The sequence below is a fragment of the Nyctibius grandis genome, chromosome 3 (assembly GCF_013368605.1).
Source record: "Nyctibius grandis isolate bNycGra1 chromosome 3, bNycGra1.pri, whole genome shotgun sequence".
Taxonomy (NCBI): Eukaryota; Metazoa; Chordata; class Aves; order Nyctibiiformes; family Nyctibiidae; genus Nyctibius; species Nyctibius grandis.
This window is the reverse complement of record NC_090660.1, coordinates 25737276-25881454: the sequence shown is the minus strand read 5'-3', so window position 1 is coordinate 25881454 and position 144179 is coordinate 25737276.

Sequence of the window (144179 nt, the reverse complement as noted above, 5' to 3'; positions counted from 1 at the left end):
GAATATATTAATGAAAATTCTTTAAACACTCACATGAAATAAGTTTATCGCAGCTCATTGATCAACAATCTTTTTTTACAATAACAAATATTTACTTAAATAATATCATGTTTATATCTCAGGTGCATTCATAAATTAAGGCAATATCCCTCTCTTCCCTTTCCCTCCTTCACCCACTCTATGTGCCTTTATTTTCTTGGGAAAAAACAGAAAAGGAAAATGTACTACAACCTAAGAGAACTTCTACATTCCAAAGAGTTTTATATCGCTTAATACACTCTTCATTCTTCCTTAATAATTTACTACCAAAGCCCGTCACTGAAAAACAGTATAATGTTTAGGTGTACATTTCAAGACTGCTATAAACATGAGAACTTTGATTAAATTTTATGACATTCCTGTCACAAACAAAACAGTAATATGTTTTGCTAGTAGATAGTAACCTTGCAAATGAACTTGAACTCCAAAATTGATTTAGAATTTCTTTGAGCTCTTGAAATGTTTACTCCCCAGAAGAAGCAGCTTTCTGGCTTAGGCCAGTGGTTACAAAACTTTTTCTGAACAGGGACAATATCTAATGTTCAAAATTTCTTGCAAATGACCATGCACTCTTAAAATAAAGAGATATTATTGAAAACATGTCAGATGTAATGAACATAAGGAGCCTGTGGTGTTCCATGAATCAGAATTTGGGAACCATCAGTTTAAAATGAACAGTTTTTCACTTTCTTCCTTGAGGATATGATATTAAGAAAAAAAGGAAGCCCACGAAAATACCTTGAGCTGAGTGGCTATGATCTTGTATTCTCATTGTGATCATCCCTTCCTTTTTCTCAACTCCTGAGAGAATGTGTCAGCTGTGCCATAGTCTGTATTGTAAGCTCTTGGGTTAGACACCTTTCATATTGTGTATGCAGCACAGGAGAGCCCCACTCCTGTCTGGGGAATAGGGACTCCATCAACAGAAATAATTTGCAAGTAAAACTATTTGAGAAGACACCTCTGAGAGAACATCATCAGAAGCCAAAACCTTGTCCTTAGCAGATGGAAGTTACTCCCCTGTCATGAACATTACTACAGTCTCCTGGGAAAACTAAGTACTGTTTGGCCAATAAGCAGGCAAAATTTGTGTCAGCTATTTGGTTAATAACATCTGATATGATCAAAAATTAAGGGCGAACTCCTTCATGCTGTATAATTAACACTATAATTTCCATTGAACTTCAAATGTTCAGCAATATAAAAAGGAGATGATCAGATATTATTTCTCCAGTGTGGTTATACCATTTGGAGTTCCACGAGTATTTTCAGCCTTGAAATGTTTATATGAGGGGAAAAAAAGCAGAAATAAATCTATATGAAGAAGTAAACACATAAAAATGAGAGAAACTGCTGTTGTGGTATGTGAGTGCTGAGTATTTATGAGAATGCAAGAATTAATAAATGTCTTATAATAAACAAAATCGTCCTCTGAGGAGAACATATGGAAGAAGCAATGGGAAGTCATAGCTGGATAAAATAGAAAGGAGAAGCTGAGATACAGACACAGATAAAAACATTTAATAAATTGCCAAAAAATGAACTCAGTTTCCAGAGTAATTTGCAAACCCTGGCCTAGGTAACTGTTACATAAATCAGTAACTATTTAAATTACAAAAATAAAATGAGAAAGGATCAGGAACTACTAGTAAAAACAAAGTAATGTAAATTATACATATCAGACAATTATGTGTTACATTACTCAGTAACTATTTAAATCACAAAAATAGAATGAGAAAAGATTAGGAACTAACTCATAAAAACAAAGTAATATAAATTATACATATCAGACAATTATGTATCAATTCAATTATCATAATGAAAGAAATCTTGTGAACTGACAAGCATAAGAAGAGAAAAGATTGAAATATGTCTCATTGTCTCCCACATTTCATCAAGAAGATAAAGCACATAACTGATTCTTACTATTAAACTAAAACTGTATAGTTGCTAATTCAGCAACTGTGTATTTATATAGTTTCAGTATATATTTATAAAAAATATATACTGAAAGATATTTCAGTATATATTTAAAAATCCTGAATGGATATATAGATAATTTTAAAATAATATTTTGAAGCAAAAAAGATTTAAAAATCATGGTAATTTTCATTTAATATTTCTGTACATATCCCTATTAAAGGACCCTTCCATCTTAGCAGCACTTACACAAAATCACAGTGAGGTGAGTAGGCAGTAAGGCTCAGAATCTCAAAAATAGTCAGATTTCTACAACAGAATTAAATGTGTCCTTATTTAGATATGGCAAATTTCTCAATGCAAAGGTTTCTATCCAAGTTAATCGTCTCAGGCTTTGTTATTGCCAGTGGAAAGAGACAGACACTTCTAGGGCAAGTTCATCTCATCCTAAAGGAAATGTCTAAAATAGGTCAGATGACTCATACCTTAACAACTTCTTTTCTCTCTTGATTGCAATTTTTCCATATAAGTAATTCATAATCACTTGTACTATTCGCTTGCTTCTAGAATTGCCTAAGTCACAGTGCTCTGTTTCATGATCCCTTTGATGCTTGGTCTCAGAGTTTTAGCTTCAACCATTAGCCCAGTTGTTAGGAATATGTGGAAACACTCAACATATTATCTTCTCCAGAAATCTTTTTTTCCAGAAATGAAAAAAAAAAAAATAGAGAAATGATAGAAGGAATAGTTACAGCTAAGTAAGGTTCACATTTTTCGAAACAAAAAGAAAAGTGAAGAAACTGAACTCCAGCCTGATAACATGAAATTTCTAGAAGTAAAAGTATTCTGCAGAATTAAAAAAAACAATCCTCAGGCATTCTAATATCTCATTTGTAGTACAGTTACTACCATCCTGCTGTTATGATTTTATTTAAAATGTTGTTGGTTTTAATTTTATATATTTATAACATGAATTTTGTTGTTAAAACCTAAGATCTTTTATAAAAACTATTACTTGGTATTGAGTAGATTTATCGAAATTTAAAATAAATTTACAGATACATAATGTGTGGATGCCTGTGTACAAAACTAAAGATGAAAGAACTGGAATGACAAGTAGCAATGGTTTTCACCTAATACAATCAGCTTTACCTAAAATAGGAGGGAAAAAAAAGAAAAATAAGCTTAGTTTAGATTCTAGAATATATCTATACAATGTACAGGGGACAAACACAAACTCATCTATTTTGTGCTCCACATATTTTTAAATACTTCCCTTTCCCAGGTTCCTTCATTCAACAGACAGCATGGCTGGACTCTATTGATAGATTTCAAACTGCCTTTCATAGTCCAAAACTAATGGAACCCTGTTAGTACAATGTCAAACCTACAGCCAAGCACAATATATAGTATGCCCAAACTTATGCAATGTTTTTTTTTGTTCCTAGCACAAGATCGTATTAAACACAGCTGGCGTTTTGGTTGGTCTAGAGCATAAACAGGACAAGATCTTAGTCATGATACTGATGGAATTTGATCCTTATGGGTCCCTTCCAACTTGAGATATTCTATAATTCTATCATTCTATGAATTATTTGCATGCATTCATTAGTTATGAAAGAAGGCTGACCACATCAAATTATACAGTAATATTTTAAAATAGCTATTGAATTATCATTTGTCCTCAAAAGTTCATTCCTTCTGAATCCAGCTTTTCAAGCTTTTCCTATGCCCGTGAAGGCTAGAAACGCTTCTTTTTGTTAGAATGAAAGCTGTTATCACAGAAAGGAAAGCAACGAATATTTGTGGCATTAAAACTCTGTGATACCTGCTGTCACTCTAACAGAAAGCAGCTGGAGAAGAGGGATCTGCTAACCGTGTTGGATTCCTCTCTAAGCAAGGCAAAAATTTTATCTTGCAAGGGACTTTCTCTAGATGTGTCTAGGCACTGTTTGCACATTGTCAGTGTCTGAGAATAAGGTGTATCCCAGGAATTATTCTCTGCTGGGGGATCTCAAGATATCTTGCACACTGTTGATCCCAGGCATGAGTTTGGAATTAAAAGATCAAAATATCAGTCCCGGATATGAAAAGTATTTAGTTCAAAAAGAATCTTTTGTTGTCACAGAACATAGCAAACGAATAAAAGTAATATAATTGAAGTATTTCATGAAAGATATGCAAACACAGTGTCTGCTTATTGGGTTGTTTTATTTTTTGGAATTACTTAGACAGACATAAAAGTAAAAACAATTAAATTCTTAAGGAATTTTAAACTTAGATGTGGCCAGCCTGGTAGAAATCTATCTTGCTCAAGTTTTAAATATTAAGTTGCAAGGAAATGAAAGCTGCCTTACATGTCCAGGTGGGAATCACAAAATTAGCTTGTTTATTACGGGAGGAGCTAAATTTAGGACAGATGCCTTCATTTATTTCCTAATCACATCAATTACAAGCATGATGGAGTCTCAGTGCAAGACTTGAACTCCTCGAAAATCTACGATTAAGTCTTCGGAAATGCTTCCAAGATGCTAGTGAATGATCTGGCTCAATGTATGTGGCAGTATCCTAAGTGCCTGGCAGTGAATGAGCTGATGGGTATGCTCAGACAGCTGTTATTCCCTTTGCAACAGAGGGCACCTCAGTTGCACTTGGACTGCACTCACCAGCATGCTATTTGCATGGAGGACAAATTTACTACTCTTTGCTCTTGAGCTGACTCTCAAGACAGTATAGACGAGTCTTGCAAGTTCTGCTTACCAGAGCGTTGGCTTTTACACATATAAATGTAAAGGTTGCACTTCTAACACCAAGTGGTAGAAGAATAGCACTGGAAGCCAACTAAGCAATCTGGAAATGAGGTATTCAAGTTGTCTAGAACAAACAGATTAAAAAACTCCAAAGCAACAAGGCAAGAAGCAGAGCACAAAAGATAATAGCAATGATTAACAAATGTCTTCCAATGACACAGGCAGCAGAACAGAAATCAATTTATTTCTTCTGTTAGTGCCAGTTCCTTATTTTCAATGGATCCATAGGTTTTGCATTGTTTCTGGCCCTGCATCATAACTTGAAATGTATACCAAATTTTAACAACTGCTAGCCCCTTTAAGACCGCCATTAAAATCATGTCCTTGCTCTAGGTGTTAGGTATCCTAATGTGATAAACGTGCCTCTATTTTTAGCATTTATGAGAAGATATTTCAAAGCATATTCCTCTTGTCAAGATTATCTCTGGGAACTATTGTGCAAAAGACATGCAGACTGGCTCTTCTCATCTTCTTTCACGAGGAATATTGCTGAATGCTGGTGAACAATTGAACAAAAGTGCAAATAGTGTGAAATATTTGCTTACATCCACCTGAACCAACAGCAGACCCTTCAGTGGTGAAAGCATATGTCTACTCTCACTCATGCCAACAGAAATGCTCTGTGATTTGGTTGCACTTGTGAAACAAAATTTAAATGTTCAGGATAAGAAGTGGATTCTATTGTTATTTTAAGACAAAATCACAATTACGAATTATTTATAGCCACTATGGCATCTGAATTCCACAAGGCATAATTCTGCTCAGCCTCTTTTTAGTGCTGATACACAGACTGTAAGAATTATAGAAGTGTAAATTATAACACGCACATCACACAAACCTAAACCTCTATCTATATTTCTTCTTAGAGTACACGTGCTCTTTCTCAGTTGAAGGATACGGTGCCAGTGGCTCTGAAACACAGGGCAAACTGCATTCTGGGGTGCATTAAACACAGTATAACCAGCCAGTCTAAAGAGGTGATTATCTCACTGTGTTTAGCAATGGTGTAGCATCACCTTGAGTACAGTGTGCAGTTCTGGGCCCCACAATTTAAGAAAGATGTTAAGGTACTCAAATGTATCCAGAGGAGAGCAACAAAGCTCATGAAAGGATTGGAAAGAATGTTCTATAAGGAGCAGCTAAGGACTTTGGGTTTGTCTAGTTTGGAGAAAAGGAGGCTGAGGGGCGACCTCATTGCTCTCTACAGCTTTCTGAGGAGGAGAAATAGAGAGGGAGGTGCTGAGCTGTTCTCCTTGGGATCTAGTGACAGGATGCATTGGAATGGTTCAAAGCTGCACCAGGGGAGGTTTAGACTGGACATTAAGAAGCATTTCTTTACCATGAGGGTGGTCAAACACTGTAACAGTCTTCCTAGAGAGGTGGTCAAGGCCCCAAGCCTGTCAGTGTTTAAGAGGCATTTGGACAATACCCTTGATAACATGATTTAACTTTTGGTCAGCCCTGAACTGGTCAGGCAGTTGGACTAGTTGGTTGTTACAGGTCCCTTTGAACTGAAGTATTCTATTCTGTTCTAAATAGTATCAAGGAATATGATCAAGTCATCCATAGTCACTTATACTCTGGCATCTTTGACAAGAATACTCATCTTCATCAACTCATTTGCTTTAAATTACGTGATGTGTATATAAATATTATACAAGATTATAGCTAGTACTTATGTAGGAAAACACTAAATCTTCATTTTAGCTACAAATAATCCCACATTTTCCGTAGATTTATAACATTAAAAATTTATTAAGGTAATCTAAGTTCTAAGTCTATACACAGTGTCAGGTCCTCATGCTTTGAAATGGTCTCAATACCTTCAGAGAGCTAAAGTAATTTTACTGTAATTAGCAGACAGTGTAAGAGACTTGTTGCTTACAGGGAAGAAGACTTACGTTGGAAGAGGTGTTGTGTAATTAGAATTCAGATCTCAGCATTCTGAAGTCACTGGAAGAAACATGTCCTTGCTTTCGTGAGGGCACTCATTCAGGACTTTTCTCTGAAAAAACATGCAACAATTTTTTGTGCAAACTGGATGAAATCATCATGCTTAAGACCCAGTGTTCTCTCAGATAGGTCCAATTAGGTAACAGATTCAAACAGTATTTGAAGCAGATGGACAATCAGACAGATACACAGAATAGTTGCACTTCCTTTGGTTCTATAGAAAAACAGGATAAATAAATTTATTGTATGCAAACTGAGAAGGTAACATATATAATATGATATAGTAACCTCCTATTATTTTTGCTGTACTACTCAGCATAGCAGCATGAAGACATGTAAGATGAACAGTTGATGTCTTGATAACTGCCGTGAAATGCATCACTTTCAGACAATCTGCTCCGAAAGACACAAAGGAGATGTTCTTAGCCTTTCTTAGTGTCCATTTGTCATGGTACTGAAAAGTTTCAATAACACTGTATTTTGGCAATTTCTGTTCCTCCTTACCTGTTGCAACTCTACTGCCTTCACCAGGATTATATGACCAATACAGATTTGAGTTTACTTCATTATTTATTTCTTAGGATGTCCGGTAAGTAGATATGTACAAAATCCTTAAAGACTTCTAGGGTAATTTTTTAAAAATAATTATTTTTTTCTTACAAATATTTTAAGAATACTTAAAATTTTATGACATTATTTTGATGATTATTTAGAAAATATATATATCTTACAATGTATTTGTATTTCCCGAAGTAAATGCATGTCATTTTTCTTACAGTGCTAAATTATATATTTTATAGCATCACTGCAAGTAATTTGTTTACTTGTTGCAATCAGAGAGGAAAGAAAAGAACAAAATAGGTACCCTCTAGTAGAACCATTCTTTATCAGTATATTCCTGTAGGCCTACCCTGTGTAGACTATGAAATCTAATCTTATTGTACAAAATGACAAATGAAAAACCAGAAGAGATTTTCTATATTATGGGAGTGAGGATGATGAGGAGAGGAGAAAGTGGAGAAAAAAGGAGGGGGAAAATGCTGTAGAAGGGAAAGATAATTATAGTGTACAGCTGGCCAGGGAAATGTCATAAGGCATACTATCAGCACACGATACAAACTGTAGTTTTTGTGAAAAAAGCAGCATTCATTTCTTTTACCCCTTGGCTTATCACTGCTAGCTATAATGAGTCCTGATTATGTTCTTAATCTGGAAAGAAAAAAAATCAGATTTATATTCCTAATCTGCAAATAAAAGAAAAGAAAAGAAAAAAGAAGACTTACGTTGCTCTTCCAAATGAAAGGTTAGACGATGTTGAAAAGCAGAAATACAGCAATCATGTTAGTACAGGAGGTACAGGTTTACTCTATTAAAAAATCCGCTCACAGAAACATTTGGGAAAAATGTAGCAAGATTGTTTCAAGTGGGTTATAGTGAATACTTCTAAATTTGTATCTATACAGTGATCCAACTCTCAAGTTTCACTCAAGATACTACAATTATGTTACAAAACCAGTAGAATCTGTTGTTTTGGCTTAAATAGGCAAGGTTCAGCTGGCTTTGAAAACAAGTTATAATGTATTTTGCTTCAACATAAAACAAGAGATGAATCACACCTACATAAATGAATGAGGTAAGTCACTAAACCACATCCATGAGCCCAGTTTGCCTAATCAATAGACAACAGTTCCACTGATATATGAATGTAGCCTTCTTTTTGCAAATAAATCACAATTTTGTTTATTTGACTTACTTGATATGGACATATTTGTGAAGTTGATAATGTGGACATTGATTATGGATACTGGGGGCATTTAACATTCTAAATATGTGGCAGAGGGAACATGTGAACAGTGTTGGCTAATGATGTCCATTCATTCGCGTATAGCTTTTGTTTCTTGACTGGATGCAATGTGGAAATCCAGGAAGAAGTCAGAAGGTCTCTAATTTCAAAATCTTTGATTATTAACTGCAAAGGAGAAGGTAATAGGAGAGTAGCGGCAAGACATTCAGGAAATGCTCACTTTCTTTTCTGGGACACAAATCAGAAAGATCTACTTCCTCTTCAGACACGCAGCTGTTGTGAACTTGCCTGACTAGTTTCATTTCACATCTCACCTACATTTGCAATTACCAAAGTGTCTGAGAAAACAGGTAAGATCTGTTCCTTAAGTGCCTTTCTGAGCTCTTAGAAACCCTACCCTACTCTAATTTCAGTCATATATGGCTTCATTCTACTCCAAATGATGAAAATATTTACATTTTATGAAGACATTGTCATCTTTAATTTCAAAATTCATTTTTCTGAGTGTGTTTGTTTGTATTTGACTGCGTAATGGGCTTGGAAGTCTTTGATCATATAAAATATAGTAAATATATATGTGCACAATTCAACCTGCAAATGCAAAGGTATGAACAGTGTACCTCCTACATTTAGTGGACAGGCATCCAAAACCAGCTCATTGCTTCTCAAGGAAGCTACAAGTCTTATCTGGAAGAGGTGATTATTAAATGGTCTCATGTTTAAAGCAAAAACCTTGTGCTTCCTGAGCTATCTTTTTCTATATGTATTGACACAACTACTATGTACTGTGTACTATGTAAAATATATTGGACTACTACGTACTGTGTCCTGTCCAGGATTGTGTACTGAATTATGGTCCCATATTTCCAACATTCGCAGTGTCTCTGAGTCACCTGAGCTGCAGTATTATCCATGAGATGTGATTTCGTTCAGTGCAGCAAGCCTGCCTAACTGCATCGAAGTGTCTCACCACTGATTTTACAAACTGGTCCAACCTCAACACCAGGGAGGGATGAGTCTCAATTTTGGACTCCGCTCTCCTGCATGAGAGGAGAGGCAGTACTTAACTCTGTGTTTGGTTGTGCAGACACAAGAGAACATGTGTCTTCAGACCTGTGATGCCCCCTCCTGTTACATCTGCAACTTCCAGCTCATTGCCAAATCATTCACAAGGAAAGACATTTGGCTTTTGGGGCAAAACCTGCATCCAAACACCTGCTCCCATTTTATCCAGAAAACAAACAGTCAGATGGATGCCTATATCTTGGATTGACTACAGCCTTTGAGTCATCTACTGGGTCCCACTGAAAAATATCAGTTAGCATTTATTTTCTCTGATAGTCAGCAAAATATTCTGGATTTTTCAGAAATTAAGAAAGAGTGGCATTCCTCCCCAATCAAGTCCTTCTTTTTTATAATGGATTGAGTGCACAAAAATGAAAGAATAGCCTACAAAATTATGGAGGCACACGAAGAAAATTGGTACTGGTATCAGAAGAAATTCTGATTCCAACCTGTGAGTATTGTGGTCAGAAGGATGATGATCTATAGGGGAAAGTGGAAGGGAAAGGAAAAGTACATAAAAAAAAAAATCTTATAGCACACATGATATCTGTAATGTTTATTACAAAAAACTGCTCATGAACAGTCTTACATATATAGCCTATAAGAGAGACAAGGAAAAACATTATTGTCATTTCAATGAGATTTCAGTTAGACTGTATTTATTTTAAAACCCACTCAACTAAATTGAACAGCCTACTGGATTAACTTCTTTGGAACTGCCCTCTCTGCCATCCCATAGTGCTGTGTGTGTACACAGGATTTATTTTCACACCAAGAATTACTTCGAAAACTGATTTGCAATGCTGGAATCACAGTTTTGATTACCAGTGTAATTCCTACTTGCCTAAGCTGACCTCACAGACACTTCATCAGCTCTTGTGCTGACCTGCACATCTGTGTCAAGGCAGTGAAAATCACAACTGCAGGAGTGCTTTGCACAGCTGTACCTGGCATACGAACCAGTGGTTTCCTTCAGTTGCCTAATAGGAACAACTCCCAGCATGACTAAAGTGAACTGATCTGATACTACTTTCATTTCCCTGTTTGAGCTATACTGAACCCAGCTCTCTTTCTTTGTGTTTTCAGGTTGCAATGTGGATGCATTCCCTCTGGACAGGTGAGACAAGCTATGCAAGGCAGAAGGCAAGTATGATAACTCCTCCATACAAGCACAGGCAGCTTTTTCTGTAATCATGTCAGTAAGTAGTCAAACTGACAACTGACCCATGACAAGGTTATGTCTTTCTACTCATTGCTTGTAATCTAGTGTGTATATTAGGAGTTTAAGGACACAATTAGCGTTTGCTGATCTAAACAGACTTCATACACACCCTTTACCACTCTATAAGGACAAGTGCTTTAGATTAAGTTGCTTGATTAAAACCCCATGGTTATTTGGACAAAGAAAATGTCATTTCAGCAGCTGGTGCATGAAAAACTTTGTTCTGATATATTTTGCAGCCCCAGAGTAGAAGATGGGAAAAGTAGTAGAATGGAAGTCAGTCCAGCATAAATGGACTTTTTTTAAAGGTTTATTTCTTAACTCCAACTCTTTGTTATTTAAAAAAAAATAACAGCATGCAACAGGCTAGCCAAATGTCCATTTTTGAGTCCAAATGATTCACAATGGGCATAGAATTTCCACAAATTAAATTTTGTCATATACTGGTCCAAAACTCAAAAGAAAACTGCAGAAAAAATAGCTCGATCCCACATACGCTGGCACAGAGGCCAGAAAATGCTCCAGTAGCCACATTGCATGACAGCCCCCTATTTCCTGTTTTATAATATTTGCAAAGGCTCTGTGTTTTTTAATATATTTTTAGGCCTGTATTCGTAGGGCTACTGACTGCTAACAATGTGAGGAGTCACATCCAACTGCTCTATTGCTTAGCAGCAGAATGTGTGTTGCTCAGAGTGCACTTCATTTGGGCAACCTTCATAGCATACTCTTAGCATACCTAAAAATACTTCAGCTGGCAGAAAGATGTATTCTTGTCCACATTCTGTGCTGGTTGTTTGTGACATTATTTAGAAATCTAAACTTGGAAGCTTGCTTTTTGCATTTAATTTTTTGCATATTTGCTGTATTATCGCAGGATTGTTATCTACTGTAGTGTGCCAAGGAGACCTTTTCTTCTTGTTGCTCCATATTTCTTTAACTTGATTTTGTTCCTGACTCTATCTGGAACAGAGCTTGCTTTCAGAAATTCCTCAGGAGACTTTGTTGCAGTAGCTTTTTCTTGCTCATACAGATAGACTGCAAGTGTCTGTACTGTCACTTCACTGTCACTGACATGCCAGCAGAAACATCCAACCCATTTTGATATTTCTTTGACAGGCAGGGGTAAAATCTTGAAAAATAAAAGCAGCTTTTTTTCCTATCTGCAGCAAATTGATTATGTCTTTTAAAAATGGTGGGGTTTTTTCCTTAAAAAATATATCATCAGTAACACCATCAACAAGAAGAAAGTACAGAAAGCCACCCAACTAATACTGAGGTTACAAATGCTGACTGTTTTATTCTTTTTTTTTTTTTTTTTTTTTTCAGTAAATGCATTTGAAGTACATACAAGCTATGATACTTTTAGCTTGCTGGTAATAATCCAACCATACTTTGCTTGGTTGAACCAACCTATTTCTAGGATTTTCTGTCCTCGAATGCTCCTGGTATTCATCTCCTGGGAATTCAAAAAAAAATGTTGCATATAGCTTGATGAACACATTTTTCTCCATAGCTCTCACCTTAGGCATTTTTTAATAGATCAATAGAAAAGCAACGTTCCTATACATCCTTGGATATTTTCCTATACCTTCTTTTGCAGCTAGATCTAGAGATAAATTGTGCCTTTGAATCCCTAAATCTAATATTCTGCAAATTAACCTGGACTTTCATGATCCCTTTCAATACATCTGAGAAAAAATTTTTGTGCATTGTCTCTCCACAGGATCCTAAAGGACTTAAACCACATTTATGACTACTTCTAAATACAAGCTGGATGCATAAGTTAGACTTCTCTGAAATCTCAAGCCTTCATAAGCTTTCAGGAATAGAACATTAAAGGCAAAAAAAACAGAAAACCACTAACTGTGAAAATATAGTCATATATACATTATAATAAAAATCATGCTTCATTTGATATTTTAAAATAATGTTACACAGATGTCAATGCATTTCATATTGTTAGCTGGCATTTTAGTAGGGAAAGGAAAAGACAATCATTCTCGGTGAAAAAGTTTTTCTGGCTAAAGGAAACTGGAATAAAGACTACTACTAAGAGTTAAAGTAGCCCTTTCTTTTGCCCGAAGGCAGATCTTGCTGTATTGTCGTAGTCCCCACAGCGGGTAAAATACTTTAATATAGATTGAAAATCTCTGTGCATGCCAGGCTGCAGATGATCTCCTGTCTCCCAAACAGGTGCTGCACAGAATCACACCATGACATCTAATTGCCTGTGCCTAAGTTTATGGCAATTGTGTGGAATTGGATAAAGCACAATCAGAAAAGCAACTTGAACCTGAGCAGTCATTCAATTATCTACTCCCACAGCACGCTGTGATCTTTTCATAGTACTGTTAAGTCCTGAAAATACAATGGTATTTTTAAGCACGTTTATCATCCTTGCAAAGGAATGATACAACAAAGGAGTGTGTGAGGGAACACTTGTAACAAACAAGGTTCCTTTCATCTAATAAGTAGCCACAGTTAGGCAAAAGGACGTTATATGTGCTAAAATCGTATGAGGGTTCAAAAGGTGAATCAAAACCAACCAAGTAACCAACCAAACAAGACAAACCAACCAAACAAAAACCTAACACAAAAAAACCCCAAGGATTGTGGGGAGAAAGGATTACTAAACCACTAGGATGTGGGTAGGATTCAGGCAGTCTCAGGCACAAGCCACTAGAGACCAGCAAATTATACTGGAGAAATATCACTAGATGTTTCCCCTGTTTCTCCTTCTTCCGTAAGGTGCTCTTTCTTCGCAAGTGTCATAAACAGGAAAACAGGCTAGAGGGACCTCTTGTCTAACCTCCTAAGTTGCTAGAGAATTAAGAAAAGAAAGGTATAGGTCACAAATGGCAGTTGGGATGGCAAATTGAGACTATTGATGAATAAATGAAATCAGTGATAAATTAATCTACAGAATTAGGGATGTGTAGTCACACTTCTCTCACTGACATGTGCTGCAAGTCTCAACCTTGTTTAATTCAGGTTGGTTCCTGGTTTCCAGGTGAAACTTTGTTGTAAGTGCTGCCATTTAGCTTTGAAACTACAATCCATACTATAGATTTTTCTCCCCTTTTTTCCCTTACAGATTCAAAGAGGAGAAATAAAGGGCCACATTGCTTTAAGGCATCTTGCAGACTATAATATAGAAAAATTAAAGCACAGTTTTGTTTTGGTGGAAGACATATTTGGCAACAAAAATATCAGGTTATTTTCAAAGAGAATTGGGAATGTTTTGTAATTTTATTTTATTTTCCAAATTTGAATGCATCAGTATACATAGGCATTTTTGTCTCTGGTATCTGTAAAACTTCTGTTTGCCTTGAGTCAAAGTAAAACAATAAGACAGAATTTGGAAACACCGTCCAGAACATAGCATTTTCGTGAGTTTTACATTCACCAAAAGACATTGCTTAATAGTTTAGACACATTCTTCTCTTTGAAATACCTTTTTTTTAAAAAAAAAGAAGCTATTTACTACAAGAGGAAATGTAGATTTAGAACTTCAGAAAACCTTAACTAACCAACTAGCTACTTAAACCACACAGTAATGCTCCCAAGAATCAAGATGATGTTATTCCCATCTGGTGTGAGTATAGTCATCTCTGCTTTAGTGCTGTGCCCTGTGCTACCTGCATATTCCATTCACACAGTGCAATAACAATTATACAGTTTCCCCAATCTCATAGAATGGTATGGGAATCTGAAAATATGTTAATAGTTCAGACTGTCCTTGTGATTTGGTGCAGCTGCTAACTCTGCACATAATTGTTGCCTGAAGAGAGTATTCCCAGGAGCACTATCTTAAAAATAGTTCCAACAATTTGTGTCATTATAACGGCTCCTCAAAGCTGCTGGTTAGTTGGACATTCAGCCAAAAGGTTTCCAGTGGCAAGAGCAGATCCAGTTCTCCTAAGAATCTCATTCAGGAGGCCAGGTTATTAGGTAAAGATCCACCAATATATCCTTTATGTGCCCTCTCTATGCGGAAGTTAACAGAGCAATTCACAGGGCCAGAACTTCACTTTCCAGCTTCAGAAAACTGCTTTAAAAAGGTGGTGTTTTTAAAAGGAGAGTTCAGTGCTCTTATCAGGCAATGAGTAGGTTTCCTCTGCCTACATTTGCACCTCTACCTTCTGCTGATCAGATCTCACATATGACAAATAGAGTCATATAAAAATGGTAACAACTGAAAGCTCTGCCCTGAGCTGAGGTATATTGCTTTCCATTTTTTTTCTTAAAAACAGACCTCCCTCTTTCATAATCTTGTCAGCAATTTTTAGCTCAGAAAAACTAACTCCTGCACAGAAGAGTTAGCGTGTGGGAAGTTAGCTGTGAAGGGAACGAAGGAGAGATGCGAATGACTGAGCTGCACAGATACAATGGAAAGAGAGCAGTACAAAATGATCCAGCAAGCATGTGAGACACTGCAGTAAAAAGAAATGCAAAGGTTTAATCAAACGGGAAAAAAAAGTGGGCTACTGAAGGACCTCTCTTTAAATTCGTCTTTTTGTGACCAAAATTTCCTAGTGTACCTACTTATTTACATGTATCTCACAACATCTTTGGGGGTGGCTTATTTCATTGATCAATCATCAATGTATATAAATTTATATTCCCATGCTTAATATGGTCAAAAGGATCAAATATTTAACTCATTGGTGTAAAACTTTATAGATTTTTAGCAAACCAGACTTATTGTAAGCTCCAACAGATTAAAGGGAAACCAGCAAAAGGCACTTTTTTCCCCCCCTCTATTAAGAAAAGAAAAAACCACATGCATTCATATGTGCCAAGGACAAATTATTCTTGTCTAATAAGTCTTTTTGGCTATAATTTCACATTTGATGCCAAAGCTGCCCAGGTTATTCAGGATCCCCTGCTTGTATCTGCTCATGCCTCTGCCCATGTCTTCCATTTCTCTTAAAACTCTTTCATAGGAAGATTTGTTTGTGCAGCCATGCACTGAGTGATACTGGAGAAACTGTAACTAGACTAGCTGCAAAATAACACCTTCTATTTGCAGCAATATTTTTCAGCTGTGTAAATTCCTTTAACTGTTCCATCGTATCAGTAGTCATGGAAACACAGGACAGGGGTTGTTTAAGCTAACAATATAGGAGAAATATACATGGAGCCACAGTTTTAAGACACTAATTCTTTCCTATTTATAGCTCTAGTATGACTTTTTGCAGTCAACATATACCTATTCCTGTGCAATTAATAACAGGGTCACTACAGACAATTTATGACACTCATAGTGAAGCTGCCTGCAAGATTCTGTTAAGTCTTCTTGGCCTATTTTGCTCCTTTTGCATCATATTGTATTTCTTCTATGCTTTTTCTTGTCAGATTTAATTGCATTATACTTTAAAAAGTTCAGTTTGGATTGTAACTGGTCTGTCTCTAAAATGTTATTTTTTTATCCCTTGAGATACCTATTTGATTAAAAAAAAAATCTTACCTATCCAGAATTTGCAAATAAATAAATAGATATTTTTATTTGTAAGGAATTTATCAATGTAGCCGAAATATCACTTGGAAACCTAAATTACATAGAAACCTCCGAATCACTACTGAGCAACACACAGATTTGGGATAATATTTATTACAAGAGGCAAACCACTAGATGCATAAAAATTACAATAAAAGTAAAAATTCATAAAGTACCATTTACTTCCAGTGATTACAGCAGGCTCTTCTGAACTGTGCAAACAGTAGTTCAAAGGTCAGTGATGATTAGGGAGCATTTTAGCAAGATCAGTTGCCTAAAGATAGTGTCACTGAAGATATTCATGGGTATTGTCTGCATGAGTACTGTATAACTTGTTCTCCACAAGGACATGCATGTTCTCTTGGCTGTATCTGCCAGCCCTCTGAGGATTTTTTCAGATAACCTAGAGTACTAAGATGGCACTAGATGTCTGTGTTTAGGCAAGAGAATTGCCACTCTCATGTTCATGAAGCATATCACAGATACGCTTTACCAGCAGATGATAACATCTGATCACATTGACTGGATTTTCATTCTTCAGGAGCAGCAATGTACACAGCAGCCATGTTTACAGAAAAAAAGCAGCCCTCATCATGTCTGCCTTAAATATGCTATAAATTCTCAGAAACCTCCCATGTTTTAGCTCAGGGGCTATTTTACAGAGCCTAACTACGGTCTCCTCAGGAAGCTCTACAGCCCCAGGTGCTAGAAGGAATGGTCAGGAGCAGGGCACTACTAGATGGCTGTTCGTTTTCTGTCTGCATCCTCCCTTCCTGCCCTCACAGAAGTCAGCCCCAGTAGTCACCAAAAAGTTCAAGGAAATAAGCTTTAACCAGTGGAAGCAAGGAGGTGTAGAGAGTGGGATGGCAGAGGAAGAAGCAAGTATCTGATGAGACAAATGGGAAAAGACATCTGAAAAGGACAGACTTAATGGGGAGTTAGGAGAGCTAGTAAGTGTTTAGTAAGGGAAAATCCAAGACCAGGAGTAGGATCTAGGGCTGAGAGGAGGCTGGAAGTTTGGAGGGAAATCAAATGGCTTGAGAGTCCAGTCAGAAGAGCTGAGTGCAAGATGTTCAGAGCAACTATGCTAATGCTTAGCATAGTAACATGGTAGTCCTACCTACCTACTGCATGTATTAATGAATAAATAATTATTCTATGCTTTAAATTGTGTACAACATCCTGGCAGAATCTCTTTTACTGTATAAAAGACATCTGAACAAAAGTGACCCAGTGAGGGAGGGTCATTCTTCTTCCTCTGTGATTCCATCACAAAGGTGATGGTATTACTTTCCTTCTTACAGGTTCCCATGCGTGCCAGTAGCCTTTTGGAGACTTTCTGGTCTGTAGATGTTACGCAGACCTTTCTGAATCCTCCAAGAATCTTTTCCATTGTGTTACTTCTAATGCCTTGCTCGAATGTCTTGCTTGTCTGAGCCTTTTCCTGTTCTCTACTGTGTTGTTGAGTCAGTGCTGGCTGTGTTTCTCACACACTTAATCTCCTCTTTTCATGGAAGCCCTACCCTCATGCTCTGGAAACTTCTCTGCACAAACATTTGTCAGTTTTTCTCAGAAGCAAGCTCTCCCTCCTTCCTATATTTACACCTGAGTCTCTGTGCAGCTACTGGGACAGCACAAAGAAGCAAACTTTTTAAAAGAACAGAAAATAGTGCACATCATAAACCACAAAGAAAGAAAGCAAATGTTTTCCAATACATTGTTTAAGGACTGGATGAATTCTTAGCTTTCTGTTGTGGCAACTCTAAACTGAAGTAACTTCTTCCCATACCTGTGTGTTTGCATATATGTGTCCATGTTTATGTTATTGATCCAATACAGCCTATTGCAAAAGGCTTGTGTAAACTTCTCTGCACCATTAAGATTTCATGAGGCATGGCTAACAGCTAATGGCGTCAAAAATGAATATTTGCTTCCATAAAGAAATGCTGGTACCTTATTATTTTTTTTTACTTTAGAGATCATTATATTTTACAACAGCTGTTCATTCAATATGACATTTTCTATATGTTTCATTGTTCCTGGTCATTGCAAAGTATGTGTGCATAAAAAGAGTTTATTTTTCTTGTGTTCATTTGCTTCTACTGCCTCATAATCATAACAGAGTACAATCATAACAGAGGCAATACAATACATAATCAGCTTAGTTAGTAGGTAAAATAAATTTTAAAATCTCCCATATGGTTTCAGTTGCTTCTTAGTGTAAAATGATGAAAAACGCAGATGAAGATATTTTTGTCAGCCATAGGAAAGGTATGGGAATCTTCACACTCATTTTGGTGTGCAGTCTTTGGTGTTCTGCATTGCTGAATCTTATGCTGCAGGGTCCAGCCCTTGTAGGGGATTGATTTCCATGGCAGACAACACTGTGGTGTGTGCAAGACCCCTGCACTTGTGGGAACCTTCCTTAGCAGTACCGTGAACATGCATCATGTCAGCTGTGCTTTCCATCTTCCTGAGCAGAGACCTCCATCCATTTCATAATATTGCTCATAGCCTAAGAAGTTTTCTAAAAAGAAAAAGAAGATGTTTCAGTGGCACAGGATCAGGTCCCAGTATGCTGAGATGTTTGATAGTAGAAGACATTTGCTAGCTCACTGCTGCTGGATCTGATGGAATCATGGCAAACTGATGCTTCCAATATGAAGAGATGAACAAGAAAAAGTCCGAGGTTGCTCATCAAACATTTTTGCGATCTACAAATCTGGACCAAGTTTTTTTACTAGAAGAAAGCCATGGTATGACTGGCAATCTGTGACCGTGTGGGTCTCAGACCTGGCCTGCATATGAACCCCAAAAGAATGGATCTTTAACAGGCAAAAATCTGGGTTCTGGCCTGGCTCTGTCATGAGGAATCAAGGACAAAAATGAACAGAAGAGGCCCTCCTGCAGGATTGCTACATTGCTACTGAACTATTTTCCACAGCCAACATCTCTTGTGTATACCAGGCAAATCCTTGCTGCTGGACAGAGGCCAGCTCTGCAAATGAATGGCTAGCTATAATTACGGCTTTCCAAACCTGAGAGCTGGGTAGAAAAGTGAGGGTGGAGATATGGGCCATTGTGTGCAGATATAGATTGGGTGCTGTTCTATGCTAAGAGAAGCATCGCAAGTAACTTTGGGAACCATTCCAGAACATGTTGTCTTTTGCTAAGTATGAATAAGGATATCCTGCAGTTTTTATTTATTCTAATGCTGAAATGGTAGAAGTGGAGTGGTTAGCAGTTAAAATCCTCCTGTCTCCAATCCTTGGAAAGTTTTACTTCTGGCATTAATTACACACTCTAGCAGGGGACTGAAGATTTACCTTATACCATGAGTATAAATAAGAAGGTTGGAGAGTTATGCAGTTCTTTATCTGCTTACTTCTGCAACACTACTTGGAATAACCAACCACTAAATCTGCAGCTGCTGGTATAGATCAACACAAGCACACAGTGTCTTCTCGAGAGTGATTTTTATCCATCCTAAAACAAGAGTTTGAAGGTCTCATTAAGCGCAGGAAGAGTTCAATTCCCCTTTCCAGTTAGCCCTTCACTCCAGCCTTTCCATAAAAATAAAAAGGTACCAGTAGATGTACATGTAGTTCAATCTTCCTTAGAAAGAATAATCAGACTTCTCAGGGAGTCTACTTTAAGTATTTATTGCATGTCCTCCAGGTGCTTTTGCTTTTTGCAGTAAAACCTTCACTGGTATTAGTTGCAGACTTGGTAGTTACATAGATACCACACTGGAGACTGAAAAGTTCACAGCATTTTCCTCTTGCGTGATTTATGCTTGTTGATCATTTCAGTTTGCAGAGGATGTTCATCTTGAAAGTGATAAGGAGGGAAAAAGTCAGTCATTTTAATCAAGCAAACTGCCAAAAAGAGAAAAGAAAATTAACCTCTATTTTTCTTGTCTGATCACATGAGATAACCATAGACCATCACATTTCAAGTTATCCTATCACATTATTATCATCTTGCATCAAATTGTTTGGGGACCATTCTGAGTAACAGAAGTCAGTGACAGTACTGTAATTTCACTTGTTTTTCATTCAGGGAGTAGCTCGTGCTTGCCTTGAGTAAATAGTATTGTCCATTGTTTTTTAGCCTATATAAAATGCAATAAACTACATGCTGTTTGCAAAAAAAAAAAAAGATTGTCTACTAAAAGGTTCAATAAACATTTTCATTGTCACACTGATTGGATTTATCTCTAAAAGTTTATTTTTATTCACATACATTTTTCGTGTTTGAAGTTAGGAATGTATATATGCAAGTGAATGAGGACTGGGGATTTTTGTGGTTTGGGTTTTTTTTGTTTGATGATTTTGTTTTTCTTTGGGTAGTTTCATCAACCTGTTCATATGGATTTATAGAGCATCAAAAGATGGTAAACTATAAGATAAGAAAACCTGGTGTAACATAAATCTGATGTGCATATTTGTTATAATTATGTTGAATTGTGATAATTATAATGAATATTAGACTAATTTTCCTTCTTTTTCTTTGTTTCCTGACTGTATTTTTCTTCTGTGACTGTCATTATCAGTAAAGGCACAGCCAGTTCATCTGTTGAGTTAGTATCTTTCTGCTTCAGTAAAAATATAAAGCATGATAAATAATACACGATCAAAATATTTTGAGCTATGATTTACAGCCCATCATTTAAAGCATATATAGAAATATGAAATAATTTGTGACAATTAAACAGCCATAATCTACACTAAAGTAAGGGACTAGAAGATCATGTTCATCCCCAGAGCCTAAATCTTCCTCGCTGTCCTCCTGAGCCTGGAAACATGGGTTAGAAATCTCTCAAACAAAAGGCTTCTCTTCAGACAGGGACAAGGGAAGAGGGGGAGAGGGGAGAAAGTTATAGGCAACCCTTCTGGGTGGGTTAAGAGCAGTGGGTAAAGAAAACTTCCCTCACATTTCAGGACTTCTATTTACTCTCATGGTGTGCTAGTTTTGGCAGGGATAGAGTTAATTTTCTTCACAGTAGCTAAGATGGGGCTGTGTTTTGGATTTGTGCTGAAAACAGTGTTGATAACACAGGGATGTTTTCATTACTGTTGAGCAGTGCTTACACAGAGTCAAGGCCTTTTCTGCTTCTCACACCACCTCATCAGCGAGTAGGCTGGGGGTGCACAAGAAGTTGGGAGGGGACACAGCTAGGACAGCTGACCCCAACTAACCAAAGGAATATTCCACACCATTTGGACGTCATGCTCAGCATATAAAGCTGGGGGAAGAAGAAGGAAGTGGGGGATGTTCGGAATGATGGCGTTTGTCTTCCTAAGTAACCGTTACACGTGATGGAGCCCTGCTTTCCTGGAGTCGGCTGAACGCCTGCCTGCCCATGGGAAGTAGTGAATGAATTCCTTGATTTGCTTTCTTTGCACGCACGGCTTTTGCTTTCCCTATTAAACTGTCTTTATCCCAACCTATGAGTTTTCTCACTTTTACACTTCCAATTCTCTCCCCCATCCCACTGGTGGGGAGTAAGCGAGCGACTTTGTGGTGCTTAGCTGTTGGCTATGGTTAAACCACAACACATGACCAGAAAGAGGCACAGCAGGGTGGAAGAATTAGTACAGTCTGTCTTCTGGGTTGAGCTTTGTGTGTGTGCTCATGTGTTTTAGTTGAAAAAAACCTGTTATAGAAGCTCTGGCAATGCACAACTTTCCACAGTAAGTATATTGACAAATAATTGATTTTAAGAAAACAGAATTGTATCTGTTGCAGGTGGCCAGGTGCTGAGAGTAGCAGTAGCAGGGAAGGCTGCCGGGGCAGCCCCTGTGAGGAGTGGCTGGGGCTGCCCCGCGCTGGATACAGCCGGTTCCAGACGGCTCCAGCGGCCCCACCGCAGGGCACAGCTGATCCTGTCAAGAAAATATTCAGCAGAAACTCATTGATCAAGTTTAGAAAGACCATATTTGATGTGCACTGGTAATCACAGGCAAGATAGCTTTTCCTGTAGTTAGGTTATTATTTGATTGCTCCTTGAAGCACATTACAAACTTCTACTAGACAACTTTTACAGAACTTCCTATCAGATTTATCTAGTCAGTGAATGGTGTTTTTTTTTCTCATCCTTTAGATTTAATAAGTTTTTATGCAAAGCTTACTGCTTAAGTAGATCTAAGAAGGCTGCTTAGTGGCAGAAAGGTCTGTATTTTGATGAGATGGTCTGAGCCTCTTCTGTCCATCACAAGAGGAGAGCAATAATTAGCAAAGACTAAGTTTATATCTTCTTTGGTATTATTGTATTTCTTGATGAATAAAACATTTCAGAATAACTAGGCAAGTGTTTAAAATCTCTATTTCTATCCTGAAGTTTAAGATCATAAGGTGAGAAGTTTATTCAGTTTGTCTAAAATGCAACTGGTCAGTGGTAGGATGACCAGATTCGGGAGCTCTCCCGTGGTAGACTGTGCAAAGCTGTTACATTTGGGGCACAACTTCACATAATTCTTCTACATATACTGCTGGTAGGAGACTGTGGAGCTTGAGTGAGAGCCTAGGGCTTCTTTCCTTTCGTAGGAAGAGTCACAGGGAACATTTAGTAATGGCTTTCCCTGGTTCACTTAGAACACCAAAACAGAGTGCAGTGTTGATACATGTTAGTTCTTCCATTTAATAATTCTTCCAGGTAAAGGAGTGTTAACAGTAGACAAGGTAGACATTTAAATTGTGTCCTGGTTTGGCCCAAACCAGGCCAATTAGTCTTAAAGAAACCAAGGTCACTGCTAAATTCCTCACTGCTTACGAGTGAAGAGCCAAAGGGGGGTCACACCTGTAGGGAGGAGCAGACAGGGCAGGTGACCCAAGATTGACCAACGAGGTATTCCATCCCACACACGTCATTCTCACTTTCCTATTTATCACTAACCCACCGCCTCCTGGAGGTGGGGCCCAGGAGGGAGGGGCCCTCCTGTCTCCCACTGATTGGTACCAGCTTTGCCAATTCTCCAGTTAAAAGCCTGTAGGTGTGATGGCAGGGGGAGCTACTGCATTTTCCCCTCTGCCCTTGCTGGGGGGAGCAACTCTGCCTGAGGAGGATTTCCAAGCTCTTGATCTTGGTTTTGTATATATTTGTATATATTTGATTATTTCTATTATTCTTATTATACTTTTTTTTCATTCTTATAGTTTATTAAAACTGTTTTAACTTTCCAACCCGTAAGTCTCTCTCCCTTTTCCCTTTCCCTTAGCGGGGGGGAGAGGGTTAACAGAGAGCATCTGCCACCTGGTTAATAGCCAGCCCAGCTTTAAACCCTGACAGATTTATTGGTGCCTGAACAGGGGCTCGAGAGAAGCTCCAACAGGTTGCTCTGATAAGTTGAATCCTGGCTCTGGTGGGAGGAGACCCGGAGAGCTCAGCTGAGAGAGTATCAGATTTCTTCCTTTGAGATTTACGAGGGGTTGGAAATTAAAACAGATAGTGAAGATGGTGATGTCATTTTTAAATGCTGTGTTATCTCATCTTTTTATGGAGTTTCTTTCACAGTTGAGTATTGCAATGATGCCTTACCTGCCGTGGGCACTGTGTTATTGCTTGCTTCTTATGAATGTTTACATGCAGTTTAGCAGTGGGCGCTGATCGAAATGTATTGTTTTGGTATGGGGTTTGATACTGATTTATGCTGTGATAAACTGGGCAGTTACTATTCAGATCTCTTATCTCTATGACACAATGATGGGCAGCTTTAATAGCAAATCAGTAGCAGCGACTTCATCTGCACACTCCAGGCGCCCTTTAGCTGATTCTGTTAATGATTACACTTCCAGTTTTACTTTGGGAAATAATACCTTCTCCTTTTCTGCCAAGCTGATTCCACTAGATTTTGCGAAATTAGGATGGTGCTGTCTAGGTGGCATGTTTTTATTTTCGGTTGTCCTGAAAGTGTTTCTGATGTGGGATAAGATTAAATATCGGTGCAGGGACAGTTGTAGGTGTTATGCAGCCACCTCAGATCCTACAGTGTGTGCTGCCGCTACAGCCACTAAATCCACTGAAACCTCAGCAGCCTGCACCACAGCTGCTACACCCCCCAAGATGGCCACTGCAGCTACTCAGACTCTCAGCACTCCCACGACAGCCACTGCATCTACTCAGACCCCAGCATCTATCGAATCTCTACCAATTGCTCCTGTAACCAGGAAGAAATACCAAAAGAAACCAGCTCATGAAGAGAAGGATGATGACTCAGAGCCTTCTAAGGCAGAGCCATCATATGACCCAGGTGAGGGCCCTTCTCAGGCAGAGTTAGGGCCTGACACAGATGGGGGTTCCCTCGAGAGGGCTCGAATAGGAAACCCTAATCGCCCAGGAATCTTAGAAGTGATCATGGACTGGCCAGAAGGCAAAGACTTCGGAATGCCACCAGAAAAGGAGGTGACACGTGCTGAAGAAGCCCCACAATATAATGAACTACCAGAGGATGAGAAGCAGTATGCCCTGTTCACCGATGGATCCTGCCGTCTTGTAGGAAAGCATCGGAAGTGGAAAGCTGCTGTATGGAGTCCCATATGACGAGTCACAGAAGCCACAGAAGGACAAGGTGAATCAAGTCAATTCGTAGAGGTAAAAGCTATCCAGCTGGCTTTAGACATTGCTGAAGGAGAAAAATGGCCAAGGCTGTATCTTTATATTGACTCATGGATGGTAGCAAATGCCTTGTGGGAGTGGTTGAAGCAGTGGAAGCGAAGCAACTGGCAGCGCAAAGGGAAACCTATTTGGGCTGCTGAATTGTGGCAAGATATTTCTGCTCGGCTAGAGAAACTAGTCGTGAAGGTACGTCATGTAGATGCTCACGTACCTAAAAGTCGGGCAACTGAGGAACATCGAAACAACCAACAAGCGGATCAAGCTGCTAAAGTGTTCCAAATAGATTTGGACTGGGAACATAAAGGTGAACTATTTTTAGCTCGGTGGGCTCATGACACTTCAGGTCATCAAGGGAGAGACGCAACATACAGATGGGCTCATGACCGAGGGGTGGACTTAACTATGGACTCTATTGCACAGGTTATCCATGATTGTGAAACATGCGCCACAATTAAGCAAGCCAAACGGTTAAAACCTTTGTGGTATGGGGGGCGGTGGTTGAAATATAAATATGGGGAGGCCTGGCAAATTGACTACATCACACTCCCTCAAACCCGCCAGGGTAAACGTTATGTGCTTACCATGGTGGAGGCGACCACCGGATGGTTGGAAACATACGCTGTGCCCCATGCCACTGCCCAGAACACTATTCTGGGCCTTGAAAAGCAAACCTTGTGGCGACATGGCACACCAGAGAGAATTGAGTCGGACAATGGGACTCATTTCAAAAACAGTCTCATAGACAACTGGGCCAAAGAGCATGGCATCGAATGGGTATATCACATCCCCTATCATGCACCAGCCTCTGGGAAAATTGAACGGTTAAGACAATGGTGATGAGACCAGAGCTAGCTACAGGTGGCGTCCAGTAACCTCCTCGAGACTGACATTTTGAACCTGTAACCCGTGGGCATGAACCGTGACAAAACTCATACCATGTCTCCTGCCCTGAGAGACTGCTAGCCAGATGGAAACCCACAATCCTGAACTAAATGAACTTGATGAACTTTTTGCATAAAGATGAATCATAAACTAGTGATATGTGTATATATATTTGAAAATGAAAAGGTAGTGGTGATCTGAGTATGACGTGAATGGTATGGAATAAGGGGTGGAATGTCCTGGTTTAGCCCAAACCAGGCCAATTAGTCTTAGAGAAACCAAGGTCACTGCTAAATTCCTCACTGCTTACGAGTGAAGAGCCAAAGGGGGGTTGCACCTGCAGGGAGGAGCAGACAGGGCAGGTGACCCAAGATTGACCAACGAGGTATTCCATCCCACACACGTCATTCTCACTTTCCTATTTATCACTAACCCACTGCCTCCTGGAGGTGGGGCCCAGGAGGGAGGGGCCCTCCTGTCTTCCACTGATTGGTACCAGCTTTGCCAGTTCTCCAGTTAAAAGCCTGCAGGTGTGATGGCAGGTGGAGCTACTCCATTTTCCCCTCTGCCTGTGCTGGGGGGAGCTACTGCCTTTTCCCCTCTGCCTGTGCTGGGGGGAGCAACTCTGCCTGAGGAGGATTTCCAAGCTCTTGATCTTGGTTTTGTATATATTTGTATATATTTGATTATTTCTATTATTCTTATACTTTTTTTTTCATTCCTATAGTTTATTAAAACTGTTTTAACTTTCCAACCCATAAGTCTCTCTCCCTTTTCCCTTTCCCTTAGGGTGGGGGGGGAGAGGGTTAACAGAGAGCATCTGCCACATGGTTAATAGCCGGCCCAGCTTTAAACCGTGACAATTGCCACTACTGAGTAGCTGAATTAACCCATTGCTTTCATGAAACACACTGCTTATACTGCTATTCAGGTGTATTGCAAATTGCTGCATCTCATACACTCTTTTCAAGTGCTTTCTTTGTAGCTGTAAGAGCTTATGATGCTCTGTCCTTTTTTTGAGGATATGTACGATAAGAATCGCAAGACTAGTTGTGAAGCACAAGCTGGTACACAAGCACCAGCTTTTTCTGACCTCTGCTTCTGTTCCAGAACTGTTCTGCTTTACTTTGGCAGCTGACTTTTTGTTTCACTATTTTGATGAGTTCTGTGTATTCCTGAGAATTAACTTGTTATATATCCTGCTTGCTAGCAAGAGGAGTTCTAGTAGAAAAAATGCAAAGCATAAAAGAAGAATAAACATTTGTCATTTCCTGTCTGCTAGTGTAACTTTCACTATTAATTTTAAAATTATACTTGATAGCCATATTAAACATTTCATACACACATGTGACAGGTACATATATTCTGTCCTCATCTGTGTTCCAGAATATCTAAGTATTTGCACTTATACTTTGCAGTTATCTCCATATATGTGATTCCAAATAATGTTAGCTATTTCCAAGTCCACATGGGAATATCAATAAATCATTTTGAAAAAAACAAAATGAAGACGGGATTTTTTTGGTAATGTCTACATCCTCTTTGCCATTTTATGCTTTCTAGATGTTTATTCTCAGGATTGTCTTGTAGGAGCTAAATTTCAAAAGCTGAATGTGTACATAAAATGTATATATTTAAGCGAATAAAAGCCCATTTAATTAGTCAAGTTTAGGTTTAAAATGTCTAATTTGCCTGAGCATGTACAAAAATTTATTCTGGTAACTCCTTCTCTCTTTAGAAAAGCATCTTCTTCACTGAAATTTGCCTGAAAAAAATGTTTCTGTTGGAAACACTTTTAAAGCTGTAGAAATGGCAGTATACCACTGTCATGATTCAACCCTGGCCAGCTGCTAAGCCAAGCCCAACTCAGCCACTCGCTCACTCCCCTCTGCAGTGGGATGGGGGAGGGAATGGGAAGGGTAACATCTGGAAAACTCATGGATTCAGATAAAGACATTTAATAGATGATAAAGCAAAATCTGCACATGCATAAGCAAAGCAAAACAAGGAATTCATTCACTACTTCCCATGGGCAGACAGGTGTTCAGCCATCTCGAGGAAAGCAGGGCTCCATTATGTGCAATGGTTACTTGCGAAGACAAATGCCATAACTACGCACACCCACCCTTCATCCTTCCTCCCCAGCATTTATTGCTGAGCATGACACCATATGGTGTAGGATGTCCCTTTGGTCACTTGGGGTCAGCTGTCTCAGCTGTTGTACCCTCCCAGCCAAAACCAGTACAGCCACAAAATTTTCATTTGAATGTACTATACTCAGGTGTGTAAAAGACTTTTTGTTTTTAAAAGAAAATGCAAAGTTTGATCATGTTTATCAGGCAGGTCATATTTCAACTGTATCCTGGGCTGCATCAAAAGAAGCATGGCCAGCAGGTGGAGGGAAGTGATTCTGCCCCTCTACTCCACTCTTGTGAGACCCCACCTGGAGTACTGCATCCAGCTCTGGGGCACCCAACATAAGAAGGACATGGAGCTGTTGGAGCAAGTCCAGAGGCAGGCCACGAAGATGATCAGAGGGCTGGAGCACCTCTCCTATGAAGACAGGCTGAGAGAATTGGGTTTGTTCAGCCTGGAGAAGAGAAGGCTCTGAGGAGACCTTCTAGCAGCCTTCCAGTACCTGAAGGGTGCCTACAGGAAAGCTGGAGAGGGACTTTTTACAAGGACATGTAGTGATAGGATGAGGGGTAATGGTTTTAAACTGAAAGAGGGCAGATTTAGATTAGATATCAGGAAGAAATTATTTCCTATGAGGGTGGTGAGACACGGGAAGATGTTGCCCAGAGAAGTTGTGGATGCCCCCTCCCTGGAAGTGTTGAAGGCCAGGTTGGATGGGGCTTTGAGCAACCTGGTCTAGTGGAAAGGTGTCCCTGCCCGTGGCAGGGGAATTGGAACTAGATGATCTTTACGGTCCCTTCCAACCCAAACCATTCTATGATTCTATGACTCTGTGACCCTATGATATTTTAAGCATTTAAAAACTTAATTCCAGCTGCTCTAGGTGCCTAACTTTGAGGGCTCTTTGTCAGCATATCCCTCTTTACACTGAAAAATCATACACTTTGCAGAATGCTTAATGTACATATATACACACCACCTGTCATCAGTGAAAGTCATATTGTAAGTAGGATCACAAAAATGCTGACCAAACAGAAGCCCAACTTCAAGTATTAAAAATAAAAACGAGACTTGAGTGCTGGTTCTTGGTGGTGTTTGTTTGGGAGTTTGGGGTTTTTTTTTGTTTGGTTGGTTTTGTTTGGTTAGGGCTTTTTTTTCCAAACAAAATCTACCTTTCAAGACTTCCAGTGGAAAAAGAAAGAAGGACGATTAAGAAATAAAAACCAATGTGCACGTGTCATTCTGTCTTCCAAGATCAGCTTTGATGTTCCAAGATTAGCTTCAGTAAGTCACATTCCCTAGTCTGACTAATGCTTTTCTTGTTCTGTGTTCATACACAATCTCATTTATTTCAGTAAGTTTCCCTTTGTAAAGTAAGAGTCAAAAATAATTACAGTGCGAATGAGGACTGGTTGGTTTCACCTGTTGTGAATTTAATGATGATCCATATCAGGACCTACAGTATAACATTTATTACTTGTTCGCACACTCCTTCACACGCATGCTGCAGTGGCGTTGCAAATATCGTCTCCTGTCCGTACCAAAATGAAAAAAATGGACTTGACTGCATGGAAAAAAGCATCTTGACAGTGTTTCCCTTGAAAAAAACATCGTGACTATTTGTCAAAAAGACACAGAAATAGATTATTTTTTCATTGTAAAATAAATATGCCAACTTAAAGTTGAGGCCATAAATGTATGTTCTCACTGTTCAAAATGTTGAGATACTAAGATCCACTTTTCATTAAATCCTTTTAATGCTTCCTGGATTTTTGAACCTATTTAACAATGTGGAACTGTATCTGAAGATCCTTAGTAAAATAAAAATCCTTATTCTAAGGAAAAATAATTACTGTATATATTAAATCAAGGGATTTATTTCTGTCTATGAAAAATACAAAGCAGGATTCTGTACTGAAAGGTTTATATTTATTATGAAATAGAATGTAGCAGTTTCTTGTGTGTGTCTGTGGTTGTAAAATGAGAAATCATCTGAAGGAAAAAACATTTTATGGACCTATAAATAATTAGAAAAAGAAACCAATCACACCTCAGTCACAGCAAGTGTAAACCATTCTTCCCAAAATTAAATTCATATATGTCAGGTTGCATCCAAATTGCATTTCAATGCCTGAGACAGAAAACCTGAAAACAAGGCTTTACTGTGGGAACACCGGACACAGTTCTACTCTGTGTTGCATTAACATGATCAATGTTTAAAGCTATAATTAATCTGCAAACTGAATCAAAAAGATACATTGCTTGTATATGTGACAAAATTCCAACCCATGCTCTCACATTTAAAGAGCAGTAGCCTTCCTCGGCTGATGAACAGGATATATCAGGGGAAGACAGCTTGTGGCTATTGATCTACTTGCATTTCATGAGCTCTAAGAGTGGCTACTTTACCAAGGCTATGGCATGTGCTGACAACCAGAGGATGTGCTGCATTGTGAATGCTTTCTTATTCAAATCTTCAGTAAGAGGAAAAAAATGGAATTAATATTATGCGGAAGCCTTGGAATCAGGCTGCTGGACCTGTTCCTCAGGAGCACTGTAGCCCCTATGTTTCTATCCCTTGCCTCTAAACACTACCCAGAGATATATTTTCCCAGGTCCTTCTTTAGGATATAGGTTATGTTTTTCTCAAATTATTTGTTCTGTTTTCCTTGCAGTAAATGGCTAAGTAAGCTTTCAGTATGTGAGGCTGTCAGGCTCCAGAACAACAGAATACATCTAGGAATGGACATTTTAGGAAGTTAAATGTATCCATGTGGGATTCAGAGCAAACTCAAAAACAAAAAGAAAAATCTACACAGAGCAAACTACAGGTGTTGCTTGATTCTAAACTGATCTGAAACCAATCTTTTCTTTGCAGATATCAGTTCAGACTCTGCTTCACTGAACTTCTCATAAAACAGCACGGTGTAGGAGGAAGGCTGTTGTCAAAGTGCTGGTTGCAGTTCCCCAGTTTTCAAAAGGGGTCTCCTGCTCCCTGAACCCTGGCAAAGGTTAAGGCTGATTAAAGTGAAGTATGTCAGATTGTGTCAGCAGAATCAGTATGATTAATAGAAATAATAAGTCATAAAAATAATAGGAATAATCAAGAAAGCCCCAGAGATTAAGGTTGAAAAATCCTACCATGTTAGTGTAACATTGCAAAATCAAGTCTTGAATGAAATTTTATGAAGTCTGTAGGAGTTAAAACATTCCAACCCCCATATTTGTGATGCTGAACTAAATAGCTAGTTTGACTGCTTAAAGAAAAAAATCAGAACTTTTTACTATTACATTGATTAAATTACAGTTTAGATTAGCCAAATTATTTAAGAAAAATCCGACAAAATAAAAACCATGGCATCTCACAAAGGGCTGAGAAAGAAAATGTTTTGGAATTCACCTTAAAAAACAGGGTTTTCTCACATCTGAAGTGGTTCTTGAACTACCTCTTGCTGTGGCTTAATGCCTTCCTGTGTAGGAACTGAAGAGTAAATGGTAATTAAAGGTGACTGAGAGATTTTTCAGTTCGTTGTTTTCCTCAGCAAAAGGTTATCACGGATAGCAGGTTCAGTCCCATGGTGACAGTGATGCCCAAAACGGAACAGGTGATCATTTCTAAAAATCAATAGAAGTAGAAAAGTGGGCATTGACTAGACTAATATTGCAGGCTTGCCTTGCATTTCCTTTGGTATTTCCAGTCAATTTATTATCAGCTAATGACACTGTATTCTCTCAGTTCTCCTGAGCAATTTGACCATACCTCATCCATCAATCTGTCAATGCATTTTAGAAAGTCTACATATTTTTCATATGCTTGCCCTTCACAATATAGTTGCTAGAACATTGATTACCTTCCATTAAAGTCTGAGGATGTCATCCTTCAAGATATTTGCTTTCAGATAACGAGTATTAAATGCCAGTAAACATTCAACACAATAGAAATTCTGAGCTGTGTCAAGAATGAAGTGAGGATAATGCATTTTAGAGAATGATTCTTGTGAGCGCCGTTCATTTTGTTAGCTTCTAATGAAAGAACACAGAGACAGATGAAACTGTTTTGTGTGGACTCACACAGTTTGATTAAAGTCATATGTTAAAATATATTGACTCTGCTTGAGTCAAAATAGTGATTCTCTTTGAAATACAGTAGGAAAAGGTGTATTTTATTATTTCTGAACTACTGTTTGCCAGCTTTTAACTGCATACTCTATTTATTTATGTCCCTTTTTTTGAGAGGACAACTATGTTCGTTTAGGTACGATGTCAGACAAAGTTAATGGTTTCTTGGCTGCTACTGATTCACATTCAAACAAGCAGGAAGCTCACATCCGCCCCTAACCAGTTTACATAGTTGAGTCAATACTTCCCAGAAATAAGGTCTATGTAAGACATCCTTTTCATAAATTATGAAGTCTGACATGCAGCCCTCATGGATGCAGCCACAGTAGAGTTAGACATGCTTCTGTTACTGATCACACAAGTGTGGAAGCTATACTTTCCTTTCAGAAGTGGCATTATAGCAATGCTGAGAAACATGCAGCAGAAGAATTTTTTCATAAACATATATTTCACATTAAAAGGGCCCAGAAAGTTAAAGATGTAAAAAAAAAAATAAACAGTTAAGAACATTTTAATCTGAAACTGATCTCATGTTATTTTATGAGCCCAGGGATCTAGGTTTTTTTTAATTAAATTCCATCTATTTATCACCTTCTCCATCTGTATCTTCTGATTCTGGAAGTAAAATGATAACTATATCTTTTTTCTCAAAATTTTCCTTGTTGCCATTAAGTGGCTACGGCTAGATACAGTAGGGTTTTTTAATCATTTATTTAAGCTGTCAGTTTACCAACTTTCTTGTCTGGCAGTTTAGAAAAAGACACATTCAGGTAGCTCAGATGTCAAACTAGCCCAAAAAGATTTTTTTTCCCAGATAATAAATAGGTCTCTCTGCATTTGCTCTCTTGAACACGACCAAACCCCTGAAAACAGAACACGTTTTCTAGAGGAGGTTGTCCTTACTAGGAACTGAGTGGCTACTATAACTCTTGAAGATTTCAGGTAAGGAAATTGAGGCTGTGGTATGAAAAGAAGAGTAAAATCAAAAATACACCAACCATTCGCATTGGAATTTAGTGAGAGCTTCCAGGAAGATCTTCAGGTGAAACAAGCAATTAAGTAAACCTCTGAGATCCAAAGAGGGACCCAGATGAATACAATCCTAATATGAGTCTTGGTACATCTAAGTGGTTTAGTTCATATCAGAACTGCAACTTCTATATGAATCTTCCATTTTTTCCTACTTACTACACTTTGGATCATGTCGCAGAGTTACCACAGAGTGTGTAAATGGATGAAACTACACTGAAATGTGTCCTGCAGAGTCACATTTAACATGTTTACAATGGCAATGGGCATGCAGTCCACAAGAGGAAACTCAAGTTAGTCTGAAGTAAAGCTTCCCAGAATGGGCACAGTGTGGACACCGGACACTTAGCATCAACTTCTTCATTTATGAAAAAAAACCAAAACCTTTCCTATGACATTTTAGGGTTTAAAACAGACATAGTTTTTGTATTATACTCTCAGAAATGCCTATTAAATCTATGAAGTAATCAACAATAAAGTTGGAGTTTGCTTTATTAATTCTACTCTCTTCTTCTCAGTTATATAGGAGGTGAATGTAGATCTCAAATGTAGAGAGTTGAATGGTTTTGTGTTACTGTTTATGAGATGGAGAATTACTGCTGAAGTTCCTGCTATTGCTCTCATGACAGTGAACCTTTGGGTGCTACAATTTTACCTTTGTTGGCCTCTGACATCTGGCCAAATCTATTTTATTCTATCATCGGCTTTGTTACGTACTTTCTCTTTTCTTTTACTGTCACATTTACACAATCAAATCACATTGAGGCCAGCATTAGTGTATCAAATATGGATGATGTCATATCAATTTATGCAACTCTTGACCTAAAAGCTATCCATAAACTTTCTACGATTGCATTTGCAAAGTACTCTTCTGTTTGCATTTCCCATCCTAATGTGCTAATTCTATTGATAACATGGTAAATATTAAATTTCTGGGGGTGGCAGAGTAGGGTGGCGGCGACACCATTTTAATGACTGAAATATGGTTTTCCCTGCTAAATACAGACTCAGTGGTGAAAAGGCTCTAGTATCTTATGGAAAAGAGGGCAAATCAGTTTTCATTTTGCCTTGAAGTCCTGTTTTTTCTGTTATCATAACCTCCAACACTCAATATTTTAGAGGAGCTGCACATTTTATGCAGTGTCTGGTTGTATCTCTTTGATAATTACCATTCTCTTTTTACTGAAACAGTCTTCCCATTGAAGGAGAAGAACGTGCTAAAAAGCTCCATGAAATGTTACTGTCTTCAATAATGACACCAATCTGGCATGCCTTGAGAGCTAATTATTTTTTTCTTGGATGAAAACGACAAAGACTATAAAATTACATTGAGGATAAGCATATTCTTGCAAACTCAAATACTGTCTTTAACATGTCTACTAAATGCAGTCTGAGTTTGGGGCTATCTTTTATTTTTTTTCCAATTTAATTCAACAGAAGAGGTTCGTTGGTTGAACAGAAGTATTTGGGTACATCTTTTGATGGATATGATCATCATCAATGATCTGGATGAGGTGATTGAGTGCACCATCAGTAAGTTTGCAGATGACACCAAGTTGGGCTGGAATGTCGATCTGCTTAGGGTAAAAAAGCTCTACAGGAGGGACCTGGACAGGCTGGCTCGATGGGCCGATGCCAACTGTATAAGATTCAACAAGGCTAAGTGTCAGGTCCTGTAGCTAAGTCACAACAACTCTATACAATGCTACAGGCTTGGGGAAAAGCGGCTGGAAAGCTGCCTGGTGGGAAAGCACCTGGGGGTATTGGTCAACAGCTGGCTGAATATGAGCCAGCAGTGTGCCCATGTGACCAAGAAGGCCAACAGCATCCTGGCTTCTATCAGAAATAGTGTGGCCAGCAGGACTAGGGAAGTGATCGTCCCCCTGTACTTAGCACTGGTGAGGATGCACCTTGAATACTGTGTTCAGTTTTGGGCCCCTCAATACAAGAAAGACATTGAGGTGCTGGAGCGAGTCCAAAGAAAGGCAACAAAGCTGGTGAAGGGTCTGGAGAACAAGTCTTGCAAGGAGTGGCTGAAGGAACTGGGATTGTTTAGTCTGAAGAAAAGGAGGCTGAGGGGAGATCTTATCACTGTCTACAACTACCTGAAAGGTGGTTCTAGCGAGGTGGGTGTCAGTCTCTTCCCTCAAGTAACAAGTGATAGGATGAGAAGAAATGGTCTCAAGTTATGACAGGGGAGGTTTAGGTTGGATATCAGGAAAAATTTCTTCACCGAAAGGGTTGTCAAGTATTGGAACAGGCTACCCAGGGAAGTGGCTAAGTCACCATCCCTGGGGGTATTTAAAAGACATGTAGATGGGGTGCTTAGGGACATGGTTTAGTGGTGGACTTGGTAGTGCTAAGTTAATGGTTGGACTCGATGATCTTAAGGGTCTTTTCAACCTAAATGATTCTATAAGTCTATGGTTCTATGATCATATAGATAACAGTACTTACCACTTACGCCTTTTTCCAAAGAAAAATACCTTGTTAATATGCTCTTAAAGTTACAGTTGCTGGTGGGAAATGGAAGATTACATCATTAATTCAAAGTAACAGTTACCCATCACTTGGGCAGAAAAAATGCAGTGTACAAAGATCTTTTCATTATATCACATTCTAAAAAAAAAAAATCCACTTTCTGAGGAAGTATTGTAAATTTTATCGTAAAGAAAACAATTACTGTAAAAATTATTGTAAAGAACAACTTACTGTAGTTGTAGTGAAAAGCAACACAACGAAATCTCTGTGAAGCACAATGAAATTGTGAGTTGTTGGAAGCTGAAGCTTGGCAACTGAATGTCTGAAAAAAACAGGAAAATTTTTAATATTCTCTCAGTTGTATTACGAAATGAGTTTTTTCTAAGCATAGTGAATCCATTTGTACATGCATACTATAACGTTTTGATATTTAGAGAGAAATTTAGATAGCAGATATTGAAGAAGATTTTTCCCAAATTTAGGATCTGAAAGCTCCCTATCCTGGAAAAGCCTATGTAAAGAAAAGGAAACTTCAGTACCTTGCACAGTTAAATAATCAACAAGCCCTTCTGATACCCAAAGATTTTCACAAATTTAAGTAAAAAAATAACAGCTCAGTTGTCTGTTTTCAGGTATAGTAAAGCAACAGGGGGATTTTTCTTAGATGTTTTAATAAGTGCTGCCTTTGTAACTTGGACTCAGGAGTGAAGTGAAAGTCTGTTTCTGAGTGATGAGTATGATTCACAATTAGTGGGTCTTCAATACTTTCAAAAAACACATCAATTCAGGTGAGTATACCTAAATAATAAATATGAAAACTTTGTAGAGATGCACAGCTGAAAACTGCTCCTTCAAGTTCATATACATGAATTCGTACCATTCATGTATAACAAATACAAACGAATCAATTTTGTACAAAGACAAGCTAACTATTATAAGATCAGCTCAAAACATAAATACTAGAAATCACGGGGAAGCACAATTGCCAGTACGAGGTTTTACTTAGCAAGCTAATTACCTGTTAAATTCCTCTTCAAGGATCTCATGACAGGTAGGTCAGTTTTCAATTTTATGGGTCCATAATAATACACTGACCTCATATACCACACAGGAATCTGGGAAAATTGATCTAAAACTTCTGGTGCTCAGTAAATTAATTTTCCCCTTTTAAAAAACAAATCAATTCATTGCAGCTCTGTGGAAAGGGACCTGGAGATCAACAAGTTCAATATGAGTGAACAGTATGCTGCAGCAGCAAAGAAAACCAGCAGGATGCTGGATTGCATCAACAAGGGCATAAAATCATAGAATGGTTTGGGTTGGGAAGGACCTTAAAGATCATCTAGTTCCAACCCCCCTGTCACAGGCAGGGACACCTTTCCACTAGACCAGGTTGCTCAAAGTCCCACCCAACATGGCCTTAAACGCTGACAAGGAGGGGGCATCCACAACTTCTCCGGGCAACCTGTTCCAGTGTCTCACCACCCTCACAATAAAGAATTTCTTCCTAATATCTAATCTAAATCTACCCTTTTTAAGTTCAAAACTGCTACCATTAAAACATTGATAGTGACAGTCATCACACACCAAGAAACTAAATAGCTCATTAGAACATGGCAGTAGAGGAGTGACTGCCATGTCAGGAAATGACATGAGGGGAGAGGAATCCTGTACTGTGGAGAAGAGAACTAAACAAAATGCAACATGTTGCAGACACAGAAATGAGAACAGCTATTTTAAAGTGAGCAAACAGCAGTAAACGAGTAAAGGAGAGATCAGCAGTATCTGCCAAACTTGGGAGTGATTATTGACAGGGGTAGGGAGAAATGGGATGCCAAGGACTTGCTGATGAGTATATGAGCATCCACCTGCCAAGAGCCAGGAAAGTGAGAAGTCATTTAAAGAACTACGAAAAAAAATGTCAGGACTGAAAGCTGTAAGGACTCTAGGAAGTATTTTAACAGCTATTCACTCTTCATAGATCCTGTCTTTCTAAAGATAATCTCACTGCACAAAGAAATGTGAAAGAGGCTTCTCTTTCCAAAGAACTTAAATTTGTCAATTGCAACACAGGCTGAGTACATGTGACTCTATATGGGAATTATTCACTATATTGTTCCATTTGTATAAGCTGTTTTTTTGTTTGGTTACAGGATTTCAGCTAATACAGGGCTGTCTCTTCATAATCACTCTCTGTTTTACTTTGTACTTTGCCGTAAGAAACATTTTATGACCTTGTACAATTTCCAAGATAAGGTATTTGAAAAAAAAAACCAACTTATTTTGAAACATACAACACAGAACAGTACGTAGTTAGCAGGTGGTGTCAGCATAGTGAGGCTATAAGTTCACAAATGTTTAACGAACAGGAGAGCTCTACCTTGATCCTGATATATTTGATCTTAATATATTCACCAATGAATGCACTCTGTGTTGTTTTTTATCTTTTCTTTGAGAGGAACCAGGCTGCAGGTTTTTTTATTATGTTAGAGACTACTCTGACATAATGAGTTACACTTTTTCCCCTGAGAACATTTCATGTCAAATATTTATTTTAGCATTCATTTTCACATTTCTATGTAATTGTTCTATAGCTGGAAAATATATATCCGTATATATACACACAAATCAAGGAAAAGAATGAAAACGAAATAACATGAGCAACTATTGTCAACATTCAAATATTTACATGAAAAAGACTATTGTTTTTCAGGGATTTGTTAAACATTTATAGATACCTTTCAGAAATTAATTTAAGGTTTACCAGTTTTAAGAGCTATATTTGGAAATGCTTCCTAAGGTGGTACAAGACTAAATAATATTTGATCAACTCCACAAGATCTCCGTCGTGAATATTTAAGCCTCTTTTTTATGTTCAGTGAAAGGCTCCCAGAGGTTCTTCTTTCATTTAGTTCCACTGTAAATGTTGAACAATGAAGATGTAAAAAGGGATGGTAATTTCATCCATTTCTTAAAGTCGTGTATATTAGTATTTCCTTGTTGAAGTAAAGAGAGTTCTTCAGATTTCCATCAGCTGAGAAGTTGGTGCAGTTTCTCAGTTTGACCAGTAAGAAAATGAACAGCTGGCACTGATTAAATACAAAAGTTGAGGTGTTCATTTACTCTCGATCTCTAGCTTCTGGAGTAAAATAACCACTTAAAGCACTGAACATTGATGACTAGTAAAATAAAACGTAAAATGCTACAAAACCATACTTATTAAGCCCTGAAAATGTTTTGGAAATAGCTTGAGTATAGGGAACCTTTTTCATTAACTCTCTTCTCAGGAAAGTGTAGTTATTTTCACTATTGCTCTGAAAATACAGAACATTATCATTGGAAAATTAGTTACAATCAATCTTTGTGTAATTCTTCAATCCTGAGGCTAACTATGACCCTCAAATAATAATATTATTTCACAAGATATACTGTGATATTACATATTCATTTAATACTATGAAAGATATTGTGGAAAATTATGTCTTTATTTTAGTTTTTTATTATGTGCTTGGATTTCTGTAATAGATCTAATAGGTTAGAATATTTGTCTTATAACTAGATGTCAGATTTTGAGAATCCTCCTCACATTTGTTTGTATTTTATGTAACAAGTGAACACATCTGTTTAACTGGGCTACTCATGGACCAATGTTCATCATACGTCAGATACCACACTGACTCCAGTGTAATGAGACATGCATGACTCTAAAGGAGTATGAAGACGTAATCCTGAATTTGCTGCAGAGAGGTTCTTCTCTCCTTCGTATTTACTAACAAAATGATTTGTTTCCACTTTTCTTTATGATTTCTGTGTGATATTATTTATTTATAGTAAAAACAGTGTGACATACCTCAGGAACTATAATAGATTCTATATTAGGTGTTCTATGAAGTAAGATAACATGGTGTTCTAGGCAACCTGACATCAACATTCAGAAAAGCTCTCAGAGCTCACTTGCCCACTCCCTTGGAATTACAGACAATGCAGAAAAATTCTTGATGTTTGAAGTGCTATCCAGTTATCTTTAGAAATCTCCAAAATGAGTATTCTTTATAGGTGCATAGTGTTCCCTTCAAATTGACAGGTTGGTTTTATGTCAAAAAGTTAAAAATACTACTTTACTGTATCATTTGAAATACAAATGTAAGAAAATTGGGAATGGGCATGAGGCTGGAGGGAAGGATCACATTCCAGAGAGTTTAAATCCATTTCACTTTTAATTTATGTGGGGTTCACACAACAACCTGAAACTGAGAGAAAGGTTTCGTTCAAATGCTTCAAAATTCACAAGTCAAAGTCAGATATTTTCCACAAACATGAAGAAATAGCGTCCTATTAAGAATCACAGATATAATCATTTGCTCTGTTTACCTCACAGAAGATGATGATGAACAAGTAGGCAAGTTTTTCACAACATGATCTGCGCACAGTAATTGTGCAGTTAGAGCATAGATAACACACCACGCATCTGTTAATACACTTCTCAGAATAGCTAATGCCTAAGAATAATGTTTCATAGGTATGTTAAGAAAAATAGTAGCAAGCAAAGATGACTCTTTGACATATATTGACATATATGGTCAGATGTTTAAATGATCAATACTTGCTGAGAATTCAGCAAGACAGGTAAAGATCTCATATGTTTCATTTTCTGATAGGTATTGGGCTGGTTCCTATTTTAACTTTAGATAAAAAAATGTTACCTATTTGGGTCATGTTTATTTAAACACTCACATGACACAAAGCTTGCAGTATCCGAGCATTACAAAGACTGTAAACAGATGCAAAATGTAACCTGACTGAGAAGATTAGCGACGTTCCAAACATTAGTTCTTTTATGGCCTTTTTCTTCAGTACTTGTTTTATTATTCTTAAGCACCATCATAAAATAAATTTAATAAGACCGGGCAATAAAGATGCTTTCTAGCCAACTGAAACATTGCAGAATGTATCATTTCAACATTTAGCCTGCTCTTCGTGCTTGTCACTAAGGAGAAGATTCCCAGAGGTACTACCTTCTTCATCTTGCTGGACTGCTTTTCCGTATCTGCATTTCTGTAGAGTTAGTAGGTGTTTGTTTGCCATGTTTGTCTGTGTTTATCTGTGTGGGGGGGGTTATTTTTATAGACTGGGTTTTTTTCTAGGTGTAAACTACAATTAATGCATGCTCTTAAATAATTCCTTAAATGAACTCTTATCTTTTTTAAACTGGATTAGGAGAGTGAAAATGAGATAAGAGAAAGCTAGGAAAAGGACATAGGAAAAGTGATTTTTGAATAGTTTCCAAACTGTTGAGACCTCTACCCAGATAAATTGGAGTTTTTGTTTCTGTTCAGGTGTGCTGGCTCCCAATAGGACCAGTGGTATTTGTGAAGGAAACACTGCGTGAGGAGACTGACCCTAGGAAATCTCCACAGTTCCTTTTGATCTGAAGACTCTGTGAAGGACAACACTACACCGAAACTTGCAAACATTAGTTAGAGAACTGTGAAATCAAGAGGTTAGGAAGACACTGTCTTAAGACTAGCTATTAAATGAACATGTATTACAGAATCACAGAATGGTTGAGATTGGAAGGGACCCCTGGAAGTCATCTGGTCCAACCCCTCTTCCACCTAAAGACAGTTGCCCAGGACCATGTCCAGACAGCTTTTGATTATCTTCAAGGGTGGAGATTCCACAACTTCTCCAGGCAACCTGTGCCAGTGCTTGGTCACCCTCACAGTAAAAAAGTGTTTGCTGATGTTCAGAGGGAACCTCCTGTGTTTCAGTTTGTGCCCATTGAAAGTCCCAGTCACAAATACTCAGAAAGTTGCTGTGTTTTATCATGTCCCTTTTCTGAGTGATCTTTGGTCAACATATATATATATATGAGTATATGTATGTATATATATGTGTGTGTATGCATATATATATATGTGTACTTGTATATATACAGGTAAGTATACACATATTTATAAGATGTCTGCATATGCATATGCAAATGTGTGTGTATATATGTATATGTGTGTAATCCAACAGGTCCACAGCACTGTGAGGTTAATGTAAAGGGATGAACTGAATACCAAAAAACTGGAATTAGGATTTGAAGGAGAATGTTTTCATATAAATGCCTGGTGACCCATGCAGATTTTATGGCAATCCATTTCTAGAGTGCCAAGTCAATTCAAGTGTATTTGGTGATATTAGAATCAGGTAGAAAATTTTAAGTCTAAATTTTTTTCAGGTGGATGGTAAAGTAGAAGAAGACTCTATAAAATCATGTATTGCTGTTAGCAGCAATTAAGAACCTGGGCATTTTCACCAAAAAAAAAGGCAAGAAAAACTTATTGCTAAAATGCATCATTATTATTGCATTATAAAATTTATTTAAACTATTTTAATGATAGTTTAATCACAGTGTATATATTCATCATAGACAACTAAGGAAAAGAAAGTCTGTAAAAATTAGTGTAAATTATGTTGTGTTGTGCATTATTTTAACATGTTTTCTTCAAGAAATGATCTATAAAATGTTTATGAAATCCATGAAAATACATAAAGGTCTACCTTGTGATGTAAAAGATGATAAATTGAGACTAGCTGTTGAAAATATATGTATTTTAGCTTTATAACCCATATTTCCAAGAAGAAATACAAAAATCTATAACAAACATAATTTAGCTGCACTTTGTGAATAAACTTGTCACTATTTATTGCTCTAGTGGGGTCCATATTTTTTAAAATGCAAACAAGAACCCGTAACTATGATCTATGCAAATGAGTAATAATGTATTATTCAAACAAACCTGAGATCTCACTGTTTTTCATTCAAATATTTTTGCATTTGCTGCTGCTATAAGTAACTATATGCTGTGAAAGAAAACTTGTTTTTCTTGTAGGTTGTTAATGAGTTTGTTTTATGTCTTACTGTATATACAATAAATGCCTAGTAAATTTCTCTGAAAAGTAGTCTCAGTAAGTATATTAAATGTGAGGCTAAACCAGATCATTAACCTTATCTAATTTTGCCAACTATTTAATTCAGTCATTTACTGAATTATTTTCTATTTGTCAACCACATGAAAAGTGAAATTGAGTCCAATTTTAATTTGAAGTGAAGTAAATAAAAGTTCTTTCAATTTGCTGAAAACATCTAAAAAACTTGGTTGCCACGAGGTCTGATTGCTATGTGAAAAACCTCATTTGATTCATCATAACAAAGAGGAAAGACGTTGAGAAATACTGAGGTGTATTCAGCCTTTGAAGAATATACGAAATTTTACTTTCCTAGTCTATCATTAATCCAACTCCATGACATTTTATAACCATCAAATCACTGCATTAGGCTGTTTCACAATAATCATAATTATGCAAATCATTTAAATGGCCAAAAATATAATAAAAAGCAGATGGAAACATCAGAAATTAAAAACAGCATTGGTATTTCTAAGCTTCTGAGCAGAATGTCAGGCATCTTTATTGGGCCTGAATTTTGCTGTGATGTTCTGCAGTTCAAAGATGCTTAGATTTCCCTTCTAAAGATTTGTCTGAAGGCATCAAACTCTGTCTGCTTCAATATCTATTTCTTTAATGAATCTTAACTCTTTAATTTGACAAAGCTTTCTGTAGTATAGAGAAGCTTCACCAACTGTTTTTCCTGTATCATTACTTTAAATGTCACATTTAAAGTCAACCATTTTAGAGTTTCTCACTGTACAGTAAAGCCTTGTATACAACTGAGTGAAAGCTACTAAGTAAATATGAATCCAAACTTATACTGAATATGGTGACACAAACAGAAACAAAGACAATAGAAACTGAATATTAAATAAAAACAAGATGAAAATTTAAAGGCTTGGTCTTGTTCCCAGTTGAAAGTATAAATGTCATATTGTTTGGTTTTCTTTAAGATTGGTTAATTTCTTGGTTCCATACAAGTGTAATGATCTAAATTTTGCTTCGATCATTCCTCATCTGATAGCTATATATGTAAAAATTGAAGATCTAGTCTTGTAAGATGTCTACAGTTTCTGCATGCTGTCTGAGCAATCCCAGTATTTTTTTTTCAGTGCACCCTGAGTTGTAGCATGTTTTGCAGTGTCAGTGGATAGCACTGTTATTCAGATTGGGTTCTAGGCCCTGGAGAGGTAGTCACAAGGAACTGAGAAGATGTTGACTTTGTAAATGAGGATGCAGTATTTGCATCTACCTAACTTAACAATAACATAAACTAGACTAAACCATATTGAAAACTGCAAGAAACATGAGGAAATGGGAAGAGAGGACTGACTGCCCATGGCAAACATGATAATGCTTCTGTTTGGACGGAAAAGATTAGTTCTACATATCATCTAGAAATACAGAAAGTGACTGGTGAGGGCAGAAGAGCTTTGTGGTAAACAAAACAAGGAAGGTCTTGAGCTAGCATCAAAGAATGGCAAAAGAACTTGTACTCAAAGAAACTCCTTTAACTGTTGCTTTGTTTATTTTTAACAGATGGACGAATAATTTTAATGAAAATTGTGTTTGTTGATTATGAAATGGCACATTAATTGGTCAACAATGTGTCACTGTACTTTAAAGTGTCAGTCACTTCAACGTTGGGCTAGCTATGCCCACCTCTTAAGAGCTGGTCCAAGAATAGGCTAAAAACATTCTCTGCTGATGTGTAACAATGTGCAGGCAATAAGTGTGGTTTGTGAACCCCTTACCTCATCAGTAATGAAAGTCTGAAGTTCATCATAGATCCACTATTTGGTGACAAGTTATTTCTGAAGCAAGTTGGGCTATAGTCCTATATCTGGGACTTTATAGCAGAAACATGAGGACTGCAGGTAGAATCGTATTGAAACTGCTTTAGATTTGATGGCAGTTTGCTGAACTTGAAAAATTCAAGGTCTCTATACTATATTGCATTATTGAATAGCATAAGGTGAGAAGTGGACAACCCCAGACACCACTTACTTCCTAATATAGCCAATGTACTTTTGTTCACAAGCTTAGCAAGTTCTACTTCTAGCCTAGTCAGATGTTTTGCACCTACAGTTCCAAATGAAGAGCTCTTCCAAAGGTTGATTGTTCTACAGATGGGGGAACTTCTGACTCCAAGTTAATTTTATTTCATATATTTCTGTTTGTTCTCATGTCAATACTGGACTTTAATGTAAATAGCACATATTTTTCTTGGTAAATCCACTTTGGATAAATTCCAAAATCAAAAGATACATAAATATAAGATCTTTTTATATCATTTTCAGAAGACATACTTACATAAACACTAAAATAACAGTATAAAATTTTACTTAGAGGAAAATCATTAACTTTTAACTTTTCAAGTTAAAATTCGAACAAGATATGAATAAGGTCTTTTCTGTTCACATACAGAAAATAGAATCAGTGCTCATTAAAAAAAAAAAAAAAAAAAAAAGTAAAAAGAAGCCATCTATCTTAGGGCCAAGTTGCTCTATCCAGCCAGGCTTTACTTCACGTTCTGTTTTAAAAATTCACATTTCAGTACAAATTTCAAATGAATAAAAAATGCAATGCACACTGTTAGGAGAAGGAACAAGACAACTTACTGATGTGTCATACACAGGAGATAACATCAATATTTTCCCAGTTATTCTTCTCCATGGATGCACAATTTGTCATATGCTCAATGGAGCAGAAAGTGCTCGTTTACTTTGCTGTTTTTGAAAAAACACATATACTTTTTATGTACATACATATCCCATGTACGTCTGCTTTGTCTTTCAGATTGCCACCTCTTCCTTTTGTGACTGTCCACTGTGGTTTCTCATGTTACAATATCTATGTATTTTTGTGATCTTATGTTCTTTGTGGAAAAATGCATGCTGTTCAGAAACTTCTAAGGCAAGCCACTTTCAGTTCTTTGTTGAAGGCACTATATTGCCTCTTCTTTGAGTTCTGTCCAGGGGCGGATCAGGAGCGAGTTGAGAGTTTGTGGGTGCGAATTAAGGGGCAGGCTGGCAGGGGTGATACTGTTGTGGGTGTCTATTACAGGCCACCGGATCAGGATGAGGACGGTGATGAGGCCTTCTACAGGCAGCTGAGAGCAGTCTTGCAATTACAGGGCCTGGTTGTCATGGGGGATTTCAACTACCCTGATATTTGCTGGGAGGCCTACTCAGCCAGCCATCCCCAGTCCAGGAGGTTCCTCCAGTGCATTGATGATAACTTTCTGATGCAAATGGTGGATGAGCCAACTAGGAGAGGAGCGCTGCTGGATCTTATCCTCACTAACAAGGAGGGTCTGGTTGAAGAGGTGAAGGTTGAGGGCAGCCTTGGTTGTAGTGACCATGAGATGGTAGAGTTCAGGATGTCATGTGGCAGGAACAGAATAGCTAGCAGAATCACAACCCTGGACTTCAGGAGGGCCAACTTTGGCCTTTTCAAGCAATTGCTAGGGGAAATCCCATGGGACAGGGTACTAGAAGGTAAGGGGGCCCAAGATAGTTGGTTAGCATTCAAGGACTGCTTCTTCCGAGCTCAAGATCAGAGCATCCCAACAGGTAGGAAGTCAAGGAAGGGTACCAGGAGACCTGCATGGTTAAACAGGGAACTGCTGGGCAAACTCAAGTGGAAGAAGAGGGTGTACAGATCGTGGAAGGAGGGGCTGGCCACTTGGGAGGAATATAAGTCTGTTGTCAGAGGATGTAGGGAGGCAACTAGGAAAGCTAAGGCCTCCTTGGAATTAAACCTTGCAAGAGAGGTCAAGGACAACAGAAAGGGCTTCTTCAAATACATTGCAGGTAAAGCCAACACTAGAGGCAATGTAGGCCCACTGATGAATGAGGTGGGGGCCCTGGAGACAGAGGATAAAAAGAAGGCGGAGTTACTGAATGCCTTCTTTGCCTCTGTCTATACTGCTGGAGGCTGTCCTGAGGAGCCCCGGACCCCTGAGGCCTCAGAAGAAGTCAGGATAGAGGAGGAATCTGTCTTGGTTGATGAGGGCTGGGTCAGGGACCAATTAAGCAATCTGGACGTCCATAAATCCATGGGCCCTGATGGGATGCACCCGTGGGTGCTGAGGGAGCTGGCGGAAGTCATTGCTAGGCCACTCTCCATCATCTTTGCTAAGTCGTGGGCAACGGGAGAGGTGCCTGAGGACTGGAGGAAAGCGAATGTCACTCCAGTCTTCAAAAAGGCCAAGAAGGAGGACCCGGGTAACTATAGTCCGGTCAGCCTCACCTCCATCCCCGGAAAGGTGATGGAACAACTTGTTCTTGGTGCTGTCTCTAGGCACATCAAGGGTAGGGGGATCATTAGGGGCACTCAGCATGGCTTCACCAACGGGAAGTCATGCTTAACCAACTTGATAGCCTTTTATGAGGATGTTACCCGGTGGATAGATGATGGTAAAGCTGTGGATGTGGTCTATCTCGATTTCAGTAAAGCGTTTGACACGGTCTCCCACAGCATCCTCACAGCTAAACTGAGGAAGTGTGGTCTGGATGATCGGGTAGTGAGGTGGATTGTGAACTGGCTGAAGGAAAGAAGCCAGAGAGTGGTGGTCAATGGGACAGAGTCCAGTTGGAGGTCTGTGTCTAGCGGAGTTCCGCAAGGGTCGGTTCTGGGACCAGTTCTATTCAATAGATTCATTAATGACTTGGATGAGGGATTAGAGTGCACTGTCAGCAAGTTCGCTGATGACACAAAACTGGGAGGAGTGGCTGACACAACGGAAGGCTGCGCAGCCATTCAGAGGGACCTGGACAGGCTGGAGAGTTGGGCAGGGAGAAATTTAATGAAATATAACAAGGGCAAGTGTAGAGTCCTGCATCTGGGCAAGAACAACCCCATGTACCAGTACAAGTTGGGGACAGAGCTGTTGGAGACCAGCGTAGGGGAAAGGGACCTGGGGGTCCTAGTGGACAACAGGATGACCATGAGCCAGCAGTGTGCCCTTGTGGCCAAGAAGGCCAATGGCATCCTGGGGTGTATTAGAAGGGGTGTGGTCAGCAGGTCGAGAGAGGTTCTCCTCCCCCTCTACTCTGCCCTGGTGAGGCCGCATCTGGAATATTGTGTCCAGTTCTGGGCCCCTCAGTTCAAGAAGGACAGGGAACTGCTAGAGAGAGTCCAGCGCAGAGCCACAAAGATGATTAAGGGAGTGGAACATCTCCCTTATGAGGAGAGGCTGAGGGAGCTGGGTCTCTTTAGCTTAGAGAACAGGAGACTGAGGGGTGACCTCATTAATGTTTATAAATATGTAAAGGGCAAGTGTCAAGAGGATGGAGCCAGGCTCTTCTCAGTGACATCCCTTGACAGGACAAGGGGCAATGGGTGCAAGCTGGAACACAGGAGGTTCCACTTAAATATGAGGAAAAACTTCTTTACGGTAAGGGTAACTGAACACTGGAACAGGCTGCCCAGAGAGGTTGTGGAGTCTCCTTCTCTGGAGACATTCAAAACCCGCCTGGACGCGTTCCTGTGTGATATGGTCTAGGCAATCCTGCTCCGGCAGGGGGATTGGACTAGATGATCTTTTGAGGTCCCTTCCAATCCCTAACATTCTGTGATTCTGTGATTCCCTTCAAAGCCAAATCTGACTTAACATGGACACCAGGAAATCACTAGAGCAGTTGATACCCATACTCGTTTCCTGTTATTCTAATTTTTCTGGGGAAAGGTGGTGAATTTTACTTGTCCTCTGGTGAGTTTAGAAGTTGAACTGTGAAGCAAGAAGTGAGAGTCAGTCTTATGTAATTAACACATAGAAATGATTGCAATGGCTCAAGTATATTGTCATGGTTTAACCCTGTCCAGCAGCTCTGCCCCATCCAGTTGCTCATGCACTCCCCCCCAACAGGATGGGAAAAAGAATCAGAAAGATAAAAGTGAGAAAACTCATGGGTTGAGACAAAGACAATTTAACAGAGAAAGCAAAAGCTGTGCGTACAAGGAAAGCAAAATAAGAAATTCATTCATTGCTTCCCATTGGCAGGCAGGTGTTTCTCAATTTCCAGGAAAGCAGGGCTCCATCACATGTAACAGTTACTTGGGAAGACAAACACCATCACTCTGAACGTCCCCCACCTTCCTTCTTCTTCCCCCAGCTTTATACTGCTGAACATGTCTTCACAGGGTATGGAATATCCCTTTGGTCAGGTGGGGTCAGCTGTCCCAGCTGTGTCCCTTCCCAACTTCTTGTGCACCCCCCAGTCTAATCGCTGATAGGGCAACGTGAGAAACAGAAAAGGCCCTGATGCTGTGTAAACCCTGCTCAGCAATGGCTAAAACATCGCTGTGTTATCCACAGTTTCAGCATAAATCCAAAACATAGCACCATACAAGCCACTATGAAAAACTATTAACTCTATCTCAGCCAAAACCTGTACATATATTTACTTTTTCTTTCTCTTCCTTTCAGCATCACTCTCTTTTCTGCAGTGGCTCATGAGAAATGGAATATCTTAAGGGCAGTTCCTACAATATCAGTGTGCAAGGCAAAATGCTACACTCTGTCCAAAGTCTTGACAAAAGTTTGATAAAATACAAAAAGCTTAAAGCTCAGTGAGCTATGTTTGTACTTTGAATTTATCCTGACAGAATTTGGGAATTCCTAAAGAAAGTACCATAATTTTTACAAAATGTTGATGAATGATGAATTCTCCATTAATTTCCTTGAAGGAAATTAAATATTTCCCCATTTAAAATATTGCCATTATTCAGTCAAGCAGTAGAAAAATATATGTTACTTAGAAAAAACAAGACAAAGAGCAAATTGTGAAAAAAATTATTTACAAATTTGTAGTCATTTACTCTAAAGAAATCATGAAATAACCACAGATAATAAATAAAAAAGCATTTCTTCTCAGAAAGGGTCTTTAGACATTGGAACGGGCTGCCCAGGGAGGTGGTGGAGTCACCATTTCTGGATGCGTTTAAGACTGGACATAGCACTTAGTGCCATGGTCTAGTTGACATGATGGTGTCAGGGCAATGGTTGGACTCAGTGATCCCAGAGGTCTCTTCCAACCTGATTCTGTGATTCTGTAAGTTATTAAGATTCTTTCCTGGATTATTTGCAAACAAAAACCCCCAGGCTCTTCTTCATAATGAAGTCTGGACTGTCATTACCATCCTTAAACTGTAATTACAACAAAATTTGAAGCAACGTATTGTATAAGCCCAGTGTAACAATATTACAGACTACATTGCCTGTCTAAAACATATAGTTCGTATTTGAACGGCAGCAAGTTTATTCTTTCAATCACTATGAATCAGATTGTTTCTTTTAATTAAATTGCTGATTATTTTTGGACACAAAATATTGCTGACATATTGCCTTTTCAGTTTGAACATCTTCACAAATCAATTTCAAACCTTATTATGGAAGTAGAAGTAAACTCAAAAAACAGAGCGCTATGCAATTCAGTACCTTTCTCAAACTTGATCACCTCCTATGTGATTTCTATGCATTTTGCGGATCAATTATTTACATGGAGCTCTGCAGATAACTCATGCCAGTACAGGTACTATGTTTTCCTTCGACCTTTGAAGACTAATAAGCAAAGCAAAACCAAACCAAAACTGGATATTCTTGTAGTTTCAATGAAAAAAAATGTGCAAAGAGAGTGTGGAGTGACTACCGGGGGCAACTTATTGAAACCAATTATTGGAGGCACATTAATTGGGAGTAAGTAAATAAAGTTATATCCACATCCTATAAAACTAAGAAAGCATCCAGGATGGAACACGGTTGGCATGTAAGGAATCTGCTCTGCGATGGCTCCCCAGGAAACCTGGCCTGCATTCTCAGATGTTCAGTGCCACAGGAGCTTGGTGGGCTAACTCTGAGAGAACAGAGGTGGAAAGGTGTGGAGATAACCGTGGCCAGGCTCTGTACTAACGAGGCAGGTACAGGAACTTAATGTTACCTCACAGCAGATAAATTACACAGCTACTGTCAAATGAGAGATAATACCCTTTTCCACCCAGAATGCTGGTCACTGAGCCAGCTATTGTGGTGAAATAGTGTCCGTGGATGAACTTTGCTCATTATAATCTCATTATAATACCAAAACACACCTCCATCCCAAAAGCTACCTGCTTCCCTCTCCCCCTGAGCATGCTCTTTGAATTTTTCTTAGCCTATATCTTTAAATCAAAACGAGAGAATTTTGCACCAATCAATAATAAAGGTATGTATGACTAGAGTCACTCAAGCTCCACCTAAACATAGGAAAATAGTATAAAAAACCTTAAGAAAGAGGCAAGGTAGGGAAGATACCATCACTGAGAAGTCAGGGAGACATCACCACGGACTTCTGGGAGCAGTCGAAGGGCTGAAACTCTCGTCCCCACCCATAGGGACGCCTTTGGGTAAGATTTGTACACTTGGTTGTACCAGGTGCTTCCCTGGGAAACTTAGAAGTCAAGCTTGTATTTGTAATCACATTAATAGCACTATATAGTCATCCTGCAACATATATATGTTCATAGGTACCTAAGCATGCTTTGCAGACAGCTTGTTCATCACTGGAAATCTAAAAGAATCTGTATCTGTTGCTAGAATAAATTACCTTAACTGTGGAACTGGTCGCCAGGATTTTATTTCGGTGGACGAACCCAGATTTACGGCATAATCTGGAACTGTGTTACTTCATTGACTGTGACTGGGCCCTGCACTATTAGTGCATCCGGACCTGTGTTAGTTCAACATATCAGCTGTTGAACGCAGCTGGACTGATAGTGCCGACTTTGGCCTATTTCAGACAAAATTTAAGGTATCAAAACAGGCATCACTCAGAGGCTAAGCTCAGCCACCTCCAGCCCCTCTAATATCTGAGGACAAGATGGAACACAAGGGGGTTTAGCTTGTGCCAAATTAGCCCTCCTACACACAACACACCTTAAATGCAACAGAGAGACAGCAAAATGCTCTCACTCTTCATCACATCATGCCTAAAGGCAGTCAGAAGTTATCTGGGGCAATGCAGCATGAGGCTACTAGAATAAACGTCAGTGCCTTCATGAAGTTCTGTGCTATTACAACTGGACTGCTTCTGGTATTTCAGTGAGGCTGACTATCTCTATTTTGAAGACCTATGCATAAAGGAGATCTATCTTTATTATAACTGCTTATATATAACCTGAATCCTCTCCTATATCTCATACCTGTGTACTCCAGAAATAAAGAACAGTTAAACTCTTAATCTATATAATATACACTATCATTTCCTACTCCCAAAGCTAATTAAACATATTTTCCTCAAAGCAATGTGAAACCATGAGCAAAAATAACCAGAAATTACAGCATGCTCTATATAAAATGTTCCTCTGCAGTTGAAGTATGCATCCATGCACTCTGCAGGAGTCTCCTATAGCTAATAATGAGATCATGCAGCAGCTCTACAACCAACTGGACACGTGAAGTCTTTCTTGTCTGCTTACTTCTTATTTTCAGAAAAAATCCAAACATGGTAACTTTGTTTGATACCTTTTTTTCCTCAAGAATTTAACCAATTAAAAAAGTTAATGGAAGGAGCTCAGAGGCACAAAAATTTTACAAATCAAGCTATATCTTCACAAATATAGGTGCAGGGGGACTAGTGGTCTAGATCTGAGATCAAGTACCACAAACTGCCTCCAAACCTTACTGTTTACTGTATGGAATGCAGCCCAGATAGCAAATGTTTTCCAGCATTAATGTAAGTTACCTATTACATATCCCTTTCCCTTCTGCCTACATAACAATTTGCCCATAAATCTGCTGGACAGTCCCTTTAAAGTACAAAAGATATCTTACAAAGTTTTGTCCAAATTGTTATTAAATAAAAAGTTAGGGAAAAAATAGAGTCAGTACAGTTTGCTCAAACAGAAGTGAAACTGGCAAGAAAAGCATCTTCCTTCACTGCCTACACCCTGTGCTCAGGAGGGAGGAAAGCCTACTGCAGTGGAAGTGCTTTCTGTCACTATTTTAACTTACTGCCAGTGAAAACTAGCATGACCACAACTATTTCCTGAACTGACCTGAATACCTAAAAATTATCATCAGAGGATGTTTCTGCTCTTGTTCAAGATTTGAATCTTGAATATCTTTTTTTCTTGTTCACTTCTGGGAAATTGATTTTGAGCACTAGAGAAATATTCTTGGACACTTGTCCATGTAGATGATTTGAGGCACAGTCAAAAACGCTTTTTTTTTTTGAAAGATTCTGAAGATGTTCAGAACATATAGTTGCAAAGCTATGCTTTTTTCCATAATAATCCTATGGAAACAAACCTAAAACAAACCCCCATGATTTCTTTACTAAAAATAACTAGCTCTCAAGTATTTCTTTCGTGTACCAAAATCAGCGTTGTCAGATCTTACAACCTTATCCTGAATCTTGTGATTCCAGCATCCTTCTTGAAGACCAGCATTCTGGATGCTTCAGATTAGTAGAGTCCTCTTTAATTTTCTATTTCACTATGGCCACATAAGAGGAAAAAAGATAAAACTTTAGGAAACCAAAGCTATTTTACTATTTCTCATTATAAAATGCAAATACTATCCTGCTTTCATGCCAAAGCTAGTTATTGACACTGTATTTCCAGAGAAGCTCTCCAAACATTCAGACACTTACATGGTGGGGGAGGTACTGCACATCTTCTGACAGAAAGAGATGGTCCATTTTCAAAGATCTCTGCATGTTAAGAGAGTTAAAATGAGACCTACGACCGTGAGAGATCAAGGGCTGGTGATTGCCTGGATTCTGAACGTGTGCAGAATGGCTCTCTCTGTCCCACACATTTTTTCTCACCTTTCTCAAAACTTGCTTGCAATGATGGAATTCAGTTCCATATTCTGCAACTGTCTGACTGAAACATATAGCAGACCCTTGCATACAGTGAAAATAAACACCACGTATTTTTGTGTTCTTGTTTCCTTATGGGATTCAAAAAAAAAAAGTGGAAAGAAGTGAACCTAGAAAGAAAAATTCAAATGCAAAATCTATTTACAAGCAACTATCCCTCTTTATTGTTAATAGTTTATTATTGATTTTACTTTTAAGGGTAAAAGTTATTTCTGATAATATCTGGGAAGCAAATAGACGTGACAATAAAATACACACAGACCCACTAATTTCATAGAGCAGGGCTTGCTTTTTTTTTCATTTCTTTCTTTTATGGAAATGTGTTATTTTGGTTTTCTATACATTTTTCACTAAAAGCATACTTCCCTATCTCCCTGAAGTATCCCGAAAGGATAATAAAATGCATCATCTGAAACAAACCTGCCAGTTCTGTTCTAGTTTAAAATATGTTATCAGTTTCTGTAACCCTTTTCATTGTTTAAAAAAAAAATATTTTCCACATCTCCCAGGTACATCTTTGTAAACTGCTCTCACTAAATTTTGTATTCAACGCATTGCTGTTTACAAAGAATAAATGAGCAAATCTATGTACGCACAATCTTGATACTATGTTTAACAATTTATCTTACAGAAAAAGAGAGCAAACCAAGACAACTTCACTTTGCCAATTAACCTCCCACAAACATTTTCACCATGGCTATATCTTGCCTGATTGTTCAAGAGTAATAAATTATTTCTTATACCTCCCTGACTAATTTATTTCTGTATTCATGATCTGGTTTCAAGATGGTAGTAAGCATATTTTCTTCAGCATTATTTTGACACCTGTGAATTTTAGGAGTTTTCTGCACATGCAGGTACACAAGTACTTATGTTTGTGTAATACTCATAGGGATATAATACCTTTTCCTTCTGTGCAGATTCTTGAGAAACAAAAAGGTCTGCTTGTTTGTGAAAACAAACAGTGATAACACATGTTTTGTCTACAGCTTTCCCAGTTATGTATTTGAATATCAAATTATTATGCTGTCTCCTCAAACTGTAAGCTAGCAGCAACAAGTGGTTAATGTTTTCTGTACTGTGTCATGTATTGATGAATAGTTTTTAATTGTCTCCTAGAGAATCTGTGATTATGTTTCCCCATTTCTTTACAGGTGTTGATAGTCTCGATAATGACAGGGACATGTCACTTTTCATACAGAGGTTGATAAGTTCTTGTCAGTAAAAATTAGAATTTTCTTCAAGTGCTATAAATCATTACATTATAAACCAGAAGACTTTGGCCTATTATTCCTGATAAATCTTTATTTACTTGCTATTCTTAAGAACTAACCTGATGTTTAAGTTTAAGAGTGGATAGTTCCGCAGAAGAGTTATATGGTTTTTGCCTTGCTGGGCCTAATGTTGTTCTCAATGAGTTAGATTCCAAACCTTGTAAAAAGTAAGCTTTCCCATACAAGGAGAATGATTAGAGTGCAGAAGCTTTCCGGTGCTCTGAAGGTCGCAGTATTATTTTTAGTGAAAACTGAAGTCACGCTGCTCTGTACAAGCTCTGTACAAAATTCAAACTATGTTGAATAAGGTAAAGAGAAAAAGGTATCTGGCACCTGTGGAAGTTGGTCTTCAGAAAGCCATTTTCTTGACTATTTTGTTCCTGTTGTAATTATTGTTATTACTACAGCAAATTCATTACTGAAAACAAGTAGTTCTTGCTTTCACAAAAGGAATTTTATCTTGTTCAATTATTTGGACAGCTTGTTGACCTTCTTGGGCTTTCATGATCCAAGAATGTAATTTAGGACAGAGGTTGGAATCAGAAAATTAGAGCTCTATGAACTGTTTCAAAAAAATGTGAGCTGATCTGAATAAACCACAATTAATTCAGCTGAACCAAACCATGGTATCATGAATTTAAATGTTCTGGATTATACTCGTGCAGTATTCATGCCACATGCTAGCTAAGAGACGGTCAATCCCAGCTCTCAGCTACACAATGGCACCACAAGCTGCAGAATGGGTAGCATGACTGTTACTCAGTTGCCACAGCTCACAGTTCAGCGTATTAAGATAATGTGAAATGAGTGCAAGTTGAAGCTGGTATTCTGGATAGTGATCTGTGGCTGCGCAAGGTAGATGTTTTGCCTCTTCAGCTCACATGGACAGCAGTGAGTTGCAGAGGGTGGGCAGGTGGGGAAACATACTGCTTAGAAAGCACTCACAAGGATTGCCTGAGCTTGTGACTGAAAACCCTTAATGCAAGAACACGTTGACATTTGCATTATCACACCACAAGTGCACCCAAGAAAATTTTATCGTCCCAAAAGCAGTCTGTTCATTTAGGGAGGAAAACAGCCCAGGAAAGTCAACATAGTCAGGAACAGTGTTGGTATCTTTGCTGAGCAAGCAGCAGGTCTTCTCTGTATGTAATTCAGTCTCCATTTAGAGCAGAAATTTGAAGATAATATAATCAAGATGATTTCTAATGTTTATTTACTTGTAAAATGTACTGTAATCCCATTAACTAAAACTAGAAGCGATCAATAAATATTCAAATTATCTTAGTTATTAAGGAAGTTTATAGCAAACTAAATGTCAAGAATTAAAGGTATTTCATAGATAAGTACCTCTTTCATTCTTGTTCCTCTCCCTGTGTGGGTTATACAGCACGAAACTAACAAAGACTACTTAACTTCCCACTAATGATTTAAAATGTGATCCTAATAACAGAAAATTACCAAAAAAAGGTTAATATTTTTTAAAATATTATTTTAAAAGAACATCTTAACAGCTGTTCTTTCAGTTACAATCTGACATTTTGAAGAGTAGAATGAGAGAAATACTTGCAGACTGACAGAAAATAGCATAGAAGATGTCTGTAGTGTAGTGGCAATAAGATAAAATGAGATGCTTGGGAGATTTCCTTGTAAAATATGCTGACACAAAATTCAAATTAAAAATAAATTTTTAAATATGCTCATATTCACTATGTAGAGCTTCCAGTAAGGGGAGAGGGCTTCAGCCTTATTCATTCACAAACGGAGTCTCCATTGTTGGTGGAATGATACTGGAGCCTATGTCATACTGATACATAGAGTTGCAACTTCTGCAGCTTTGATATGTTTGGCTTTGGGCTTATGGTATTATAGCATACTGTCTATTGAATCTTTCTTATATGGGGGTCCAAATGCCCATGCGCTAAGGAGGAATTTTCAGCTAATGGTGGATGTCTTCTTGGCACACTTGAATTGTGGTAGGAATGTGATTCCTAATAAACAAGAATGTAAACATATCTCTGTTAGTCATGACCCTTTCCCTGCAAAGACTTGAATTCAGCTTTGAAAAGTCCACTAGAGCAAGTACTAACCAGTGAAAAGTGAGCCACATGCAAGAATCCTATCCTGTTTGCCAAACATGCTAAATCGCGAAATAAATACCACTGTTCCCATGGTTCTGGAAACACATTTACTGAGATGAATTCATGCATCTCCCATGATATGATTCTGCACAAATTATCATTTGTCATAGATTCATAACTGAAAACAATGCATTAAAATTTGGATAATTTTTTAAAAAGAAAATGTTCATGTACATTAATAATTCTGTTGAATGCAGCTTCATAAAGCACATGCATATAAATACAGAGAAATGTTTGTATATAAAATATAGTTGGCCTCTTGGCAGGCTGTAAGTATAGATTCAATGTTACTGCATTCTTAGGTTTATTTCTCATCCCAAACTGTGTCAGCATAGCCTGTAAATGAGGAATAGGCTTTGGCCTTTGCAAAAGGTTTTTCAGTGTCTGTTGAAGCTCTAAGACATGCAGTTCACCAGCAGCTAGTGAGAAAAATGTTGTTATGCTTTGCTCATACTTTCTTGCCTGAGGAGCACAGAGACTTCCCAGACTGGTGTCAACAGAATGGCTTTCAAGTTAATTGAAAAGTATAGTCAATCTGCTTGGGATTTCTATCACTCAGAGCAAAGGAAAGAATTGTATTTAACCTAGCCTTTGTACTGTTTATGCATGATGTGTTCTAAGTGCAATGTCAGGCCCTAGACGAAAAGTAAACAGAAAGGTAAACAGAAAGGAACTCCTTAGAAACACTGCAAAAAAAAGTCCTTACAAAAAGCATTACCTGCAGTACCTTGACAATGTATTACCAGGATGAAGCTTTTTAGGGCTCCACTTCAGCAAACTCAGAAGTGCTCAGTTGGCCTTGATGAAATTATTGTCATCCTTAGACATTTCCCTAGCTTGCTATCTAACCAGACCCCAGTGAAGTCATTCATATGATTCAAAAACCTTACTCATCTCCATCAGTCTGAAAAAGTCATCCATCTTTAGCTTTTTTGGGGAGCTTGGGATGGCTGTTACATGATTTCTGAGTTCTTTTTTCCATGTGCAACAGACATTTAGAATGACAATGAGCAAGTAATGTAATCTGTGTAACCGTTGAGGTACAGTGTACCTCTGTCTAAAAATGTCTTATGAGTAAGTATCCTTTTATGTCTTTTTGCAGATCACATACTGCAGCTAGACATCCAAGAGTGCTTTGGTAAAACTCACATAGAATACAAAGCCTCTTAACCATTTTCTGCTGGTGTAGCAATCCTCTTTTACTCTTTTTCTCTCTTATTTTATATTATTAAAATGATGAGTGTGATGATAAATATTGTAGTTTGAAATATTTCTTTTTACAGCCTTCCAAATTTAAGGCTACTCTGTTTTTCTTCTACTAAAGCATGATGTGAAATAGTTAATTTTACTAGATCATAACTTAATTTTCTGAACTGTAATCAAAACTGCTTCTCTAGATGTAGATATATTTACCGTTTAATTACTGTGTGATTCTTTTATAAGCAGGAATTTGGCTTTTATAAAGTTTTATGAACTGTTTATGGATACACATAGATTTCACCTCAGTAATGCTCCACCTTGTGAGAGACTGAAATGTAAAGCGATTGTCTCAAAGTTTGCTTGTGTGCGCCGGCTTGATTGATAAGACAGCAGAACTGTGGAATCCACAAGCTTGTTGATGCAGCACACCACTCTTTTGCTTATCAGTCACTGACCATTATCCGGGCTGAGTGTGCAATCCACCAAGAACATCTTGTTTACTCCGAGTGACAAGAGAGGCCTAAGGTGTGCAAACAGACATATGCACATATGCAAAACAGTAACCACACCATAGTCAAGTCACTGTTGTCAAGACGATGAAACCCACTCCCTTACCTACATGGTATAAAGGAAGACCACCCCCAACACACGGTGCTGGACCACCACCAGAAGACCAAACACCAAAGACAAATAGAGGACCTGCAGGACGCCGCTAGATCCTGGGTGGTGGCTATCCTATCCTTGTTATACTGTCCATAATCTCAGCTTATTTTTCCTTCTATCTCTTGGTTTCTTTTCCGTGTCTTTCCTCCTCTTTCACAAAATATCATTATCCACTTATAGGATATCATTCTCCAAGTAAACATAGCCTACTGTGAATGAATACCATGCCTCGTTTGTGCTTTATCTTCGTCTCAAGGATCAACTAAGAACCTTTCATAGGGGAGGGGAACCCCTGCTCCCAAGTGCACTGGGAGGGAAGAGGGGGGGGGAAATTATTTTTAGGGGGCTCTAACCCATATGGGTGGGGCTGACCGTGGAGTTTTTAGGGGGCTCTGACCCGTGGGCAGGTGGGGCTGACCAAGGAGGGCTGCGATCTGATCAGTCGTGGCTGGTGAACCCGCCTCCTGGGGAACCATACTGGTTCTCGACACACCTGGGTGACTTAACCCACTAAATTAAATTCTATAAACTGACAACTTGAATGATCTTGTGACAACAATCAGTGTATCTACTGTTTTACACAATTTTTTTAATGCGAGGCATATATGCAAATAATTCAGCTTTTTCTTTTATTGTTTTCAGCAAAAATATTTATTTCTCTCATAAAATTTTACATACCTACTGCGTAATTGACTTGCCTTATTCCTCCCATTCTGGTGCAGTGAATGCACTATACCTGAATCCTAAGTGAAAAATAATGTTAGTTCAAGTAATTCTATACAGAAGCATGATATCTTCTAGGTCTATTTAAACAGCTGGAAATATACAGCATTTCTGGACACTATTATGTGACATTTTTAAGATTTTGCATATGTCAACACCCATAAGAATGTGAGAAAAAATGTGTCTAAACTACAAACATAAGTATGGTGATTGCGGGTGCAAATCCATTATCATAAATAAAATCATGCATATGGGTCACACATATATGACAACAGGAATATGCATGTACAATGGTGAATGAAAAAATCGATTCATACCTGTGTCCCTGAATAGTTTTAAAATCTTGAAAATTGACATGGAAAGCATAGATATCTAAAAAGGATTTGCTATTTACTCCCAAAACGTAGTAGGTGATATCTACTATCCACATTTTATTTGAACTTCTGACAGCTGCAATGCAAAGTCTGTATTGCTGCTGTTATCTTTCTAAGGGAAAAAAGATTGTCTTCTGTCTGGTTTATACACTATACTCAAGGCAACAAGCAATGTGCTATGACACAGACTGATAGAGAACATTTTATTGCACTCACCAATTGTCCTACAGTGTAGAAAGCTTTACACAACACAGAAAGATTTATATAACAACGGGCTTTTTAATATTGCTTTTGTGTATCTGTGGATGCTCTAATTTTTAATAAAAGATAATTATTATTTTTTTTTAAAATGAACCTAAAAATGGAGGTGATATTTCTTATTTTGTGTGGTTATTCACAGCACCTAAGGCAATTGAAAGTGCACTTCCTTTCTTTTATCAAATTGAGAAGTGGTATTGTCAAGATAAAACATATATCGTCCCCTTACCAGAATTTTAACATCTGCCTTGTTAACAAGTAGGTTTTACAGATTTTTGCTAGCAATGCAGTCTCCTTAGAATGCCTTCAGAGTCTATGAGGAATAAATTTAGAGAAACAAAGCCTTACAGACTGTTGTAAGGCTTCCTCCATGAACACTAGCAAAGCTAAAAAAAGGAAAGAAGAAAACCTGTAATCTAGCAGTTTAGATCTATATGATTGTAAACTCATAAAATAAAAACAAGCATACATCCTGCACTGGGATAAATGATGAACAGTGCTAATGTCATTAGGACTGCATAGTGAATATGATGCATGGAATTCAAATGAATCTTACTGGATTTGCAAATAGCTCTCCATGGTACCTCTTTTCAAAATCTTATATACGAGGTCCAAGAAAAGGATACTTCTGACAGACAAACAGGTATTATATTCACAGATCTGTAATATTATATGCATTAAAGTCTTTATAGATTGCAGTCCTTACATATTCGTGGTAGTTAGCTGAACTCTAGCATGTTGATCTTTAGTCAACAAGGCTTAGATGCTTGCTGCAGTTCCTGAATAAATGAAGCTTAAATGCAATTGTAATGTTGAGTTTATTAAAAAAGGTTATATGGGCATCACCATTCTTTACACCTTCATGGCAGCTCAAGTTGCTAATAGAAAATAACATGATGAGCAAGGTTAATGTCAAACCAGCTAGAAAAATTGCCACAGTCAAGCAAAAGAGAAACAATAAGATGATGAATTATGATATACAATGATTTAAAATCTCTATTCAACCATGTCATGTCAGGAGAACCTAGGTTATATCAGTTGAATTTCCTGCACAACTGAGTTCATAATATTTGCATTATTATAATCAAATTTAAAAGGATAAATGAATAAAAGCAACAGTGACTTTTAATTTAAAAGATGCATAGAGGTACTACAAAGGCAATTTTGCGTGTGTGTTTGCCTCCAGCACGTTAGAAACTTTGCTCTGTCGAAATGGGGATTATAAGAAAAGAAGTGACAGTTTCTAAATTATTTGATATAGCAGTGAAAGATAAAAAAAAAAAAAAGCAGTCAATTTCTGACAAGAAAAAATGCTGATGAAAAAAAGGCTGTCTTAGAATGTAGAGGTTGACTGTATATAAGATACTGATAAGGTAGACAGGAATTTAGTCTTTTTTGTTATTTTAACGATGAAATCAAGGATTGTCAAACTGAATTCCTGTGGAGGAAAGAGTTCCTCTAGTGTGTATGTGCGTGCATGTATGTATTACTCCCCTGCTGCCTCTGCTAAACTTCTAGTCAGTCAACTGTATTTTTTAGAAATAGAGCTCTTGAAGATAACCAAGTTTCTAAAAATTCCTTGAAAATTTTCTGTAAATAAAGGAAAGATCCATCTCTTAGAATGTCACCTGACAGGCAACAATATGAGGGCATTCCTTGTTAGCTACTAGGTAATCCATTCTGGAAGGGGAGTAGGAGAAAATGAGTTTGTAGAGAAAAAGAAAGGTTCTCCAGCACAAGAAATATTTATTTGGTACCTATTAATTCTTAGACACTGAATTCCATTGACAATGATTGATAATGATGCATATGAGTCAAGAGGAAACCAAGCTCCATTCATTCCAGTGATCATGGACCTAGTTGTTTTGGAAATAATTTTATTCTAAGTATGTTGAATTATTTCTTCAACACAGGTTGCCCTGGGGTTGCAGAGGAAGATATGGTTTGAGCTTAAGTCAAAATGGTTGAGATGTTTATAGGTATTGCATACAGGAATCGAAACCCAGGTGTAATGGGCTTGTGTGGCCAAGTTTTGGTAGCAGGAGGGCTACAGGGGTGGTTTCTCTGAGAAGCTGTTAGAAGCTTCCCCTATGTTCAATAGGGCCAATGCCATCAGCTCCAAGACTGAACCGCCACTAGCCAAGGCTGAGTCAACAGGTGACGGTGGTAGCACCTTTCCAGCTGTAACTCAAAGCTCTGTGACTTCTCACCATCTCCTCCATCACCAAGAAGATGTGACAATCTGTAGTAGCAGGTATGTGTACATGTGCGTGATTTCTTTTTCTCTGTCTTACAGCCTGTCCAGACATGACACGGAGTTGCGGAAAGGAAGGCTACAGAGGAAGAGATTTATTATCATCAAGTTAGCATCCAGCTCTGGGAGCCTGCTTAGGTCACCCTCATCTCACATTAACTGCCTCAGTAACTAGATTATTGGTTACCCTTAGCTGAGTCTATTGGCAGTTCTTGGGTGTGCTTCTGTTGTTTTACTTGTAGTTCTATTCATAGTCAAATAATCATGACCAGCTTTTATTTATTTATTTATTAGAAAAATGCATATAAACACTGAAGGAAATGCATGGGTGAAATGGGTAGAAGGATCTCTACAAGACTTGTCTGGCTGTGGTTCTGAAATAAAAGGCCCTATTTACAGACTTGTTTCAGAGATAAGTCTGAAACTTATTTTCCTCTTGCACTGTCTACTTTAGAAAATGCTCCCATGGTAACTGAGTCTCTTAAAAGCTTTTGATTTGTTTTCGTTTTTCTTGTATATTTTATTTAGCACTTTGCCTTATTCAGCCAGCTTTATACCTCCTTTAATTTATTTGCTTAGCTTTCGTATTGTGCACTTGCTGTTTTCCTCTGTTGAATCTTTCCCACTTTTCTTTTATGCCGACATGTTCTTGTGCTGTGCTGTTCCTGCTGCTGCTGAGCCAGAAGCCAAAGGAGAGCAAAAACAGTTATCATCAATGATTCCCTTACCAAAGAAATATTAGTAAATATAGTTTAATCCCTTTTTAATTGGGGTTTTAAGTTTTCCACGGTTGTTCAAAGAATAAACCTTGCCACTGCCACAACCCAACACCCAGCACTTCTCAAAATCAAAGAAGTCAATCAACATTTTTAGAAAAATAGTTTGAAGTGAGAGTTTTGATTTCTTGTGCCTTTTTCAAAAGGAAAAGCTCTGGGACAGTCTGTAGTTGACCTGGCCTGGCCTGGTCTGCAGGAAATCTAAACTAATTGTAGGTTTTTCTCAAATAAGGTGGATGCCAATCAAGTCTAACTAGGTTAGATACAGGAGAGAGCACAAATGCAGGATGACAGAGAAAAATAAACTTTGCCTGCAGCTCAGGAGTGGAAGACAGCTGCTACTGCAGATGAATATAAGGACAGCTGACTTGTACAGGAAAAGGAACTGCTGCCTTTTTTTGTTGTTCCTCCTAAATGTTCAGAACATCATAGCCTACATTGTCCACTGAATGGTATTTCCCTTGTCAGATGAATTCTTTTTTTGCCACCTCAGGTGTTATCCGTAGTCTTCAGGGAACACTCACAACTAGCAAAGGACAGCAATCTTATATTTGGGAAAAGTACAGTGCAGTACAAATGTATCTTGAAGACAACTGTAAAATAAAAACTGTGAAGGAGTAATTTTTTCTCATTTATACGGCAAATGAACAAATGAAATGAAACTGAATGAAGAGGAAGTACAAAACTTAATCAGATCCTGAACAGACAATATCTGGTTATAATTTTTAATTGTTGGTTCTAGAAAACCCTGGATCCATCATGCAGTTAGTCAAATATCATTGTCCTTGTTTCCATTGAAGACTAAAATGAAAATATTGGAAGGTGTTCTTAAAAACCTGTGATGTTTTGCGAATCTTCACCAAATTATAGAATCATAGAATCACAGAATGGTTTGGGTTGGAAGGGACCTTAAAGATTATCTAGTTCCAATCCCACTGCCATGGGCAGGGACACCTTTCCACTAGACCAGGTTGATCAAAGCCTCATCCAACCTGGCCTTGAACACAACTTCTCTGGGCAACCTGTTCCAGTGTCTCAGCATCCTCACTGTAAATAATTTCTTCCTAATATCTAATCTAAATCTACCCTCTTTCGTCCTATTGCTGCACTCTCTGATAAAGAGTCCCTCCCCATCTTTCCTGTAGGCCCACTTCAGGTACTGGAAGGATGCAACAAGGTCTCCCCAGAGCCTTCTCTTCTCAAAGCTGAAAAACCTGCACTCTCTCAGCCTGTCTTCATAAGAGAGGTGCTCCAGCCCCCTGATCATCTTCATGACCCTCCTCTGGACCTGCTTGAGCAGGTTCATGTCTCTGTTATGCTGGGGCCTCAGAGCTGTACACAGGTCTCACGAGATCAGAGTAGAGGGGGAGAATCACCTCCCTTGGACCTGCTAGTGACACTTCATGATCATCATCAGGCCTTCAACAAATGAAAGATCCAAGCTTCTCATATTTTCCCATATTCTGTCCTGAAAGTAATTTTTGTCGTTACATTATTATTTATAATATTTCTATATCGATTTCTAGTTTTTCTGCCTTTTTTTTCCTAATCTGAAAAAAGAAAAATTCATTAAGGGCAGAGTCACTTTGTTAAAGTTCATAAAGAGAGCATAAGTCAAATGAAGGAGTGCAAAGTTTGAATTTAATTTCTGTTTAGTAGTTCTTTACAATGTATATATACTCTTCCCATTTAGTGGTGCTCTATAACTTAAACAACAGTTTATGGAAAAGAAAGATGTTGAGGTGTTGGAGCGAGTCAGAGGGATCAGGACGAGACCAGCGGCATGAGGTTCAACAAGAACAAGTGCCGGGTCTTACACTTTGGCCACAACAACCCCAAGCAGCGATACAGGCTGGGGGAAGAGTGGTTAGAGAGCGGCCTGGCGGAAAGAGACCTAGGGGTGCTAATCGACAGGCGGCTAAACATGAGCCAGCAGTGTACCCAGGTGGCCAAGGCGGCCAATGGCATCCTGGCCTCTATTAGGAACAGTGTAGCCAGCCGGTCTAGGGAAGTGATCGTCCCTCTGTACTCGGCACTAGTGAGGCACACCTTGAATACTGTGTCCAGTTCTGGGCCCCGCACTTCAAGAAAGGTGTTGAGGTGTTGGAGTGAGTCCAGAGGAGGGCGACCAAGCTGGTGAAGGGTCTGGAGGGTCTGACCTATGAGGAACGGCTGAGGGAGCTGGGGTTGTTTAGCCTGGAGAAGAGGAGGCTCCGAGGTGACCTTATTGCAGTCTACAACTACCTGAAGGGAGGTTGTAGTGAAGTGGGAGTCGGCCTCTTCTCCCAGGCAACTAGTGATAGGACAAGAGGACATAGCCTCAAGCTTCGCCAGGGGAGGTTCAGGTTGGACATCAGGAAGCATTTGTTTTCAGAAAGGGTTATTAGACATTGGAATGGGCTGCCCAGGGAGGTTGTGGAGTCACCATCTCTGGACGTGTTTAAGAAAAGACTGGACATGACACTTAGTGATATGGTCTACTTGACATGGTGGTGTCAGGGCAATGGTTGGACTCGATGATCTCAGAGTCTCTTCCAACCTGGTTGATTCTGTGATTCTGTGAAAATCCTTTTTATGAAAAAGTTCTTTTTCATTCTTCCTATCTAACTCAAGCTTTTTTGAAAGAGCAAACAGAAAGTGAGTGATGGCAAAAGCAAATTTGGGGAGGAAATGGAAGTAGTAGCTAAGCAGTTTAAACTGACTGGTAAAGCCAAAACAATTCCGGATTTTGCAGACTTGGTCCTAACTTCTTCCTCTTTCACACAGACAGTCTTTACAAAATTTTAACCAGTTCAGGAGAGCAAGATATTGTTTTCTCTTTAATATGTTATTCTTTAGACTACATTTAATGGATAGAAGAAGAGACTTTAAGGCAAATCCCCCAAAACTAAAGAAACTAACATATAGAATATAACAATGTATTATTTATATCTCCCTCTAATTTCATCTTATACATGGCATGCTCTCCTAGACAGGTAGGAAATATTATTTTCATTTTAAGATACAAAACATTGGACTTCCTCAACTATTGTTTTCAGTTTCATATCTGCACCTTTTTGTAATGTTTCATCTCTTTGAAATGATCTTCCCTTGCTATGGAGACAAGAATTTTATCTTGACTATATCCATTATTTAAATTGTCTTTTTTTTCCTCATAAAAAGTGCTTGTGATACTGTATATTAAGGACAGCGTATAAAATATGTTTTTACAGCATCATGTGAAGAAGAGCCACGTCAATCTTCAATAGTAGTTTCTACACAAATATATTTATGTCGACCTACTTCTTGTAGCAAACAACCTATAAAGTATGGGCAACAGAAATTGACAAGTTCATGTCATAAAATTAAATCAAAATGCAAGGAAATGGAAGAGTACATAGTCAAGAAATTTACATTAAAAAAAAACCCTAACATAATGCAAAACGTTTCAGTAGAGCAAAAAAAATCTCTTCAATTTTCAGACAGGCAATGGTTGATGTAATTGCAATATGTTTATTGATGCACATGTGAATGATAAGCCTGAGGTCCATGTCGAAAGAGTAGTTCTTATAATAGTTTCACAGAATGTATTTTCTTTTAAGAACTAAAACCCAACAAAACAAATAAAAAGAAAGTTTTTATGATACAAGGAATATGCATACTCCTGCATTCATTCTGTACTAAAAGTTGTAACCTTGGAGAAATTCCAAAGTGTCTCTAAAACAATAAGAATTCAAACCAATATCCTAAAGCTCTCTGAAAATTGAGACCTTCATTTTTCATTGCACTGGATTGCATTGCAGTTTATCCTGAAGGAAAAGGATTATTTCCCTGGGGATTATTGAAGACGTTAAAATATTAAAAGTGCCAAGTCTTCTGCCTGCAATAAGATTTATCATAATTGGTACAAAGTCAAAGGCATCATTAACTTTAGCTATACACAAAGGTGCCACCAATATGCCACTTAAATACTTTCTGTTTAACTAATCCATTAACTTTCTCTGAAATCAATTGACGTTAAGATATCCTTGTTTGTTCATGAACTTGCTAATTTGTAATCATTCCTTTATATATTTGAAATGTTGTTATGTAGATAAAGAAGATTATTAATCCTCAAGAACGTAATTAAATTCTATATGAAATTATAATGCCCTATTAACAACACCACATACACACAAAAATCTCATTTCTGTAATTTTTCACTTAGCCTTGAAAAGTGTTAATGAGGTAAAAGAGGCATTAGAATATAAGGTCATGATCCTGCAAACTCTTTCAGATATAGAGTAGATCAATGATATAGAGTAGATCATCATTGAAATACAAGGCAAAAATTCTGTCCTTTTTTTTTTTTAAAATGAAACAGAATGAGGTTTATTTTGATGATCAAATCCTGATAGTTTCGACTAACAAAACCCTATATCCTATAAATGTTACAATTAAGGAATGAATGAATAAATGAATGAATAAATAAATAATGAGAACAAGAAAGCTGCATAAAAAACAGGGTTCCTATACAGCAAACAATTGTCACTCTAGATATCTAGGAAAAAGTACTCTCATCATATAAATTGTGGAACTTTAATGTAAATTTTATCAGGCTGCTCAGTACTCAAAATGACTACAGAATATCCAACACAGTTTCTCAATATAGACAGAATATCTGCAATGCAGATTAGAAGGAAATTCTGGCTACATTTACTATATATATGCTGATGCATGTTTATTTATTATTCACATACCTACTTGCACAGACAGCATCTTTCACATAAATACAGTATTTTTAATTTTATATACACTTGCAAAAATAAAAGTGGTGATTACTTTGACACATGCCCACCACTGTAAAATCTCTGTTAATTTCTATTCTTAGGGATTAAAGGATGGGGAGCAGAAACATGTATCCTTCCATAAAACTTGTTCTTTGAGGGGAGACATTCTTTCACAGCTTCCCCTCTTCACTAGCTATTTTGGTGATAGCTAACTCTCTCTCTCTCTCACACACACACACAATTCATCTGTCTGCTTTAGCTCTCATATATGCTGTGGTAGTATATTCAAAATTATTATTCACTTGCCTTACCACAAGGCTTCAAAGCTAAGGTGCCCGACAGTTGTTTAAGTTCCTTGAATACAGCTATGAAAAAATGAATGGCACCAAGTAGTAATTAAGTTTCAGGGTGAATCAAGGTCTAAGTCTGTTTTAGATTCAATTTCAATAGCTTTCATTAAAACAATGATCCGAAAAAAAGGCACATTTCACAAGCTTATCTTTTTCACTCTAGGCTTTCTATTCTCTTACAGCAAATTAAGAAAGGAATGGTTCTTCCTGAAACATTAGAACCACTCAAACAAGAGAACGACCAACTTTTTAGTTTGCATTGCACCCAAAGTAAAAGCTACAACACAGGGTCAGCAATCTTTCAAGGTTGCTGTGTCAGGCTGTGTTTTTTCATTGTCAAATTGGAGACTGAATGCAGTGGCAGCCTGAAGATGTTGCCTCTCAGAGGAAAAGGAGTCCAAGTATCTTAATTGCTGTACTTTGTCTTTGGGTGAGGCAGCAGCTCCCAGTTTTTTTGCTGAGTTTGGACCTCAGTGGAAATCAAGAAAAGCAACTATTTCTCATGGATGCCACTGTCCAGATATTATGCTTCAGTGATAGACCTCCTGCTTGTCATTTAAAAATCTGCCTTAGACAAATCCCTCTGTGCTGTCTTTGACACCTACACTGCCTGCCAGCAGCCCTTGCTGTGTCAACTGCTTGAAATCTTTCTCACCCTTATATTCAAAGGCACTTAAACAATGAACTTTGTATTAACACCTCTGTCTTGTCATTGCCATTTTCTGATCAACTGATGCTATTATTATGGCTAGTAAAGAGACGTTGTTGCACGAAAAGCAGAGATCACGAGATTCCAATTTTTATGGGGTAGTGTTCTATTTTTCCTAATCTTTCATTTCACCAGTAGCCCCATCCCTTGTCATGTCCCTAAAACCCTCTCTCTTCTCCCTTTCACAAAGTTCCCTCCCATTTCTCCTTACATTTAATGGAAAAAATGCTGGGTTTCATTCAGAGCTGTAGGTATATTGGTTAGGTAACTGTTTGCTTCATTCCAGAAGAAATACAGGCCAGAGTTACAACTGCTTTTCCTTCACTAATGTTTCACTACTCAATTACCAATTTTTACTGGATTAATAGTAATAGAATACCCTTGACAGCTCTACTCTCAGCCAAATTTAACTGAAATGACCAACAGGTTCTAAATTTATTAGGAGACTTTTATAAATATACAGATGGAGAGACAGTATGGCTGCATACATCTCGTTTCTTCAAGAAAATAGACTGAAAATGCTGCATTAAAACAGTTTGATATCACACACAGTTTACAAACCTTTGTTCCAAACCCCATTCATGGGATTGTCTAGTGAAAACCTTACTGAAAATAATGGATCAGAGCAACAATGACATTTAAATTTTATAAACCCATACTGATCTGTGAATTCACATCCCCAGTTGAGAAGTGTGCCTTGGTCCCTTAATTCTGATAGCATTAAAACTCTCCAGAAAGGGATAAAAGGATCAAAATATTTTCTTTATAGTTTATGAGAAGTCTTTATTTTACTTTTCTAGCTAGGTTCATTTATACCATGTGCTTTATTTTTAGTCCCTTAGGAGAAAAGTCATCTTACATGAAAAGATGGAGTTATTTACAAGAGCTATGGAGGAATGACAAAGCTCGAAAGAGTTTCAACTTTAGGGAATCACTGAAGAATAAGAGACCACAAAGTGAAACTCTGAGGCAGACAGTTCTGCACCAGGGGTGGTAGTACTGTGTCTCATGCTTCGGTCTTGGAGGGGTGAAACTAGCAAAGCTATGAAGTGATTTACATACAGTATCCCTCTTTGAAAAAAGTGATTCAAGGTGCAAGCTGATATAGAGGTGAAACACTGGAGCTGATTGACTAATTCAAGGAGCTTTTCCCACCTGTAGGGTTCACTGGGGAAATGTAATCATGGCAAGTCTATGAGGGGCTCCTGACTAAAACAGATCTGGTGAATACCCATCAGCTGGTTAGTTCGATTAAACAGAAGAGAATGAAGTCAGTTTTATTATGTTCTGTAGGATTAGATTCCTCATAACCTGCAAGTGTTCAAAGGATCAGGAGTACTAGTAAACATGTTTACAAGTTGGATGAAAAACATATTTCAAATGCAGCTGTATTCAAAATGTTTCTTATTCTCAATATGTATTATTCAGTATTCACTGTTTGTTATGTACTAGATTCAAATCTGCAAAAAGTAATATAACTTGTATCCTCCCAATATATTCTTAAAGGAATGGAGGAAACTTACAGCTTCACAGTGAGGTGTTCTATTAAAAATAATAACAGAATGTAAGTTTATATTTTGTCACTGTTTTAAGGCAACAGCTAGGTTTAGATCTCTGTGAAAAGTAGTAAATGGGATGTGAACTGTCATATAACAGGTAACTAGCTCCAAAAGTCTGTATCATGTGACCCAGCCAAAACAGTTAGATCCTATTCTGTGTCTGTGACTGGGATGCTGGATAAAGACTAGCGGTTACCAAAGCTCTCTTCAGATAAAAAAAATTATAAAAGAGAGCTGTATGAGAAGTGGATGACATGGTGGAAAATCCATTCTTTTTGCAGGTTTATGTAAAATTGGTTGGTGAGGTCAGCAGTTGAAAAGTCTGATTGGACATTGGTATAGGTCATATCTACACCAGGAAATCAAACAATCCCAGGTATTGTTCCCAAGTAAAGGAAATCAATTGTTTCTGTGTTTTTAAGTTATCAAAATTGTCCATGGCATTATTGTCATCCATTCCTATTAGCACCCTTGCAAGAAATTCCTGAGTGCGGTTGGGGTGTTAACACAGGCCAGAAATCATTAGGAACGGACAATATGTTTGCAGCTACCCTGTTCAAAGGAAAAGAGAATTTAATAGTATAGATATGGGCCATTCTGTGCCAGACGGTCTCATATTGTGCACGTATACTAGTATTGATCTTGTCTAAATAAACAAGTAACAAGGAAGTCAGATTTTACTTATTGAAATGTATTACTAAAATTCTAACCATCTTTTCAGAATTAGAGACTGCAGAGATCACCAATCTCCTTATTAACCTTCTGCATATGTTATTCTATATGGAGCAGCATGTGGAAATCACCAAAAAACTACGGAAAGGGGAATGTAGCCACTCAGCTGGTTATTAGACCTGTGAATACATTAAATCAGATTTTCCTTTACTTACTGTTACGTATTATAGATACTATATGCTGTATCTATATAGTGCAGATCAAGACGCTGTTTTGACCTTTACAACTCTATAGGCTCATGAGATAACCTTGTGAGTAGCAATCTCTTTCTCACCACCTTTCTTCCCCAGTTCAGAACAGCAGAAACAATCAACTTTGAATAAACAGGTGGAAGCAGAAATTAAGATTTCACAGGTCATCATGTGTCTCTCTTCATTCAAAATAGCTCAGATCTGACTCCTTTGGGTGATACTGTAAATCTGCTTCATCTAAGGATTTAAAAAGAGGGAAGAAATTAGAAAAAAGTGTATTTATAAGGTTTTTAAAGATTTAAAGGTATACTGATAACAATTTCAGAAACAAATTTTCAGTATAACAGTAATACTAATATGCACCAATGATGCACAAATTGTACATACCAGCATTTTTCTAGATTTTGATCTTACTACAGCAGTCCCTTTTAATAAAGAAAAAATACCTTCCTAGTACAGAAAATCACAGAACATAAATGATATACCGGCCTTCCATGGTAGAGCAGATTTCATGTGCAGAGCTTAAAGGAAATTAATAGCATGTTACTGAAATCAAATAAAAGAAATTGAAGATAATGAAGGGGTTTGAGTTGATAACTGTGCCTAAGTTGGTCTTTCTTTATCTTTAAAGAGAAAACAGAGTTGCTTTGGCTTTGAAATGGAATACTGTTAACGGTGACTCAAAAAAATAAAAGGAAGTTACAAAAAGGAAGGTGTATTTATATTTGAGTGACAGGCCAGTTTAACAAATTTTAAATGGAGGATCTGATGTTCAAGGAACCTGAAAATGCTAATCATTAGATTTACTCTGTAGGTTGTTTCCCTAAGGAAAAATAACTTACAAATTCATACAGAATATGTATTTGTTCTGCCACATTTATCCTACTATATTTTGAACCCAGTACCTAATCACAGTAGCAGGAAATAAAAAAAAAGGCTTCAAAAGATTTTCCCTCTACAAGCTGAATGAAAATTGACACTAGGGTAAAAGAAAGACATTTTTGTAATGCTTCTATGTAGGACCAGCTAAATTGTGAGTTCATATGTAATCCACATTTATTTGACCTAGTACCTAGGCAACCAGAATATATCTACCAGGCCAGGCAGTTGGAAAGTAGCTTTACATCAACAACATCGAGGACTGGCACTTACTTGACTAGCCACGCAAAGAAGGATGAGGAGTAGGGAAACACCTGGTGTATGGCACTGAAATTGCTAGACATGTGGAAGGGACCAGTGTTTATTGTGGCATGTTTAGGGGTCACAGGAAGGTACGTTTCACACAGAGGGTGGGGAGTAGAGACCAGTCTAATGAAAATGACATTGTGTAGTGAGAGAACTTTAGTACTTATTTATAAGTCTGTAGGAAACAAAGCTTCATTAGATCTGCTGTTTGGGGAGCAATGAACAAGGCTCAATTATAAAACTGAAGTATAGGTATGCAAAATTAGTTGGTTTGTTAATCCTCATTATAGCCATCTGGGCATGGATCCAGACTAAGACCACCACCCTCCCTTCTCAGGGATTTGGGTGAGTTACTATTCTCACTGTTATGCTGAGTGCTTGTAAGTATGACAAATACTGGGAGAAGTACATTGCAATTGTTTTATCCAATATAAGGAATTTATAGAAAATACATATAAACAAAAAAAAATGGACTGTCTGGATTTGTGTTGTCACTATAAACATCTGAAAGTCTTCTTTCATACCCTGTATGGAGAGTACACCATGTTGAAAATGGTCCTTTTATGACTTTTCGCAAAATACTGGATTTTTGCTTTTAAATATAGCACATGCATGGTATATAAGATTTCGAGTTGCTTCTTAAATGCTTCTGTGTTTCTCACAACATTTAAATATGAACTTTTAAACAAAAGATTTCAACTATTCAACAAGGGATTTTCAAGCACTGTTTACCAGTGCTTCCACATACTCTAACTCTGCTTATTGAAGTCATGGGGACTGTGTTTACAGTCTCTGCATATAGTCTCTGTCTCTAAGAAAGCAATTTTATATTAATAATCATTAGTTTTAGCCCCTGTTTAATTTATGGATTCTGTCCAGGTATTAGGAATCTACACTACATAAGATATTTCAGGAACAGAGCCCTGTATTTCTGCCAGTGTAATGTACTATTACTCTTATGATAAATGATATAAATATGAAATATTAATGAATACAGACATATACTGGTGTAGTCAATGAAACATTTCCCATTGAACAACAGGCAGAGCATTGGATCCAATGATCTTTCCTAGGCACTGCACTGATTGAAATCCTAAAATTAAATTAAATCCTAAAATTAAATTAAATCCCAGAAACTGATTAATCATGCTCCACCTGCATATAAAGAAATTATTACAGGTGGCTTAAATCAGCCAAAGTCACACAGATTTATTTTCAGCTGATACCACAAGATTTTGATTCATCTTTTGCCTTATGTGAATTAATTGTTTTACCTTTGTCTAGCTAAAAGTTTTATTTTTATTAAAAAGAGAACAAAAGTTCTCTTTCTAAAACACTCTTATGAGATTTAAGCTCTGAATGTTTTTAGTAAAGATCATAGTTTCTGGATGCTTTTACCAATTGCACAAAGACAGAAAACAAATGAATTTGTTTATAACAGAAGTAACGGCTGTAAGAATTATTAATATAATTTTTCCTCCAGAGTTAAGTCACCCTAAAAACACTGACTGCAAACCATTTAATTAGCTTTAAGTTGAAATGAAACATAACTTTGTGCCTATTAAATATTCATGCATACCACTATTTCTATTTGTTTATTTAATTACTTCAGAAAAACATCTATTAAGGTGGCAAATGGGAACCTCGTATTCAATTTGAAAACTTACTTTACTACTAAAGATACATCTTGTACATGGGAAAGTTCATTGTGTAGTGGAACAGAATAAGTTGATTTTCCACTGCAGGACTGGGGTGAGAGTAAGATGCAAGAGAAAAGGAAGAAGGGGAAGGGAAGTGTCATAAAACAGTTCACCTTAAATCCATCTTCTGAAAACCAGCACTGTGACGGAGAGAGATGTTATCCTGCAGCAGGAAAATAATTTTTCATCTTCTTTCCCAACCTGGTGTTTTAGTGCAACAAAGAGTCTGCTACAATTTGACTCCTGCTTTTGTCTGATCCCAAAAGTAAAAATACATTTAAACACAGAGTTTTGCAGTGTTCTCCAAATGATGTTATTTCATCTCACTCAGCTGACCAGGCTAAGTAGACTTTATAGAAAAGGTGTTTTTTAGATATATGCTAGATGGATGCTGTCTGTATTTTGCCACTTTTAGGAATTCAGCTGTCAATTAATGCAGTTAATTGCTAGTCAAGGTACTCCATGAACACTCTAATCTTAGAACAAACTTGATTAGAACTTACTCATGTTCTAAGTGACCCTCCCCCTAAATTAATTTGAATTAGGTGAAACCTAGTGATCTTTACTCTTCATTACCTAGCATTTTGCATAGCATTTCGACAAAGGAAGAGGAGTTGCCAAGTGGGTAAAAAAAATAGCTTATCATCCAGTTTGGCAGGATGTTATATCAGCTTTTCAGTGATCAAAATAGTTATAATTGTTACATAGAGGAAGAGAGTGTTGTTCCAGAAAAAGTAATTTTTAAAAATTACTTCCAGAAAAGTAATTTCCAGAATCTGACAGGAATGACAATCAGCCTCTAAAACACAGACTGCCACTTAGTTTACAAAGGAAACTGGAAGCTAGGGAAACTGATTTGTTCGAGATGGTTGGGAAGTGGCCGGGAATGTATGTAACCCACTAAATTACCAGCAAAAACCTCCCAGAGAATATTGCATCACACAGTGTCTATCCACTCTCCTAACAATACAACATTCCCACCAGCAAAATCAGTACGTGGTAACATATACGCCAATGTGCAGCAAACCTATTGAAGAAGATGAAACAATTTTTTTTTAAGAGAACAGCTGGAAAAGTAACTGGAGCTTGAAAATTGTGTTGTAATGTGGCTTTAAAACAGAAGATAATGTTTAGAATATGCCTAGTGGCTGAGGACCATTATTTTACTTTTAATTAATATTAGCCTGTTATTGCAGTAATTTCTTAAGTTTTTCATTAGAGTTTTAACTCCATTTTGTGTCACCATTTATTAATAGCATAGAAAGACCAAGGGAGAAAATAAAATTCTCTCATTTAACAGTAATTTCTCAGTAACCTCGGGGTAGCTATCTTTCCAAAAATACTTTTGCACAAACCAAAGCAAATTATACAGAGATTTAGTTAATTACTTCAAGCAGCATATATAAATACCCTTTAGACACAAGTATAAACTTTAATGACTATTAGCATTAGTACAGATGCCCAAGAGTTCTATATTTGTAAGAGTTTTGGTCTCACACTTATTACACATTAGGGATTCCTTCTATGCATCTCTGTAAGCAAAGCAAGAGAGAACTTTGTAGTTTTGATCAAAAATACAAACAGAAGAATAAGCCAATTTTTAATGCCATATTGAAATTTCCCTGTGGTACACATAAAAATACCTATGTACAGTATATATGGTAGTATCCGTAAGCAGTAATTAATACACAAAGAGAAGTGCTCCACAATTTCCAAAGCTTCACACTGCCAGCATGCTTTTCACTGGGAATTAACAGCAGGAAATGATACATCAAAAAGTGTCAAGGGGAAACAGAGACTTTGATGAAACTCAAGCTGGTTTTAAAAGTTTGACACTAGTCAAAAAAGACTTTTTCTTTTCCCATTTTCAATACTATTATATTTTAACACCTTTCTGGTGTGCAGTTGTGTCCTGCCACCTTCAAAAAGCTAAATAAATCTATTACACGGTATGTACCACAATTCAAAGCTAAAAATATTTCCATCAGAAAAAAAGTAGTTATTACATTTCCTAAACACCAGGAGTGTGCCTTGAGAAGGAAACTTAACTCTTTCTTAAATGTTACCTTAAGTCAAAAAAATCTTAACTCTTCTCCCTAAGTCTCAGGAACGGGGCACTTAACAGTCAACAACATTTCAAAATACGTGGCTATCCCAGAGAAGTTTCTCGCTATGACTATTCACCATGGTGACAGTTTAAGGCTGGGTGGGCGGTTAAATGGACAGCAGATGCTCTCTGTTAATCTTCTCCTTCCCCAGAGGGGAAAAGGAAAAGAGAAAAGGGAGAGACACTTATGGGTTCGAAGGTTAAAAGAGTTTTAATAAATAATAAAAAGGAAAAAGGAGGAATATAATAAATAATTAACTGTATACAAAACTGTTACTGAGCTCCCCCCAACGATGACCACATCACCACTGATGCTGCAGGGCAGCCACTGAGCAGTCCCAAAGCACACAGGGCAGCAGACTGGAACCAGGTTCAGGAGTGAAGGCAGGAGCACGAGCAGAGTCCTCCCAGGATGTTGGCCACAGGGGAAGAGAACAAAACACGTGTGGTCTCCCAGCTTTTAACTGAGTATATCAGTAACATTCCATCACCCACATCCTGTGGGTGGGGTGGAATAGCCCGTTGGTCAGTTCGGGTCACCTGTCCTGTCTGCCCCTCCCCACAGGTGCAGCACTCTACGGTCCCTTCTTCTGTGGGACAGAGAGACCCAACAGGGACCCTATTTCCCACGGCAACAGGTGTGTGTAGTCAACTTCAGAAAAGTAATCACTTAAAAGAAACTAAACTGAAAAGTCTGTCTTAGTCCAAACCAGGACAACCATTAATGTCTTCCAGACTCCAAAATGATCATTCTGAGCTTATTTCTTCAATTTGTTCTTCAACAAACAGTGCTATCTACGTGTGGAAATAACAACTGATGTAAGAATTGGAAACATCATAAGTAAAATTAATTTTCTACTTAATCCTTCACGACCATAATCACTACTTACTCTAAGAGTCACCTGTGTAAGATCAGGATAATCTAATTTAAGACAGCTAATCATGCAGATCCTATGGGCAGAGGGCATCATAATTCTCTTCAAAAACACAGACCTGCTCTACCTACTCACTGCTATGCACCTTTGTAACTATAGGCTCCTCTTGACTTCACTGTCTAGTAAAACAAAGTGACCCTTTATGTATGTCCATGGAGGCTAAGTTAGAAGGGTAATAGAGGAAAATAAGGGAAATTAAAGCAAGTAAAAAGGCAAGGAAAAAAAAGTGAAATAAAGGCAAGGAAAAAAAAGTGAAATAAAGGCAAGCAAAAGGGCAAGGCAAGGCAAGAGACTCAAATGACATATGCAGTCCCACCATACAGTATGGTGGCAGCATTCACTCATGTGATAACTATATACTTTCTGTTATATGCTGAGTGGGAATCACAAGACTTCAGGAAGAGAAGAGCAGGTCATGGGCTGTGACCTACCAGAACAGTTTGTTCAGCTTGCAACCCCATCTGAAGGATCATGAGGCAAGAGATATCAGCTATAACCAACATCTAATTGCATTCCTTTAGAAGGAAGTATCTAGTCTTCAGGCCACACACAGGGAATCCTATCATATAAAATAAAAAATAATAAAAAAAGGGAATACAAATTTTAAAGAAAAGCTTTAAATACAGTGTCCCATTCAAATTGCTGTGGAACTTAAAATCAAATTCCAAAAATGACGTATCCCTATCATTATATTTATGGTAGTATCTCCCCTTCAGTAGAACGGGCCTGAAGTTTGCAGCCCACATTTCACAGCATGTTGATTATGAATGTATCATTGTTAGACTGAATACAGCATTTTAAGGTATTTTATAGAAATGGAAAATGCTGTAATTTGCCAATGGACACGTGTTCTGAACATCTTCATTATTCTTCATTTATAAAGAACTTTTTATTCCTTCCCAAGAATGAATGGGCTAAAACATATTGTAAAGTTTTCAAATTTACTGACAACTTATATATTCCTTTTTCAGTTTTAACCACAGAAGCAAAAATTATGTGCGGGCTAGTCAATTTGTCATCAGGTTTTTTATAGAAGTAATTCTAATTAACATAATAAGGAACTTAAGAAAGCAATAAATTAGTACATCTGCTTTTTCTCTTGGGTTTTAAAGACACATGGGGGTAATCATGTGTGTCAGTGGTAACAGGATAACATTCAATCATCTTTTTTATGGGTGTAAATGAAAGACTTATTAAAGAACAGAATAGTGATTTTTTTTTTCTTTTTTCCTTGTTGAACAAATCATTGTTTCACAAATGCCTTGTGTAAACTTGAATTTTTCAAAAACATTGGAAAGCTGCATGTTTTGTTTCTTTTATGTTTAATGATAGGTTTGGATTACAAAGGAATAAGAATAGAAAAGAAATCATAAACTTGTTTAAAAATAGGAAATATTATTCTTCAAAGAAAATTCTCAGAACATATTTTTTCCCAGCTGTTTCAGAAAGGGAAGGTGAGAAAAAGAAAAACAGAAACTATTTGTATTGATAAGGATGAACAGGGGGAACAGGCAACATGCCTACTGACAAAAAACTTACGAAGAAGTGCTGGCACTTCTCCCTGAATTTTGGTTTGTCACTGAAGCAGCCAGTGACAATGGAAGAACAAAATAAAAGCAAAACCACCAGAGAATAAATCTGTTTGAATTTAGATACTTAAAGTCTGACTAAGCAACCTCTGTGGGCCAGCCTCGTTACCAAAACATGAAACTTGCTTCCTGTTAAGAGACTGCAAATGTATTCCTGCATATATGGAAGCTACGGTAGCCAACTGGGCGTAATATGCAGAGTTCAGTTTTGAATGACTTATTATTTTCTTATCCAGAATTCACTTGTATTGCAGCAAAGGATTATGCATAGACTCAACAAAAGCCAAGAAGGGATTATCATGCTAAGCTGCAAATGAATATGGGAAGGGAGGATCTGTTTTGCTTCTTCACCTAACCACCTAAATTTATGTAAAAAAGAAACTGAATAATAAGGTATGTGTAAACTTTACTTCTCAGTCTGTACACTAGTCATGGTTGAGGGTGTATCTCAAGACTGATTCTGACATTAAAAGGGTTAACAAATTCTGTAGTTTAGAAAAAATACTTTTTGTTGTCTGCTGCTCAATTTACAGAAGGATTACAAGTCATAGTAAGTATAATTTTCCCTTTTCTCTATGCAGCCATATAAGAAACTAAGTCATAGTAACCCTAAATAAGTAGTTCTGAAATCTTACAACATGAAAACATTTTCTGATTTTGCAGCCAGTGGGTTTGTGGGATCTGATTTCTAGTTTTTAAAACTTGGGGAAAGTTGTTCCATACATAAATCTTGATGTATTTAAGTTGAAAATTCTCCTACATGCATGAGGTGAGGATATCACATCTTTCATTTGTATTGGGTGGGGTTTAACCCCAACTGGCAACTAAGCACCACGCAGTTGCTCACTCTGGTGGGATGAGGGAGAGAATTAGAAGAGTAAAAGTGAGAAAACTCATGGGTTGAGATAAAGACAGTTTAATAGAGAAAGCAAAAGCTGTGCGTACAAGGAAAGCAAATCAAGGAATTCATTCACGACTTCCCATGGGCAGGCAGGTGTTCAGCCATCTCCAGGAAAGCAGGGCCCCATCATGCATAACAGTTACTTAGGAAGACAAACACCATCCCTCCAAATGTCCCCCACTTCCTTGTTCTTCCCCCAGATTTATATACTGAGCATGACGTCATATTGTGTGGAATATCCCTTTGGTCAGTTGGGATCATCTGTCCCAGCTGTTTTCCCTCCCAACTTCTTGTGCACCCCCAGCCTCCTCACTGGTGGGGTGGTGTGAGAAGCAGAAAAGGCCTTGACTCTGTGTAAGCACTGCTCAGCAGTAACAAAAACATCCCTGTGTTATCAACACTGTTTTCAGCACAAATCCAAAACACAGCCCTATACTAGCTACTATGAACTCTATCTCAGCCAAAACCAGCACAGTACCTCATGGAGTGCACAGTTAACAAGGGTTCCTCTCATGCACACTACGACTAAACCTAGGAGTTTTAGTAGCCTTTTTTCCTTAACTAATGCCTCCCACTCTGTTTTCTCCTGGGAGTTGCTGGGAACTCCCTCTGCACCATTTCTTTAGCATTTTCTATGACTTGTTTTCTCCCTCCATTACACATCAAAAAGTGTAGTCATAATGGAGAAATGAGGTGTATACACATGATCCAGGAAGGAAATTCATATTCCTCTGGGTCTCCAATTTGCTTCTGTACTCTCCTCCCTCCCAGAAGTTAGTAGAAGTTACCTCTTTGACTCCTCTCACCCTTTCTTCCTCTCTACCTGCTACTCTGAAGCATGGTAGCCTGAAAAAGAGCTTCTCCATCATATCCATTTGTGATAAAACTGTGAGCTTCTCCTTCCTAGAACACTTTTAAATGAAGTCAGTACCTTTCAAAGTACCTTCCTAAGAAGTAGGATGCTGTGATTCCTCTATTTACATTTTTCTATATATAATTCTGGTCTTTCAAGAGATACAGACACCAGCAGGCCAGAAGGTCAAGTTAATTTGTACCTTATAAGTGATTGGTTTTAAAGCCCATAGTCTTGTGTTGTCAGTGCAAGAAATAGTTAGAAACCCAACAAAAGCATCTTTGTTTTGCAGTGAACAAAAATCTAAGCTACAGTAGCTTTTAAATAACTTAATGTTTCAGATCCAGGAATACACCTGCAGTGTTGTCAAGTATAATGATTTTATATTACATTTCTAATGAGTCTTAGGCACCTGCTACATGGAAACATGGTTAGAGGCTAGGTGTGTGAGAATTTTTGCTTATTCAAAATTATTTTCATGTTCTATTAATATTGATACGATTGAAGCTAACTGGATAACTGCCATTTCAAATACCTTCATGTGGCAGTGCAGCTGCTAATAACAAAGGTGCCATGACTTCCTGGGTGTTTTACAGCAACCATCACCGTGACCACAGGCAAAACATCTATCAGTTTACAGTGCGATAGGATGGAGAGAAAAACACCTCTGAAAGGAGCATGAGACCTGTATGCAGACCAAGGAGATGCCGAAAAATAGGGGCAGGATGGGGTGTAGCGTATACAGTTAATTACATGGGAGACGGCACCAGATGATAGAGAAGTAGTGCATAAGAGGTATTCACCTCTTCAAACAGCTCGTTTTTTGAAACCTGGATTTGGTCTGCTGTATCCAGTTTTGGGTGAATAGTTTGCTTTCATAAATTTCAAAGGAAAAATATCTTACACATTCATTTTAATTTCAGAACTGTTTAAGGAAAATCCTGGAATTTTTGGATATTCAATTTGAGACTCCAGAACGTGTTGGGTTCATGTTCTCCTGCTGATAGAATGCAAGAAAATGCCAAAACTTAGTACAAAACAGGTTTTGCCATTTCTCTAAAGGAAGGACTAAAATCTCTCCCCACTTTTCTTTTTTCGGCATACCTTTGTAGTTTCTAAGCCTATTTTCATCTCCTCTACCAAAGCAGATGTTCTTTGTTCTTTCCACTGAGCCCTATAAATAAACACAAAGGGAATATGAGACAACAAAAAATGTGTCTCTTATGATAAGCCTGATAGAGAAATGGCAGCTTTGTGATAGCTTGAACTGTGTCAGCATGAAAATTAATTAGACTGATAATTTCCAGAAAGAAAGAAATTATCTGGAATACATAGCCTGTGTAATAGGAAGTGCCTCCTCACTCCCCTTTTAGCCTTATGTTCAGATATCTCAGTAACAACTAAATGGATTTTTATCAAACTTCTTAAGCACTTCACCTCAGGATTGAGCATAAGTCTGAGAAATTTCCTTCCAGGAGTTAATGGCTTGGAAACTTATGAGTAGCAGAAATTAAGCACTTAATATGGAAAGAACAACCTAACCATGACTATTAAGCTTGTACTTTTGTCACCTCGAGCTGTGAGTTCAGATCTCAAAAGATACGTGGTATCAGGCTGACTCAGTGCTCAGATAAGAGCCCTTTAGGGAACACTAAAGTAGAAATTCAGGAGATCGCAACATTCCCACTGAGCTGCTAATGAAGTCGTACCCATGCCAGGTGTTTGAGGCTATCCAAGACAAGACATAGAATTATTGTCTTATCTGACTAGCAATATAATTACTCTGATAGTATAGATGTGAACCCTAGTGTCCTGGTCCTAGGCCAATTTGCATAGTTTCTTTCTATCATCCCTTAAACTCATTTGGGCATGCAGTTCTCTACTTCTTGCTGTGGAAGTGTCACAGTTTATCAGCAATAGTTGTATGCCATCAGGAGCTAGACATTCAGTGGTCTTCACTATCATTTTTTCACTATGCAGTGGGAGACTAATAGCCACAGATATACTGTTCAGATCTTGTCTGTGTCCCTGGACAAGGAACACCAAATAGTCTTTAGCCTGGTATGCATGAAGCTAGGCTTTTAAACTAGGCATTTTATCCTCTCTAATTGTCCAGTCTCTCTGACTGAAACAGAAAGGCAGTTGTGTCTCCTTTTACAACTCATTTGCTCAGTGAGGAGTTAAATTTAAGTACCAATAAGTAAATGGTAGTGCTGAACTTCAGTCAATCTGTCTAATATCCTTCACCCTATGAAGATGACACAAAAATATTTTCCAGTCTCAAATGAATGTTTTGATTTAGTTTCTGTACACATCTTTGAAGGTGTCAGGTTGTGAGAGTTATATATGTTGCGTATGTAGAATAGCTGGCAAAGTTTGGAAAAGATCTTAGGATCCATTTGAATGGAATTTATTTTGCAAAAGAGAATTTGTCATTCTAACAGACAAAAAAAAGTAAAGGATATCCATAGAGACTGATTTCCCTAATACACAATTTCATCTGAAGTTAGTAGGAACTGCTAGTGATTTCTCTGAAAATTCAAGCTTTGAACATTTAATCCTGTTCTACTATTCCAAAGTAGATGTTAGTAAACTCAGTATAAATTCAGATGGGAGCCTTTGTGGTCTTCCCACATGCCTTTTCATTTGTTCCAGCACTGGGCTTTTTCTCATATTTCTGTACCTGTTTCTTGTGTCCCCTGGGTGACTCTAGTTCAGAATAACATCTCACAGAAATTTAATGGCCCTTGCCATGTAGTTTGTTCTGTAAACAGAGGTACTCTCTTAACATGAACTAATGCTCATCCTCCTACTAAGACTATTGGCTACTATGCCCCTTATACAAATATCTGCAGACATTCTTTTACTCTGGTTTTTCTGAGGAAATGAAGTTTATACATTTGCATCCTTTATTCATCCACCTATCTTATCACCCTATTCCTGCTGCGTACTCTTTGTTTAATTTATTGGTCAGACTCAACCAAATTTGACAAGAGGAAAAGCCATTTCAAATATAAAGAGAATTCTGCCATTATAAGCAGAAGTTAGTGACCAGAGCTGCAGTTACTGCAGTGGGAGATTAAGTCATTGCTTTCCTCTCCTGCCTACTGGAGAGAACAATGACTGCAATTTACGCACCCCACAAGGTTGTACATACCCCACCTTCATCCTTTATGGGTCCAGTAGCTGGAGAGGGATTGGGTTCATCATGTCAACAGTAATATATTTTTGATGGAAAGCTACATGCACTTAATTCAAACCTGTCCTTTCTCCAGCATTTTCACTTTTATTCCAAGTTCAGTTCTGGGTCATCAGGCTAATCAACAGTGCTTTTTTGCTATTTAAAATCCAGAAAAGTGTTCTTTTCCTGCTATTTAAATTTCAGAAAAGTGTTATTTTTTATGCCATTTGTTAATGAAAATCTGTGAAATGAAGGTTTATTGTTTTACATCTTTATTAGTGTTTCAGATATCATCTAAATAATGTCATATAGATTATATCTATATAATACATAAAACATAGGTGGGAGCAGACATTGCTCAGGTTATAGTGTGTGCCAAGAATAGCATGTTCCCAAAGGTCAGGTTTAGGTGTAGCCACCTCATTTAAAAGACAAAACCAGAACTATAGGCATATGGACACAAACTTTGACATGCCACCTGGTGTTATGGTCATAGAACACTTCTTGGTCTACTGTTTTTGTAAACAGAGAAACAGCCTTAGGAACTAGAAGATATTTCCTGAAGTATTTAGCATATAATGAAACATATATTCAAAAACTTTTTAAAAGAAGTGCCCTTTAGTTTCTGGACACAGTAATAACAGGAAAGTCAGATGAGTAGGGATATTTTACCTATTTGCCAGCTGGAAACATACCAATTGATTTAACATTTTGTCGTACTACTGTAATGATACAGACATTGGATAATAATGAATTATTATCTTGCAAGTATACTGAAAAATCTGTTCTTTTCCATGGCACATGAAGTCATTCACATACCATTACAGTAAATACAAAAAAAATGAGCAGTGTTAAGGATATTTAGATTGTATTAGCTTTGAAATATCTTGATTTAGCAATAAATTGTATTATTCTAATAATTTTAAGAGTGTTCATTGAAACAGGTGTTTACTGTAAACATCTTAATTTTATTCATTGACAACATATTCATTTAATGTGTATATGCATAATTTCTTTTTCCTCTATGCCAAATATAAAAACTAAATTTCAGTTCCAGAATGGATTTTTGTTAATATCAAACATATGGATGAAAAAATTATTCTTTTTCTCAACAATGTTAAAGAAATACATTATTAATTGAGTAGAAGGAAAAATACTGCAGTGCAGTAACTTTCAGCAATATTCATGCTCATCAGCTTCCTACATTGTTGGTTTGAAATATTTATACGTGTATGCAATAGGGACCAAATCATCAGGGGTGAAATTCAACATAGTTTTATTGAAAAATCTGTATTGTTTCTGAGGCTGAGCCAATTTGTGTACCTATGCAAGAAGAGTATTTAAATTTTACTGAGAGGTTGTCATTCCACACTGTAAACCAAACTACCATTCCATGTGGAAACAGTAGCAGAGGAGGATCTTTCCCTTTGGATTATATAATGATCCACTGAAATTCTCCTATGGTTCACTTTAAGATATAGCTCTATAACCCAAACAGTCCAGAATAAATGTCTGTAAGTAAGAGGCTGGATCTGAACAAGTATCCTTGATTCAAAGTATAAGTTTAGAGATATGTGTAATAGGACTCTAGGGTCCAAACTCCATAAACTACGGACTCTGAACTGTAGGGAATCAGCTTTAAAGAGCCCTATATTTATTCCTGCCTCCTGACAGAGTGAGTCTTATTCTGCTCTGCTGTGGCTCTATCTGTATTTTGCTCACCACCTTCACTACATTTTTACTCCTAAACAGAGCCTCAGGTCTCCCTGACAGAATGACACAGTGCTAAATACTATCTGGGACCAGGGTGGCCTTTGCCCTGTGTACACGGAAACTGCACAGGGAAACATACAGTAAAACTTTAATGCCCCAAAGAGGTTATACCTCCAGTGGATACTGATGGGATAGCCATTAGTAACCAGTGGTGACTCCTCCTTTTATTTAAAGGACAGAGAATATGCAGAATGAATTTTTATATACCTCATTACATATGCTACTTAAGCAAGGCTAGGATGTGGGGAATCTAAACAGCCAAAACTAGGACCAGCACCCACAGCTGGGATTCACAGTCACACTTCTCTTACCAGGGAAGCTCTTATAGCAATGATGGTATGTATTCACCCATTTTTCATGGCAGGCTGTATACCCACATCTAAATAACTGGATCCATAATCTGAAGTAAGGGGAAAACAGGGGGGCGTGCTCGCAGGTGCTGGGCGACGGACCAGAGTAACGACACAATCTCAAAGTGAGTACGGAAGTTCTCCGTTTATTAACAAAGAAAGCAGCGCTTATATAGACTGTGTATATGTTAATCACGTGCCCCGATCGCACTTGTGATTGGTCTATAGCTTTACATACTCAGAGCCGTGACTGCCCCCCCCCTCCCCCGCCGGACGCAGCTCTGCTTCCTGCCAAAACAGGCACCACGGGGCTCTTTGTTTTGCACCGCTCAAGGGGAGTCCAACGTCGCTAGCTCTGGGCTTAACCCTTACTCAAAGCCTGGGTTGCTCAGACTGCTCAGTGGCACAAGATCGTGCCTCTTCTCACTTAACCAAACCTCTACAATTCCCCCTTCTTGTTTGTGAGCAAGCCAGGCCTGATTCACAAGTTTCATTAACGCTTTCTGCAAACAAGAAAATAAACATGGTAACACTAACAAGATAACTGCAATCACAAGAACTCTCGTAAGAACCATTTTTACCAGTTCCATCACCCATCCGATTTCTCGGGGAGGTGTGGTTTTACTGATCGGCTCGGCACCCAAAGTGGTCCCTGGTCGGTGGCCACGCACATATATCCCCGGCCACTAAGGATCACTGGCACCGGTCCTTTCCACTCCCCTGTAGCAGGTTCCCGATAAATCACCTGTAACTGAGGTATAATGGTGTTATTATTAAATTTCAGCTGCTGGTGATGTACTACAACCGGTGGTTCTTCTCGGTCCCCTGTCAAACACAGAAAATTCAGAGTAAACAACACTTTATGCAACCGCGATGTTGTATCAGTATCTACCTCCTTCTGTCTCCTCAAATATTCCTTTATGGTTCTATGGGTACATTCGATGATCCCTTGATCTGTCGGGGAGTGTGGTATACCAGTAACATGTTTCACTCCCCAGCGTGTTAAAAATACACGAAATTTTTGGCTGGTGTATGCTGGCCCATTATCTGTTTTGATCTGTTCTGGCACCCCCATAACGGCAAAACACGCCAACAAATGTTTACAAACCTGTTGCGCCTTTTCTCCGGACATTGCGGATGCCCAGATTAACTTCGAAAAAGTATCTACTGTGACCAATTACACATGATTAAAATTACTTCCCACATTCACATCCACAGTACTCTTCCACCATTTAACATCTTAACCAAAAAAGTTACACATGTTAAACAATCACTAACAGGCAAAGGTACTAAACCTGTATATTTGGTATTGCAAATACACTTATGACTATATTCCTCGTAGCGTCAGATTTTACTCCACACTGTGTAACTGCAGCTTTTGCTACTTGAAGAATTTTCCAATCATGTGGTTCCCAAGTAGCTACTCCATTCTGTTGTAGCACTGGAAAAGCTCCTACTCCTCCTAGATCCACAGCAGCACTCCAGTGTCCTTCTAATATGGCATCACGAATCACCCCACTCCACCTCGGTGCCCGCGGTGCAGGTGGAAGCGGAGCATTCCTGGCGTTGTCTCTGTTTTGTTGCTGTACCTTTAAACCCTTTAATTCCCGCAAGACCTGCTGTAAAAGGCCGGTGGCGTCCGTTTCTGGGTTCCCACGGTCAGGTGGGCTAGATGACGTCGATCTTGATTGACAGGGCAAAGGCGGAAAGGGTGGGTATCCGGCGGCGCAGAGGGGAGGAGCCCACCCCCTCTCCGCCGGCCAGCTGAGCAGGGTCAGGAGGGGCTGACCACTCCTCCTGTTCTTGTTTCCGCTCCCTGTGCCATGTGACTCTCCGAGAGCCACGTTTTTCTTTGCAACCTCCTCCTCTAAATTCTTACTGCGCCATCGCTCCCGGGAGACCGCCGCCTCTACCGCTGCACAGGCTTCGGCTATAGACGGTTGTATCGGCGCCGACATGCCCTTAACTGCCGGTAACCCGAAGAAAAGAACCAGAGCCCCAGGAGTTTTTTCCTTTTTAGCGGGGGGGGTGGACTCCGGCGCCGGCCGCATCTCAGTAGCCGCGCGGGCGACCTCTCTTTCTGCCCTCATAGTTTTTAAAGTCTCTATCACGTTTTGCCAGAGTCCATGCACCTCCTTAATTTCTTTTTCCTCGGGGTCCCTCTCAACAGTCTTTTCCCACATAGTGTCTCCCATTTCTCTCCATTCCTCCACGGAAAATACAAGCGCTGTGTCTTTAAAATGTCCCCAGTGCTGGCCCAACTTTATCAGCTTAATTAGCTGTTTCTCCGCTGTCTCGCTCCCTCTCTTAGAGAGGATACTTGCGAGTAACGCGGCTGCAGCCTCTGTCTCCAAGGCTGCCCTTTTTCCAGTGTCTGCTCTGCCTTCTTTGACCCGAACAGCACCAACCAGTGTCTGCTCTGCCTTATTTGACCTGAGCAGCACCTTAACTCTGGGAGCTGAGTGGCCAGCTCTTCCAGTGTCTGCTCTGCCTTATATGACCTGAACAGCACCTCTCCCAGCCGTCTTTTTCCCAACTCCTCCTTTTTGCTGCTTACTGCAGTCTCAGAGAGAGCACGCCGAAGGGAACCATCCTCTGTTACCAGTTGAAGTAAGGGGAAAACGGGGGGGCGTGCTCGCAGGTGCTGGGCGACGGACCAGAGTAACGACACAATCTCAAAGTGAGTACGGAAGTTCTCCGTTTATTAACAAAGAAAGCAGCGCTTATATAGACTGTGTATATGTTAATCACGTGCCCCGATCGCACTTGTGATTGGTCTATAGCTTTACATACTCAGACCCGTGACCGTCCCCCGCCTCCCCCGCCGGACGCAGCTCTGCTTCCTGCCAAAGCAGGCACCACGGGGTTCCTTGTTTTGCACCGTTCAAGGGGAGTCCAACGTCGCTAGCTCTGGGCTTAACCCTTGCTCAAAGCCTGGGTTGCTCAGACTGCTCAGTGGCACAAGATCGTGCCCCTTCTCACTTAACCAAACCTCTACAATAATCAATCAACTAATATACAAAATACAAAACACAAAACAAACAAATCAAAACCCAAACAAAAACAAAACCACCAGAGAAATTCAGAAAGGTAATAATCACAAATTATTTGGCAAGCTCAGCCAACGCACTGTGGTGTTCAGCCTGTATGTCAGAGATATATGACTTATTTTTGCCTGCTCTGAGGAAAGAAGTAGTATAGGATTCAAACTGCAGAGCTGTTGTTATCAGGATTTTAACTCACCTAGTGGTCTCAGCATTTCAATTCCATCTTCTAAAACCTAAAGTGGAATTTGATCAAATGTCAAATTGATTTTCAAATTGCTTTTACGACTTATGAAAACATTGCTCAATTTGGGATCCTCTGCGTATATTTAACTTCAGTTCTGTCTCTGCACTCAGGTTCTGTGCTGCTGTTTGAGAATAGTTGGCAGTTCTAAATTAAAGGAGCACACACTTGTCTTTGCTGTGTGTACTATTAAAAGCACTGATTTCTGGCTTTAGGATAAATGCCCACTAAAACACAACACAAATCTAAACTTATTTTACCTTTCAATGTTAGCTATTTTGTAACTATAGCAGGATTTTCCTGGTTTTGTATTTAACTTCTGTGATGTTGGTGAATGATAGATGCTGCAGAACCGCATTTTGTTACAGGAAGGGAGGAAGGGAGGAAGGGAGGAAGGGAGGAAGGGAGGAAGGAAGGAAGGAAGGAAGGAAGGAAGGAAGGGAGGGAGGGAGGGAGGGAGGGAGGGAGGGAGGGAGGGAGGGAAATTTTTTTCCCCCAACTTCTTGGTACCCAGATCTCCTCCCAATGACGTCAGTGAGATTGATGTAGTACAAGGAAAATTATGACAATGTGAAGTCCTTGTGAAAATCTCACCCCCAAAAGATATAGTTCCCGGGTCATACCCGGGAAGCCAGGCTCTTCTCAGTGACATCCCTTGACAGGACAAGGGGCAATGGGTGCAAGCTGGAACACAGGAGGTTCCACATAAATATGAGGAAAAACTTCTTTACGGTGAGGGTGACTGAACACTGGAACAGGCTGCCCAGAGAGGTTGTGGAGTCTCCTTCTCTGGAGACATTCAAAACCCGCCTGGATGCGTTCCTGTGTGATATGGTCTAGGCAATCCTGCTCCGGCAGGGGGATTGGACTAGATGATCTTTCGAGGTCCCTTCCAATCCCTAATATTCTGTGATTCTGTGATTCTGTGATTCTGTGATACCAACTAGTACTAGCAAAATTTCAGAGAGGGATATCCCAAGTTACCCAAAACCAAAAAATTTGATTTGCACAAGACTGGTTTGGACTGTTAGGGTCATAGTTTATTACTTCCATGCTGTGCAGAGCTCTTCTTTTTCATATTGATAAAGAGGTTCGTAATACTTAGATTTTACTCTTGAAAACAGCATCTTCTGAATGTCTTCCTGAAAGCAGGCATATCAGACAGAGAAAAGAAAGCCATCTATAAACATCATTGTCTTAATTTGTAAAGTGCAGACTATACATCAGTAAAATTAATTTAACAGTGTTGTTCCAAGAAGATTAAACAAACACCTTAGTCAGTATCCCAAACTATTTTTTTCTTGCTGATACTTGAATCAGATGAGTGAAATTCAATTTATACTCAGGAGAAACAATAAGACAATTTGAAATCTTTTGGAAATAGCTACATAGGTACCAAAAGACACAACAATTACTGTCAATAAAATTTGATTTGCAGAATGCTAAAAATTTTTCAAGAATTTCTCAACATCAAAAACACACGGTCTTAGGTAAATAAAAGGCATAGGGTTTTGCACACATCCTGGAGCAAGAATGAATGATGGGATCTGACACAGTATCAAAACTGACACATTCACACAAGAAATTTTAATGGTTGCATGGATCCAGCCATGAAAAATAAAATTAACTAAATGCTGTAGTGATTGCCCAAAATGAATACCAAAAAGATTGTATGTGACTGAAATTACTTATAAAATGTAGAATTTTGGAAAAAAAAGCAATTTTGACACTGTATTCCAATGTAAATAATACTGGTTAAATTAAAGCAAGTACCCTAGCTGTCTCCAAATTCTGGAGATGTCTGAATCAGATACACATTTCTGTTTATTATGTAGACAAATACATAGGCAATAATAGTAACATTAATGGACCGTGGAACTAAATATGTTACTGCATTCCAGTTCTATTTTCCTTCAGAAGCAATAGGCCTCACAGAAAAGTTAAACTTTTTTTGTATTTTACTTATAACTTGTTAAATAAACACATTTGCATGTAACTTGGAGGTTGATGTGTTGCTGAAAAAAACATCTAGATTGAAATATCTTCTGATTTTTACCTTTTCATTACAGCACATATTTTGAAAGAGGAATTACTTTTTCATTTAATTCATAGTAATTCCATAGAAGTCACTGTCACAAGAAATTTTAAAAGTTATAATCTTAGCATAGATCATCAAGAAGGTTTAGAAACCTATGGAAAATACTCATAGAAATACTAGAAATTATGAAAATTAAGGCATGTAAGTATTTGTAATTCAAATAAATCTGCAATATGAATGCCAGAAAACTAGGTCTAGATGGACATTGCCTCAGTGTCAAAATATTCCGTAACGGTCAGGATATGATAAGGATATCATACTCTCTAAAACAATTCAGTACTGTCCACATCAAAATAAGACATTAGATGGATGAACCAATTAGATTGAATCATTGTGACTAGCTCTTTTAAAATAGGCAAAAGTGGTGTCTCCTGCTGGGAAAATATTTTAAATGTGAGTGATCACAGGTGGCCTTTAATAGTTTGGTCTCAGTTTCTGCATGCCCAAGTTGTAATACACAAAGTTAATTTCACAGGGGCAGTCTATACTGAAGGGCAAACAAATTGACTTGAAGTTGGAACAACATAGAAAAATTAGTCTTCCTAAAAATCAAGCCAAGTTTGTGAAGCTGAGCACTCAAATGAGGTAACACTTGCAGAAGCTGACGTCCTTTGTGCCTTGCTGTCTTCGCTGGAAAACGGGGATAATTCAGGCACCCAGTCCGATAATCATCACCGATAATATTTGTGGTTCACTCTAGTATTTGAGTTAGAGTACATTAAAATTGCTAAGGAAGAGATCAATTATATTGTATTTTGGTGTTGATAGGCAAACACTTAGGACCACACAGTGAATACAGAAGATGAAAAAAATATTAAATTCATTCACTGAATGAGGCAATGAGGCACAATCACACCTATGCAGGGAGTGTGAATTAAAATGGCACAGCCAGACTCTTCTCACTCTTCGCACAGAAGCCACCGCTGCAGCCCCCTCGCTACCAAAACCTTGCCACATAAAACCAATAAAAATATCCATAATTCATATTTTTAAAGAATATTTTATGAAGACAACATATCATCCGTCATCCTCAATTATGATACAGACAGATAGCAAAAGATCCTTGGAAATGTCCTGTCTCAAGAAAGTAAATATTTCACAGATAGACTTCTACAAACGGAAACATAACCTCATTTTCTCATGAGCAACCTACATAGAGTAGGAAAGACATTTGTTGCATTGCATTTGCAGAGTCCCTCAAGACTGAGAAGAGATCAGAGAACAGCAATAAAGAGAAGTATTTATTCATCCTGGTGGTTCTGCCTTCCTGTCTTGGAGGCCAACGTGACTAAATGTAGTTCTTCCCTATACATGGCTCTACCATGCTTCTTGAAGTTGCGGAAGTCTCTGTAGGTTACACTATAACATCTTTCTCTATTTACTGTTTCAAAATTAAAGGTACAAAATATGCATCAGTTCTTGTCACTACGGTTTACTGCATACTGCTTAAATTATATTGACTGGAAGATGAGAGCGTGTATGAAAGGGGCTGTGATTTTTGGTCTGTTACAATGGGTGGCCATATAACGCAGTGTGATTCATACAGCTGAACTTAAAGCAAGAGACTTGGAGTTAGACATGGAGAGTTAGACTTTGTTAGCCATTTGGGCACTTAACAGGATGCTGCTTACACAGCTTTCATTCTAACTAATTGTAATAGCAGCCCCCAAAAAGATATCATACACACCTATTTTTTAAAGATGTTGAAGGACTACTATGAAAAATAAGTCAGAAATAGAAACAATGTGTGATCATGTGGAGTGTTAAAACAACAGGGGGTTATTACTGAGGTGGCTTAATTCCAGCAACAATACACACTTTCAAGTTATTCTTATCACTGTATGATGCTATTTAGCACATTTAAATATAGATGTACATTATATTCAACATTAAGAAAGCAATATAGATTAAGATAATGAAGAATCTAGTATATTAAAACAACTGTTCAGTGTATTTTATTAGTCTCATTTAGTCAGTTATAAGCCCATGAAATTCTCAGGCTTTTTCTAGCACCTGAAGATCTGTCTTATCAGAAAATCAGGGCCCAGTTTATGCATCATTGAAGCAAACAGAAAAATGCCTATTGACTGGTTTGTATGAATATTTCAAAATAGTGGTTTAAGGTTACAGAAGTACAACACTTCTGAATGACTCCAACATTAGTGTTAAGAAATTCTGTCTCAGAGGAAGAGAGTATTATTGGATTAGCCTTGAAAAACAAGAATCTTCATGGTGTCTTACAGCTGATCAGTATTGTTAATTGCAACAATGTTTTTTTTTCCAAAAACATTGAGGATTCCTTGAGTATGAGTCCATTGCATTTTAAAAAATGTATTATTTCATACCCGAAGGTAGTCCAGGTAGCAAAAATAGGTATAATAACAATTCACAATACTATTTGCGATGTCAGCTCCATTTTTGGTGGGTGCAGGAAGTTGAGGGAATGGGACAAAAAAGAGCTGTGTAACTACATCATTTTACTTTTGTCATGGATGCAGTAATAATGGGGGAAGGAAGATTGCCATTGCTTCCTTAATACAATTCACCCTACCCTTCACTTTCACTTCCAGTAAATCAATGTTATTGTTACATAAGCATAGTAAGTGCTAGGCTTTTTACACAAGTAGAAAGGACAGTGATTGTCTCAGAGAATTTACTTCCTACATTGTTTACTTCCACCAAAGTTAAAATAAAATTGATAATAAAGTAAAAGCTAGGATAACAGAAGAAAGGAAGTGAGACATTAACACCAAGCAGAAAACATTTTGAAAGTCAGGAATTTATGTGGGAAGAGAAAAGGAAAGTGTAAACGAAAGAAGTAATCAATATAGAGAGAATAATTATGCTACTGTCCCTAATGACAACACATGAGACAAATCTGCTTGGATCTCAGAATTTGTTCTAATAAGAGAGGAGGCTGGAGAGCTACTGTGGCAGCAGTGTCCTCAATTGTAGCTTCTGCTCTTTGTAAGTGCTGTTCTGAAACTTCCCCTAGTTTGTGTTGTTTTCTTCAACAACATGTGGACAAGTTACATCCCCCGTAACATCTGGGTGCTTTGCAGTCTTATACATATCTGTTTTCACAAAGCTATCTCACCATCTTGCAGGTAGGAAACAAAGTGCAAAGAAGCTGCTGGTTACAGCACCAAAAAGTTGGAGAAATTGTATGCTTGAGAGTGGATGCCCTCATCATTTGGGCTCGGGAGAACCAGCAGGGAAATATACTTCCAGATGGTTGCTCAAGTCCTTTCTATGCAGAGTGAAGAGAGTAAAGTGGGAGAAGGAACAGTAAGCACCTGGCCTCAGACAGAGAAGACTCTGACAGGGGGGCATAGGGTAAACCTCAGCTCTTTCTATTAGCTGTAGACCTCATACCCACATGGGTCTTTTGTGCTGAATTGCATGCTCCTGGATTTTGGCATTGTTATTGAAAATGGATGAAGGGCAGACCTTTGTTTTCAAGTCAGAGGGGAATGTTTATGAAGTGCTTAGCTCTCTTGAAGCAATATTCAGGAAGGTATCTGAATTTCTAACGGTGCAAGTTTCTGAGGACAATTTGGACTGGCAGTTTTTGGGAGTGAGGTGGAGTCCTCCCTGTTGGGGGCAGAATGAGAGAATAATGTTCATGTGAGGAACATTTCACTCCACTTTTATGATTTAGCTTACTGTTGTGGTTTAACCCTAGCCAGCAACTAAGCACCACATAGCCACTTGCTCACTCCACCACCAGTAGGATCGGAGAGCGAATTGGAAGGGCAAAAGTGAGAGAACTCGTGAGCTGAGATAAAGACAGTTTAATAGGTAAAGCAAAAGCTGTGTGCACAAGCAAAGCAAAACAAGGACTTTGTTCTGCCTTCTTCCCCCAGAGTTATATGCTAAGCATGTTTTCATATGGTATGGAATATCCCTTTGGTCAGTTGAGGTCAGCTGTCCCAGCTGTGTCCCCTCCCAAATTCTTGTGCACTCCCAGCCTACAAGGCGGGGTGATGTGAGAAGCAGAAAAGGCCTTGACTCTGTGTAAGCACTGCTCAGCAATAATGAAAACATCCCTGTGTTATCAACACTGTTTTCAGCACAAATCCAAAATGTAGCCTCATATTGGCTACTATAAAGAAAATTAACTCCATCACAGCCAAAACCAGCACACCTAGAAAAGAGAAATAAATTTATATAAATTATAAAACTCAGGTAATCCAGAAAAACAAACCACCTTTCTACAATTCTTTTTCTCGTTCTTTATGAACTGTTACAGTGCTAGGAAGAGATACCATGCAATAAGCCACAAAGCAGTAACAGTCTCATTTCCCTCTTCCAAGTTCTTCCCTCTTTGGCAACGGAATATATTTCTGAACAACAAAATCCATTCTGTGATCTTGATAACATATGCTTCTATGCCAACATCATATTATGAAAATGACTTACAGTTTCAGTAGGAGCTGCAAGTATGCAGCACCTCTGAAAATCCATCTGGTTTTTAACCTTAAAAAGAGAAAGAAGTGCCCACTGCTGAGCTATTGCAAATAAAATATAGTTGATTAATTAGAAGTCTCTCTTCTTTAGAATAAAAAATTAGGGACTCCATGTCCTATAAAAATACAAGACCAGTATCATGGATTAAAAACTCTATCATGAGTGGGGTTTGCATCCTGAATTGATAGCTCCCCCCCCCTTTTTCATATACTAGTCACCAAGAGGAGCATGAGAGGAGGAAAATTATGACTTTTTTTTTTTTAGAGAGAGAAGGCAAAGACTAAGGTGGCTTATTTATATTCAGTGGAGAGGAGGTATTGATTATATTGATTACCTAGTCACCTTAGAATATGATTTAGAGTATAAAGGTTATGAGCTGATTTTTTTAAGTTATCAGTGGAAACACATGCTCCCAGGGAAGATTGAGAGCATCCATGTTAGAAGCCTGAACTGGCCCTATGCATCTGTGTCCACTTCCCCCTCCACTCTTCAGCCTCATCCAGTTTCCATGGAGGAAGCAACTACAAAGCTAAAACAACTATCAGCGATGGGAGCATTTCAATCATCCTTGCTTAATGCTGCATAATTCAGACTGTTCATCAAAAGGTCTCCTGAAATACCTATACAATTGTTGGGAACTCTGTCTTTAAAGGCTGTGGTACTGTCATGCAGTGCAAACACTGCTGTGCTGCACAGTGCCAATCAAATAGAAATCCTTTCTTAGTGTTAACAAAGGGGTCCTCTGTCAACATCTGGCTATGGAGTTGTTTCTGCCAATAAGACATTTAAAAATGATCAGTTGAGCTACAGATCAGTTTTAATCTAGGATTCCGATAACCCAGTCACACAAAAGTGTTTCAGTATCTTAATTACTCTTGGAACAGCGTATATGCTGTATCTCCCTAACAGACTGAGAAAATAACTGCCAGAGTCACTCATGCACAAAGTTAGTACCTTGGCGAATTCTCGGGCCACAGAAATCAAAAGCAATGGTTCAGTACCTTTGAATCCCAAACCAAGTCAACTTGTAGTAGACCATATTGTGTTTCTGTTTAAAGTAACACTGATTTTGCCTCCAGAGACAAAATTAATGTGGGGAAAAAAAAAAATCTATCACTCCTTAGGAAAAAAAACACTCCAGTCTCTGAATCAGATCCTCATTTTCAGTACTCTGAGACAAACAACAATGTTTTCCTTGAATATATTTTCATAATCTTCTGCAGAGCCAGATGAGCACAGGCCAATTTGGACATGTAAACCAGGAAGTTCCATTAGTTTAGTGTAGTGAATGACCTAAAATATGTAGTCATCATGTATGCACTAATTTTAACCTATTCCTATGTTAGTTTGTTTGTTTTTTTAATCACAGAGTCACAGAATGGTTAGGGTTGGAAGGGACCTCTGGAGATCATCTAGTCCAACCCCCTATCAAAGCAGATTCACCTAGAGCATGCTGCACAGGGTCGTGTCCAGGCAGGTTTTGAATATCTCCAGAGAAGGAGACTCCACAACCTCCCTGGGCAGCCTGTGGATTAGCACGGCAGCTATATGTGCCATGCTAATCCACAGCTGGTCTGTTCTCTGCCAAACTATTGCTCCTTTATCTTGACTTGGAGGCATAAGTACGCTGAGAATGATATGAGAGTTCACCTTTCATGAAGACACATTTTTTTCTTGCTGAGAAGCCAAGAAATGTCAATCATGATGGCATTTTTAGTACGATGTCAACATCTCAGACCACGTCCTATATGTGTTGAAGTCAGAGTTCAATGCAAAAAGAACCTGTCACCTGTCTCCCAGGCAGTGATGCCTTCTTTTACAATTTTGGTTGGTTGAAGTGATCTTACACAAAAGTACAATAGCTAATGACTGGGACAGTGTTTTCTATTATCATTATTTCAGACTGAAGTCATTAAAATCATTCACAAAACACATAAATATAGAGGTTCCCTTTGATACGAAGGTGTTGGATTTCAGAAGTCCACAATTAATATTGGAGACATGATAGAAAGTTACTGGAGGTAGACTTGACATCGGTTCAAAGACACACTGTTCCTTGGAATTTGTCAATACTAATTTGCCCACACATATTATGTTATTTTGAGTGAAGATAGTTTTTTTCATTTATTTTCAGTTTATGAATTTATGTCACTTTACAACAGTAAAGTCACATACTATTTAGGAACTGTCATTTTTACCACAGAAAATAATTATTTATAACCCAGCTCTTGAGAGCTCATAATTTTAGGATTTTGAAGTCTAAAAGGCCTCTTAGACAACATACTCATCTTTCACACATTTCAGTCACATTTAGATTGGTAAAGAAACAGAATTCCAGCAATATAGAAGACATAACTTGGAAAACAGAGCAAATATTTAGTAATCTTGGTCTGGAGGGTTTCTAGCCTTTATTGCTGAGTAGTCTATAGTGCTACGCACAGCATAAAGAAAGTAGAAGCATATTAACAAACTATACTTGTCTTCAAAAAGGTTTGAGTTTTATCAAATACATGACTGTAAACTGACAAATACTTCAACAAATTTTCTCTCTTGCATTACATGTCAGTGAAGATGAGAGGCTGGCAGCTCAAAACTATTATTTTTGGAAAATTTTGTCTCTTTGAGGGGACTTTCTCATTGCTCAGAGAGAAAGATGGTGAGTGATAAAAAAAACAGTAATGAATTTTTAAATTAACTGGCACAAGCTGTAAACTTACCCTCATAAGCCTAATGTCTTATTCAAACTGAGTGTGAGCTGAGGAACGTTATACAGAGAACATGACAAGGAACAGAAACACATATCATCAACACCCTGATGCAGGACTATTGTGGATATTTTTGTGATAGTTCTAAACATAAACAGGTATAAATCTGCCCTAAGATATCTGGTTTGTGAATGCTCTGACTTGTGCAGCTGTTTAGCTCATTCCATTGGTTTTAGAAACACAAACATATTTTATTACTCCAGAATGTTTCAAACACGGTTTTGATAGCTGTAGTTGTGTTTCCTTTCTTCACAAACATATAAAAATACCAGTCATGCAAGATGTCACAGATATGAAGTGAAAGAACCCTACTCTTAAAGCTTAAAGCTTAAAATCTATTATTAAAAAAAAAAATGGTTAAAGAAAGCAAAATTTGTCTCAATTTACAGAAAGGCAACTGAAGATGAAGCAGCAAAGGAACATGTTTTAAACACGTACAAAGAGGATGCGATGAGGTAGGGCAACTACCAACGCCTTGAAATTGAATCCAGATCTCTACAGTCTTAGATATTTTTCATTACAAGCTGCATTTCTGAACCCTTATTTTGTGGCAGCTTTAAACATAAGCATTGTTTTATCTTAAACTTTGGAATTTGAGCATTTAAAAAGTCTTTCAAACATTGGTTTTGTTCCTATAACATAGCATTTCACTAGAAAATAGTCTAATTTGAGGGAAGATTATCTTCTTAGTTATGACAATGACTGTCATAGCAACCCCTTGTTCACTGATTTGTTTGTTGGTTTACTGTAAACCAATAGCGAGAGACTGAATATAGATGAGAAGGCTGTTATTCTCCAGTCAATTGGAATTATAATTGCTATCATTTTAAACAAAGAAACCATATTCTGGATTTTTTCCCTAGGTATGAAATTATCTTCTGCTAAGGCATGATACACCTCTTCTAACTAAAGTATGGGAAGAATGAGAATTATTAACAACAGTTTTCTACTGTTATAATAAATGAGTAGAATGTGCAAGCGTGAGTAAATTTTCATATTGAAGTCTAAGGTCTGGATTTATCTTACTAAATTTAAACAAACTACTAGTGCTATCAGTCATACAGTATTCATGGGTTCAAATGAACTGAAGTGTTTTGTTTTGTGTAAAAGTATAATACTAGAGAAACCTCTTGAATGGAGTCCTGATACCTCATTGATGACAGTATTCTGGAGGTCACATTTATTAGAGACCACTCAACACAGCCTAATGAGCTCAAAAGATGCTGGAAAACAGTTCAGTTGCAGAAGTAACTGCTGTCTTAAAGAATGGGGCTCAAGCCCACTAATTATCTCTCAGCAGGGTAAGGGGGATTTTTCACATTTTTTTCCACAAACTGAAATAAAAATGGAAAAAGAACTTTATTATTTTTGTTTGACTTTGTCTGTACAAACACTATCAGGTTTCTTCCAACTAAATCCAAAACTCTAGTATGAGTGAAAGAGTGAAAGAGTCTGGGGCACAAGTTGTTTTCTCCTCCATCCTTCCATTTTCAGGTGATGACGTGGGATGGAATAGTAGGATTCTCTCTATAAACGCCTGGCTACGAGACTGGTGCTACAGGCAGGGATTTGGGTTCTTTGATAATGGCTGGTTTTATAAGACACCAGGTGTGACAGTGATACATGGGAAAGGTTTATGTCGTAGGGGCAAAAGGGTTCTGGGACAGGAATTAGCAGGGTTCATTCGGAGAGCTTTAAACTAGATTCGAAGGGGGACGGGGTAGTAGCTGGGCTTGCAACACTGGGGCAACGCTCTAGTGTTGAGGTAGACCAGGAGGCCTCCCATCCCCCTGGGGTGAAATCGGTGTGCCCAGCTCGCTCCCTGAAATGCCTGTACACCAATGCACGCAGCATGGGGAATAAACAGGAGGAGTTAGAAATCCGTGTTTGGTCGGGGGGGCTATGATCTAGTGGCAATTACAGAGACTTGGTGGGATGCCTCGCATGACTGGAATGTGGTCATGGATGGCTATGTCCTGTTCAGGAAAGACAGGCCGCTCAGGAGAGGTGGTGGAGTTGCTCTTTATGTGAGTGAGCAGCTAGAATGTATTGAGTTCTGTCCAGGGGCGGATCAGGAGCGAGTTGAGAGTTTGTGGGTGCGAATTAAGGGGCAGGCTGGCAGGGGTGATACTGTTGTGGGTGTCTATTACAGGCCACCGGATCAGGATGAGGACGGTGATGAGGCCTTCTACAGGCAGCTGAGAGCAGTCTCGCAATTACAGGGCCTGGTTGTCGTGGGGGATTTCAACTACCCTGATATTTGCTGGGAGGCCTACTCAGCCAGCCATCCCCAGTCCAGGAGGTTCCTCCAGTGCATTGATGATAACTTTCTGATGCAAATGGTGGATGAGCCAACTAGGAGAGGAGTGCTGCTGGATCTTATCCTCACTAACAAGGAGGGACTGGTTGAAGAGGTGAAGGTTGAGGGCAGCCTTGGTTGTAGTGACCATGAGATGGTAGAGTTCAGGATCTCATGTGGCAGGAACAGAATAGCTAGCAGAATCACAACCCTGAACTTCAGGAGGGCCAACTTTGGCCTTTTCAAGCAATTGCTAGGGAAATCCCATGGGACAGGGTACTAGAAGGTAAGGGGGCCCAAGATAGTTGGTTAGCATTCAAGGACTGCTTCTTCCGAGCTCAAGATCAGAGCATCCCAACAGGTAGGAAGTCAAGGAAGGGTACCAGGAGACCTGCATGGTTGAACAGGGAACTGCTGGGCAAACTCAAGTGGAAGAAGAGGGTGTACAGATCGTGGAAGGAGGGGTTGGCCACTTGGGAGGAATATAAGTCTGTTGTCAGAGGATGTAGGGAGGCAACTAGGAAAGCTAAGGCCTCCTTGGAATTAAACCTTGCAAGAGAGGTCAAGGACAACAGAAAGGGCTTCTTCAAATACATTGCAGGTAAAGCCAACACTAGAGGCAATGTAGGCCCACTGATGAATGAGGTGGGGGCCCTGGAGACAGAGGATAAAAAGAAGGCGGAGTTACTGAATGCCTTCTTTGCCTCTGTCTATACTGCTGGAGGCTGTCCTGAGGAGCCCCGGACCCCTGAGGCCTCAGAAGAAGTCAGGATAGAGGAGGAATCTGTCTTGGTTGATGAGGGCTGGGTCAGGGACCAATTAAGCAACCTGGACGTCCATAAATCCATGGGCCCTGATGGGATGCACCCGCGGGTGCTGAGGGAGCTGGCGGAAGTCATTGCTAGGCCACTCTCCATCATCTTTGCTAAGTCGTGGGCAACGGGAGAGGTGCCTGAGGACTGGAGGAAAGCGAATGTCACTCCAGTCTTCAAAAAGGACAAGAAGGAGGACCCGGGTAACTATAGACCGGTCAGCCTCACCTCCACCCCCGGAAAGGTGATGGAACAACTTGTTCTTGGTGCTGTCTCTAGGCACATCAAGGGTAGGGGGATCATTAGGGACACTCAGCATGGCTTCACCAACGGGAAGTCATGCTTAACCAACTTGATAGACTTTTATGAGGATGTTACCCGGTGGATAGATGATGGTAAAGCTGTGGATGTGGTCTATCTCGATTTCAGTAAAGCGTTTGACACGGTCTCCCACAGCATCCTCGCAGCTAAACTGAGGAAGTGTGGTCTGGATGATCGGGTAGTGAGGTGGATTGTGAACTGGCTGAAGGAAAGAAGCCAGAGAGTGGTGGTCAATGGGACAGAGTCCAGTTGGAGGTCTGTGTCTAGCGGAGTCCCGCAAGGGTCGGTTCTGGGACCAGTTCTATTCAATAGATTCATTAATGACTTGGATGAGGGATTAGAGTGCACTGTCAGCAAGTTCGCTGATGACACAAAACTGGGAGGAGTGGCTGACACAACGGAAGGCTGCGCAGCCATTCAGAGAGACCTGGACAGGCTGGAGAGTTGGGCGGGGAGAAATTTAATGAAATATAACAAGGGCAAGTATAGAGTCCTGCATCTGGGCAAGAACAACCCCATGTACCAGTACAAGTTGGGGGCAGAGCTGTTGGAGACCAGCGTAGGGGAAAGGGACCTGGGGGTCCTAGTGGACAGCAGGATGACCATGAGCCAGCAGTGTGCCCTTGTGGCCAAGAAGGCCAATGGCATCCTGGGGTGTATTAGAAGGGGTGTGGTCAGCAGGTCGAGAGAGGTTCTCCTCCCCCTCTACTCTGCCCTGGTGAGGCCGCATCTGGAATATTGTGTCCAGTTCTGGGCCCCTCAGTTCAAGAAGGACAGGGAACTGCTAGAGAGAGTCCAGCGCAGAGCCACAAAGATGATTAAGGGAGTGGAACATGTCCCTTATGAGGAGAGGCTGAGGGAGCTGGGTCTCTTTAGCTTGGAGAAGAGGAGACTGAGGGGTGACCTCATTAATGTTTATAAATATGTAAAGGGCAAGTGTCAAGAGGATGGAGCCAGGCTCTTCTCAGTGACATCCCTTGACAGGACAAGGGGCAATGGGTGCAAGCTGGAACACAGGAGGTTCCACTTAAATATGAGGAAAAACTTCTTTACGGTGAGGGTGACTGAACACTGGAACAGGCTGCCCAGAGAGGTTGTGGAGTCTCCTTCTCTGGAGACATTCAAAACCCGCCTGGATGCGTTCCTGTGTGATATGGTCTAGGCAATCCTGCCCCGGCAGGGGGATTGGACTAGATGATCTTTCGAGGTCCCTTCCAATCCCTAACATTCTGTGATTCTGTGATTCTGTGATTCTGTGTATGGCTTTCTAATTTCAGTTAGAGATTGACAAATGCTTTAAATTTTTAATTGTAATATTTCAAAAGAATTCCCGTTGCCATATAACTACCCCCATTTATTTTTGTCAATTTTAGAGTTCAAAACATCTGGAATGTTTGTGGAAGGTTATTTATTTATATATTTTAAATATATAAAGATATATATTTTTTCAATCTATGAAATATATATATTTATATATTTAAAGCTTTGGTAAACATCAAATTTCAAAGTTATATTAAAAAAATCTCTTACATATTCCATGTGGGATAAGAAACAATAATATGGTGATTTCATTTGGCCAGTCATGACTAACTATTATAACTTAAATAGCTGGAATAAGTACTTAAAAAACATTTCAGTCATCTGTAGTATATTGCAGTCTTCTGTAGAAATGGAAACAAAGGTATACGCTGGGGGTCATTTTTTATTCCTGGTTAATTTCTCTGTGGTAAATAAACATAGATCAATAAAATGATCTTAGACAATGCAGTATGTAGTTTCTATATTGCTGCAATTCTATTTCTTTACCAATCTAAATGTGACTGAAATGTGTGAAAGATGAGTAGAGGCTGAAGGTTTCTGCCAGTATGAGAATGTACTTGCTTTTCCAGCAGAATGAGGGAGGCAATTTTCTCTCATGCAATCACAGAGCAACCCTCATTAAGAAGTAACACAGTTGTTGATCTGCTAAGACAACATGAATTAGAGGAAATGAACAAACAATGCAACCTTTCTACTAAATTATTAAGATTAATACTTATATTGCTTTTAATGATTAAATGGAAGTTAAGTGTACCAAAAATCATGTTTCAATAAAAGACTAAACAAGCTAAATTAAATCAGCAATAAACCAACTCAACACACCAGTTGACATAAATCAAGCGTTATATTTCTTATTTCTGCAGTACACTAAAGTTAATTGGTAGAAATGTTTCTGTTTTCAACAGATTTGTAAATACAGAAAGTTACAAGCAGTAAGGCTAACACCAATCTTGAGCATCATAATGGTATCTTATAAAATGTTGTTAATGCAGAGAGTTATTTGAAAAACTGATGACCAACAGCAGAATTGTTGCATTTCAGCAATACATTTATTTTTTTTAATATACAAAATTTTAAAAGACATCTACCATCCATTACAACAGAAATAAACCTAAATTGTCACCAGCTCTCGAAGTTCCTTCCACAGTTTTCCAATTCAAAACCAACCTTTACAATGCCCTCAGTAGTCAAACAGGTGTGCTCAGAACCATGCCTTGGCAATTATCAGATCTCAGGTATTCCACGTCTGGGGTGAAGATCTATCCCAGGCATTATTGCAGAAATCATTGTACTGCCTGCTTGCCTCTAAATCAGAGGATCATTTAGCTCATACACCCCACGTACAATGCCAATGGCATCATGATGTCAGGTTTCCACCAATTTGGAAAAGCAACTCAAAGTACATTAATTACAATCATCCTAGAAGTTCAACTAAACATAACATATTAAAGAAATAACTTATGGCCTAAAAAAAAATAATGCCAAATCAAACATCATTAACTGCTTTATTTATAGGTCCATCTTTTTTATTGTTTCACATCAAAAAATGGGAAGACAGAGAGGAAAAGGTAAGAGGTCATAAACGTAAATCATTGTTTTACTTTCCTTGCATATCAACTTATGTGATTTCAAGGGAAGTGAAGAAAAGGAGAAAAAATGATGACAGGGAAAACAAGTGCCATTACTTCAGACAGCGAGCACTGCTAATGCCAGGGATACATGCATTTGGTTACCAAAATATCTAAACAGTCCTGGCAGTTCTTACATAATCTAAATGAGCAAAATATCCCACTGTATAACTTTGATAATCCTGGTGTTCAAATGTTCTGTTTTACACTCTAAAAAATATCGCTAGCCTGAAAATGACCATGGAAATACAGACTATAATAATTATTCCCTTTATAATTTACACAGATTAAATAATTTTTGACCTTGCATGACATTTAATTTGATTAGAACTATATATTTAAAAGCAGTAACTCCATCATAAAGAGAAAATATTCTTCTTGAATATCACAGTGAAAACTATTTCTGTCCTGAGCAAGACTTTTGACTTAAAATGACATTTTACTAATGTCATGTCATCTATATTACTTTGCTCCCTGCTTTTTTCATTTTTCATGTATTCAGACTCTATCTAGGATCTGAATAATTGCATGTTTCACTATAGACAAGGTAACGTTATTGTGCATTATTATTAGTCTTTGATGAACTGAAGAAAATGTAATGTGGAGATTTACTTTTTAAAACAAAGAGGGGAAAAGAAACCTTTGTATTGTATTTGTATTGTATTATTATAAAATAATATCCAATAAGCTAAGATACTTTAGAAAAAAAAAATTATCATCATTTATAGCTTGTAAATTATAACAAGTTCAATAAAACTACAGGAAAAATACCCACTTCGGTTATGTCAGCATTAAAAAAAGAAAAAGGTTATTTGTCTCATCTAAATTTAATGTAGCTGTCTTGGGCCCTGATAACAATTCAGCCAAGGGAGTATTAGAATATAGCATAGCTTCCTGAGGGTTTATCCAGGACATTGGACAGATTTTATATATTACTTGGAATCACTACTGCCATAAATTACTATTAAAATTCCTTGATGTAGTTAGCTTAAAATCAGACATGTCTATATAAGCTTCAGTTACACCTTTAGATTTCATTGTATTCATATCTAAAGTCTAATTATTTCAAACATTTCTTATATTTCACAAAAAACTTTTCACAGAGCCATCTGTTTCTGTGTATGTACCCTTCATCACATCTGTTCTTAGCCTGAGCCTTTACCGTCGCTTAATAAGCTTGTGGGCTACTGTTGATCTGCAAAAATATTTAGTCAGGCATGCTCGTCCCCTAGGGGTGGCACACACCAGACTTAGCTGTAAAACAGTGATCCTTGTTGCCATCTCCCAACTGAAAATAGCACAAGCTCTTATCCACCACATTGCCCCAGTGCAGAGCCCTCAAGTTGTTAAAAGATCATCTGTTTGACTAAGCTCTGAAACACAAGTATTCATATAGCCAATATTACCCCCCTCAGAAGCAGTAGCTACCCACACCCTTTTTCAGCTTTCAAGCGTGAGTCTCATCTTGCACCTTGTCCTGCAAGAAGGTTAGGCTGAGATGCTATCAGGAGTACTGGACCAGAAGTCAGAGCTTAATTTGTGTATGCATGACAAACCTGGCCTCATGTTCTAGTTGGTGCAAGAGCCTGTCTAGCAGCACAAACGCATCAAATGTTCTTTAATATATGTACTAGTTTCATATCAGATATTTGAATGCTGATTTATGCGATAGCTTGACTACTGAGAGTTCTGTATCGCAGAATAGTCTAAAGACAGCCAACAAGTTTAAGTCCCTCCTGTTTCATAGCACTGCTTTTATACTCACTTAGACATATGAATCTTTTCTTCCTAGGAACTGGAGTAGCAGTTCACCTAGCCTTAAGAGACTTGTTTTTCAGTTTATCTCCTTCCTTTACAGTGAAATATTAAACATATTCTCACTGTTTCCTACCTGTTGTCATTACTGAAGCTAGCAATACCATCAGCTTCAGGCTCTGGTTTCAAAGCAGACACACACATAAAATGCCTCAACTTGACTCATTATTCTTTCTCAGACTAAAGCTACACCGCTTTCAACATTTTTGTTAAAAGCAGTAAAAATCAAGCAACTCTTCCTCTTAGCTTCAAACCAGTTCTAATAAAACTTCTGTGCAAAACCTCAGCCCCATTCACTAGGACTCGGTTATATCATTGAAAATCTCAGCTATGACTCCTTTTCAATGCAGAATTTTTCATGACTCACTGACCTTTCAAAAGAATTCAGAATCAAATGTGATCCTCTTTATACATGAACATAAAAACATCCACAATTCACAACTTTGCATGGCTTACACGTGAAACAAAAAGAACACTGTGGTTTAGAGGTTTGTTTTGCCTGTGAGCATATGATTATATTCTAAATTCAGTGCAGAACTCTCATTTTGCCAGTTCATGTAGATCAAAATTGACAAGGATTCGCATGGACTCTTAGGATGTAGGACTACAGAACTTTGCATATGAGGTTTACAGGGTGTCACAGTGTGACTCATCAGGATTGCATGAAGACAACTGGCTTCCTTAACTGCTGCAGCAGCTTTTTAACAGTGACAGGCTGAGTCATGAAAGCTGCTGAAACCATAGCCTACTTGAAAGAGGGACCTAATATTTGAAACTACCTGGCAGGGTGATTTTTTTGTTTTGTTTTGTTATGTTTTTGTGGAGAGCATTGTGTCCTTACATAAGCCAAAGACACTCCACTGCTTTCCTCTCTTTGGGGCTTTTGACAGGAGAGCCTACACTGAATCAGATGGAATTTAAACAGAAATCCATTGTGAACTTTTCTTCCTAGACTAATAACTGAATCTAAAACATTATTTTGAACTTAAACCGCCTAATCATGCAGTACCTTCTACAAGAAAAATCCATAGTCTGAATATAAAAATAACTTACTTTGACCAAAGGCAATTCCTTTCTGTATTGTAGCATTGGCTGACTAAGTTGGATGAGGTATTTTTTAATTGCAAAAGCTAGGCAGATTAGCTTAACTAAACAGTTTGAGAAGGACTTTTTTTTTCTTAAAAAACAGCTGAATGTGAGTTATTATTTTGAGGCATTTTTAATCTAAACCAGATATGAATCAAAAAGAATTCATCATTGCTAGTAAATCATAACAATTATATAGAAACCTAACACTTTACCTCCACCTGTGGAGGTCATACTCATAAGGGGACTCTTACCATGTCTACATTATTGTCACGGTTTAAAGCTGGGCCGGCTATTAAACCTGTGGCAGATGCTCTCTGTTATCCCCGCCCCCCGCCCCTCCCCCCAAAGGGAAAGGGAAAAGGGAGAGAGACTTCTGGGTTGGAAAGTTAAAACAGTTTTAATAAACTATAATAATGGAAAAAAGAGTATAATAATAATAATAGAAATAATCAAATATATACAAATATATATACAAAACCGAGATTGAGCTCCCCTGAAGTCAGCCACGTCACCACCGGCACTGCAGGGCAGGCTCCGGGAAGGCCCAGGTTGGGCCTACCGACGGTCGAGAGCTGGATTCAGGGATGCACGGATCGGGATCGGGGGCAGCAGGAAAACAGACGGAGTCCTCCTTGGACACCGGCCATAGCAGAAAAAAAAAGAGACCCTCGTCATCCCCCCGCTTTATACCGAGAATGACGTGTATGGGATGGAATACCCTCATTGGTCAATTTTGGGTCACCTGCCCTGTCTGCTCCCCCCTGCAGCTGCGACCCCCCTTCGACTCTTCACTCGTAAGCAGTGAGGAATTCAGCAGTGACCTTGGTTTCTCTAAGACTAAGTACAGCAAGAGCCTTACTGCACAACATCCCTACCGGTGCCTCAGCGATAACTACAAACTTTGAGCGTTATCAGTCCTGGAAGCAGACACTGTCTGCAAAACATGCAGTTAGTTTCAGAAAGTGCAGTTACTTAGAGGAGACTTAGCTGAAAGTAAAAATCACTGAAAGGAAAATCGGCCTGGTTTAGGCCAAACCAGGACAATTATGAAGTAATATGGAGCAATAAATGTGCATCTATGACCTGAACAGATGACACTGAGGATTTGACATTGACACTGCTCATGCTTCAAATGATAAAAACTCACTTCAGACCAGCCTAGACTTGTGGATAAATGCTCCATAGAAGTGTGAGTGCACTAGATGCATGCCTGGGACTCATCTGACAGTTTAGTATCACCCAAATGGAATCAAGGCCATGCTCCTGAAGTCTGTTTCAAGATTTTGCCTACAGTATGGTTCACAGGGTAACTGGGATATTTACTTCTCACAGTCCTAAATATAATGTTACTGTAGGTGCACCCACTACTTACTAAGGTCTGCCAAGCGATACAGTGTTGTGGCTGTTCCCTCTGCTCTCCCTTGCAACGTGATCCACCAGTATTTCCACACCACCACCATGAATACTCACTTCTGAAACATGAAGCATCACAGACTTCAGTCAAGTTGTAAATATTCAGTAAGTGGGAATTACACCTACCTGAAGTAAACTTGAGTTAAATTTCCTTTAAGAAATCGAGGATAGAGGGGAGTTAGAAGCTACATCTTTAATTCTGACTCTTCTGTGTTGGAAATCATGGCATTGCTGCTGGCTGCTGGGTCTTGAAAACACCCATTGCAACCATTAGTGTATTCTCCTTTCCTATCTCCCCACTGATAGACTGTGCTGCAAATAAATGTCTGCATGTGCATTTCTGCTCCTTTCTTTGATGTGCATAAAATTTGGCTGAGGATGTTTAGTGTAACCTTTTTCACTGAAATCTCCTCCTTGCACTCTCAAAGCAGCATTTTAGCTCCTCTGCTCCTCTGTGTTACATGCCTTGGAGAGCTGAAGAGAAGTGGAAGTGGTGAGGCAGAGACACACATACCAGAACTGCTCATACAGGAAAGTGGGAAATGGGGCTACAGTCTCCGCCGGCTGTAACTCCATGCTGATGGACCTTTCCCTTTCTTGATGCTCTCTTTTCCAGTATGAAATACATACTGCATTTGATACGGCAAAGGAAATAGATATGGATTTGAATTATTTTTCAGACATGTTGGTATGTATCTGACAGCAACGGGGCTGAGAGAAACAGTTTGCTAAATGAGGTGGATGGCAATATCTTTATATATTTAATATTCAACAGTGTGCTTGTTAAAGCGCAAAATAGCAGCACGAAATAAAATTTGATGACATGCAATTAATTTGCCTACCTGCAGGCAGTTAATGTAATAAGTAACTCATTCAGTTCTTATTAGGTCCTTAAACTTATGGTGAGTTTTTAGTTCATTTAATTAATACCTTACAAATAGCCTACAGTTAGGTAAACCGCATCACAGCCAAGTAATACCAACTGGCATTTATTAATCCATTTGCTGATGCTTACTTAGCATCTTTTAAACGATTTTCTTAAAGAAAAAACATGGTAAACATAACCATCTCTTCTGGCTGTACTGATTTATCAGAAATTTTGATTCAGTGGTCTTACCTGAGTCCTTCTTTCAATGACATGTCTTCCTATCAGACACTTCTTGGTTCTGCTTTTATACCTGGCCACCATTAGCTTTGGCATCAGCTTTACAAAGTTAAAGAAATATTTTAAAAGTTTGTAGCAGATATATTTCATATGATTATTTATTATAATTTCATAGGAAAATTAGTTTTTCATCACCCAGCTCTTTTTAAAGAGTATGGAGCTTTATCGGCTTTTGTTTTGCATAATTTTCCATTAAGGAGATAAAAACCTCCAACTATCAAAAATTATTTATTTTGGTTTGTGTTCTTAACATCATGTTTCTGTAATGAACTAATACTCAGTCCATACATTTACATGTTGTGAATGACTATCATCTCCTGTCTCTTTCACAGAGACCACAATTTCCTGCAGCACCTTGGTTTATGACCCAGAAATTACATTGCCACAGATGATGAAAACTTGCAAGAAGAAAGAGCTAGTGCCTGTACTACAAAACGTGCTCTAGTTTAAAAGATCTTTTCTATGTTTACGGCAACCAGGGTAGCAATTTGTTCTCCTTAAAGTAAAAGCAAGTTCAGCATTTCAGCAAGGTTTTTTTTTTCATCTTTAACTGATGTGCAGTTTATCTTTACTGAGTTAAGAGATGAAAGAAGAGTGTGCTCGACTCAGCATATGCATAGAAGTATATCAGACAGAGAAGGTGGAACACTGAAATATAGTTGGTGGATTTCCCTCCTTCAGCCTATCCCTCACCGTCAGAAGCAGTGTGTTGCATCAAAATGATTCAACACAGAAATTATGATTTGGATTTTGGGCCAGTGTACCCAAGGTACAGAGCAACATCAATGTACAGAAAATTAAGTCTGGGGACAATATGTAATATATTCGGACCAGTGTCTAAGGGCTGAATATCTAAATAGGTCAAATCTTTTTGAATCTGATATTAATATCTGTCACAAGATACCACCAAAGTTCTACATGTTTCCTCTAGAAACAGTCTTGTCAGTTGAAGTAAGAAACTTTGTCTTCTCATGGACTACTTAGTAATATGGACAGCAGAATGAAGACTTTAATAATTTTTTCTGTCAAAGTATATTGTGGAATTAAATAGAGAGTGTTTATTCTGCATGTAATGTACATATATATACATATGTATGTGCATCTCTATATCTATCTCCACAGGAATTCAGGGATTGAGACACTTGATGTAAAACATTGGGGACATAATTCAATAATGTACTGTGTCTCGGTTAAGAAAAAACACACATAAGTGTGATCTTGCTTTCCTCTCTCTCTGCAGTAAGCACACACTTTTTATTGAACGATGTTTTACCAGTCTTCTTGAGATTTATTTCAATCATCATAGAATTATTTGGATCCATTTAAACATTAATTGAACTTACTTTTATAGACTTACATGTATATATACAGTTTTAGGTATCTTCCACCATAAAAAAGACTTCTTTGCTGAGATTTTCTTGGCAAAATATGATGTTTGCAGTAGAAGCTTAGGCAGCTTCATTGTAGTTGTTCTACTGAATAGGATTGTCTCAGGGTGAAGACCGATGTTTTCTTTTCCTTCCTTCCCTTCCACTCCACCCCCTGCCCCAAACTTGCTCTCTCTGTTCATGTACTTTTTTTGTGTGGTTTTTACCTAGCATGATGGGAGCAGGAAAGGCTGAACCTATGGGATAATAAAGCTCCACTAATCTCCAGTACTGAAAGAGTTCCCTGTTAATAGTGTGATGAGTGTTAAAGAGAGATATCTGCTCAAATGCTATGATTTATCTTTTATTATTACTTGTTCATTGTCTTCAAAGATTTGTGCAAAGGAATATCCAGAAAAATATCACTCTAAGGAGGCAGGTGACAAATTGTGGTAGTGGAAAATGAAATGCTATGCAACCCTGTATTCAGTGTATTCCTACGCAGCAGAGCTACACCAACAATCCAGCAGAGTCATCTCTGTCACTTTGCACAGATTCAGGATAGGAGCAGGAGAGGGAAAGGCTGTGGGTGATTCCACCCTGGCAGTTTTCTGCAGCGTTTCCAGTGCCTATGCCTGTCTCTATGCCAGACTCCTATCCAAAAGAGTCATGATACCATAATGTCTTTACAAAGGACAAAATGCAACAGAGGTGAGGAATACAAATCCATAGATATTTCAATGAGAGGTATATTACCTCCAGCAGAAAAAAAATTACTGTATTGTTTGACTTAGTGTAGAAAAGATGATGATACAGTGAAACAATGAAATTTCTAGACACACCTACTGGTTTATCTGTGTTCTCACATCAGGCAGTGGAAAAATTGCAATCAATATTAGTGGATGGACTGACACTAAACACACTTTGAAAATTCCAAAACTCGTTTCTTTCCTTCAGTCACATAACCTCAGACAAAGATTATCATTGAACTGGCTGGTTGGCCATATTCTCTACCAACGGTACACATGAAGATACCACCTCACCTGCCTGTGCATGATTAGCATACAGAAACGTATCAGAAGAGAAGATGCCCAGTAGAAAGATGGCAGTAATATCACGTTATTTAAATAATCATCCTGAGTCATCATATTTTTGACATTAATGAGAACAACAACTTTTTAACAGGAAATCTGCAAGAAGAGAAATGTAGGAAACCAATTTAACATTCAAGCATTATTTCATATCTCTATTTTTAAATCATTATTTTATGGTGCTTGTGTTATAAATGCTACCTTTCTTTTTGATAATCCAGTTTTTATTCATGTTAATAAAGCTGTGTAATTCTGTTCCTCTTTTCCACATGCCTAAAGCAATTATTTATGTTGACACAAATAGGAAAATAATTCACCAATAAATTTAATTCAAAAAACCCAAGATGGATTTATTTCTTGTTTATACAGTGTAACATATTGGGTACATAAATAGAAAATACTTGTTGCCATGCTTAAAGAAATGCAGACAATATCAGCATGAAAACATAATTCTAATATTAGTATAAACATTTATCTTTAGTGGCAGGTGTGTATTTATTTACTTGCTGATTTTATCCACTGGAATTTCTGTTAGGAAATTAGACATAGGACTACATGGTACATACGAGCTTCAAAAAGTACAATATCTTTTTGATAGTGAAGTTGCTAAGCAATTAGATTTACCTAAACTACTTTTTTCAGATCAAAAACCAGTTTGGACTACATATCCGTTTTCTGTAGCTAAACTTCAATTTTTAAGCCTCTCTTTTTTCAGGTCCAGTTATCATGGGGGTGTGAAATACTTCAAGAATGACTTTTCATTCACTTTTCCTCTTTTCTCCAGAGAAAATGAAAAAAAATGGATTCTACAGTCTCATCAATACTGTCAATAAACAGATAAAGTGAGGGGAAAAGCATGTTTTCTGTAAATGTGAATCCTTTGTGGTGAATTTTGAACTCTCTTCACAAGTCAGTTTCTGCAAAGCTTTAAACATCTCTTTAGGCTGGAAAAGTTATTTAGATTTTATGAGGTCTGAAGTTTGTATGATTCATACATATATTTCCAACAGGTTTTGTTAGATGTAAGAGATAACCATGATCACTTCAGTAAATGAAAAAGATTTTATTGTCTTCATTTATTCTAAACATCATCCTCAAATGACAGGATCCAATTCTGCTTTTAGTTTTAAAGAGCTCACTTCAGACATGAGCAATAGAAGTTGGATGTGGGCCAAAGAGTAAAGATGCACAAAGGCTGCCTGTGCAGACAAGGATATGGCAAATGCAAGAAGAACCACACTGAATCTGTGGGCAATTTAAGCTGCAACAAAAGAAGATATGAAGAAGCTCTCTACTTATTTCATTACATTTTGTACTAAATAGACATGAAGTTCATCATGAAGAACTGGCAAGATAAGCAAACAGGACTTCAAGGAGATAATTGATTTTACTTTTTCTTTTTCTGACTCTTGGACAACTACTCCTAATGTCAGAGCTTCTAAATATTTGCAACAGAGGAAATTCAGCACTTGAAGTGATTGTGATTTGGATAACAGTACCATATTTTGAAATACAACAATTCTTTAAAGACAAGTAACAGTGGATAGGTGGATCTAATGTTTACGTTGTTAGAGCTGCTCTGACGGAGGAGAAGCTTTGTGGGTTCTACAAGATATGCTGAGAAGGAAGTCAAAGACTTATACATCTTTTGATAGATATGTAAGGGAGATGCCATGCCTTAATTCATTAAACAGTTTATCGAGCACTGTGTGGTATACAACACTCTGAACTATTTTAAGTACCTGGGTTTAAAAATGTGATGTAAAGTTGTGACCAAGGGCCACAGTGCAATTTTTAACAGTAGCTTATGTTAGTAAGTAGAACTAATTGACAAAGGAAGTACAATTAATTATGTGAACTATACATGAAATATGCATATATGCTTAAGCACTAGCTTACAGAAACATCAATTCTAAAATGTCATTAATGGAATGCATTTATCCTTGCTAATCTAAAAGAATCTAAATTATATCCTAAGGGATGTGTACTTGCATGACGGGTGGAGAGAGTTGCCTACCTGAAGAACTTAGATCCCCAGAAAAACCAAAAGTTCTATTTGAAGTGTTCTGAAACATACTGTTTTTCTGCATTTCTCATGGTAGTTATTTCTCAGATGAGACAGAATTTAGAGAAAAACATTAGAAAAACTTAATCTGCAGTGATAACATAGGTATGCTAACAATTCTATCCAGCATATAAATATGATTTGCTGTAAAGAATGTTTCCAAACAAAACATTTTAGCCAGGCTTTTTCAATATTTTGAATTTGTCATTTACCTGCTAAGATGATTGACAATATCCTCACACAACACAACTCTTGTTTTTGGCATTGTGACAGTACCTTACCAGGCAATTGCAGTTTAAAACTGCAGACTTTTGACCTTCTATCCCACATATATAGGGTCTTAAAAGTTTGATAGTCATGCTGATCGATAGATCATCATCAAGAATAGCAGTGCCTGTGCTAATTGTTATGCACACCTGTAAAAGCCTCCTATTTAATAGAAAACAACAACAACCACCAGAGGTCAAAACATATCCTGAACCTGAACTCTGCTACAAATATATTTTAGAAGTAAATTAGGAATACACTGGAATTCTTCTGACTCACTGGAATTCTTCTGACTCACGTCTGCAAACCCTTTACTTGATTAGACCACAGGATTATTAGTAAGGATAAGCAGCCACCATCAAGAAATAAAGGATTTGTTCGAGTGGTCTTGGGAAACCTTATTTTTCCTCATTTATTCAGGTAATCTTGTTGATTTTGGTAAAATCTATTGACATAGTAAGACACGTTCATTCATATCAATTACTGTAGAAAATTTGGTCAAAAAATATCCTTGATTTTTGTTTGTTTGTTTGTTTGCTTGTGATGTAAACAAATCAAATAAAAGCACTTCAGGAATACTCTTGGCTAAAAAGACCTACGTGAATTAAGAATGGCTTCTTTCCCTGACTCCCTTTTGTTGCCATAGAAATCTTCTATTGCAAGTACACTTTTGCTGCTTGACCTTAAAGACAAGCACACATGAAAAAAAGTTATCAAAGTTGCTTTGGTGTTTACATTAACTGTAATTATTTATCTCCACATTTCAAAACATTAATGGCAATACAATAAAAGACTAAAAGTTCAAACAACAGGTCCTTTATATGTTCTGCATGCATAACAGCGCACACATACAGAAATAATGGCCAGGTTAACTAAGACACGACTTCAGTTACTTTAATTCATATTAATGATACAGCATAGAAATGCTGCTTCTTCAGTGTTATTTCAACAAAGACCTCAGCCCAAAGAAGAAAAATAGGAGCATATCTGCTTGAAAATTCCTTTGAGACATCAAAGCAGCACTTCCAAATCATAACGTTCAATTCTCCTGCTGAAGTTTTAGTGAAAAGATCTTAGCTTTGATAAAATAAAATTTCTGCAGAAAAAAAAGTATTCATTGTAAGTGTGAGATTACCAAGAAAGGTTGCTCAAAGTAAAATGCTATGGATAAAACTGCAGTCCTCAAATCTTTAAACATCTTGTTAATACTTATTTTATTATAATTTTTTACAGAATTGGCTACAGTGAGCTACTGTCACAACGACAAGGAAACTGTAGTAAAGGTAGCATGTTGCATCCTTACAGGTGATTGCGCTATAGACCTTTACCAGAGAAAGGAAGAAGGAAAAACAATAAGCAGAGAAGGTGAATGAGAATAGACTTTGAAAGGGCAAACCTGGAAGAATTTTCAAGGTAAAGACATATTCTTGTGCACCAGGAGAATACTGGAATTATTTCAAAGCAAGAAATTTCAGGGCTTTCCAGCATGATACTTCATCAGGGACTTCTAATATTTTTGTTGAAAGATTTCTATAATCTGGATAGAATTGTTATAGCAACTGAAACACTAGGCAGTAAGAAGCATCTAGAAACACCAGAAGCTGAGAGATTAAAAAGCAAAATGTGTATTTCTTAGAATGCCGGTAGAAACATACTAGAAGTTATAACTTGAATTTTATGTTAAGCTCCAAAAATTATTTCATTAAAAAAAAACTTCTCAGCAATGTCCTGTAAAAAGAGGGAACATTAACTGGCTACCGATTCTGAGCATTCTGACTGTAAAGATATAGCTCATATACAATGATGCTGAGAAGATAATGCACTAATTGCCACTCTTGTTGTAATGTGTGGATCATTATTGTTTACAAAGGACCTCTATCTCTTTCTTCCATCTCACCTTCACAAAAACGTCCTGAAAGTCTAACTCCCCAGACCGCTATGTCCACCAGTGTGTGAAGGAATGATTATCTGTCTGAGCACTAAAGCTACAACAGCAGGTTCTGCTTCACCTGCAGTGCCATCTTAAAATTGTGTAACTGAAGGGGTTACTCACCTAGGCCAGTTGCCTCCTGCCTCTCATGGCTGTTCATAAAAGGAAGGCTGAACGGCTCATGAAGCAGCTCCTGAATCATTACAGTTTTCTTGTAGATCATGAGATTCAAATAAGGATCCATTAGTGATAGTGCAAGCCAAAAACTGTGTTCATTCAGGAACTATTACAAGGTTTTCCCTGGTCAATGTCACAAAGCAAAGGAGGGAGCATATATAAGTGGTGTTTAAACAGATTGATTTTTATTCCTCACTGCATCTGTACCAGAGCTTTCAAAGAGCTACTTAAATAAGTATTCTCAGTGACTGGACTCTGGAGTGCAGTAAGATACAAGCCTGTGTACCTTGCTGTTATGTCAGCCTTCTTATTCACCTGTAAACTGCCTGACAATTTTGCTTATGCCTTTAAGATGATTTATTGACTGCAATCATTTAGTATGTTTTCAGAAATCAATGTTGTTCTACTCTGTGGGTATTCCTGGGTTTGTTATGAACATTAAAAGATCTTTTTTCTCCAGTGTGCAATACTACTGTGTCTTTGTGCATGATTTCCAGTGGAAGAGAGGAAGTAGAACTGAAAAGAAGTACGTGTTGGGTGTATAGAGCTAGGGTTGAATTAGGGACATCATGACAAGATTTTGCTGTCTGCCTTTATTACATGGGAAAGTCAGGTTTAAAAGTGCTTGTCTTGCTAACAGCTTCAGGAAAACATATGATTAATAATTGATATTGTTGAATTTTATTTATCAAGTGCTTGCAAGTTTAGCATTGTATTGCCTTGTCAGCATTCTGTTTGGTTTTCTACAACTTCTAAGTCCATAAAAATTAGGACTTGATTGATATTAAGGTGTGGTATAACATTGTCAAACCCCTCTATATATCAATTCCAACAAAAAACAACTAACACAATTTAACTGGATCTCCAGCAGTGTTTCATTGGAGCAAACTATATAGCCTTTAGCAAAACAAAAGGATTATTGTTTGACTGCTAGTACTTTTCACCTGACTAATAGCTTATTTCCAGAAAGGAAAAAATCAGTATCAGTTTCTGTGGTTTTATTGCTTTTCTGCTGGCAGTCCCCTACACACAGATGATTATCACTTCTAGATAATGGCCTAGTGTTACTCTAGACATCATCAGCTTCTGGTTTGCAGTTATACAGTTCCAAAAATGCAAAATGAACTAATTTACCATTATATTTTAGACTGAAGCACCTTTCCTGGTGATGTAATCTTTTCTTTTATGGTGCTGTTAGTGGAAGCAATGTTAATCAGGCCTCCGTGCTACAGCAGTTGAGCTCAAAGACAGAGCACTGAGTCCATGCAGACTTCAGAAGGCTGTTTTGGCTGATTAGTCTTCTACAAATACTAGTAGCAATATCACAGTTGACTATGTACCATGTTGGAAAGAGGAAAAAGGACTTGTGACACCTCTCTTATGGTTCACATTTTTAATGACATTCAAACTAGGCATATAATGCAAATCTTTTCTCTTCTCTTCACTCTTTCTTCTCTCTCTCTTCTCTCTCTCTTCTCTTCTCTCTCTTCTTTTCTCTTCTTTTCCAGATTCCAGAGAGCTTAAGAGAGAGAGAGTTTGTTGTGAAAACTTAGCCTCTGTTGACATAGACAAGATTGATTGCTGGTGCTCCCAGTTGTAATAATCTCATAAATAAATCAGTTCTTATGAGAAACTACATCTGTCAATAGGGAAAGTTTTTCTTATTTTCCTGGAAGTATACAAAGGAAGAAAAGAAATAGTTTAATTTTTTAACCACTGATTAATATAAAGTAACTTGACAAACTCAGCACTTTTATTTCAACTCCAAAGATGATCATTGTTTCTGTGACTAGAAAATCCTCTTTAGAGTCCTTAGGTCTAGATTTCAAGTATCATAAAGGCCTTCTTCAAAGTGACTGAATGTTAGTTCAAAGTCTGACATATTTCAAAATTACGCTGATATTAGCAGTTTCAAACCATCAGTTCTATAGCTGAATAAATGACCTTGTTGGGGGCAATGGGATAGGCCCTGTCTGACAAGGCCCCTGCTCTGGCAGCCCAGGCATGCCTTGTGTCTCCCAGCCTAAAGAAAAAAGCCAGCCCTTGCAGCACCCTAACACTGAACCAAAGAACTGCTGTTACTATTAAATTCCAGTATTTTTTTCACTATAAATATTATAAAATTCAGCATTATTTTCCAGTACATTTTAGCAGTAGACCAATATCATTTGCTTGTTCTTTTCAAAGAAACTCCACAGTGGTCACGGAAACTTGGCACTAAATTCTTGGCATCTTTATGAGCAGTCAAACACAACAGCTAAGAGGTAACATTTCAGAGATGTTTAAGAGGATTTAGCTTAGCAGCTACTACTGGCTTTATCCACAAAGCACATGCCTTAACTCCTGTTCTGGGTTCTAAACATTTGTCCTTATTAATACGCAGATTATGTTTTATGCTAAGAGCTCCCAGGGTAAAAGTCTAGATAAAATTTCTGTCAGAAGGTTATACTCTATTCATTTCATCAGCCTTAACTGGGTATGTAGCATGCATGTTTGGAAACAGGATACGTTTTGTAAATTTGCAACAGAACTGGCAGAACGTGTAACTGTGGTATCAGGATTGACGTAGACTAGCCTGTTGTATTTTCATTAAGGAGTGGATCTCCAAATTTGTGAGAACATTACCTTATTTTTTTAATCTGTTTTTCAAAATCCCAAGTCAATATCAGCTCAGTCCACAGAAATATATCTGCACTCTGAAGAAACTGAACCACTACCAACAAGGCAGACAGCACTTTCCTGGCTAAGAAAAATTATTATAGCAGCAATTGTTCCTCTTAATTCTTGTTGTACAGGAGCTAAGTTGTCAATAAGTAATTCTGCTCTTTCTAAAACACATGACCCTTTTGTACCTCAAGTATTATGGTGCCTAGGTTTAGAAGAACATGTCTAACCCTACAGAACTGACTATGTTACAGAGTGTAGAGTTGCCAGAGAAAAGCACCTAAGTGGGTATTATTCTGTTCTATCACTATAAACTGAATTATTTAAAACTTTTTTGAACTGATTAACACTATATTAACACTATATTAATTATATTAATATATAATTAATTATATATATAATATAATTAATATATAATTAATTATATTAATACAAGGGCAGCATGATAAAATTCAAAGCAAATATTTGAAGTTAGTGCTGGTGAAGTAAATCAGTGCGATTCACAGGTATCTATGACTGCCTTCTAAAACAAGCAGTTACCCAAAATTCAAGGCCCCATGGGTTGCTTTTCTGCAGAGAAAATTAAAGAATCTGGCGTCTCTGATATAATGCCCTTTTTTAAAAAAGTATATTTAAATCTTCTGAAACCTTGCCAGAGGAAACTATATTTTGCTAAAAAGTCCAAGCTCCTTTCAATTTGCACTTTGCAGGTTTTTCATGTCTAGTTTTTTTTTACTTTCTCAGTCATGCTGCTGTCAATTCAGACATTTCCCTGATACTTTCCAAGGTGCTTTGTCTTTCCATTTCATGAAACAGTTACATAAATACTGGCCAACAAAATTTTTTCTTTCCTTTACATTCACTGTTAGATGATGACCTGTACTTCTCTTTGGAACAGGGTCATCAGGCTCTCTTAGTTTCTTACAGCTGTCATAAATGGAGAACAGTAATTCCACTTAATCGACAAGCTGTCATCTTAAATGAAGAACATTTTTGCACGCCACTAACAAAAACCTGCAATAAAGAAAAGACAGTGTTGTTGGTACTGTTGTTTTTTCAGACTAGACTTATGCAAAATATTATAATGAGAGAGGTGGAAATACATAAGCACTGACTTTCATAGTGATCTTCCCTCAAAATGCACCTATGTCTCACTAAAGCAGTTTGGTCTTCTCTTGGCTGGTTGCATGCACACGGTGCATGTGTAATGTTTGACATGATGAAGACCCTGACACAGCATTGGACTTATCAGCATTCTATAAATGATTCAATAAGAATAAGGCCAGGAATATTTTACCTGACTTGCTGGTGTCGTGGTGTCCTATCAGGAGATTGTGCAGAGGAAGAGGAAAGTCATAAATCAATGTACAGAAGTAAAGATAAGATTGATTAATACAAATTTACCGCAGTAGGAAACAAAGTCAAGCTCTGTGTACAACAAAGAAGAAAAAGCATGTCCATTTTATCTTCACAATTACTTTATGTCTTACCATCAGAGCATCTTGATGACTCAGACAGTAACGCATTTATCCTCACAAACCCCAGAGACAGGTAAACAATACTTTGGAAGTCATACCTCAAACAGCTATAGATATAATATAGAAAGTCTATGGCAAAAGCAGAGCAGAACTGATATGCTGAGTCCCAGTGCAGTAGCTTAAACATATCCTTCTCATCACATAAATATAACAAGCAATTATCGTTCATATAACAACTGAATTGCTTAAACCATACAGTCTACCTTGACACCTATATTGGATAAACACTAAGTAGAAATTTCCATTTTCTTTCCAAATCTTTCATTTCTACTGACAATACTTTTAATATCAAAACTTTTCCATTTCTGGTCTTCATTAAAAAGACTGCCTCTCCCCATCCCTGTCTACTGCCACATACACATTGGAATACATAGAACAGACTATTTGTTTCATAACTGATGGACAAGACATTAAACTCATCTGTTGTTTTCCTTGGACAAGTACATAAGCAACCATATATGCAAGTGAAATAACTTTGAATTCTGGAAAACTTTGGATTTTTTCCTGCTTGCTTTTAGAGTAATCTTTGTCAGTTATTATATAAAAAAGTTTGTACAGGATTTTTTTTCAAAATAAATTTTTTAAGTTAAAAATCCAAAGTGCTATTCTAGCCATGAGAAAATAAAGAACTGCAAATCTTCATGGATACCAACTTCACTGTCAGACTTATTATTGGAAAAATTAGCATTTGAATAGCTTTGCACCATGGAAAAATTTGTTTCTTCCTTGTGAAATTGTTCAACATTGACAGACTTATCACAGCTCCTCCTTCACAACTGCTGGAGATGGATCAGCTAATCAATGGCGTCCAAATTGTGAATGTTCTTATTCTTCTGATAGTTGTCAAGTCCAATGTACTCTCATACTCATGTAGTTAAATGCTATGGAGACAAAATGCACTGCTGTTTCCAACAGAGACCTACTTCACAGGACCAGGACCTGATACAGAGATGGCTATTTACCAGCAAACCCTTTTCTGAATCTAAATAATCACCAACTGATTATTTAACTATTTTAAAAAAAATTCATTCGTGTACACCAGTAATTGTATGAATAGCTCTGTAAGGAGTACAGTAATGAGTCAATCAGTACAGAGCATGTTCATAAAGCACCTATGTCATGTGCAATGACAACTGCTGAAAAACAAGGAGAAAGGCAGCAGGGATATCAAGCAAGCTACTTGTTAATATAAACATTTTAGACTAAAATGTTATTAGATAAAAACAAGACAGTGCTATAACTTCTCTCTTTACTACATTCTTCCCTCTTAAACAGCTAAAATTAAGCAACTATAGGGGATTCTTGCTCCGCAAGGAAAAAAAAAAAAAGAAAAAAAGAAAAAAAAAACAAACAACATTTAATACACTATTCCTACACCCAAATAAACCAGCAAAGCAAATTCCCCAGCAGTGTTTATATTCACAACTTCTTTGGCTTGGAATGAACATGAAACAGAAGAAATACCAAAAATTTCATAATCAGAAAAAAAAGCACCATCTGAAACCAGCTCAGCTCTCCAATTTATATTTTCATTAATGGTCATGTATGCATCTAAACTTTGGACATTTTCATATCCTTTCAACATTAGCAGAAGTGGTTCAGTCACTTGATATATTAGTTTGAACTCACAACTATCTCAAAGCACGTTGCATGAATTCAGCCCATCTTTACAAGTATTTTCTAAGGCATGTCATGCTAAAATGTTTGCGTTGTCCACTGTATAAACTTTTCAGTCTTAAGAGTTTAACACATTAAAAAGTGCATGATTTTATTATCCCTGTGATAAAATAATGCTTTCTCTTTGATGTAAAACATTTCATTCTATTTATTTCCAAAGAAGGAATAGATAAGGATCCTAATTAGCAAAGCCTCTCAAGAACATGTTCCCTTTTTGCTTACTGTCAAGGTGCCGGTAGAACCAGGGACTCCCTGGGTGGGTGATGGCAGGACCTGACAGCCAGGGCCTGTCCCACTCAATCTAGAGCAAGGTAGCCAGGGGCACCAGAACAGTCCCAGTTCCGAGCCTCAGGCACCTCCCTGGGGACATGGCCCTATGGGTGGGCCCAGCTTGGCCGAGCCCACGGCTGGGCTATGCAGGGCTATGGGGAGCTGGAGATAGCCCTACTGCGGCATTGCTGGGGCAGGGACTGACAGCTCCATGGGGCTGCAGTGGGGTCCTGGGCCATGGACAAGGTGAGGGGAGCCCTGGGGCGCTGACATGGGGTGCTGGGCCATGGACAGGGTGAGGGGAACCCCATCAGGTGGGCAGGACAGTTAGGGCTGGCAGTGCCCTTAGGGCCATGACACTCACCTAAGTAGTAACTTTAATATATGCACACATCCTGCATACACTCAAAGTCACACTTAAAGATTTAATGGTCCCAGAGGCACAGTGCTGACCTACATCCAAGTATGGTTTTTTTAGCCTGGAAGTCTTTGAGCAGGAGAAGCTCTCTGAGAGGGAGTTCAAAAGAGGACTCCAGACACTTGTTCATAATTTGTATACATCCAGCAACAAGGGCACTGACAAGATGAAGTGCTGTATAAAAAGACTCTTTCCAGGGCATGGCCTGTGAATTCAGTGTGACCAGAGAGCATTAGGTATGGGCTGTTGACCTGCACAAGGGCTAATATGGTGCCTTGCACAGTCTGCAGCGCAACCGTGTTACTGGACGTGAACAGTAAACCCTCCATAGCAAACCTGCACTGTGCAGCGTCTGTACCCCATGGAACAGAAAGTGTCCCCAAATTGAGGCAGAACAGAATAAAAACGTGTGACAAATCAGTGATAGCCATTGGATTTTCATGTCTGAGAGGAAACCCTTAATAAAAAAGAGACACCAACAGGAACGAATATGGCTTGTACCTCTGTCTCACCAAAAATCGTTAACAGTGTCAAAAAGAATCAAGGAGAAAAGATGTAACTTCACAAGAAGACAACTGACTGAAAGAAGGAAATTTAATTTCTGAGGTGTAGGAAATGCAGGACATTTTAGTACCAATCAGAAAGTGAAAGTGGAAAATCATAGTTGATAGAGTAAGAGGCTAAGTCACTGAGCCAAGACATGACAATCTTCTTCTACAGACAAAACCTTGTATCAGGTGCTGCACATAAGCCTGAAAGTACATACTGAAAGCCACATGGCAAATCTGAGTATACAGGAAAAGTATACCCTAATTCAGGACTGGATGAACAAAGAGCAGCACAGGGGCAAACATCAGATCATCTGCCTTGAAACCATTGACATCACATTTAGCTATGCCTTCCAGCTTGGTTCACTTTCTCCTAAAAGGCCTTAGAAACCTCCGCTTAGAAGATTTCCCTCAACACACAGGTGAACACTCAGAATCCTTAACTGCAGAAGGAAAAGTCTTTCTAATTGACTTGAAATAGTACAACAATCTCACTTTATTCAATATACACACTAAGCAGGATATTCTAGCTCCAGTTTCAGTTTCAAACACTAATGCATACAAGAAGATCTTTTTGATGGCTTTCAGTTCTACAGTTCTTTGTGCTTTCACTTAGTCAGAAAAAGACTGCTGTTTTACAGAAATTCTGATATATCATTGAGCTTTTCATATAGAAATAGATGCGGTTGTAAGATTAGCCAGAGTATTATAAGAAATTTTTATTTTCAAGTACAGAATCCAGTTTCAGTATCATCCATGTCCATAGCTCCAATAAAAGCTACAGCTCAGTTTCAAACATAACCATAGCTGGGACCATAGCTGGGATACATTACTGTAATTTTTTTTCCAGTAATACAAACCATATCCACAAGAAAGTAAACTGAGACAGAGTTAAAACCAGGTAAATTACACAAAAGCTCAATAAAATCAAGATTATAAAAGTGTCATTTTTTTTAACTTTTCATTTCAAAGTGACTAAGTTGTGATCACATCTGCTTATCAGATTTACTGACATGATAGTTATTAAAATATTATACCATTCAGAACTAGAAAAAGAACAAATCCAGGACACTAAATCCAAATACTCAGAATTTTAGGTGGAGGATGAATTCAAATTTCTCAATATAGATCCTTTTTGTGCTTTCAGTTATGGGTCAGAGCTAAAATCAGAAGTCTAAATGTCATCCAGATCCAAATGTCAATGCTTCAGTTCATCTCTGCTTATAACAGAATAAATGCATTTGATATTAAAAGATATGAATTGTTTTAAATCTCACATTTCACATCAATATGCACTCCTCACCTTCATATCAAAATGTATTTTTCACTCTTGCCCATGAGTCAGTGGAAACATAGGTAATTCACAGACCAGAAAGGATAAAAAAAAAAACAATGGAAAGCATCAGATGTCAACTGAGAATTTTATTACCAATCTCAATTTTTGCTTTGGCTGACTCACTTATCCCACCAAAATAATTTGATCAAGACTCCATAGCACTTTGAAAAAGTTATTTTTCCTTGAACTTATTTTCAAAAGAACAGGAAGAATCTTAGAACAAAAAGATTTTTAGTCCTGAGTGTTCATGCATAGGGCCATGTTTAAGTAATTTCTAACATCATGAAAGAAAGTCATGAATCTCATTCAGTAAGCACAATTATGATCATTGGACTAGACAGGAGCTTTTGCATTTCTGCATACTTCCTGCAAGATAGTTACATCTGTCAACATCCTTTCTATTATGAATCTTAAAAAATCAAATTATAGTAATGTTTTATCAGATAAAACTGAAGTGACTTTATGCATCTGCACATCTAAAAGACAAAGATGCTCCAAAAGAAGCAGTGAAAGACAAGCTTATACATCTTGCCTAAGAAAATATATTTTCTGCATATTTTGTATGCAGATAAATAATGTAAGCTATCTGCATATCAAATAATATATATACACATAAGAAAATCTGCTCATTTGGAGCATAAAACTCATATTAACTGCTTAATTGCTGTGAAGTCCCGTTTATAGACCTGTAATTTCTCTCCAAATCAAAGAGTCTGAAGCATTTAAATCCAAAGATTGCTGTAACCCTGTAAAAAGAATTGAAAGGCTAGATTGAAGGACATTGTGTGGTTTCAGTGACTCTGAGAGGAGAAAAATAGTTGACAAGATTACAAGCCCACATTTGGACACACATGAATTTTTGAGACATTCGTATTCTGATATGAATTCAGAGATGAAAATCACATTTGCTTTCCAAGTTGGCAATAGGACCTGGAGCAGAGATGCCATTCTGTCTTGTTTAAATCCCTTGAATGCTGAAGAAACTCCATCTCACCTTCCCCAAGGGATCTCTAGTCTTTTATAGTCTCTGTCCTGGAATTATCTTTTTTCTAAGTCACTAAGAGGAAATGTTCAATGCCAGAGAGAACAGCCCAGAGGACAAGCTAAAATGCAACCAAAAGAATCACCAGCTTACACAAGCTCAATCACTGCTCTCTATTCATTCTATGTAGACTCTAGTGACAGCATCTTGACTTACTACCACCAGAAGGTACCAAATAAAAAAGGAAAAAATAATTTAAATGTCTCAGGCCTAGTGTCCTGCAAGAAGACTCTGAAAGGCTGTGGTGTTCAATCAGCTTGTGCTGCCTTCCAACGTTTGCATACAGAACAGAAATTGTCAACCTGCTCTTCACCCGAGCTACTCCCAAATGATCTTCTGTTCCCCTTTACACTCTTTCAATACCTGACTGTGATAGTAAGAATAGCAGGACAGTGATGTTTAGGATCCACAGAACTACTTCATATTTTCCTGACTAGTGTGGAAACCATATATTTCATCATACAATTAAAATAGATCCTTGAAAATTGAATTAATAATAGAGACAAAAAAAAGCACATTTGAAAGCTGTATTTGAATTTTGCTGTACATTGAATAATTTTGATAAAAAATTCACAGACTATTTAACTAGTTCATAAGCTCTGCAAATAAAAAATAATAGAAGCACATTTAAAAGAAATAACAAAATAAATAAAAGGAATTATTTTACCAGCTTTAATCCCAGTACTCCATAACTTGAGAATATTTTGTAGAAATTCAGTCAGTTCCTCTTTGTGCTATGTGGTTTAAGGAATTGCTGATCTGAAAGGTTATGAAGCGAATGCCTTCCTTTTTCTCCTGGTTTTCCTTAAAGTTCCATATTTCACCCTTCATGTTTAAGCCTTCAGTACTTCTGGTGCAAAGATTAATGGAGAAAGCTGTGATAACAGTAGTCAGAGGATTAAACACCTCTTACTGGGTTTAGTCTTGATTAGTATTTTCTAATTAGTATTTTCCTATCCCTGTTGACATCATAAACATCTGCCCTAAGCACTCCTTGGCTAAATGGTTTCTGGTTCTCCTGCTTCCAGAAACAAATCAACATAATTAAATGTGAGAGGTTGCTATCAAATTAGAAATACAAGTTTCAGGTAGGAGCAACATGACAGATGGAGCAAGTGACTTACAGAGAGCCCCTGCTCCAGTTTTCTCAGGAACTCATACTTCAGAGTTTCTCTCTGAATCTCTCAACCCCATTTTTGTCCTAAACTCAATTTATCTTTCCTGTTTCTACTAAATAACTTTTAAAATCTCCTTCAGTCTCTACAGTAGCTCAGTACGTACTCACAGCACATAATAATGTAGCCTGTTAGGGGATGGAAAGTTTTTCTGTCTATAAGTAGCTGAGACAAATTTCTGAGGAACTCCAGTCAGGCGCCCTATCTAGAAAAGGCCAGATGCTCACAATAGGTGCTGGATTATTATCTTGTTTCAAAGACCTAACCTGTATGCCGACTTCCCTAGACTTTTGCAATAGGACATAGTAATGTCCAAGATGACAAGTATTTTCTGTTTGCATAACCATTAACCAGTTTTCTTGTAAGTTTTATTCTTTGCTTGTCTATTTCCATACTTCACCTGGAGAATCTTACCTTTAAAATGCAAAGTTGCAAATATGTAGCGTTATCAATGGGTTTTGCTTCAGGGGTGATGCTGGGATAACATAAAAAGGCAGTACTCCCACCTTTTTTTTATGGGGTTTATTTTGTTAAACAACTGTGCTGAAAAGTGTGTAGAAAAAAGAGATTTAATGAAAGGTTGCTGCCTAACACTGCAAAAGAAATTTGTTTCTTTGATTCGACTTTGTCTTTGCTTATTTGATACAAAATATAGTAAATCTTTTAAAATAAGGAGTTAGTTGTCACTTGTCAGAAATTAATTGCTTAATTTCTACTCTCTAATGACCTTTTAAATAAAGCAATAGAATCTTAAATGTAATGATTTAGATCTGCTTTTAAGTCTAAACAGCTTTTATACAGAACTTACGAACATAAACCCTGAACAGGACAAGCATTTAATGAAAAAGCAAGCAAAATAATTTTCAGTTAGCAAGAATTGGAATATTTGACTCAACAAATTACTAATTCAATAGTAGAACATCAGTTTAACAGATGTAGACCAATTCTGCATCACTGTGCTTTAAGTTACAGCATGGAATGACTTAGATAAGGAACCAGGCTACTAGAAAAATTGATACCATTTGATATATGGGTTCAGTTGTCTACAAAGGCAGCAGTGGTTAACATGTGTTTACATCCATATTTGTTCTCTTAGTATTTATTTAATATTTTTAAGGTTGTGCTTAGTACTTGATCACATGTAATATCTTTAAAACTTTTTTTTATTATTTGGAATTTTAACTTCACGATTACTCCCTTTGAATCCTGAGCATCAAGCTATTTGAATAAGACCACATTATTTTCAAAGTGCAGTTCAGGCCAAGCACTTCTCCAGTTTATTAACAAAGTACCATTCCTACCTGCTAAACAAGTTAATGTCCCCTGTTCTATTTTCTGGTTCCCGATTCCCTCACTCTCCTTTAAAAAATAACATGTTTCCAGCAAGCAGGAGAAACTCAGTACGATATGAATTACTGCTATAGCTGGGAGCCTATGAGAGTTACACTCCTCTTCAAAACTAGAGGAAAAGGTCTGAGGAGAGAAACATACATTCTTCTTTTCCTTTAATGTTCTATGTTTTAACTCAAATTTATTTTATATAATTTGCATTTTGAATCTCTTTGATTTTTATTGTTGTTTCTTGTTGTTGTTGCTGTTTTTTTTTTGGTTACTGTTTTTTTTTTTTTACTGTTACTCGTATCTTTCCTGTTCAACGCACTGGAAATAAAAATTGGGCAGGGGACAGAAACTGTATTTCGGGTAGAAGAATTTCTCTGCTCTGAAATTAGTCTTCATTCCAAACTGGAACAAAACCTGAACATTTCAAAATTAATGGTGATCTTTTTTTCTTTTATAAAGATAATTTGATTTAGATAATCAATACTTTAATTTTCATAAAAATAAAACCATCTATATTCTAAAATCCATTATACAAATAAAAAAAATAGCAACAGTATTTACCAAACAGCCTTCAAAACAATATAATTTTAAAAAGTCAAGGACCAAGTTAGATGAATTTCTAGGTCTATTTTTTAAATGTAGTCAGGTCTCCTATGGTTATTCTTAGTTTAGATTTTCCAAGAGCTAGTAACTTACATCAAATCAATGTTGCAATATTTTTTCTGATTTAGCGCAATTTTGGGAAGAATGTGATCTATCACCGAAGTGCACAGTGCTTCCCAGTTATACATTATTGATGACAGCAATCTGTTGTATCTATGAATCATCCTAAGCAGGGTGCATACAAGTATAGTTGAGTATCTTCTTATTGCTCTAATCATTACAGTTATAAATTATGTCAAAAAAAAAGAAGAAAGTAGTCACAAAATATTTCAAGGTAGTTTTAGTGACTTGTGGAAATCACTATGACATAGCCAATCTAAAAGCTTCAAAGTTGGTTTAATTTTTAAAATATTAGTGCCTAGAGATATATAAGACTCTGCCAAAAGTGATCCAATGAAATTCAGAAGAATTGACAGTTCAAACTACAGCCAGTTTCCAAACTGCCTGTTAAAAATTTTATTTGGTAAACTAAATTCTCATGCTGCTCTCCCACCCCTGCTGTGCTTAACAGATCCTCTTCTCTCTCAAGGTGACCCCACAACAGGTGTGATAAGGATGTTTCTGCCCTGATCTGGCTCTCACATACCCCTAACAGATTCCCAGGACTGGTTGTTCTAGTTTTAGTTTGACAAAATGCCCTTGCAGGTAATTGCTATGCAAGGTTTTAACTCTGTTGTTAATAGATGCTCTACAGTCAAACCCATTAAGTTTATGCTGATCTGTTTTGGTTTTTTTTTAATGTGATGCACGGAAAGTCTGTCAGAAATGCTGTATGAAGACAGTTCTGCAGGTTTCTAAATGTACATTTCTGAGAGTAACTTTATACTCCCATTTCCAAAAATTTTCACCAGTTTTGCAAAGAACATTTCTGCTTTGGTTAATTCTTTACTAATGGACCAAAGTAAAAAAATTTCTTTAGTAGAGAACAAGCTCATTATTGAGGAAATGGTTAGGGACAGGAGAGTTCAGCTTAAATAAGGATCAAAACCAGTTGAAAGACCATAGAAACTGCAAAAATAAGAAAAGCTGCCAGAGAGAAAATGATGTCTTTGTAGTGTCTTAGTGGTTGTGTTCTTTTTTTAGAAAAAAACTAACAGCAGTGATCACTTGAAACATGAGTCAAATGCAGAGTCAAACTATGTGTTTAGTACAAAAGGAGTAATTAAGATATCTGCATTCAACTCTGTAAAAAAAAATATTTTTTAGGATTCCCCAAACTCACTTTCCAGAAGTGTCTGCTGATATCTCTGAATGCTACTTGTTGAACTGAAATCTTTTGTTTATATAAGCAGAAAAATAAAACAAAGAATGCAGTTAATAAAATGGGGTTCTAAAGCTCTTAATTATTTTTGTAGCAAAAGAAATATAAAGCCTCTATAATTATCTCAATTCTTTCATCTAAGTGAGCACAAAGAAGAAGAGGTAGAGGTGCATAAAATATGCCATATAGCTTTTACTACTGTGGTCATTAGTGTTCCAAGCTTAATGCATACTTCATTACCTAGAAATTCATGTCATTTGCATTTTAACAGGATTTTATCTGAGTTTTCCCTGTCCTTTCTCTTCCTATAATATTCAACAGCTAAAGCAAAATAGTGAACAAGGATTATAGAAATAAAATCCATTCACTCAAATAATTTACAATTCTTACTTCTTATTAGATATAACATATTCCAACACACTAAGATAGTCAGATGACACGATACTGATACAATTGTTTTATCTGTAAAATTCTTTTTACTAATTGACAGGCAATTTTCTTCATTTATAGTACTGAGTTAAAATTTGTTCTCCTGAGAGTACCCGCAACAGAAATGAAATTTCCCATTCTCATTTGTAAGCTAGCTGCAAAGAGTAGACAGCAATCACACATTATCTTAAGCATTTTGCTTATTTTTATAATAGACCTCAGGTATGCCATCAAATACATTCATTAATATCTGCTATGTAAAACTGGGATATAGAGCAACCTTGCATTTTTTAGTGTCAGCATTCACATTTCTGCTGAAAGGAAAAATATTTGAAGGAAATGAGTGCTTTTAACAGATCTTTAATCTTCTGTACTCTGATCCATTACAAGATCTTTTCTGTAACTCTTAAATCAGTATCTACTCTTCTATATCTTCTTAATCTACAACATCCATTTCTAATAATATCAGTAATCTGAGTTACAGAAGAAATAAAAAATCTGCACTATATACCTCTGGGCATCAAAATCTATAATTACAAGAGCTATGTCTTTATATGATTATTTTTATCTTCAAAGAAGCTGAAGGGAATGTACACTGCTATATCAAAAATATGTTTCATTAATAAAAAAGAGATCTTATCTTAAAAGTATCATCTCCATTTTAATCTGATATCTTCTCTAATATTATACAGTGGTGTTCATTAGAGATGTAACTTTGTAATGATGCTGAAGATGGATTTTAATAGGACCAACATGTCTGTCTTAACTGTTAAAAATTAATGGTCTTCTTATCTAACCATGGACGTTCATGATAAAGAGGCAGCAAGGATTATCTGTTAGAGGAGTTATTGTACTCTTCAAAAGGTTATATTAATTCAGCACCGTGCCATATACAATCAGTTAACATTAGTTATTACCACCATGAACTTGTCAGACGCATTTTTCATTGAATTATCCTAAATATATATGAAGAAATTTAATCAATACCCAACATTCAAAATTAAGTATACAAAAGGTACTTTATTGTTTTCTATTTCTTTTTTCACCTATGTTGAGTGAACATTAGAAGGATTTTTCATATTTCTCCTACATCAAAACATTGTTTTGATGACTTATTTCACACATTTGCTTGTGGGTCCTCCAACATTTTTCCCCTTCCTTAAAGAAGCACACTAGATTTTAAGATATGAAATGAAAGTGTATATTTGAGTGAATAATTTGAAAGTGAAGGAGTATCCACCTTCTTCAAGCAACCATAGCTTTCAACCTTGTATCAGCTTCCTACCTACTTGATCTCACTTTGGAAAAGAAATCTGTTTTTTAATCAAACAGAATATTACATAAAGACAGCATCTTCATCATCTTGTCAAACTCATGGTCATCTTGTACATATTGTTAGCACATTAGTAATCTTGAAGAAAGTGAACAAAACCTAAGTCATGAAGGAATAAAGGAGTAATGTAATACATTTCTGATTATCCTTCTCTGCGTTACATTTCAAGATTGTTTCCCTAATGCAGATTCTTCCAGGTTTTTTGGCTCAAACCACCTCCAACATATAGAGAGAAATATTAGAGCTATTAAAAAAAAATTGCAGATAAATTGTACATAAACCATTTATCTGGATGCTTTGTTGTATTTTCCTACCTTGGCACGGGAAGTAGATTTTCATTATTTACATTCCTAGTTTTGTAAGCAGCATGACAGCATCACTACCTCCCTTGTAAAGCACCAATAGTCTATATTTGGTATTCAACTCTGTGTTAATAACACTAATTCAGTACTAACTAAGATTTTAATATTTTCCTTTGGGTGTTGGACAGAACATGGAAGCGATGCTTCTGCAAGATTGCACCACAGCAAAAGAGATTCCTGATATAAAAAATAAAATTATTATTATTTATAATAATATTATTATACCAGAAATTTTAAAAGCTGATGCAAAAAGAAGCAGGCAAAACCTCTACATCTAAACATCAGCCTTTGTTGGAGCTCACCACGAAATGTGTCAGGTTATTACCATTTTTCAAAAGAAAGGTTTGTCTAAAAATCAATTAATTCACCTGAAATGGCAAATACTAGAAACAGCTTATTTGCAAAGCATTTTAAATGATAGAATGACCTTTATTCTAAGCTGTTCTGAGATAAAATTTGAAAAACCTAAGACCATAAAGCATTTGGGAGGTAGAAGAGGCAGCCTGAAGGGGAAAAAAATTGAAAGATTTTTTAAAAGGATATGAAAGACAGTGAGGGTTTTGGTAACTTTTTTAACATGAAATATAACACCACTCATCAGTTCTGATTATAATTTATGCTAACTTTTTGATAAAACTAGGATTCATCAATATTTTATTAATTTTAAAGTGAGTTTTGAATTTCACTCACTGTCTCTAGTCAGTTTTGAATGGCAGAATTCCTCACTGGAGAAAGCCAAAAATAAGAATGAAGCAAAATCAAGCAGAAAGCAAGGCATGTTGGGCTAGATCATGGGGATATTTTGGCAGTCACTTCTAATTGAAATGCTAAATTTGGAATTTTATTATTGTACTTTTTGACAGCAGTGAGCATCATTAGAACAATCCACAATATTCAATCTGTTAGTTTCAGAAAATAATTTCTCCAGAAAGCTCAGTTTGACAATTCATGCTGCATGGTGTTTTATGTCAAAAGCTATTGAATGCTTGTTCTTCACAGAACTTAAAAGTGAAGAATATTGCCGGATAACTCAGAACAGCTTTCTGAAACTCACAGATAAAAGGATTAAAACATATTCCTTAACATGTATATTTAATAAGAAGTAAGCAGCATGACTGTTCTGAGGAACATTCTATTTCTGCAATAAATATTCTTGTTAAGAGATATACAGTACTTAGATTCTCATTTTTTTCAAGTTATGACATGAAAATCTTGCCCATGGGCAAGTTTAAATACATTTACATAAGTATAAATCTGAACTTTAAACACAATCTCTGTGTAATATATTATATAATGTCATTCTTTACTGTTTAACATGTGATACACAGATTCATTTACATATATGCTTCTGTTTAATAATGATTCTGACCTCCATACCTCAGCACCAAGGAGACATGACTTGACCATACTGCAATGAACTTTGGAAATTTACCTCATCTATTTATACTCTCACTCATAGTATTTTCTTTTAAAAATATTAAGCTAAAAATAGATAAAAACATGGACAATGGGATAAGCCATATGTAAAGTTTAACATATGAAAGGTTTCCAGATATTTAGATGGAAATAATTGAGATTAATAAAAAGCAATGTAAACTAACAGCCACACTAAATTACTTGAAACTTGTTAATGTAGGATGGTCAACTTAATCCAATGGTCTGCGATAGCAATTCTCCTGTTTCCAGAGTTGCAAAGCCTGATCTTACAGAGTAGGTTAAGAAAAAAATAAGACCCCTTCTAGACTGAGAGAACAGTTAAAAATTACGACTGTGGCTTGCTTTGCTTTCTTGGGGCCTCATTCAGATTTTATGGTTCCCTTGCTCTCTCAGTTGCCTTCTTTTCCTGTTGACTGAAACTGTACTCAGTACATTAAAGAAACAATTCATGCATGAGAACTTATGCTGTGCACATGAACCAAACCTATGCAGAGCCCTGTACCCTGCTTTAGCTCTTCGTCGCCCCCTAGTATGACTGTGGCAGGGGGACATTGACCCATGCAGACTGCTGTACTTAAGCAGGACAGACGTAGCTCAGCCAAAGAGCAGCCACGGAAGTCATTCTGAGACAATGCCAAGACAGAGCAACATCGCTGGCCAGCATAGCATCTGGGAGCCTTCTCAGAGACAACAACAGGATCTTCATCTGCCTGCCCCATCTTCCTCTCTACTGCTCATGAAACAACCCAACCTTTCTGTTTAAATGTGGTCTCCAACTAAAGGTTTCTTTCTGGCCTCTTGAGTTACTTCATGACACCTTTTTTACCACATTATCAACACAGCTTCTTTTCACTCTTGCATGTTTTTTCCCTTTCCTCTTTGAGGCGTACAATCAAAGCAGCAGCTCCATATTTTCTTCTAGAGGCAGCTATATGGACACTGAGAGCCCTGGTCTCTAACTGTGAGCCCTCCCTTACAATTTGTGGCCCACAGGTTCAGAACAGGGATTTAACTCTTGATCTTCCTGTAACTTAAGCAAGTACCCTGAAAATAAGTCTGTCAACATCATGGTCTTTTTTCTTGCAGCAAGGGGAATTGACTGCTTAGATTTCATAGTCACAGAATCACAGAATCACAGAATCACAGAATGTTAGGGATTGGAAGGGACCTCGAAAGATCATCTAGTCCAATCCCCCTGCCGGGGCAGGATTGCCTAGACCATATCACACAGGAACGCGTCCAGGCGGGTTTTGAATGTCTCCAGAGAAGGAGACTCCACAACCTCTCTGGGCAGCCTGTTCCAGTGTTCAGTCACCCTCACCGTAAAGAAGTTTTTCCTCAAATTTAAGTGGAACCTCCTGTGCTCCAGCTTGCACCCATTGCCCCTTGTCCTGTCAAGGGATGTCACTGAGAAGAGCCTGGCTCCATCCTCTTGACACTTGCCCTTTACATATTTATAAACATTAATGAGGTCACCCCTCAGTCTCCTCTTCTCTAAGCTAAAGAGACCCAGCTCCCTAAGCCTCTCCTCATAAGGGAGATGTTCCACTCCCTTAATCATCTTCGTGGCTCTGCACTGGACTCTCTCTAGCAGTTCCCTGTCCTTCTTGAACTGAGGGGCCCAGAACTGGACACAATATTCCAGATGCGGCCTCACCAGGGCAGAGTAGAGGGGGAGGAGAACCTCTCTCGACCTGCTGACCACACCCCTTCTAATACACCCCAGGATGCCATTGGCCTTCTTGGCCACAAGGGCACACTGCTGGCTCATGGTCATCCTGTTGTCCACTAGGACCCCCAGGTCCCTTTCCCCTACGCTGCTCTCCAACAGCTCTGTCCCCAACTTGTACTGGTACATGGGGTTGTTCTTGCCCAGATGCAGGACTCTACACTTGCCCTTGTTATATTTCATTAAATTTCTCCCCGCCCAACTCTCCAGCCTGTCCAGGTCTCTCTGAATGGCTGCGCAGCCTTCTGGCATGTCAGCCACTCCTCCCAGTTTTGTGTCATCAGCGAACTTGCTGACAGCGCACTCTAATCCCTCATCCAAGTCATTAAGGAATATATTGAATAGAACTGGTCCCAGAACCGACCCTTGCGGAACTCCGCTAGACACAGACCTCACCTAGTCACCTAGGTTTAGGAACTTGCACAGTGTTGTGACAAGCTACATTTATTTGATTTAGCTACAGTTTTGCTTCCCTGTTTCTGAGAGCAGTCTTGCCAGAGTCATAGTTCTGGATGCTGCAGTTGCAGATTGTAGCAGTGCATGATTTATCTTTATTTTTTGAAAGCACCTGCATGCTGAATAAATAAATAGAGAACTGCTTTAAGTTAAATTACTACAGTCACATGCAGAAATCCAACATATGAGCAAAATTAGATGTAGTGTTTCCTTACAAATACAGTTAATAAAATTGATTATCACTGTCTGTAGAAAGGAGAATGCTATAGAAAATAAAACGCGTGCCAGAAAGCATGCATTGAATTCTAAATACAAATCACTTAGTAAGAATTTTAGTAGGCATAGGTCAGCTAATAAAGTATCAGGTTTTTTAGGAAAATTTGCCTGAATACCACGCTTTGAGTAAGAACAAGAAGGATCTTACTTGTTAAAATTATTTCTTTATTTCTGCGAAACTCTTTCTTTGTTTCTACAGATGATGCAAATAGTACACTTAAGTCACGTGTAAATGTGCATACGTACTGTTGTTTCTTTTTGGATTTGTACTAAAACCTGGTTTAAAATCTCAAATCCTTAAAATATTGCAGCCTTGTAGTTACATAAAAACTTTCTGTGGCCTTTCCATAGGTAACATTTTCTTAAAATACGTATGCATGATATTTTTTAGTAAAACATTTTGTAAAATTCCACCTGCTGTCACTATGTCGAGTCCAGTATCTTCAAATGTTCCTCACTGGTGCTGCTGATCTTCAGGAGTGCATAACAAATACTACAAAGCAACAACATTGCCCTCCTTCAGATCTTGCCTTAAAATTCAGCTCATATCATACCTGAAAAATACTGCAGTAAATGCTCCATTGATTTCAGAAGTATTTGTTTAATATCCCACTCATTTGTCTTGTGTATTTTTTATATTAAACTTTCTGTGGTATTCTGTGTGATTCATTTACCAATGGGTATTGCTCTTAAGTCACTTGTTGCCTATGTCAGAAAGTCTTTACACAGTCCCTAGCACACTGGGAACCTCATACTTAAAAGTTCTGACAAGGATTTTTTAGGATTACTACAGATCAAATAATTATCAGAAAGCAATCTATTAAAATGAACGAATTAAACAAAAGATACAGCGGTATAGAGTTACTGTATTCTCCAGAGTTTAAATTTCAAATATTACCATCTTATTCACAAAAGGAGGTTTTTCCTTACTTGCTTAAAAAAGTGGAAAAAGGATCAACCTCTTAGCACTATGTGCTAATTGTACAGAAAAACAGTAATGAAAACTATCCATTGCACAGGCACTAAGTCGTCCAAGGTTTTAATTTGTCTTCCATTCTTTAAGTCGTATTATTCTATTCAGTATCTTTGTTCTGAATCATTGTCATGAAAAGCTTTTATTAATAGATTGACACTTTTGCCCTCTTGATCAATATTAAACACTCTGTGCACGAATATATATCATCCCAGATATTAATCTGTGCATTTGTAATGATATTTGTTTCCTGTAAGACTGGTTTATGAACACATAATTGAAACTCCTTCCTCTGGCTATATTACAAATGCTGCCTTCCAATAGCTTCACTGAGATTAAGTGCATAAAGTCTGCCTGCAAGAATATGTAGGCAGACAAAACAAATTGTGGACGGGGCAGTAAGACTCCCCCTGCTCACCTCATATGCGTATATACATGTATAAGCATGTCTGTGTGTGCACGTAAAAAAAGAAAACAACCTAATCATATAATAAATACAGAAAGTAATTGAAGTAACTGGAATATTATTTTCTTCAGCTAAGCCTTGTCGTTTCCGAACATTCAGACATCTGATAGAATTATATAGACTTACTGAAAACGAAGATACCACCACATTACATGAGGTACTGACATACATGCTTTGTTCTTTTCTGTGATAGTAGCTGTTTTTTGGTTCTTCAGAGCAAAATGAACTTTATAAAATAAATGCTATATGTGGCAGTGGGAGAGAAGAGGAGTTTTCTAAAACCTTATTGATAATCACTCGTACTCATTTATTGGGCAAGGGAGGAGAGGAGAAGGAAAGGAAACGGTAGAGCTACAGACATCCTCCATTATAAATTGCAACACAGTACCAATATCTCCATATGTGATAGTCCAGATGACCTGTTATGATACAGACTTTAAATTGTAGCTTAGCATTAGCTGAAGACACTAACTTGTGTTTCCCTGGGTTAAACTTGGACTATCCTGAATAATGTACCAGAACGTTTTAAAAAGAAACTTAGGCATGGTCAAATACCATAAGCCACAAAGCAGTAATAGATGACAGGAAAAGACAAAGGCATCATTTTTCCTAGGTCTTTGCAGTGTAGGAGATTTGGCAAGTAACACGCCCAGAAGTCTCAATGTCCTGTTACTTCAATTACTTTTTTTTTTTTTCCAAATCACTTTTCATTACACAGAAATCATGACACATTTTTTGTCTTTTATCTTTTTAGCAGAAAAAAAAAATCAGTGCTAATTCTTGTGAAGAAATAAATGGAAGCTGCTTTACTGGAGGCCAAGACACCCAGATCAAGATCTATTTCTTAAAATTGAGTCACTTGTTTGTTAGATCAGTAATAGAATTCTCCTAGGCTTATATTTTTTTCTTCCTTTTTCTCATATAATTTTCACAGTATGAGTTAAAAGACTTTAATAAATCTAAAGTGCAAAAAGGCTTATAATGAACCTGTCAAAGGGCTTGCTTCTAATTTGCCTGAAAGGATATTATTTCCTGAGAATGTGGTTCTGTCTTCATATAATTCTTCCTGAGATGCTGAATGCAGAACCCTGAAAATGGATGTTGACAGTTTTGAGTAACATCCACTGGTAGTTGCTATCCTAATATGCTGGCTGAAATGCCTCAGAGTAAAGACCAGGTATAAATCAACTTCAACTTGCAAAAAAAAAAAAAAGTTATTTTTTTCTGAAATAATTCTTTTCCACTGAACTGGTTGAACCTAGTAATGTACAAATGTGTCTTTCTACTTGTTAACATGTTTTTAACACAGTTTAATTACTACTGTTCAAGTTAATGCTATCAGCTTTTAACTGGTTTTGTTGGGATATTCATCACAATAGTAGCACTGGTACAAGAGCTGAGTTGAACAAATACTGTATTCCACAATTCATTTTACATAGGCAAGTATTTGGCTGGTGTGTGAATCAGGAATTATCCTTCACTACCTCTTTCAGTGTAGCACTTTCCTCAGTACACTTTGTCTGGAGAGTTTCTGGGAGTGAATAAGGCTGGTGCTTCTCTCCCTAATGGCCTCTGTAGGGAGTAGGATAATGGGGAGATGATCTGATTTAGTGTGTCAGTCCTTACATTTTGTAAATCCCAGCTTATACTCAGCAAGAAACAGAGCATGACTGCTTGCCCTTGAAAGCATAGCAGGAATGATCCCTCTCTGTTTCCCTCTTGTTTCAAAAAGAGTAAAAGTATACAATACTTTTTTTCTGTAGTACTTCCCTCTACAAGACATGCTGCATGTCAAGCCTGGTTCTACCTGCCTGCACCTGCTTGTTTCTGAAAATAATGGGACACCCTGTGCATGTTCTGTTTCCTCAAGCATTTCTCAACTGTGCCCACAACTGGTTTTGGAAGTAGGTCTAAACAGCCATTCTAGGATCTTGTAGCCATCTTTTCTTGAACAGTCAAATCAGACCCATGTAACACAGGCCTATATAACCAAAAGTAAAAACATCTCACCTTCAGTAACGCAATTAACTTGTTTCTCTTTTAAACCATATAACACCTTTATTATTAATGCATACCTTAAAAACGTAATTCTTGGAAATCATAATACATGCTATTTTGTGAATTTAGACACTAATTTTTCAGGTATTTTGATGTTCTGCCATACCATTCCTCGCATATTAACTTATTTTACTCCTTACAAGCTTGGTATGCGGAGTTTGTGCCACCATATACCAATAAATGTAGAAGTTATCCCTTCACAGGAAGTATTGGAATTTAAATTATATTTAACCTATAGGACAGAATCAGCAGATGTAGTCCATACTTAAATGTTTAAAATATAGCTCAGCTTCAAATGTGTTGTCAGCACCATGAATATATTTTCTTCATGTAATATTTCCTTCTATTCTAAATTTTCTTGGTTTTCATGAAGAGAGATTTTATGAAATTTTTTGTGATGACTTAATGCCTTTTTTGAAAATCACTACTACTAAAAAATGATTGCCTCATTTTCCATTCTCTAGACACGAAGCAATTCAAAGCAACCTAATCCAGTGGAGAGAGTAGATACCCAATAGAGAGTATCTATCTCTCTCTATTACTAACATAACTCTGAGATTTTGTTTAGTATCTCATATGGAATAGCAGATTATGCTAATAGAGATTATGACTAATAACACATTAATAAACAAAGCTCATTTCAGAAATCAAAATTAGACTGTTGATCTGATCTGAAGGAAGATTTTTGAAGGTTTGGGAAACATTTTTATCTCATGTTCTTATCCATAAATATGTATGGAGAATAATAGAAACACAGAATATAATATATTGATTTTTGCAATGGAATTTACTCTGTATTTATTAGTATTCATGTACTAGTTTTCCACGTTGCTTACTAGGCTTCTGGAAAGCTATCCAACATTAATTATAATCATAGAATGGTTTGGGTTGGAAGGGACCTTAAAGATCATCTAGTTCCCACACCCCTGCCATGGGCAGGGACACCTTTCCAGTAGACCAGCTTGCTCAAAGCCCCATGAATCCTGGCCTTAAATGCTGACAGGGAGGGGGCATCCAGAACTTCTCCGGGCAACTGGTCCCAGTGTCTCACCACCCTCATGGTATAGCATTTCTTCCTAACATCTAATCTAAATCTACCCTCTTTCAGTCTAAAACCATTAACCCTCATCCTATCACTACATGCCCTTGTAAAAAGTCCCTCTCCAGCTTTCCTGTAGGCCCTCTTCAGGTACTGGAAGGCTGCTATAAGGTCTCCCTAGAGCTTTCTCTTCTCCAGGCTGAACAACCACACCTCTGTCAGCCTGTCTTCATAGGAGAGGTGCTCCAGCCCTCTGATCATCTTCATGGACTCGCTCCAACAGCTCCGTGTCCTTCTTCTGTTGGGGGCCCCAGAGCTGGACGCAGTACTCTAGATGAGGTCTCACGAGAGTGGAGTAGAGGGGCAGAATCACCTCCCTCAACCTGCTGGTGACACTGCTTTTGATGCAGCCCAGGATACAGTTGGCCTTCCGGACTACAAGCACACATTGCTGGCTCATGTTGAGCTTCTCATCAAGCATCACCCCCAAGTCCTTCTCATTCGGGCTGCTCTCAATCCATTCTCCACCAAGCCTGTATTTGTTTTTGACATTGCACTTGGCCTTGTTGAACTTCATGCAGTTCGCGCAGGCCCACTTCTCAAGCCTGTCAAGGTCCCTCTGGATGGCATCCCCTCCCTCCAGCATGTCAACCACACCACATACCTTGGTGTTGTCAGTAAACTTGTGAGGACGCACTCAATCCCACTGTCCGTGCTGCCCACAAAGATGTTAAACAGATCTGGTCCCAATACCAACCCTGAGGAACGCCATTTGTCACTGGTCTCCACTTGGACATCAAGACATTGACTGCAACTCTTTGAGTGAGGCCATCCAGCCAATTCCTTATCCACTGAGTGGTCCACCTGTCAAGTCCATGTCTCTCCAATTTAGAGAAAAGGATGACATGCGGTATAGTGTCAAATGCTTTGCACAAGTCCACATAGATGACATCAATCACTCTTCCCCTATCCAACAGCACTGTAACCCCATCACAAAAGGCCACCAAATTTATCAGGCACGATTTGCCTTTAGTGAAGCCATGTTGGCTCTGATCAAACAGCTCCTTGATTTCCATGTGCCTCAGTATAGTTTCCAGGAGGATATGCTCCATGATCTTGCCAGGCACAGAGGTCAGACTGACTGGCCTGTAGTTTTCCTTTTTTCCCTTTTCAAAAATGGTAGTTAAGTTTCCCCTTTTCCAGTCAGTGTGAACTTCACCAGACTGCCACAACTTCTCAAAAATGATGGATAGCGGCTTAGCAACTTCCAGTTCCCTCAGGACCCATGGATGCACATGTCTTCATTTAGCCTGCACCCAGGGCTAAACAATAACAGTTTTGCTCTCACCCAATGTCCCTTCCCCAACCAAGGAAGGAAATTGGGAAAAAAAGGGAGACTCATGGGTTAAAATGAAACAGATTTAATAAAATAAAGAAACCAATATAAATGATAACACAAAACACACAAAAGTATACTTAGCTACAGAGATGCAGCAAGTTGTCGAGGAATACCATACATTGGCAATGAGAAAAAGGGAGGCTATAAGAGAAGAGAGCAAAAAGAGCCCCACCTCTCCTCAGCAAGCCTTCCCTTTTATAGTGAACTTGATTGTTAATGAATACACCTGTGGGCCAATCTGTGTCAACTGCCCTGCATTTAACTGCTAAGGCCCTTGATCACCATGGCTTGCCACAAACTGAAACAAAATCCCAATAAAATCAGGACAGCGCCTCATCAGGTCCCATGGACTTGTGCACCTTCAGGTTCCTTAGATGGTCTCGAACCTGATCTTCTCCTACAGTGGGTGGTTCTTCATCCTTCCAGTCCCTGTCTCTGCCTTTTGCGACTTGGGCAGAGTGGCTAGAGCACTTGCCAGTGAAGACTGAGGCAAAAAAGTTGTTAAGAACCTCAGCCTTCTCCATCTCCTGGGTAACCAGATCTCCCGTTTCTTTCCAGGGAGGGCCGACATTTTCCCTAGTCTTCCTTTTATCACCCACGTACCTATAGAAGCTTTTCTTGTTGCCCTTGACATCCCTGGCCAAATTTAATTCTATCAGGGATTTAGCTTTCCTAACCTGATCCCTGGCTGCTCGGACAATTTCTCTGTATTCCTCCTAGGCTACCTGTCCTTGCTTCCACCCTCTGTAGGCTTCCTTTTTGTGTCTGAGTTTGTCCAGGCTTCCTGGCTTTTTTGCCTACCTTCCTCTTTGTTGGGATGCATCGCGCCTGAGCCTGGAGGAGGTGATCCTCGAATACTAAACAGCTTTCTTGGACCCGCTTCCCTCCAGGGCTTTATCCCAAGGTACTCTACCAAGCACGTTTAGAACCTCCAGTGCAGTCATAAAGGAAATGATTGTACGGGACAACATAGGTCTTCTCCAAAATAGTTTTGTATTT